This window comes from Malaya genurostris, chromosome 3 (assembly GCF_030247185.1).
Source record: "Malaya genurostris strain Urasoe2022 chromosome 3, Malgen_1.1, whole genome shotgun sequence".
Taxonomy (NCBI): Eukaryota; Metazoa; Arthropoda; class Insecta; order Diptera; family Culicidae; genus Malaya; species Malaya genurostris.
The window spans coordinates 126057168-126201346 of NC_080572.1; the positions used below are offsets into that span (position 1 = coordinate 126057168).

At 36.3% G+C, this 144179-nt stretch overlaps 5 protein-coding genes across 6 annotated transcripts; 3 read left to right on the forward strand and 2 right to left on the reverse strand.

Moving 5' to 3' along the window:
* The first annotated feature begins 49934 nt into the window (after positions 1-49934).
* Positions 49935-51531, forward strand: LOC131436905 (NADH dehydrogenase [ubiquinone] 1 alpha subcomplex subunit 10, mitochondrial). Its single transcript, XM_058605882.1, has 3 exons — positions 49935-50076; positions 50209-50464; positions 50530-51531. The coding sequence occupies exons 2-3, from the start codon at positions 50216-50218 to the stop codon at positions 51487-51489; spliced, it is 1209 nt and encodes a 402-aa protein (XP_058461865.1). The 5' UTR covers positions 49935-50076; positions 50209-50215; the 3' UTR covers positions 51490-51531.
* A 740-nt stretch (positions 51532-52271) lies between these two features.
* Positions 52272-53682, reverse strand: LOC131436906 (nuclear speckle splicing regulatory protein 1). Its single transcript, XM_058605883.1, has 2 exons — positions 53549-53682; positions 52272-53493 (listed from the first exon to the last, which is right to left on the reverse strand). Exons 1-2 carry the CDS (start codon positions 53557-53559, stop codon positions 52350-52352), a joined length of 1155 nt encoding a protein of 384 aa, XP_058461866.1. The 5' UTR covers positions 53560-53682; the 3' UTR covers positions 52272-52349.
* A 4902-nt stretch (positions 53683-58584) lies between these two features.
* LOC131436908 (ATP synthase subunit d, mitochondrial) lies at positions 58585-59496 on the forward strand. The gene is made up of 3 exons (XM_058605886.1): positions 58585-58823; positions 58967-59270; positions 59327-59496. The coding sequence occupies exons 1-3, from the start codon at positions 58702-58704 to the stop codon at positions 59414-59416; spliced, it is 516 nt and encodes a 171-aa protein (XP_058461869.1). The 5' UTR covers positions 58585-58701; the 3' UTR covers positions 59417-59496.
* Positions 59453-60378, reverse strand: LOC131436907 (DNA replication complex GINS protein PSF3). The gene is made up of 3 exons (XM_058605884.1): positions 60145-60378; positions 59984-60089; positions 59453-59929 (listed from the first exon to the last, which is right to left on the reverse strand). Exons 1-3 carry the CDS (start codon positions 60245-60247, stop codon positions 59494-59496), a joined length of 645 nt encoding a protein of 214 aa, XP_058461867.1. The 5' UTR covers positions 60248-60378; the 3' UTR covers positions 59453-59493.
* An 11118-nt stretch (positions 60379-71496) lies between these two features.
* LOC131436903 (inosine-5'-monophosphate dehydrogenase) lies at positions 71497-77378 on the forward strand. Of its 2 annotated transcripts, none has more exons than XM_058605878.1 (6): positions 71497-71693; positions 71778-71894; positions 71975-72125; positions 75504-76145; positions 76205-76761; positions 76825-77378. In XM_058605878.1, the coding sequence occupies exons 2-6, from the start codon at positions 71812-71814 to the stop codon at positions 76928-76930; spliced, it is 1539 nt and encodes a 512-aa protein (XP_058461861.1). In that variant the 5' UTR covers positions 71497-71693; positions 71778-71811; the 3' UTR covers positions 76931-77378. The 2 variants fall into 2 exon arrangements, with proteins under 2 accessions (XP_058461861.1, XP_058461860.1); XM_058605877.1 differs by having other exon boundaries at positions 71498-71693; positions 71792-71894; positions 76825-77377.
* Positions 77379-144179: the final 66801 nt, after the last annotated feature.

Genomic DNA, 144179 nt, shown 5'->3' on the forward strand with positions numbered 1-144179 from the left:
GCAACTCTTCATCATATCGAGCAGTACAGTATTTTATACTCATTTGAATGATAAAACTCTAGAAGTATTATGATTTACCCCAATCAAATAAGTTGCTTCAGCAAGACACATAGTAATACGTTTTCTAATTTAATCCATTTTCATCTCTATGAATTCTCCCCTTTTAATTCGCTGCGTGCATAGATCATCATCCAATACCCATGTCTTCCCACTCAGTTTAGTTGAAAATGACTATTAACATCGTTAGTGTTTACTACACATCGCAACTTCGGAATTGAAAAGAACTTATTCTCAAGCTTTATTTGCAGTGAAAGTGTTTATGGGTGGTATTATTAGCACTTCTTTAGTCGAACGTTCTAGATTCTACGTATTATCGTTCTTTTGAAAACCGAATTCAGCAGGCAGAAGGTATGAGCCCTTTTGATTAATTTGCATATCGTACAACGTGTTTACTGAGTGTTCTAATTTGTCATCCAATGTGTTTTATCAAGTATGACTAGACCTTCTCGTAACCTCAGGCTGGTTCTTAGATTTCCGTTTTTATTGTGGAAAAACAGTTACATTTCATCAAAAACAAAACAAACAAATACTCAAATCTACGGTTTTTGGAATTATTACGTCAAATTTTCCACGCTTTTTTTTCGCACGGTTTCCACAATTAACACGGTTTTATTTTACACGGATTTTTTTAACATGGTACGTAACCCCCGTGTAAAACGAGACCTTAGTGTATACTAAGATCATGTTGCAAATAAATTTATAAAACCTATAAAAAACAAAAAAATTAAATAATATTAAATTGTTAGGAAACTGGGACAATACAAGCATCCAAGAAATATGAAGAGTGAAACTGGATGTAATTTTCTTTCATATATTCCTCTGCATCTAAAAAAAACTCGTTAATGTCAAACCCCCTATTAAACGATTGAATAATCAATGCATCTTAAATCATTGTTTTTCGTATCGTTTATTTTGACCCGGCTTTAATCAGTATTTGAAAGATCATAAATAACTAATTCTCCTTCTGCGCAGACTATTAAAAAGACCCCAGCTGGTCAAATAAATCACACTAAATAAAACATCGATACAGATGTTTAGTAAAAAAAATATGTAGTCTCGATTGGTGTTACTCGGTGGTCACGGTCACCGTCACGCAGGCCGCCGAGAGGGGGAGTCCACCCGGGCGCGGACTTTTTCAGAGGGGTCGGAAAGGTCAATATTTAAAAGTGTTATTCTTGATTATCAGATATTTCCTTGGAACATGCAATTCCCCCGGCCAGTTTTCTCTCTCAGCGGCCCTACCGTCACGTGATCAGTTTTATCTGGTACACAAACCTGTATTATAAATAAATCTTTAAGAGTAAAGCATACTAAACTAACTCTAGTTTTTATTACTTCTGTTTATCGGTTTGCTTGAATAAGGATAGTACTACTAGCTTCAAATAAAAAATCCGACTGTTGTATACTCACTTACATTACTATGTAAGATGATTGATTGCATCTAAAAATTGCAAACCAATCATCAAAATCAATCAAAATCAATCTGTTACCACCTTAGGTACAAACGCTATTGCAATTTTCACATCTCAGACAGCCGTCAAATTTAAAGACAGGAAGATTTTTCATCTACACACTTCCTACGTGAAAAGCTTTCAATTACTCACGCGTGAGAATGTATGAATTCTTTTAGTAGTATAAAATGATGTGACACTTGATCGACCAGATACATTTTTTCGTAAATGGGGAATTTAAGGATCGAATCATCGGCACGCTTGGTTTTTTTTATAACGGAAGATAAGGCAGAGCCGTAGCAACCTAGGGGGCAAGGGGGGGCTTTGCCCCACCACGCGGTTTCCGCCTCACCACGTATTTTTCTGTGTCCACGTCTAAAAAATCCAGTCGCTTGTGCTCGAATGCCAGAAACGAAAAATTGTTTAATCTATCAGTGGACATGCTAATACGTTGAGGCCGCATGATCCGTGTCAATGCCGAAAATGATGATTCGCATACTGCCGTTCCGGACGGAAAAGTTTCAATGGTTGCAAAAAGGTTGTATACGTTTTCCATTCCTTGGCACACCTTATACAGCTCTGTCAGTATTACAGTCTTAATTTTTTTATCTATCGGCCTCTTCAAATTGTTCAATTTCTCATTTTTTGCACGAATTTTATCAATGTATTCTTTGGCAATTTTTAGCTCAATTTCATTTGGCAATTTGATGCCTAACTCGGTCAAAGGCTGCAGCTTTTCCAAATCCATCTCATTTGCTGTATCGATAGCTGTGAGAATGGCATCGTTTTTTATGAAACGATCTGTCATTTTCATGGCTGCTGAAACCTGCTCAGAAATGAATCCGAAACCACTCTCAGAGTGATCTTAGAGGGTTTACTTGAAAACGCTGTCAGTGAGTGACGTTCGTCGCGTACAATATGCAGGCATATGGTGCCTCAAATTGCTATCTAGATTGTTTGATACGCATGTAATGCAGCTTTTTTTTAATATACGTTAAATTTAATCTAAAAAATTTGCCCCCCCACGAAAAACTGAATTGCTACGGCTCTGAGATAAGGTACGAGTGTCTTCGAGTCTGGCAATCTGTTTCTATTTACTTTGAACTCAATCTCACTGCATGAGTCACTTTTCAGAACAGCGCTCGTGAGAAGCTAAAACCATTAGAATGAAAAAGTGGATCTTCTTTTACATCCTCATTCCACACTTCAGATGTCGCTTGCTCGTCGGTGAACGTGGCACGAGAACTCCATCGCGTTCGCTTCTTGCTGGCGGATGATTGATGGTTTGTAAAATTTTTAATATTAAAATTTCGTATGCAATATGCCTCGGATGAACTGTGTGTATAAATGAAATATATTCCTTCTAGCCTCAAACTATGCCAACGGAGCAGCGATTCAAATATTTACGAGTTTATGCACGGTGCCATGGCCTGAAGCAACGAGCTAATGTTAGAGCAGAGAAGACTTTCGTCACGTGGCAGAGTGCTGGTTAGCAGCGCGATCATACCGATGCAAAAGCATGAGCTTACCGTTCTATAGTGATATACAGCTGCTACCCGACTAAGAAACTCAAGTGAGGGTAGCAATTCTAAGTGGATCTGATGTACCGACGTACAAATTATGTCTAACGCGAGACGGAGATTTATTTTTCGCAACATCATGTACACCATTAAGATTTTAATCAGTTTTTATCCAGATGACAGCGGGATGCCAAGAAATTAACATTTGAAATTATTGATTAACCTGTACTTATTGCACATAGCCAATATCAATCAATATTCATAAAACTTTCTAGCTTTGTATTTCATATGTACTAGACTATTGTACAAAATTGTCTTATTTGTGTAGTGAGGCGCCATTTTTAAAATACGCACTGTGGGAGAGTTATCAGTTTTCGATCGTGCATATCTGATTTTTGTTCCATGGCACCGTAAATATGATCAATCATTTATGAGTATTATGAAATAACCACAAATAACTCAAAACTAATGTACTCTCAAATTTTTAGAATCGTTGAATATTTATAAGAAAAACTCATGTCACGTGCTTGGTATTCTTCTACAAGGGCGACGGTTTTTATATAGTAATTGTCGCATATCACTTCCTCTTCACCTACGGAGTAGGTATAAAAGGTGAAAATTTAATCGGTGCCATCTCAGGTCATCTTGTTGTCACATTCAAGATCTCCAAAACTTGTTCCATCAGACGAATGCCGAATACGATATTTAGGTCACACGTTGACAAAATCGTTCAAAAATGCAGCACACTCATTAGGTCTCTGTATCCACTGATTTGTAGAACATCTAAACAGTACCTGAATAATCATTAATAATAATAACAATAATAATAATAATAATAATAATAATAATAATAATAATAATAATAATAATAATAATAATAATAATAATAATAATAATAATAATAATAATAATAATAATAATAATAATAATAATAATAATAATAATAATAATAATAATAATAATAATAATAATAATAATAATAATAATAATAATAATAATAATAATAATAATAATAATAATAATAATAATAATAATAAAATAATAATAATAATAATAATCGTCTATAAACATATAATCTACCCCGCAATTGAATACGGAGTCCTTGTTTTGCGGGGTTGTGCACGAACGCACAAAGGCTTCAGCGCATTCAAAGTAAGATCCGGGCGGGTAGAGTCTAACACTTTTGAAAAATCATAAAATAAAAAAATATTATTTTCTTCATATTTTCTTATAGTAAAACATTTTAAGAATATTCTGTGAAATTTTCAAGCCTATTGGAACGAAACTCTGGAAGTTATGGACCTTTATCTACGGCTATCTCATTCTGCGAAGAATCGAGAGCTCGGCGCACAGGCCCAAGATTTCTACTTCGATTGACTTAAAAACTTGACAAAACATTCTTGAAATATTTCATTATAATAAATTATAAAAGAAAAAATATTATTTTTGAAACTGTTTGGTCCTACGGGCTCCCTGGAGTAATATATTGTTTCCATTGATTTACTAGACAAAAAACTTTAAACGCGTTTTTCTCGAAAGCAGGTTTTGAAAGTCTGTGTCGTCATTAAAAAACTACTGCACCAATTTTTCTCAAATTTTGCACACACTTTCTACATATAAAAAACCATACCCCAGGCTTTACAGGTACAAAATGGCGGATTTTTTGTGTGAAAAATTGTAGTTTTCACTTTGAACAACCACCAAAAATAAAAAAAATATTTAAAAAAATCAAACAGAAACGTTGGGGTCTAGGAAAACTTCTACTCTAACTATGCTGCGTTCATTTGTTCGCTTCTGATTAGTGTGCGGTGAAATACAGTGAACACCTCAAGTCATTTTGTTGTTCTGGAAAAAAATTCGCAAAAATGATGATTTCATCGTTTTGACCCCTTGGATAAGGACTAGTGAAGTACATGAGATGGCCTGTACGAAATTTGAATAGATTGAATCTCTGAAATACAAATAATTCAGAATTTGTACGTATTAGGTTATGGATAGTTACAGTATGTAGATATTTTATTATTAATTAAAATAAATATTATGATTGAACACTAGTATGTAAAACAAGCGTAACTAAAAACCCTCTTTATTAGTAACGAATCGTATGAACAACAAAGATAAAAGGCCAAAGGGTCAAAACACTTATACTGTAAAACGTTGATGTAATACACAAAAATAAGATTAATAAACAGATATTTATGCTCTCAATTATGCTCGATGTCATTCTGCATAGTAGACTGAGCAGGACGGTTTAGCTAGTGATGTGATGATGTGAAGTGAAGCCACCATCAGTTCAAGGACTTGTCAGTGGATACGGGTAGATTTACAGTATGATCGATATGACTCACCTTCTCACTATAGCTGTTACCGAGAAGCAAACAAAAAGGGTTGGGCGGATATGTAAACAGAGTCACTTACTCCTATTCCGCTGGAATAAAAGATGGTCTTCCAATCATAATATCCAGTGCATATCGCTATATTTTTTGCTTCGATTACAGAGGTTTTAACTTTAAGGTCATTTGCCTTTTCGGGCCAGAAAAACTTTCTGGTGCGGGGTTGGGAATCGAACAAATAATCTACCCTGCACTATCGACTCACCCATCACGCTATAACCTTACCCCATATATCGCTATACATGCTTGAACCTACCTGATAGTTTGTTTGAGAAGGGCGCGTCAGGCTCCATTTAACCCTTCAGAAGCAAACAAGTTTTCTTCAAGGGGCTTGGTTATCCAAATTCCTCGTCCAGTCATCAATTCGTCCGATGCCATGATGCTCCCTCCCATTACGTCCCCATTATAAATGTTTTATGTTAATATAATACAATGTAAAATAATATAATACAATATAATATATTATAATATAATATAATATAATATAATATAATATAATATAATATAATATAATATAATATAATATAATATAATATAATATAATATAATATAATATAATATAATATAATATAATATAATATAATATAATATAATATAATATAATATAATATAATATAATATAATATAATATAATATAATATAATATAATATAATATAATATAATATAATATAATATAATATAATATAATGTAATATAATATAATATAATATAATATAATATAATATAATATAATATAATATGATGCAACATAATATACGATAACATAATTAATTACAGTGCCATATGCATCATTCCATAAGTTCCTAGGATGCCCTGATGTCCTGGTGCTCTCGCTCCAATTGACGTAGTACTGTAAGTAAGTTTATTAAGTAAATGTGTGTGCTCGATTGGTGTCATTCGGTTAGAATTCGCCTAAAGATTTCTGAATAACAGGACTAGCGAGTGTGTCCATCTAACATGGAGCCAGAAAATTGAGCTCTGTCAAGTACACAGTTCACACCAAAACATGTCTCTTAAAAATTTCAGGTTGTGAGTCGTAAATAATCTCGAAATTATTTGTATTGTACCTCACACCTAAAACAAACTAATACAAATATTAAAAAAAACTTCTAGGTATATTTTTAATGTCTGTAGCTTTGACTATTCGTCAATTAATATTGGTTCAAAAAGAAGCCATTCAAATTATTATGTTTTAAAATGTGGTATGCTCCCTTAATTCCCAATAAATTGTGGAATTAAGAGTGAATAACAGGCTTCACCTATAAATCGGAAAATTACGATGTTGAAGCCAATCAATGTAAGCACCAAGTACCGAGTTTGTGACTTTTTGTGACGACACAAACAAAATTCCTTTATTAACATCAATGGCACATCGAAGTATAACATCTGTAAAATACGTCAATGGCAGCAGTTAAACGGATGTGTCTTGAAAAATAGATTTTTGTGATAAAAATCGGTTAGCTTGTTCAAAATTTCAAAAGAATCGATGAAGTAGTTATGAAAACATTAAAAACGTGTATTGTGGGGAAACTCTTTAAAATTTGATACAATATTTATTGCTACACTACATTTTATGGTATATACTGTAAAAATATAAAGTTCAGGTATAAAGTCGTTTGCAATTACGTTGAAATTTCTATAAAAAGAACTGGATAATTAGGCATTATACAGAGCGCGCTCGAGTTGAGTTGATATTTAAATCCGACACTCCAAACGATTTGAAATTTAGACACAATGTTCTTTAGATATTATGCATTTTTGAAAGATCTTTTGATATGATTTCGACCTGATCTTGATCTACGAAAAAATTAGGGCTGTTGCACAATTGAAAAAAAATAATACCGTATTTCACTCTTAAGTAATCAGCAGATTTAAATTACTGATGATTGTCTGATATTACGAATGATCGAAAAAATAAGAAACTAGTTGCGAATTTGTTGTACGAAATTGTCTGCTTTTTCAGTCTCAGTCTTGAGCATAACTTTATGGACAAGCTTCGAAGCACCATGTAAAAGTATACCACTGTTTACTGATAAAATGAAAATAACGAAACACGAAAATTTGCGAAAATGATTCACAAAGACTTCCCTTAGCTAGAAAATTTCTGGAATGCGCAGAAAACTTTCTGCCAATTGAATGACTCTGTATGTGATAACACAAAACTCAGAATAAAATTCGATTGAGCTCCGAGCTCCTCACATGTTCAGTATATGTTCACGGCCGATGTGATTCAAGTTTAAGTTTCACCCCCGTGATCTAATTCCGTACACAAACACTTATTAGCCCTTTCATCAAATCCGCCACATGATTAAATATTTCATTCAACTGCAAACAGACTTGATAGTTTGCCATATAATTTAAAAGTTGATGATCGCAGAAATTATAATATATCTAAAGAGGGTGTTCTACCAAAAACGCGTGGTAACCACTGATAATATGAAACAAACACAATAAACAATAATTGGTTAACCTACATTTTGCAGGATAAAGTAAACAATTGTGTTACAACGTTTGCTTTCTGCAATGAAATCAAAATTTTATTTATATTCGTTGTATGAATCGTATGCCGTGTTTTTCGTCCGGGTTGGCGGTTCAATGTATAGAACGCTGGTCTTACAAGCCAGTTGTCGTATGTTCGAGCCCCGACCTGGAAGGATTCTTAGTGTCAGTAGGATCCATAGTACTAACCATGCAATGATTCTGTACACTAAGAATCGACTGCGAAGTCTGTTGAAACAGAAAAGCAAAATTCCACAAAAGGAATGTATGTAATGCCAAGACTTGATGAATCGTGTGCATCGTATAATTCATAGAAGCCATTTAGAAACATATAGGCCCTTATTACCGTTCTCACTTCCACGTTCACATTCACTTCACTTACATGTCACTTCACTTGATTTTCCTTATTACCAGTATCACGCATAGTGAAGTGATCACTGTGGTGGAAAAAACTAATTTTTTTAAAAAAATTTTGGTGGCGTGATGTTCATAATGACATCAAGTTCATCCAAGTAATTACTTTTGTCTCTGAAGCGACTTCCGTGATAAGGACCTACATCCACTTCACTTGATATCCACCGTGAAGTAATACCCATAATAAGGGTCACAATCACTACACTGGGTTTTCACCGTGTAGTGATACCGGTAATAAGGGCCATAATCTTTATTAACCCTAGAATGTTCTCTCGGGGTAGGTTCATTAACCAGCGCTGCTTCAAATTTCCGTTATTTGGTTAAGGTTAATAGTATCATAAACATCCTTTGCGATAATTCAATCTAATGTTAAACCTTACGTTTACACTGGTGCATTATTTTATTTCACCTAACCAGCTAAGCAATGATCGTTTGAAGTTGACCTCGGGTACAAAGGATCCCCACAAGAGAGTTTACGTTAGTTTTTTGGGAGTCGAAAATACGAAAATTTCATTATAGCTTGTTTTGTCAACAAAATATCTAAACATAGTAAACGAAAAATATTTGCAGGACATTGTGAGCTACAACACTGCAGAACAACAGCTTTGTTTATCTTGTATGTAGAAGTAGCTATTTGATAAAAACTATAATGAAGTATATAACTATAACTTATGACCTAGTGTTACATATCAATCAATTTAATTTGACGAAATATTCAGATGTTTTTCTGACGACGACTCTCATAATTTTCTTGCAATTTGCCGAACCTATCTTCACGACGATGAACTTAAACAAAAAATAAAATACTGTTAACTCCCACTTCAAAATAAAATTGATACAATTACCTTATATAATACGAGTATGAAGATGACATTATTGCACCGATTGTTAAATGAAAATAATCTTTCATGTTGAATTTTTCACCAGTACCTCACTCATAAATCATCCAGTGATCGATTGATCGACTTTTAGTCAATAAAAGTTTTGAAACACAAGTGAAGCCTTACGTCCGAAAGATAAATCTCCATTCGATGATCGTAAAGTCTATCAACATTTCCGTAATCCGATGAAAGTCTCCCTCAGAGCTGAGTAAATACAAGTAAGGATTAATCAATTTCCTGAAGAATGAGAAAAGCTTCCCGCTTACTATGATGATTCGCTCGTTGTACTTCCTTCCGGCCTAATCGATTTCGTTTGCTGTATTGGCTCAAAGGCTACTTACCTACTCGCCTTTGAAACCTATGTCTTTCTGAGCCACCAGTCAAGTCCTTCAACGATGGGATGTGAATGGTGTGAGGTCTGAGCTAAGGATTTTTACTCCCATAGTGGGATGTATATTTTTTCTCTCCCTATTTGTTGATGTTGTCACTGAACTTGAATGCTGTTGACAAATGATAGAACTAAGATCCAAATCCAATTATGGGGTGATAACTGACGATATAAATACGTATCCATAGATCTGTCTGTGTATGCAAGAACTTAGCAATGAAGCAAAGGACGAAATTGAATCTTATTGGGAGATGCCTAGAAGTGTTGATTGCGTATCCTGAGCAGTGAGGGTAAGATGTGCAAAGAAATCTACCTTGTGTCAACCTGCGCTCGATTGAAAGCTGTATGTGTATTCGAGCTGTATCACCCAATGTGACGAACGTGAGATTTCTTCGTTTTCTCGCTCCCACATCATTAGCATCGTAAGGAAAACTTTTGACACGGGTAAATTTCTCGCTACCATTCAAAAGAGGCAAATAATGTTCACTATAAATGAACTCCGCTATTCGAAACGAAGTGAAGAGCAACTTTATTTCCAAGCGTGGAATTCCCCTCAGATGATATTATATAACCAGAGGCAATAGCTGATTTTCGCTCAACGACACGGAACGACGAGCTGAAATTCCCATACTTTCATCCACAATCGACTTCGGTTTACACCCTTTCCGTCCGCCCATAAACCGACCACTAATTTTCAAGCCCGAAAAACTGACAAGAAGTACCCTCATCAGTAGCACAGACTAGCAGCAGTTTTGAATTGAATTACGGCGATTTTGGAGTTCAAGTGTTAACTTGCAAAAACATTCTTGAATAAAATACTTCCGGAGAGAAGGTACATGCAAAAGGCGTTCACACCAATTTAAGGCGGTTGATTCTCGCCTTTCACCTAGATCATTTAACATTTGCTCGCCATTTGAAAGGGAATAGCTGGCAGACTACGGAGAGTTCCGTTTTAAATTCATTCTCGTTACACTTCACCGATCGCCAAATCGATTCTTATCGATGCTCGTGGTAGATACGGTGGGTGGAAGGATAATTGTCCTTGCCAAATGCAGATTTCCACAAGGATATATTATTTCTTATAATCGATGTACACTGTAGTGACAATCGCAACGAATATCTAGACAAAGTGAGATAAAATCTATTTTAATCGTCAGCATACATTTGCTTTTATCTGTCAAGAGCACCTTTAAGCTATGTTCAGTGCAAATAAATGAATAGGTATCTATGATCTCTCATATATTTTAGTTGACGGTAGAATACTAGAAAATATACTAGTAACTCATGCTTTTTTTTTGAATATGCATATCAAGATGGTACAAGAAAGATTATTTCTAAAATATGCCTTTTCAATAAATTCCCTATTTTTCATTACCTAGATCAAACGATTGTGTTATATATTGCTTACAAAAGTCTAAATGTAGTATGAACAAAATGAATTCATAATAAAATGGAAATTCGGTGTCCATAACCTCTGGTTATATATGTTTAAACATTTTTTGGCATTTAGACTTTTATATAAATCAAAAATTTAGCAAAGTTTTTTTTGGTTTTGAGTAATATTTTTACAATTTACCGCAGTGATTTGAACCTGCACGACTGTTAAAGAATTAAACGAGTTTGGAAAACTATCCATCTGGTTACTTTCAAGCACGTGATAAAAGGGAATTGTCATTGAGTAAACCCATGTAAACATTTCTAATCATATGCATGAAAATTTTAAAAAATATCTATTGTTACCTTATTATCTAATTCGTTTTCGTTTGAAACGGTTTGTACGTTTCCAACGGTCTGTCAAAAGATATAGGTCGTCGACTGATTTCAATATTTGCCCTAGTATTGCCATACAAAGAGCAAGAAAAATTGTTTTATTCCTGCAAACTGTATAACTCAACCTTATAACATGACAAAAAGCGTCATTATTTAAAAATTCATTTAGTTTTAGTTATTGTGCTTTCAATGGCGCTACTTCTGGTGAATTAGAAACAATGCAAAGAAAAGAGTTTCGAGTATAATCACAACACTGCTTTTTAATAAAAACAAAATACTGTGCAAGTGAAGAAAAAATAATGTGCTCTAAGGAAATCAACCATTAATACGTACATCCCCCGGCGAATGACCAATTATGATTAAAACCGGGATGAAAAAAAATAACATTAATAATAATAATAATAATAATAATAATAAAAATAATAATAATAATAATAATAATAATAATAATAATAACAATAATAATAATAATAATAATAATAATAATAATAATAATAATAATAATAATAATAATAATAATAATAATAATAATAATAATAATAATAATAATAATAATAGTAATAATAATAATAATAATAATAATAACAATAACCATTATTGACTGGTATACGGATTCTATTTACAAAATTAAGGTTGACGGAAAGCTACTATAAGTACATCGAAAAGTTTCGGCTCATGACGAACACTTCATGTTCAGGAGATATAATCTAATAAATGACATAGCCAACAGACCGCACTTCCTATTATCTGTTCAAGACAGGTCCGTGCGCAGAAATCATTCAAGGGTCGGGGTTCAAGGGAGGGTTAAAAAGAAGTTTTCAAAAGTTGGTGGGGGGTTCAAGAAGGTTGAGGATTCAAGGGTGGGAGAGGAGTTCAAAAGGTGGGGAAGGTGCGAACATTTAAAAGAAAAGTAAAGTTATTTGCACTTTTATATAATAAGTACTCTATTGTTCATAGAACTTCATATTGAAAAATCTTCCATATAGCCCCCCCCCCCCTGCGCACGGGCCTGGTTCGAAAGTCTCGGAGATACCGATTTCGAAATTTTTAGATTTGTTTAAAGCCTTTATATATTTTTTGCCTATCTTATACAGAAAGGCTATGCAATCACCGTGAAACCCGACTTTTCAACCAAGGCTCGGAAAGCCGAATATCATATACTCGACGAACTGAGCAAATCTATGTGTGTCTCTGTGTGTGCCTCTCTGTGGGTCTCTATGTGCCTCTATATGTGTATGTATGTAACAGAAATATGCGATCACTTTTTTCGGAGATGGTTGAACCGATTTTCACAAACTTATATTCAAACGAAAGGTCTAATGCTCTCATAGGCTGCTTTTGAATATAATCCCGATCAGACTTTCGGTTCCGGAAATACAGAAAAGTATGCACCAAAAAAAGGAAAAAAAATGCACTCACATTTCTCAAAGATGGCAAAATTGATTTTTACAAAGTTGGATTCAAATAGAAGGTATTACAGTCTGGTTTCCTGGTATTGAATTTGATTTGGACTTCCGGTTCCAAAGCTACTGGGTAATATGTGCAAATTAATGGAAACAGTGCACTCAGTATCCTCGAAGATGGTTTATCTGATTTGCACAATCTAAGATTCAAATGAAAGTTCATAAAGTTATTTAAAAATTTATTGAATATTTGGTTTTTGCAGAACTTGTTAGAAGGAAGATGCTGGCCTCCCGTTTTCTGTTCCGGAAGTAGAGAAGAAAAACTTCAAAATAGGAACTCAATTCGATTTTTCAACAAAGTTTGAACCGATTTTCACAAATCTTGATTGAAATTAAAACTCTCATTGTCTCTAAAGCTACCCGGCAGTTTCATTCGGATCCGAAATGCGGCTTCAGAATCACAGGACGATGAATGTCATATAAAATGACGATGCAAAATAGGTTTTCATCGGTAACATATGTGCAGAAAAAACACAACGTCGCCCACGAACGATAAACACAGCGCGCGATATTCGATTTAATACATACAGTAAAGAAAACGGAAACCCAAAGCGAAGATTGCGTTTGAAAACACAACCGAGTCCATCGGAACCAAGCACGAGTATCCAATCATGTTGAAGAAACTAGATCTACTATGGTGGTTGAACACGGTGCTGCGATTGAAAAAAGCGTAGCCACTTTACAGGAAGAATTGGTGAAAGAATAAAAAAAATACAGTGGATTGGAATTTATTACCAAAGATATACATAGGTGTTGCATGCTTCGTGATGTGAATGAACTTTTTTCGACAATGAAAACAACAAATAATATTATAAACGTTGTGATTAACCCGCATCCGTTACTCAAAAAATGTAACACAAAGGTTCTTATGCATCAATTTGATACATGCCTTCCTAACGTAACGATTGCATACAAAAAACCGTGATTAATCCACCTAGCAGTGAGATGATACCTTTTTTTATCAATCCGCATGTGTTTTTTTGCATGGATATTCTTAGGTGTTTTAGTTATCATGACATTATTTTAATTATCGTCGTTTCAAACGGCAAATTGAGATTTTAATCACTCATTACCCTGTAATTTCGAATCTGCAAATCGTATCGAATTTCAATCTTAACGTGTGACATTCGATTGAACATTCCATGAGATGTCGAAGTAAGTTCCACTGAGTTTTTCGTCATTATTTATGGTACTTCCAGAGCTGGTATTCAGGAACTAGCATAACCCAAAATGATTCGAATGGCCATAAATTAATACGCCAAACAATTTACATCTTCTATATCGGTATGAATTTTAAAAATTCATCATCTGTAATTCCAGAATCGGATAAAATTCACCAATTTTGTATGGGACCTTAAGTTTAATTTGAATTTTTGTTTTTGAAGTTCGATTTGGCCTTTTTGAAAAAATGATTAAACTTTGAGAAACGATTCGAAACTGGATCCGGAGTTCTAAGATCGGTGTAGCCGAAATCAGATAAATTCACCTGAGGAGTGTGTAGACATCTTTGAGAAATTGTAGTGCGAATTAAAATTTGGGGGTACATTCCGAATCCAAAAAAGAATACCGCTTAAACTGAAATAAATTTATTTGGTAATCGACTATCCAAATTTGCAAACCCGATAAACCTGATTAATTTATGTGAAATGGACATTTTTATACTAATCACCCTGTATCTCTTAAACCAGAAATCGGATCTGACTAATTTTTATAGGATTTTAAGACCTCTCATTTGAATCATAGATGATTCTTAGATTTCATTTGAATCTTAGATCGGTTCAGCCATCTACGAGAAAAATGAATTGCATTATTTTAATTTCGTTTCACATGTCATCCTGTGGTTCCGAAATCAGAAGTCGGATCCAAATTTGGAAGTATACTAGTTTTCATATGAATCTGAGTTTGTAGAAAACGGTTTAGCCATCTCCGAAAAAATTGAGTGAAATTATTTGTCACACACGCATTTGCTGATCTCGACGAACTGAGTCGTATGGTATATGGAAGTTATGTTCTTCCAGCTTTTATTGCTGTAAGTAGTTTAAATCAATATAATTATGGAATTACTTTCAACTCAAAAATGCTGATATCATCTGGTTTATAAATGCCATATTCGAACGATTATGTTGCCAAAAACGAACCGTGCTAAAATCGGTCCAAGGCAAATTGTCATGAAAAAGGATGCTGTACACAGTCTTTTGGGCACTTAGAAACAATTGTATGTCACAGTATAAAAATCGTGTTTTCCGTTCCTCCCAAGCATTTCTTTGTCATACAGTGCTCAAAACTTCTACTGCTGGAATAAGGGGAAAAGTCGTTTACACAAAAATATTGATATCTCCGTTAAAAATGTACGGATTTTAACAAACTATGGCTTGTTGGATAGCTATTACCGTGCGGAATCTAAGTCTAAAAACATATTCTGTTTTCAAGGTCAATTGTGACAGATACTGTCAAAAAACTGAAAATTTCGACATAAAACTCCGTATAACTAAAAAAGTAAACATCCTATCTCAAAACCATTCAATAGCGTTTTGGGTGACGGGGAGACCTTTCATTTGCGACTAGTTTGATCAAAATCGGTCCAGCCATCTCTGAGATCTCGACCTCTTAGTTGACAACACACATACAGACACACACATACCCACACACACAGACAGACATTTGCTCAGTTCGTCGAGCTGAATCGATTGGTATATGACATTCGGCCCTCCGGGCCTCGGAAAATTTTTCGAAAGTTTGAGCGAATTCTATATCTATTTTTTATATATATAAAAACGTGTTTAATCCACCTAGCAGTGAGATGATACCTTTTTTACCAATCTGCATGTGTTTTTTGCATGAATATTCTTCGGTGTTTAAGTTTTCATGACATTATTTTAATGACCGTCGTTTTAAGCGACAATTTGAGATTTTAATCACTCATTACTCTGTAATGTCGAAACTGCAAATCGGATCGAATTTAAATCTAGAAGTGTGATAATCGATTAAAGATGCCATGATAAGTAAGTTCCACTTTAGAGTTTACGGTAATTTAAGGTACTTCCAGAGCCGGTATTCAGGAACCAGCATAACCCAAACCGATTCGTATGGCCATATGACGAATAAATTACAACAGTTTTAAGTCCAACTTTGAAGCTCAATCCTATCTTCTATATCGGTTTGAATTTTAAAAATTCATCATCATGTAATTCGAGAACCGGAAGTCATAATTGGATAAAATTAATTAATTTTGTATATAAGTTTATTTTAATTTGAATTTTTGTTTCTGATATTTGATTAGGCTTTTTTTGAGAAAACGATTGAGCTTTGAGAAACGATTTTATACTGGAACCGGAATTCTAAAATCGGTATGGCCGAAGTCAGATAAATTCATCTGAGAAGCTGTATAGTTTACATTTGTTTCAAAATATTTGAAAATCAGTGAAGACATCTTTGAGAAATCATAGCACGAATTAAATTTTTAGGTGCCTTCTGAATCGACAAAAAGTTAATTTTTTTTATCGGCTATCCAAATCTGCTAACCCGATAAACCTGATTAATTTATGTGGAATAGACATTTTTATACCAATCACTCTGTATCCCCGAAACCTGATGTTGGATCTGGCTGAAGAGCAAGATGTTTTATAGAATCTTGAAACTTTTTATTTGTATCTTAGATGATTCGTAGAATTCATTTGAATCTTAGATCGGTTCAGCCATCTACGAGAAAAATGAGTTACACAATTTTGATTTCGTTTCATATATCATCCTGTAGTTCCGGAACCAGAAGTCGGAACCAAACATAATTCAGGAACTTTGTTTGGGAGCATACGACTTTTCGTATGAATCTGAATTTGTAGAAAAGAAATTTCCGAGAAAATTGAGTGAAATTATTTGTCACACACGCATTTGCTGATCTCGACGAACTGATTCGAATGGTATATGGTTGTTATATTCTTCCAGCTTTGTTGCTGTAAGTAGTTTAAAACAATATAATTAAAAAAAATTCTGCCATCATCTGGTTTATATATGTCATATTCGAACGATTATGTTGCCAAAAACGAGCCGTGCTAAAATCGGTCCGAGGCTAAATGTCATGGAAAAGGATGCTGTACACAGTCTTTTTGGTACTTAGAAACATTTGTATGTAACAGAATAAAAAATCGTGTTTTCCGTTGCTCCCAAGCATTGCTTTGTCATACAGCGCTCAAAACTCCTACTGCTGGAATAGGGGGAAAAGTCGTTTACACAAAAATTTCGATATCTCCGTTAAAAATGAACGGATTTTAACAATCTATGGCTTGTTGGATAGGTATTATCGTGCGGAATCTAAGTCTGAAAACATATTCTGTTTTCAAGGTCAATTGTGACAGATACTGTCAAAAAACTGAAAATTTTGACATAAAACTTCGTATAACTCAAAAAGTAAACATCCGATCTCAAAACCATTCAATAGCGTTTTGGGTGACGAGGAGACCTTTCATTTGCAACTAGTTTGATCAAAATCGGCCCAGCCATCTCTGAGATTTCGACCTCTTAGTTGACAACACACATACAGACACACACACATACACACACACACAGACATTTGCTCAGTTCGTCGAGCTGAATCGATTGGTATATGTCATTCGGCCCTCCGGGCCTCGGAAAAATTTTCGAAAGTTTGAGCGAATTCTATACCTATTTTTTATATATATAAAAAAAGGTAAAAAAGGTAAAAACAGAATAAGATTATTTTTGAATCTGTTACAATACTTGTTTTTCCTTCCTACTTATGTGGGATTTGATACAGGTGGATAAATTCTATTGGGAGTACAAATTGATTCGGTCTGTTTTTTAGGGTCAAAATGTATTTCAAATTAAAAAGAATTTAAAGATTAATCAAAGTATCGTATATTGCTAGTTACTACTTTTTCCCACCTTTCAGGCAATTTTCGAATTTCATCTAGAAAAAATGTCCCGTCTTTTGAGGTGATTCAAGCTTGAAACCAATTTTCGATATCTGCGAAAGAAGTAAACTTGTCGAAACTACCAGTATTTAGAAGGAACAATTTTAGGAGAATACGGCGGGTGCCGCAAAATGTCCCCCTTGAGCGTTTTCAAATATTTTTTCACGACTTTTGCGACATGAGTCCAAGCGTTGTCATGCAGGAGAATAACTTCATCATGTATTTGCTTGTATTGGTGTTGGTGGTTTTTTTATAACAATTTTTTATTCAGGCCAATTTGCGTACAAGCTTTACGTGGCCGATTGAGACATGTTTTTTTTTTGTTTGAAGATGTCCTTTTCGCAGTTTCAGTGCAAGGTTTGCCATAGTGTGCAGGTTGTTCACAAAACTGACATGTAACCAGTTGATTTTCATACGTAATCAGCGTTTTACACGGATGTATCCCGTCTTGATCACAAATGATGTAAGATGGAATTGCTTTACGTAGTTGCATACGTGCCACTCGCACGCCATTCCGGATATCCGAAAAAAAATTCCGTCATACTTCCCTTTCGATGGAAAGAACTTCACCGTACTGCGACATACTTTCTCGACCAAACTGATCGCTGGTCTGCGGGGGAAGTTCATACTGTATTGTCTTTGTTACTATCGTCTCGACCGGAGGATCTGCCCCATGGGGTTGTTCGAGCCATGGATGTGGAACAAGGCAACTAAAATTTCTAATGATGCACAATCAAACAGTTCAATCAATCGTCACACTTTTGAATCCACAATTTCACGAGAGTCTGCTTAGATTGATCTTGATTAGGAACCAACACCGAACATTGTTTGTTTTATAGCCGACGAAATTACACTAATATCCAAAATGTATGCAATTATATTTTTGTACATACTTGCGATACAACTTTGATATTTAAGCTTCTCTTCGCCAAGCTTGTGTTCAAGTGTTGCATGCAAGCTGTTTTTTATAGCGTCAAGTTTCTCTACCATTCTGCGATTTCGGTTGAAGCGATAAACTTTTTCTCATTATCAATCGAGTTCATCTTATTAATAATCTTAATTAATAATCTTAAGCACTCAAAATTTACCCTGGGGTGGTTGTCAATTTCTCTGACGAAACGACAAACACGACACTATTTTTGCATTTCTCATACAGAAAGGTTATGTAATCACTGTGAAAACCGACTTTTGAAGCGAGACCCGGAGGGCCGAGTATCGAGTGTGTGTGTATGTAACGTTTTTTTGCACAAACTTTTCTCGGAGATGGCTGAGTCGATTTTTACTAACTTAGATTCAAATGAAAGGTGGTCCTTGTGCTCCCATACGAAATTCCTGAATAATATTTGGATCCGACCTCCGGTTCCGGAGTTATGTGCAAAAATATGAAAATATGTGTTCTAATTTTTCTCATAGATGGCGCGACCGATTTCCACAAACGTAGGTTCAAATGAAAGGTCCTGTGGTCCCATGTGTAATTCCTGAATTTCATCCGGATCCGACATCAGGAAATATAGGGTAAAGTGTGTTAAAAATTTTATAGCGTCACTGAAAAGGGCGAAAAACAGTAAAAAGTTTTCTAAATCGACCTCAAATCTTCTCCAATTGATAGTTTTTGTCAGTAGACAGACAAACAAACCGATTTCGGTTATTTTCTCAAGAATCGAAGATTAAAGGATTAAAGAAGGTTTTTTTAAATTAAAAATGTTCCTGATGAACACTTTCGGTTCCAAAAATATGATCGAATATGTAACGTGGCCGACGAACCCACCTTTTTCTATCGGCACAGTTTTCTCGGTGATGACTCAACCGATTTGGACATAGTTCGTTTAAAAGCTGTAAAAGGGTTACTGATCAACTTTAAATATGTAATTATCGATACTGTTGGTTCCGGGAATTACGCGAAAACGTGACCTGGGGGTTAAGGCACACTTTTGTGTAATATTCGAATCAATGTGGAAATTGTCGGATCTACATAAATTAGTGTCTAAGATTAACTAAAAAAACTATGTTATAATCAGGCAATGTTAACAAAAAAAAACAATGGTTTTCATTGGTTTCAATTTTAGCCTTGTACTCCTTCGCATTTGAGGATATTTGTCGAATAAGGAACGCCTACTATTTCCGTTGAAAGTTCAATCCACAAGCATTCAAGCCTTCAGGTGGCCATCTACAATAGAGTACAACTAAAATGCTATGCATTTCATCCCCATTGACGCAGACAGTATGTTTAACAGGACAAGCATGACAGAAAACACCACTATAGTAAGCATGTTTTGGCAAAAGCTAAGTGGTGTTACAACTGTTTGGCACCACAAGTTTGCGAATATCGTTTATAACTTGCTAACTTGGTAGGTAAGTCATTAGATGGATACAACACCCACCGAATAGTTAATGGATAAAAACACTTATTGAGCCCAAAATAACCTAGGCGACAATTTCCAGAAACGAGGTTCAATGTACAGCTCACTTCAAGTCATAAGTTTTCTTATAATTAGGAGAGAAATGTCATAAGACGCTAAGGTCCCATTGAAGCTGTACGGAGATTGTACTAAATATGTGAACAGGAAATGTTACTATAGAAATACACACAACAGAAACAATGATAAAACTGAAGTGAATCGTTTCAAGCGGTACTCAGTATTAATGTTAGAGGAATTTAGCCATACGATGGACGTTCCCTGAAACTAAACCAAAGCTATAATTCCGGATATTAAACTGCATCTGTACTATAAAAACTGCAAGTCGTATCGAAAAAAAATTTTATTCTTTGAATCTAAACGTGTGAAAATCGATTAGGCATTCCATGAGATGTCGAAGTGAGTTACACTTTTGGGTTTCTGCCTTTTGGTATTTATTTATGGTACTTAAGGAAACCGGTATTCTAAATAAATTTAAATAGTTTTGAGCTCAACTTTAAAGATTTTTTAGTATCGTTATCTTCAATGGCGAATTTGAATTTAAAAAACTCGTCACGTCACGTCAGGTTTTAAAATTTATCACCCTGCAAATCCAGAATCAGAAGTCGGGATCGGATAAATCTTATTAATTTGGTATGGGACGTTCCGAAAATACCCATAATGTAAGGGGTTTCAAGGAATATCAATAAACCGGAAGTCGCCATCTTGATATCAATAAACCGGAAGTCGCCATCTTAGAATTTAGAACCTCCCTTAAACGGGAGCGGGTCATTGCGCCAAAAGCCATTTCGCCAAAAGTCGTTTCGCCGAATGCCATTTCGCCGAAAGTAGTTTCGCCGAATAGGTCATTTCGCCGAAAGTTGTTTCGCCGAAAGGGTCGGAAGCGGCGGCCTCTTGCATACAAACCTGTAACCGCCTCGTTTGCCCGGTCTACTCAAGGCTAGGTTTCTTCGCTTTAGTTAGGTCCGAACGAGCGGTAGCGAGGTCGGACAGCACACGAATCAAATCGATGTGGCGAAGCCACATTAGATATTTTTTTATTTAGTAAACGGAAATACCACATATATTTGCTACATTATACATTACCTATGGAATTTCTTTGATGATTAGTAGTCAACAAGTTTCTTTGGGAACTCCGTTCTGAGGTTCATGAATTATTCTTTATTCAAGAAGTACAATTGTAGGTCAACAAAACGGGCGTTAACGTTATCATCTTTAATTTGTTTTTATTTTAAATCGATTCCCATTACGATTTTAAGACATTTGCAGTAATAGGCGAAATGACCCTTTCGGCGAAATGACATTCGGCGAAGTGTCCCATTCGGCGAAATGACATTCGACGAAATGACTCTTTCGGCGAAATGACTTTCGGCGAAACGGCTTTCGGCGACATGACCCTGATCCCCCTTGAACATCGTTTTCCAACAGGTACTCATCAAACCCATTCCAAAAATACCAATATTCTGATGGTAACGAATACCGATTAACCGGAAGTCGCTATCTTGGAAATTGATACGACTTAGAACATCTTCTTCCTGAAAATACTAATAATTTTTGTTCCATAGTTATCCATTATGTTATACATATCATATAATACGCATACATAGGAAAAACTTTTTTCACGTTGAAAATTCCAAATAACGTTAAGTTTTTTTACGTCATAATTCGATTTACGAAGTCCCGATTATTACGTAAATACAGGTTTGGGTATAGTACGGGTTTTGAACGAAGCACGATGAAATGACGCTTGGAATCAAAATTAGACACAGTTTTCAAAACAATCGCTGCTGAAAGATTGAAAGTTAGAATACAGTACTCTTCAGCATAGTATTTTAGCTCAATATATTTTGGCAACATAATTGTTCGACTGTGACGTGTCAATCCTTATATTGGAAATTCTGCCTTCTCTTCGAATTCCCCAGGCCCGTGTCCAGTATTTCGTTTCGGGAGGGGCCCAAAGATAAAAAAATAATGTTACTGAAGATTGCTTATATACCTAATTTTCGGTGTGCCTTTTGCGGATGTTTTAAACAGACACTTTAAACTTTTCCACCTGAACTGTTATTGTATTACATTTCTTTACGATAATTGTCTTATCTCTGTAACACACGTCTGAGAGCTTCTATATAATTATATATATATATATATATATATATATATATATATATATATATATATATATATATATATATATATATATATATATATATATATATATATATATATATATATATATATATATATATATATATATATATATATATATATATATATACGTTTTTAATTTCGAGAGGCCCCCATCTCTGGGTACGTGACTGGATAACCCATACATTTTTATAGCTAAAAAGATTGTAACTGTCTTCAACTAAAATCACTGAAAAAACGAAATTTTCATATCACTCAAATATATTCATATCAGAGCTGTGAAACTTTCCCGTCTATACATATTTATTTTTCACACAATAAGTTTCACACAACTAGTCTGACTCATAAAATTCATTAGAAATAATGGCTTAACATAGTTCAGTTTCCCCTATATCTCTATGCCACGAAGCGTGTGTTTCGTACCAAAACACAATTTCAAAGCACTTCATGCTGTACTATAACGAAGGCAAGTGGCAAGGGCGAAAATAAGAAACACAATTTAATCAAAGCGTATCACTCACGTGGGATACGAGAGGTTATTTTGCAACGGGAGCCACTACTGAACAAATTGGACTAACTGAAAATGCACAGCTGCCGGCATATTCAGCCAAACCCGAAAAACATCCTCACACGACCACGTGCTGCTGGGACAAACGCTTCTAGTTCTAGAACAGCACAAAATTGCCATTGCAGCACATGGTGTCAATTGAATTATTTTGGAATGTAGTTTTCATACGGAATGGATGGAATTACAATTATTAAATTTTCTAGTGGTATTATTATTGCATCAAAACTGGAGCAGATTCTACCGAAAACGCATTTAAGGTTTGCAATATTTGATTTCCGCCACTAGAAACAACGTTTGCTGTATGTATTACATCATAAATACTTGTGAAAATATCAAAACTATTTCGTATATACTTGGTGATTGTGCTGGAGACAAACAGGTCACCAAACTCAACTCGTGTGTTGAGTAATCATATGGCTCTATCAGTACTGAAGGGTTGAAATTGCGATTTATCATTCGTATTATTAGGCATAATAATATTCTAACAAAATCGAATTTTGCTTTCATTCTCGATATAAACTGAAGTACTCAACTGACATGGTATGCTTAGTGGTAGCGATTTAGATCCAGAAGTTGCAATGTTTTATGAGATGTTTTTGAGTTAAATTTCACACCGTTGGACTTCTAAGGAATAAGTGAACAAATAATGCACTATACTCGATCTCTTGGTGATTGGAAATATACTTCACAAACTGTGAGAGCAATACTACGGTTTCAGGACTACTAAATGTTGACCGGTAAGTCAGTAATAATCAATCAACATTTGTAGAAAGCAGAAGCGCTCTGGTGTTTTTTCTTGAAGATTTCTTTTTTTGCCTTTTTAATAAATATAAAATAAGGTATACAGTTCGTTCCAGCTTTAGAAAATTTCCTAAGGCTCGGAGGGCCGAGTCTCATATATAAATCGATTCAACTCAACGAACTGCGCAGATATTCTGACTGGGCCGATTTTGATCAAACTAGCATATGAATGACCTTCCCATCAGCCTGAACGCTATTGAATATTTTTGAGATATGATATTTACTTTTCAAGTTATACGAAGTTTTATTGAAAAATAAATATAAAAACAATAGGTGTAGGATTGGCTCCAACATTGGAAAACTTTTCCGAAGCCGGAGAGATGATTATCATATTCCAATCTATTCAGCAACTGAGTAACTGTCTGTGTATGTATGTACAAAATAAAAAGGCGTGGTTCTTAGAAATGACTGGACCGATTTGATCAAGCTAGTTGCAAATGAAAAATCTTTCTGGAAGTATAAACGCTTTTGTTTTTGTTTTGTGATTACTTTCCGAGTTATACAAACTCTTAATTCAAAACTTGTCACAATTGACCTTTAAACCAAAAATTGTTCCAAATTTAGACACCTTATTAGCAGAGATATCGATATTTTTGTGCGAGCGATTTTTCCGTCATATTCCAATAGCAGGAGTTTTGAACGAAACACGATGAAATGCCACTTGGAATCAAAATTAGACACAATTTTCAATACAATCGTTTTTTAATGATTGGACAATTTAATACTTTTTGCAACATAATAATTGAAAATGCTGAAATTGTTCTGTTTATTTTAATAAATATTTTGTCCTACTTATTTTAATGATGCAATCGGTTATCATTCCTTCTAGTCACAATTGTTGAGAGACAAACAAATATTGATGCAGAAAAACATGTGAATCGATAAAATAACGTGTCATATCACTGTTAGGTGGGTAAAGAAAGTTTTTGAATATATCTGTCACAATTATTCTAGTAAACAAAATATGTTTCGATTTTACACGGTAATATCTATCCAACAAGCCATAGATTGTTAAAATCCGTCCATTTTCGACGAAGATATTTTTGTGTAAGCGACTATTCCTTCAATTCCAGTTGTAGGAGTTTAGAGCGTTGTATGATAAAGCGATGCTTGGAAGCAAAGTGAAACACGGTTTACAATACTGTTGTATGTAATTACTTCTATGCATCAAATAGACTGTGTACAGCATCGTTTTTATAGCATTTTGCCTCGTTTCGATTTCAGCACGGTTCATTTTTGGAAACATAATTGTTCAAATGTGACCTATTTATTAGAAAGAAGACAGTATTTTCGAATTCAAAACAATTTCAGATTTATATTGATTTAAACTCCTTACAGCAATAATTGCTGGAAGAACATAACTTCTTTCAGACTTATACCATTCGAATTAGTTCGTCGAGATCAGATAATGTGTGTATGTGCTGACAAATAATTTCACCTAATTTTTTCGGAGATGGCTTGACCGATCTTCTCCATCCAGATTTTAAGATCCCATAAAAATTTTCTGTTTTTAATCAGATCCTGCTTCCGGCTCCGAAAATACAGGGAAAATTCTTATATTAACCCTCCATTAACAAACATTTGTATTCCTCATTTATTATAAAACTGCATGGAATCTCAAACGATTCAACTCTTCTTAATCCACGTAGTGGAGTGGTAAAACCTTTCACTTGCCGTTTAAATAGTCTCATTAAAACATTTATAAGATTCTATCTTCGGCTCCTAGTAATGTGAGTTTATCAACTAGCCTAAAAGTGGCTTTCAAACGAGTCTAAGCCTTTTCAACCGATGAAGATGCGCGGCTAGTTAGTAAAGTCACCTATAATACTTATATCGTGCGATCCCAATTCATTCCCGTGAAAATTGTTCGTTTGATGAAACTACCCAGTTTCAGTTTTCTCAAGCGAAAACGACATCTAATTTCGGAGCGGATGAAATATACAACGATAGACGTCTTGCTATGTGGAAGGGCAAATGTCAATCGCTTTCTAATCCTATAACTTTCTAATCATTCTTTAATTCAGAGAGTATCCATCTACTGAATCTGTACAGCTGTTAATATTTACCAAGGATCGTAAACAGGTGCAACAAACATTCATTCGAAGAAAAGCTATGAACCAGATATTTTTCCAATGATCCTATTCATACGATCCAGTTTCCCCGAACTAATATATACAAACTGGTGCAGACATGTACCCAAACGCACTTGGCTTTTATCGTTTTTTGGTACCAACAAAGACTAGTGCGTCCGTCACACTAGCTAGACTAAGAGAAACCTGGCACCATCAACTAACTTTCAAATGCAGATCTACGGTTGTTGATTGCAAGTAGCAGTGCCAAAGGCTTGATATTAGAAAATGCAACGGTTACATTTCCACTTTAGCAAACATCAAACGTCGGCATTGGAGAACGTGTCTTGTAAGATTACTAGTGCCAGTGTTTCATTTAATTTGTCAGCTATGTGATACGTGGGTCGTTTGCGTGGCCTCCGTTCGACTTTTACTGTACAAGTAGCATCTGTTTAGCAATTTTCAAAGCGAATTGAATTCATGTAGAGAAATGGTTTTTATTACTGACTTTGAACATCGGCTGTTGCCGCACAATCACAACTTGCAGATAGTGACAGGATTCAAGTAATATAATCCAGAATCAAGGCATCATGCCTAATCACATGCCTGGGGTTAAAGAATTCATAAATAGACTACTGTCAATAAGCTACGGCAGTGCACATTATTATGCAATGATGAGCAGCATAACAGCAGGCTGCACGATCTGCTTTTGGTTTGTAATCATGGTTAGTAGATGATGTAGGTCCAATAAATTTATGAGCATCATGGGAAGGGAATAGAAAGTCACCTGTTGTCGTCGTTTGTCGAGCATAGTGAACAAATTGGACTAGGATTTCTTTTATATTCCAATATTATCTTGCTTCAATGTAATGACTATCTTTTTAATTTCATTATAAGGGTACAGAAGTGTTATCGAATTTTGAATCTTTTTCACACAACCTATTTTCTATAGATTTTAAATTCTCTTAATATGTGTCTGACAAACGCCCCGTCGAATCAACTATTTTTACCAGATATTGGATAATATTTCAGACAAATCATCACATTAATCACATTTTCTACGCCAAACTCAGTGAGCAATCTATTATTTCAAAGACAACGACGAATTCATGGTTTAAACGAATGATTGTAGATCATTTTTTAGTTCATCTAATGTATCGGCTCATCTTAAATCACCACACGAATCTTCGACGTTTCGGGTTGGCATGTTGTTTGGACATCCCAAACAATCAAGTGTTCCATAGTAAAGATTGTACTCGATAAAAATGCAACACTATCACTAACTTTGGGTAAAATAACTGAGAGTGTAATTTCTACTTGTGCAAAACTTGACTCAAAACAAAAAAAAACGAAATTCATCAATTTAATTTTACGAATTTTACGAGAATGACTTAAAACTAGAACTACATATTTCTGTACTTAAAACATATCAGGATGCATGAAACGGGTTTAAAAAAATGTTTTTAACTGTTTTTCGCATTCAAAAATACATAAACTGGTTTTCTAATCTAATCTACTATGTCTGTTTCGAGTTTTAGAGTGGCTAAAACAAGATCAGAGTGGCGAAATGGTAGCGCGTATGCACGGAATGCATAAGAACGCAGGTTCGAGTCCTGTCTCTGAGCGTATCTTTTTCCAAAAATTCATCTTTTCTGTTAGTTTTTCTTTTACTTGGCTTCTCCAATATATATTTCCGCTCAGTCATTGCAAAAACTAATCTAAGTTGCACTTATCCGATTTTTTGCATTCAGTCGTTCATGTTAAATATACATCGTTATCAAGACGGCTTCCAATTAAAAAGTGCTTCGACAAAAAAATATAAGCGCAATCCTGGGCCAGTCCCACAGGTGAGTCGCAGAACAGTTGGGAAATAACAATTTTACCTAAGTTTGTTGTCACAGTGCAAGCGTCACGCGAAGCGTCATTTGATCGAAACAAACCTGTCCACCAGAGCGAACGCGATACGCAAAGCGATTCTATGCGATGTACTGCTAGCGCATCGCATTTATTCAGACAGGTTTGTTTTGATCCAATATAACATTGCTCACTAAAGGCGGTATGGCATAGTTTAAAGAGAGAGTTTTGTGAAAAGTAACGTTTGGCATCATTTTTGTATACGCATTGTACACCCATAAAAAATCGAACAATTTGCAAATGGATCACGACTTTCACAGGATTACTTCACACACTTTTGATTGAATGGCGATCTATTAAATAAACTGCATAGAATTTCTTTAGCGTTTTTTATCTTGCAAACTCAGGCACAACAAGTGGTCATTACACCACCTAGTGGTGTAATGATGCCTTTCACATATTTAATACTGTGGTATTCTATTCAAAATGTTTCTCTTCAATTTTGAAAGGGATTGGTATCCAAAAATATGCAGTTATTTTTGGCACGACCAGAAAACCTCTCATTTGACCCTAAGATTGGGAATATTGGTTTTGAGTCCAGTTTAGAATTTTTTTACGGTTTTTGTTTCGCCTGTTTAAGTGATGGTGTTCAATATTTTACACACTTTACCCTATAACTCCGGAACCGGAAGTCGGATCCAAATGAAATTCAGGAATTCGGAATGGGACCGTTTCATTTGAATTTAAGTTTGTGGAAATCGGTCAAACCATCGCTGAGAAAAGTGCGTGAGATCTATTTTGGAATATATAACCACTATTTCCGGTAGTTCCGGACCTGGAGACCGGGAACCAGGATAGCCGAAATCGGTTTGTTTAGTTGCCTACTGATAATGGCTACCAATTTGTGTAGTTTTAAGTGGCGGTATCAAATTTTTAACACTTTTTACCCTATAACTGCGGAACCGGAAGTCAGATCCGGATGAAATTTGGGTGTTTTATTTGGGACTATGAGAACTTTCATTTGAATTCGAGATTGTAAAAATTGATCACGCCATCTCTGAGAAAAGTAAGGAAGTAGTTCGAAATAGGATTTTTTCACTAATCACCCTGTAATTCCTGAACCGGAAGTCGGATCAAAATACAATTCAGGAACTTTATATGGGACAATTATTGCTTTCATTTGACTCTAAGTTTGTGAGAATCGGTTCAGCAGTCTCTGAGAAAAGTTAGTGCACTAATTTTCATTTTTCAAATTCAGGAACTTTGTGTGAAATTACAAGACCTTTCATTTGAATCTAAGTTTATGAAAATCAGTTCAGCCATCTCCGAGAACAAATAGTGCAAAAAAATGTAACACAGACATACAGACACACACCCACACACGCACGCACGCACGGGCCTCAGTTCAAAAGTCGGTTTTCATAGTGATCGCATAACCTTTCTATATGAGAAAGGCAAAAAGTAAGTAAGTAAGGGAGCTGTCAGAAAAGCTGACTTTTGAACTTGTTCTTATACTGAAAGCTTCATGTTTTTTTCCTGGGCTACTATGAATATAAAGGTTTATTGTTTCACCATTACAATAGGTTAATATAAACTCTAACAGTTAAAACATAGCTTTTTGCCTTTCTCATATACCTTACGATCAAAAAAGAACCGGAATTTTCATTTTAAAATTCCCGCGCCTGTCCAATCGGTAAACTTTTATTCTCTCAACGTTGGCAACACTTTTATACACATTCTGTCAAATTTTGACGCATATTGTACGATTAGTTTTTTTTTGGCGTCTATACAAAGAAGTTAAAAAATTTTCAGGTGGCGATTTTTATAATGGATGGAAATTTAGAACAACGTCCGTGCATCAAATTTTGTGTTGCAAATGGATTTAAGTGTTCCGAAACGTTGAAAGTGTTAGAAAAGGCCTTTGGTGAATCGTGTCTAGGGAAAACACAGGTTATACGAGTGGTATAAACGCTTCAAAGGTGATCGTACAAGCATGGATCATGATGAGATCCCTGGCCGCCCTACAACATCTGTTACTGAAGAAAACATTGAATCGGCGAAGCAAATCGTGTTGCAAAATCGTTCTGTACCGATTAGAGAGATTGCTGTGTTGTTGGGCATCTCTTATGGATCAGCCGAACACATTTTAACTGATGTTTTGAGTTTGAAACGCGTCGCTTCTCGGCTGGTGCCAAAAAAGCTGAATTTCATTAAAAAACAGCATCGTGTTGATGTGGCCAAAGAAATGATTTCCAACGCAGATAGTGACCCCCCATTCATCGAATGCATCATAACTGGTGATGAGGTGTGGATCTATGAATATGACGTCGAAACCGCACAACAATCGACCGAATGGCGCTTCGAAGGCGAACCGTTGTTTTAAATTTTCATCCATTATAAAAATCGCCACACGAAAATTTTTCAACTTCTTTGTATAGACGCCAAACAAAAACTAATCGTACGATATGCGTCAAAATTTGACAGAATGTGTATAAAAGTGTTGCCAACGTTGAGAGAAAAAAAGTTTACCGATTGGACAAGCGCGGGAATTTTAAAATGAAAATTCCGGTTCTTTTTTACCTTTTTTTTTATATATATAAAAAATAGGTATAGAATTCGCTCAAACTTTAGAAACATTTTCCGAGGCCCGGAGGGCCGAATGACATATACCAATCGATTCAGCTCGACGAACTGAGCAAATGTTCGTGTGTGTGTGTGTGTCTATATGTATGTTGTCAACTAAGAGGTCGAGATCTCAGAGATGGCTGGACCGATTTTGATCAAACTAGTCGCAAGTGAAAGGTCTCCCCGTCACCCAAAACGCTATTGAATGGTTTTGAGATCGGATGTTTACTTTTTGAGTTATACGAAGTTATATGTAAAAATTTTCAGTTTTTTGACAGTATCTGTCACAATTGACCTTGAAAACAGAATATGTTTTCAGACTTAGATTCCGCACGGTAATACCTATCCAACAAGCCATAGATTGTTAAAATTCGTTCATTTTTAACGGAGATATCGAAATTTTTCTGTAAGCGACTTTTCCCCGTATTCCAGCAGTGGGAGTTTTGAGCGCTGTATGACAAAGAAATGCTTGGGAGCAACGGAAAACACGATTTTTTATACTGTTACATACAATTGTTTCTAAGTACCAAAAAGACTTTGTACAGTATCCTTTTTCATGACATTTAGCCTCGGACCGATTTTAGCACGGCTCGTTTTTGGCAACATAATCGTTCGAATATGACATATATAAACCAGATGATGGCAGAATTTTTTTTAATTATATTGTTTTAAACTACTTACAGCAACAAAGCTGGAAGAATATAACAACCATATACCATTCGAATCAGTTCGTCGAGATCAGCAAATGCGTGTGTGACAAATAATTTCACTCAATTTTCTCGGAAATTTCTTTTCTACAAATTCAGATTCATACGAAAAGTCGTATGCTCCCAATCAAAGTTCCTGCATTATGTTTGGTTCCGACCTCTGGTTCCGGAACTAAAGGATGATATGTGAAACGAAATCAAAATTGTGTAACTCATCCTTCTCGTAGATGGCTGAACCGATCTAAGATTCAAATGAAATCTAAGATTCAAATGAAAAGTTTCAAGATTCTATAAAACATCTTGCTTTTCAGTCAGATCCAACTTCCGATTTCGGGGATGCAGGGTGATTGGTATAAAAATGTCTATTCCACATAAATGATTCAGGTTTATCGGGTTAGCAGATTTGGATAGTCGATAAAAAAATAACTTTTTTCAGTTTTAGTGGTATTCAGTTGTCGATTCAGAAGGCACCTAAAAATTTAATTCATGCTATGATTTCTCAAAGATGTCTTCACTGATTTTCAAATATTTTGAAACAAATGTAAACTATACAGCTGCTCAGGTGAACTTATCTGACTTCGGCCATACCGATTTTAGAATTCCGGTTCCAGAATAAAATCGTTTCTCAAAGCTCAATCGTTTTCTCAAAAAAGCCTAATCATATTTCAGAAACAAAAATTCAAATTAAAACAAACTTATATACAAAATTAATTAATTTTATACATACATACAAAATTAATTAGTTTTATCCAATTATGGCTTCCGGTTCTCGAATTACATGATGATTAAAATTACATGAATTTTTAAAATTCAAACCGATATAGAAGATGACAATCCCGAAAAGCTTCAAAGTTGGACTCAAAACTGTTGTAATTTATTCGTCATATGGCCATACGAATCGGTTTGGGTTATGCTGGTTCCTGAATACCGGCTCTGGAAGTACCTTAAATTACCGTAAACTCTAAAGTGGAACTTACATATCATTGCATTTTTAATCGATTATCACACATCTAAATTCAAATTCGATCCGATTTGCAGTTTCGACATTTTAGAGTAATGAGTGATGAAAATCTCAAATTGTCGCTTAAAACGACGGTCATTAAAATTATGTCATTAAAACTTAAACACCGAAGAATATTTATGCAAAAAACACATGCGGATTGATAAAAAAAAGATATCATCTCACTGCTAGGTGGATTAAACACGTTTTTATCATAAAGTAGAAAGGCTATACAATCACTGCAAAAACTGACTTTTGAAACGAGACCTGGAAATCTTCAAAACTATTTTCTAAACTTTTTAAAATTGTAGTATTTCGGGGAATTTCTGCTGTAATATACAGGAGAAAATGAAAATGAGAAAGGCATTATTACACCAATAGGTGGGTTAAAACAGGTTTTTATTATCAACGATGCTGAACAGTAACGGCAATAGTAGTTAGCAATAGATAAACAAGATGCCATAATAATGTGCAGCTTTTTGTAAAAGTACTGGACGGAGTCGGAAATAGTCAAACTCAACTTAAAATAAGACTACCTTATTTCAACAGATTCACATTGTCATGCAGATACTTGCATGCGGGTCGAATTCCAACTAGCTGAATGCAGTTTGGCTCGGGTATACGGCCGTAGAAGTTTAATCTAAAATGTAAATGAAAATGACATTTCAATTTGCTTTACTCAAAGTATTTGTCTTTTTCGTTTATGTCTCCTACCATAGAACGAAGTTTGTCTCCTACCATAGAACGAATCAAACGCGACTATCAACCCAGTCAGCAGTTGATTTTAGACGTTTGGATATTAGTGTGTCTATGCCAATAATATTTCCTCTTTTCGTAGCTGGGTGAAGCCTCTTTTTCACTTTTGGAACTAACTTCTGTTCTAACTAAATTCGGCATGGTGAAGAGTTCACTCTTGAATCAGTGCACAGCGATTTTCGTAGCTTAGCAATTGAACACGATTTGGCCAAGGGAGTTGTCGTAGCGCAAGCCAAATGATACATTTTCTTGTTCGATCTGATCGATGTTAACGTTATTCCAGCGTATTTGAAAATTTGTTAGCTAAATTAGGTAAAGACTCTCTGTCTCCGTACAATATAAGTGTTGAAAGTAGAGATAACTCTACGTCTGATTAGCGGGTTATGTTGAGTGGCGTGGAAGTTCAACGTGAACTGCTATGCACTGATGAGTCGAAGACGAAACGTAAAAATAATTGAACCAGTCATGTGCGCTTAGTACAAACCGGTTCCCTGCAACCAATCCAATTTACATCCATTAGAACTTAGCTAAGCTGAAGCAGATCGCCTGTATTTACACTCTGTGAATGACCAAGTTACTGAAAATGCACAATGAACTGAAAAAACTATGCTTGAGAGAAGCAGGTCATTTTCACTGTATATACCCACTCAATCAAAACTTTCCATTTAGTGATCAATAACGACGCCGGCCACGACTAAAGAAAGAAAAATCAATGTTAGTCAGCTACTTGTTGTTTCTAGAGATCCCAGGCACCTCTGCATCTCCACGAAGCATCTGGAAAAAAATGTATCAGTAAGGATAGGAGAAGATTTGAATATGCCTTGGACGACTCAATGCACTGCACTGGTGCACTCAATGTTAATAAAATGTTTCTTTTACGTCTAACTAATCCAAATAAAATCAAACCTGGTAACAAAAGTTCAAGATATTCTCGAATTTTTAACAGGTTGCTCTATGTGTTCGTTCGGAGTAACAATGAGTAGATTTATTGGTTACGCGGAAACGGAATCCGGATACCGATATTACCGAATTTAGTTTGTTTGACCATTAACAATTTGAATTAACACTACATTTTGCCTAAAAATCAAAAGTACATCGACTTTCAGAAAACAATACATTTTGCAGTACGCAATAGTAAATAGTGAATAAAAACAAGACCGAATAATTACTATATTATAGTGTTTTTTTCCATAATCTCAATAGTTTTTCTTTTTATTTCCCTTTTTCGAGGATTTTTTTAGTACAATAAAAACTAAAATAAATGCACGAATTCATTCTCAAACATTTTTTTGTATAAAAACTCACTTATTTTTTCGAGGATCGGATATTTTTGACAAGGATTTTGATTCAGTGTACTTTTTCTTTTAGGTACACTCAGAAAAATATTACAGTAACAGCAACCTGTTCCTCATAGTCATTTCAACTATGCACTCAAATAATAGCAACGACCATGATATCAGATTATTTGCCATCTGTATTGTAACAAGCACTAGAACAAAAAATCTTCTTCTTGACTATACTATTTGTCTTTATGACTTTTCTGGTGTGGTAATTCTGACAATCATTAAAATAAGGACGAAAAAGTCCCAATGACAACTACAAGTAAGGTGAAATTGAACTTTCGGTCATTATAAAGTTGAGAAGTGATATAGTTATGACTACCATGTGAGTAAGTTCTTCTTCAGAATATAAAAATGTTACCATGAATAAACATTTAGTTGGATAGAGATTATCAAGTTTGAAAGCACTATACATATTGTTCATATCAACATAATTTATGTAGAAAGAACATCGTCGTATGGTGTTTTTCAACCGACTATGTATTTTCTTAGTGCGACTATACAAATTGTCAATCAACACGTCTGCTTTTTTTAGTGTCACATAAAATTTCATTACAGCGGCCGATTTCATATTCCAACGACGAAATTGCGATATCTTGTATAAGTGTTTTATTTTGTAATAGTACCCAGTTTTACTTCAGCATTGGTATTGCAGGTGAGTAAATTTCATAAGAAATAATGATTAAGGAAAGATTGTTACAGAATGCTACAAAACATGGAGAACTCGATTCGGAACATGTTAAACATTTGGCACATGTCGTATTCGCCAATATCGAATATCTCTAGCGGATATGAAAGCTTTTTTTGAAATATCCAAAAAAAATTTTAATGTGTTTTCCGTTAAGTTTCTGTGTATTTTACTCCTATTAGTAATTTTGATATAACAATTTCTCTACACTTTTATAGGAACAATATTATTCCCCAAGAAAATTCGCTGATAAAAAAAACCTTTCTGGTTTAAGAGAGCAACGAGTTGGTGATTTTGAATGTCTACGAGCGATCAAAAAATAAACTCTTGCGCTAACAAGTGAAGGTCAATTTATCATCATAAAATAGTTGAAAGTAACGAATATTCGAAATCAAAATCAATTACTAGAAGTCGCTTGTTTCATTGCGGAAAAAAATATCTCTAAATCAGGTTTTTCATCAGGCTGAAGAAGCACTATGAATATTTTTTTTAAATGATAATGATAATGTTTATACATAATGTTAAATTAATGTATGAATGTTGAAGAAAATATAGCAGGTTTTAATGTATTCTTGTTATTCTTGCATCGAAATTCTAATTAATATAACTTTTGAACGTTTTCGCATGCTCGAATGATCTTCACCATTGTCAAATTAACCATAATTCCGTGTTTCGGAAGAACCAGAAGTGAAATGTTAAAAATACCATGGCACTAGATGAAATAATAAGTACAATGTAAAAATAAGTGCTATCATGGTTATGCTAAACATTTCAATTGTAGTAGTTATTCATACGTTATACAGTACAACATTACTATTCTAGAGCCAAAGCCATTCATAGTAAAAGTGAGCTTGCATATTGTTAACATCATCTTATTTTATTGTGTGCTGAAAACCACTATACTCGTATGGTTAATCTAACCTCCCATATGGTAGCTGTTACCATCTTATTTTTCTGAGTGTAGTGACAATTTTCTTTTCATTTAAATCAACGAAATTTAGTGAAGTAATTGGTACGCGCTCTGAACTTGAATGAATAATGATAAAAGTGCCCGAGCAGGCAATGCATAACGGCGTTGGTCTTACAAGCCAGTTGTCGCATGTTCGGGTTCCGACATGGAAAGGTTCTTAGTGTCAATACTATCGTAGTACTAGCCATGCAATGATTCTGTGCGCTAAGAATCGGTTGCGAAGTCTTTTGAAACAGAAAGGCCAAATTCCACAAAATGGATGTAATGCCAGGACTCTGCTTTACGATAAAAAGAAGGGAAAGAGACAAATCAATTTATTGTTTGCATGTATTTATATTTGTTACGTGTTGTCACTGTTCTTTCTGACATATGGTATTGCGTCAAATCGAAATTTATTGCGTTAAGAAATTAAAATTCTGTATAAAGTTTTTGATATGAAAAATACAGTACATTTAATGGAAAAATACAGTACAAATCAAAATGCAGTACATTTTAGGGTAAAAATCAGTACGCAGAATTTGGGTCAAAAATACAGTACAATACTGTAAAATACAGTACGGGTACGAGCGTTACGCGCTTGAAGGTTTTCAAATTTTAACATTTATCGCACGGAAAACAAGTCCACAAAAAACCGCAAAACGAGTCTACATAAAAATCGGCAGTAGCCGAGAAGATTTTAAGATCTTTTATTTGCATGTATGTTTGAAACAATTGGCATATCCTCTGCTAAGAAATCGATGTATCTTAGGCACTCGAAACCAAAAAAACGAAGACCGGAGACCGCTATACCCAGAAAAATAGTCTGGCCAATCAACTATTAAGAACAGCAAAGAGCAAGAGATTTTAGTTTAGTTTTGGAGATTTTACGTATTTTATTATGTCGGTTAGAAATTATCACTTTATCACTCACCCGTCGCTTCGTATCTCAAACAGGTTTCAATGAAAGTCTATGCAACCTAAAATCTGTTCGAGCTTAATTTCGGATTCAATCAGTATAGTCATCTCTGTGCAATCGATGCGAATTCTAGGATGTTTTGATCATCACTTCTAGTTTTTCTGGATGTGAAAACTAAAATCCTGAAATCACTACTCGAATACGGACAAAATTGTAAAGCAATCTATGGACCCACAAGACCTTTCAATTGGCCATTGTTTAAAACGCTACAGTCATCACCGATAAAACTAACCTACTATGATCAATAACGTTGACTCCAGTAATCGGTTCCTCATTATTTAAGACAACATTTTGCGTTACACCCACGGAAGGCCGCTCCAGTCGATGATCAACATGGAGGCCACCCGTCGGGTCTTCGTAGCCTGTTTTTTTTTTCTCCCGGACCAGAACAGAAGGATGTCATCTGGATAATCTCCTTGCCACGTCATTTGGATAATCTCCTTGTAAAATCTAAATCTATCACCAACTGGAGGCTGTATCCCCTAGAGTGGCGGTGAACAGCATACCAAAGATAAACTCAAGATAACAATGTACCATACGAGTCATTAAAAAATTTTGGGTCAGTAATCGTGAACCAGTTGGTTCAGTAATAATGTAATGTTATTGACCCTCCGTTGATAAACGTCGACTAGTTCCGATAAAATGCCATGGAAACAATACAAGTTACAAAGGAAGCAAACATATGTTTACATTCAGCACATAATTATTTCTTGCCACAACTGATTTTAATGCTTCATGGGAAGAGCCAAAAACAAACTAAATAAGTTCTAGGCAATGGTTCTAAGTAGTTTTTACATTCTTATTGTTAGAATCACTGGATATATGACAAAATTGCTCAATATCGTTCTTACTGTAACTTAACTTTTTTCCAAACATAAAAAATCATTGCCATAGTTACGACGCATCTAGCGATCAGACGCTTGTTGTTTTGCTTCAAAAGACTGAAACTGACAGTGAACCGAGCTCATCGAGGGGTCCTATTCAAATGATACATAAGAAATCGCAGACTACTCCATCTTGAGTTTATCTTTGAGCATACGATAACCAAATACAACAATATAAGAATCCAAGAAATTATTCTAGTCTCAAGTGCTGATCAGAAATGCCCTCGGAATCTAAGACTTAAGGCAGAATGTTTTATTAAATATATTGCTGAATTTAAAAAAAATGCATTACAGTAATGTTTGATTATCCCTGTTCATTTGGCATGTCCGATTTTCACAGTATGCTTCCGTGTCCGCAAAACAGCCTAATTTTAAATACATTTCACCCAATTTTGGGGTTCCGTTCAATAACCTAATTTTAGATAAAGTGGCTCTAGGTAGTTTCCGTAAGGCACGTGCAAAAAATACTTAAAGATGAGTTATTTTTACTCTACAGTTGAGTCGTATTAACTCAATTACAGGTTGATACGGTTTACTTAAATTTAGATTATTGAACAAAACTCTCGCTGTTGGGTGGTTTTGTTTTTTTTTATTTTGACAACAATTGAAGGAGTGAACGAAAGTAAAGATTCAAAAAAATTCATAATAAGGTAAAAAAAAAGTCAAATAATAGGTAGTTTTCATTTTCCGTACATCAACCAAAACTAAAACCACAGATAACAGACCTTTTTTCCATGTCCAATCACACGAAAATTTGATCGGAATAAAACAAAAAACAAGCTTGTCATTTTAACCAACAGCTAAACAAAAATCTAGTGTGAAGTGAATGTTGTACCCAAAATTGTGTCTCATGGTGACATCTGCAAGTGTTCGCCATGCAGAATGAGCAAATTCTACACACAGTTCATATGTGAGCCTGCATATATGTTTCGTGTGCTAAGACTGATTCGGCTATTCAAACTCAAAGCAAATAATGAGATCTTAAATTAAAACCTCACGATTTTCAATATTAAGATCACCCTAGAAATTGTACGGACTTTAAAAAACTCTCAACAATATATGTGTAAGACACTTTTCTTCGTTTCGTCAAAAAGCAATCACGTCACGTGGCTCCCGGGTGCCTGAAAGTTGTTTGCTCGTACTTCCCCAAGCACAACGTGTAAAGCAGTGAATGATTCGAGGATATCACGTATGGGAGAAAATTCCTGTGGCATACAAAATGCTGCATCATTTTGAAATCGGAAAGAACACAGAAAGGATTGACAAAAAATAATTTACATATAGATGTGCATCGAACAATTTTGAAGGAAAAGTGAACTCCTGAATCCATGCGAAATTCATTGGAGCTTTTCACTAAAAAAATGACAACGTCACAATCTTTTGAACTTTTCGAAAACGTTCACTACTTTACATTGCAATTACAGTGGAATAATGTTCATTACTTCGTATTACCTATTCAATACTACCCAAGTACGGTGTAAATGTAAATGTAATAGATATTCAGTAATGTGATGCATTTAAATTTATTTGATTAGATGATTGATTGTAAACTCATCATGGCTAAATCACTTAGGTGCATGAGACACTGGTTGATATCGCAATTTAATTTTTCTTGGAGATGGCTGAACCGATTTCCACGAACATAGCTATAAATAATAGTTCTCAACCTCTTTTAGAAGAGTTCTGAATTCTACCGACTTACAGGTTGATCAGTATAAAAAATCCAAAATCATGTATATTTTGTTCAGAAAGGGCCATGCAAAGAGCAGCAATCTATTTTAAATTTCTCTAAATAATGAATCATGTTCGCAAATGACCATATAATCTAACTTAAGTTAAAGCAGTGTTCAGTATTCGGTTCCGGAAGTACCGGAAAGACGGTTTTAAAACTTCTAAATAGAACTCACATCGATTTCTTAGAGACAGCTTGATCAATTTCCGCAAACTTATATATTCAATAAATTTCAAGCCGTCGTTTAGAGCGACAATGCAAAACCGTTAGTCATGTTAGTCGATGGTCATACTATATCGATTCCCGGATTCCGTTTCCTGAAGTACCTTCCTGAAATTGTGAAACTCTTCGTTTTCTCATAGATGGCCTAACCGAACTGTTTTAATTTGTAGGTAACACTAGTTGTTGTCCAAACAAACTTTCTTGTTTTCTTCCTAGAATAAAAAAACAGTATTTTGAACGATTTATTAATTTTGGTTTGACGTAAAGCCGCCATGACTAAGCTCAGTTTTTGCAATGACTGAGCGGAAATATATATTGGAGAAGCCAAGTGAAAGAAAAACTAACAGAAAAGATGAATTTTTGGAAAAAGATACGCTCAGAGACAGGACTTGAACCTGCGTTCTTATGCATTCCGTGCATACGCGCCACCATTTCGCCACTCTGATTTTGAAGAAATCCACAGAGAATATTATGATAGTTATACGAGAAAGGCATCATTACACCACAAGGTGGATTAAAACAGGTTTTTTGATTCCATTCATTCGCAATTAGGTGTTTATTTAGGCTGTGAACCATTTCGCGGTTAATTTTAACTTTTGGTTGAAATCTGACATTCGAGCAGTTTTTTGGCGTTTCAAAAAAACCCTACTCGGAAGCATGATTATTTTTGACAGATCGATGGTTATATTGCAAAGGAAATTCTAATATCAATTCTTCAGTTAAAATGATTTCCAGTGCAAAATAAACCCAAATAACTTTCCATCCGTCAAACTTTGAAATAGGCCGCAGTTTTAATAGTTGCACTATTGATGTACCATTTAATTCCACTATTTCACTGTCACGTTATTACACTTTCACGAGGTCACTATACTTTAATGAAGCATAACAAACGTTACAATACAGATACGCGTATTTCGGAATGTTATTTACATCCTTCTTCAGTGTATCGGTTTTAGAAGTTTGTTTGAAAGAATGCTTTTTTTTGCATAAATATCTGTTTATTAATCTTATTTTTGTGTATTACATCAATATTTTACAGTACAAGTGTTTTGACCCTTTGGCCTTTCATCTTTGTTGTTCATACGATTCGTTATTAATATTAGGTGTTTTAGTTACTCTTGTTTTACATACTAATGTTTAATCATAATATTTATTTTAATTATTTATAAAATGTCTACCTACTTATAACTATCCCTAACCTAATACGTACAAATTTTGAATTATTTGTATTTCAGAGATTGAGCACCTCTCTTCAAATTTCGTGCAGTATTGTTCGAATTTTTGTTCTAGTATATCCAGTGAGGGCATCTCATGTACTTCACTAGTCCTTGTCCAAGGGGGTAGATTTAGAATCATCTTTAAGATCTTACTTTGAATGCGCTGAAGCCTAAGTTTGTGTGTTCGTGCACAGCCCCGCCAAACAGGGACTGCGTATTCAATTGCGGGGTAGATGATTTGTTTATAGACAGCCATCTGATTCTTCAGGCATAGTTTAGATGTTCTACAAATCAGCGGATACAGAGACCTAATGAGTATGCTGCATTTTTGAACGATTTTGTCAACATGTGACCTGAATATCAGATGTCTGTCAAAGGTGAGTCCTAGATAGATAACTTCATCGGACCATTGAATGACCTCATCACCGAATCGTATTCTGCATTCGTCTGATGGAACAAGTGTTGGAGATCTTGAATGTGGAAACAAGATGACCTGAGTTTTTGCTGCATTGATCACAATTTTCCAGCTTGTAAAATATTCCGTTAAAGCGTCCAGACTGTCTGTAGTTTATTTTTCAGAGCATTAATGACACGACCTTTGTAAAGAATGGCAGTATCATCAGCAAATTGTGACAGAACACCACTACCTGGAAGAGGTGGGATGTCTGATGTGAAAATGTTGTATAGAATGGGACCTAGGATACTTCCCTGGGGTACACCAGCAGGAATAGTAAATCTTTCTGAAAGTGCATTATTCAGAGAAACCTGGAATGCTCTATCTGCAAGATAATTTTTGATAATTTTAATAAGATACATGGGAAAATTATACCGATGCAGTTTGAACACCAGTCCATCGTGCCACACATTATCGAATGCCTTTTCAATATCCAATATTGTCGTTTTGGACACTGATTTGTTTTGCTGGATGACGTTGTTAACCCTTGTGAGCTGGTGGATGGTGGATCTTCCTTTCCGGAACCCAAACTGTTCTTCCAGAAATATATCCTGTTCATCTGCAAAAGCAAGAATTCGCCTTTGTATTGACTTTTCAAACAGCTTGGATAGGGCAGGGAGTAAGCTGATGGGCCGATAGCTCTTGGAAAAGGAAGGATCTTTCCCCGGTTTCAAAACTGGGATAACTTTAGCTAACTTCCACATTGAAGGGAAGTAACCAAGCTCCCAGCACCTGTTAAAAAGTTTAGCTAAGAAGACAAATGAGCGAATACTCAAATGTTTCAGCTCAATGTTGAATGTGTTGTCGAAACCGGGGGCCTTCATATTTTTGGAATTTTTCACAAAAGCCATCAGCTCATTCGCAGTGACTCTACTTTCCTCAGGAACTAAGCTGTCTGATTGGTCAACCTCAGCTACGCTATCAGCAACGGCTCTTTCATATGGACTAACAATGTTAAGTCCTAAATTGTGAGAACACACAAACTGCTGGCCTAGCGCATTTGCCTTCTCTACTGGTGTGATTAAAGGTATTCCTTCAGCTGCGTCCTGGGGTGGCATCAGAGGAGGAATAGGCTTCGGTTTTTTCTTAAGCACCTTCGTTAAGGACCAGAAGGGCTTTGAATGTGGGAGAATTTCTCGAAGCTTTTGCTGGAAGTTCCTGTTGCGAAGCTCAGATATCCTTTCCTGGATTATCCTAGTTAAGTTGTTATAAGTAGTCTTCCTATCTAGGATGCCAGTTCGTTGATACTGCCTCCGGTAGATATTCCGAAGTCGGATGAGTTTCTTGGTGACACTGTCGATTTGAAGAGAGGAACTCGGCATATGTTGTACTGGAACCGTCCTATCACGAGCGACTGTGATTGAATGCTGGAAGGAAGATAGGGCTGCATCGATTTCCATCGGGGAATCAATTGGCAAATCGATATTAATAAGTTGGTCGGCGATTTGTTGAAATTGGACCCAATCGGTGCGATAATAGTTCCTCCGTGGTTGAATAGGCACTGTTTCTGGTGAAGATCCCAACGTCAATATTACTGGAAAGTGGAGCTCGTAGAAGACAACCGGAGAGCTGTCTATGGCGATGTTGCTGATGAATATATCCAAAATGGAATGAACTCCCGATCTGGAAAGTCGCGTTGGTTGATCCGGAGCGAAGATGTTGTATTGTCCAGCTTCGTAGTCTTCGGCAAGTACGAATCCGTTTCGATTCTGTCTTCTGCTTCCCCACAGCTCATGCCGTGCGTTCAGGTCCCCAGCAATGATGAATTTGTTCTGTCGTCGAGTGAGCATAGCCAGATCTCGCTTCAATGATGCACACGTACCATCTCGAAGATTGGTTTGTTTGGGGCAGTACGCTGCAATGATGATGATGGGTCCCATCGTCGTTGTAATCTCAATTCCGATGGCTTCTATTAGTTGCAATTTAAAGGCTGACAGAAGCCTGTGCTGAATGGATCGTTTAATGGCAATGGCAACTCCCCCTCCTCTGGTAGTTGCCCTGTCGAGCCTGTGAATCCTGTAATTGGAAATAAAAATAGAAATTTCAGGTTTAAGATGAGTTTCAGTTAAAATAGCAATATCGGCATTCTTCTCTTGAAGAAAGTCGGACAATTCAGCAGTTTTGCTCCTGAGTGAGCAAGCATTCCAATTTACTATAACCAACTCATTATATTGCATATTCGATGATGAATTTGCCAAAGGCGTTGATTTGATCTAACCGCGTTCTGCAGTTTCGTAGTTTTGTTGTCATTGTTTCAAAAATGACGATCAGTTGTTCAGCAGAAAATAAATCACCAGAGTCATCCTTTGCTTGTGGTTGATTATTGCCCCATCCAGGAGGGATTTTTGAGGGAGATTCTTTTTGTGATCCAGTGGCTGAATCTTTTGGATTGCTGCGAGGAAGTGGCGGCAAATTCGGAATATCCCTCTTCGGTGGGAGCCGTGGGAAATTAACTTCATCCTTCTGTGGAACATTCTTGCGCGTTGATTGTTTGCGGGACGCCTGTTGTCGAATTTTTGTGAACTCAGCACGTTTGGGACACGATTTGCTAGTAGATGAATGGTCGCCATCACAGTTCACACATTTTACAGCGATTTCATCTAGTAGGCAATCGTTGGTATTGTGTGGTTCGGCACATTTCCCGCACCGACTTTTCATGTGGCAATTCCTCGCTCCATGGCCGTAGTTCAAACAGTTCGTGCACTGTGTGACATCCCGATGTACCGGTTTATACTTTTGCCATTCGATGATTATGTGAAATAACGATTTAATCGTTTTCAGTTGACTCATGGTGATGGAGCCCTTCTCCAGATGAATCAGGTACAGTTGATCTCTAAACTTTTTGTCCGTATTATGTCGCTTCATTTTAAATACCATCAAAGGCTTTAGTCCAGCCTCCGACAGTGCCTGCTTTAGTTCGGCTTCCATCATGTCGGGTAGTCCTCGAAGTACAACCTTCATAGGTTTGTTGGCGGCAATATCGTGTGTGAAGTATTCCGCTTTTGTCTGCTTCAGATAGCATTCCACTCCTTTGTAGTGGTTCAAAGCCGGAACAGTTATTTTGTAGCCTTCAGTACATAAACGGATTGTTGCCTGTAGTCCTTTACTGATCAGTGTGTTGAAATCCGAGCGTAGAGTTGGTGGGAAGCCCTTCAGATAGAAAGGCGGCATTTTTTCCTTCTTCTGCAGTTCCTATTCGACATCTACTGGCAGATCAGCATATTGGTTTTTACTCAGCAAACGGTCGTTTACCTGTACATCACTTGGCTTCAGACGCTTAGCATCCTTTGGATCCTTCTCGGATCTATGGCGGTTTTTACCCATAGCTTGGGTAGGTAGACTGCGAATAAAAAATAAAATGAAATCGAAATCAGTCGTAGTAGGTTATTCGTCTATCCACATCGAGTGTTAGATGACGAAATTGAAAGAATGCTGTAATGCTGCTCCTTTTATACGAAATGTCTTATTGTCATCGGGTAAAAACGGGAAGAAACAGGTAGTAACAAACGGGTAGGACGGTAGTTTGATTGTCAGCGGAGTGTAACAAACTGAAGAAGTGGGAGATTAAGAGATTAATATTTTCTAAATCTATTTGTATCTTATGTGTCGGCAATAACTTGAATAGTCAGGAGGGCTTATTTCCTTGGTCACGATTTAATAAAGAAATGTAGTTATTTTTGAAGATTTCTAAACTTTCGGCTGTGTTTAATTTCCATGGGTTGGAAATTTGTCTTATGATTTTTATGTCGATGGTAGTGAGTTCATGATCTTCAGAAAAGGCATGTTCAGCTACTTTTGACTTGAAATGACGTGGTAGTCCTTTCTCTAATTCTTTAGATGCTTTCGCTATTTCAGCGACGTGCTCTTTGAAACGGATGTCTAGAGTTCTCTTTATTTGTCCAATATATATTTTATCACAATGAGAACACGAGATTTTGTATACCCCAGATTTTTTCAAATTATCCATAGGATCTTTTGTAGAACCTAGTAAATTTTTCAATTGACAGTTCATGCTGCTGAATACTAAATCTAAACCAAATTTATTTAGTATTGATATCAAAGGATGTGCAATGTTTGGATTGAAGTCCACCGATATTCTTTTTAAATTTTCCGATGGGGGAGGCAGAGTCGTATGTGATTGTTTTTTCAACAATCTTAATTTTTTGTCGAGCATTGTTTGGATTGAACGCTCCGGATATCCATTGAGCTTTCCAATTTCGAAAATAAAGTTTTTCTCTTTTATTGCAGCATCTCTCTTAAGGGGTAAGGTCAGCATTCTGTGAATCATATGGTGGAAAGCTGCCATTTTGTGTTGGTGAGAATGGTTAGAAGTATTTGGTATGACCTGATCTGTGTTGGTTGGCTTCCTGTATATCTCGAGATTTAAGGTTTTTGCCTCTCTGACAATGAGGATATCTAAGAAAGGTAAACTGTTGTCTTTCTCCTCCTCATAGGTAAATTTAATGTTTTTATGTAAGTTATTAATCATTTGTAAGAAAGTTGATAAATCATTGCGTTTGATGATACAGAATATATCATCAACGTATCTTCACCAGCGATTAGGGAATAATCCCTGGTTTTTCAAAAATTCTTCAAGATTTGCCATAAACAATTCGCATAAAAACGGGGAGAGCCATTGGTGCCCCTTGTAACTGTTTATAAAATCCGCCTCTGAATTTGAAGTAATTTACATCCATACAAAGCTGAGTTAGGTTCAGATATGACCTTACTTTGCTTTTCCATAAACTGTCACTATGTTGTTGAAGTAACCAATCTTCTAATAGATTGATTGAGTCCTTTACCGGGACACTTGGGAATAAGGCGGTTACATCGAATGACACCATTATTTCGTCTTCTTCGATTTCACCGGAGTTTTTAAGTTGAGTCGTAAATTCTTGTGTGTTGGGGACTGATCTACTGAAATTTTTTTTTGGCATAGAATGGATTTTTTTACTAGCCATTTGACGATTTTTTGGGTAGGGGCTCCCACTGAAGAAATAATTTCCCTTATTTCGTTACCAGGTTTGTGAACCTTTGGTAGTCCTTTGATTTTGGGTAAAGAAGGGTTAGGAACTTTGAGATAATTGAGGTTGATATCAAAGTTTGGATTACATTCAAGAAGAGTTTTATCCACTTTTTTGATAATTTCAGGAAGGGGGTCGGTTCTTTGTTTCCTATAAAGATCATCATTAATTTTTTGGGTTATCGAGTTGTCATAATCTTGTTTGTCCATAATAACTACTTTATTTCCCTTGTCACCCTTTACATAAAAACAGGTTTTTCTCGCAATTGTTTCACTAGTTCTTTTTCATCTAGGGTTTGCTGGTTATTCAAAGAAGTACTTTTAATGACGTCAGCTACGATAGTTCTGGCATCATTAATTTGAGGAAAGGAAAGATCACAGTTATTTAAACCTGTTTCTATGTCTATAATAACTTGTTCAAGGTTTACTTTTGAAGAAATTGCATAATTTAAAAAAAAGCCGCAGTTTTAATTAATTTTAACTACTAGACACAAAATAACCACTCAAGTGTCCGATTTCAACCAAAAGTTAAAGTTAACCGCGAAATGGTTCACAGCCTTAGTGGTCGTTCCGATACACACTAATATGCCTATCTTTACTGATATTTTTCAAGGCCGTCCCGAATCCCGATGCGCACTATATTTTCTTACAACACGTTCGTGCCGAGAAATGTTATTAACGTTAGTCCCGATCAGCTCCACAACGAACTACACTGCTTCGTCCCAGTTCACATTCAATCTTACTTTCAGCGGTTCTCCGTATCCGCACTAAAGTCTCTCACGGCCGTTTCGGTCCGTGTGTAAATTTAATACAACGGTTGCTCGTCTACGCTCATTCCTTTACATATTATATTCTTTTTCGAAGCTGAATGTTTTGTCGTTTTGGGGAAAAATACTTCATCCCTCTTCGCTATTTGTCTGTGTGTCAAATAATATCACTCAATTTTCTTGAAGTTAGCTTTTCACAAACTTAAATTCAAGGGAAAGGTCTTACGTCCTTATAAAAATATCCTGAATTTCATTTTGGTCCGATTTCCGGTTACAGAATTACTTCTCAAACTAAGATTCAACTTGAAAGTATTAAATCCATATGAAGTTTTTTAATTTCATTCTTATTTGATTTCCCGTTCCGTATTTATAAGGCGATGTGTGTTTAAAGTATGAAAATGATGTCATTCACATTCACAGAGGTTACGAAAACCGATTTTCGCAAACGTGAATGGTTCATACAAAGCTCCAGAATTTTATCTTAATCCGACTTCCGGTTCCGTAAATACAGGGTTTAAATGCAGAAAATTCAATTCATGGAGTGTTTTTCCATAAGTGACACTGTGAATTGCAGCGAGTGCCTTAAAATTGATTAGTAAATTTCCCCAATTTGCAGTGATTCAATGAAATACTCTAAATTAAATGCATTCAACCGATTTTTACAAATCTCATGTAAGGTCTTACAATCCCATAGGTGACTGCTAAATTTTATTTGAAGTATGAGATGAGTATTTTAAATATCAACCTATAAAGTAATGTGACGATGCAACAAACGTTAAAAGTCTTCTGAATATGAATTCATACATATTCTAAATCATAGGTCATGTTAGTTTATGGCTACACGAATAAACTTGATTATCAGGTTACTTCGTCTCTTGTCGCTATTTTTTTCTAATAACGATTCGTCAGTAATGGTTATATGGTTGGAAGAGCATCTTTTATTCCCGCGAAATACAAGTAAGCGACTCTGGTTACATATTCGCCCAACCCTTATTGTTCGCTTTTCGGTAATAGCTTTAGTAAGAAGGGTAAATCTACTCGCATCCACTGACAAGTCCTTGAACTGATAGCTTCACTTCACATCACACACGAATTAACTTGACAACCGGATTCCGGTTCCGGAAAGACCGAAAATAATTGTTAAAAAAAACTCTAAAATTGAACTTTCTTCGATTTCACAGTAAATGCGATTTTTACTAGCTTAGATACAAACGGCATGTCTTCTAAAAATTCCAGAAAAATGATTGGACCCAACTTGCGGTTCCACAATGTCAAACCGTCGTTTAGAACAACAAAGTAGGAAAAACCTTTTTAGCTCAAAACTGTTTCAATTTGTGGTGTATATTAACGATTTGTTTTAGTTTTGTCAAAACGTAGATCCGCAGTGAACTAGTTCTAAGTTTGATCGGTTTCTAACGAGGAAAAAGGGTTAAAAAATTACATGCGAATACATTGCCCGTAATTGCATCACAGACTAACAGACAGGACACTCAAATTTGATTCTTCAATCATTTTAACGGTCATTTCGAATATTCCATTATTTGGGACAGTACTCACATGTGTCATGATGGCGCCACGTTACCCTATCAAAAACATCATGTCTGTCATCTAGACTGTCTTTATTTTTTTCATTTACCAACAGAGTTGCCATTCATACAGAATTACCTGTAATGTATTGATTTGTATACGTCCATGCGAATTTCATGCAGGATACAGATTTAATACATATTGCCAAAGATAAACTGAAGATTACAATGTTCCATACGTTTCATTGAAAAATGTTGGGTCAGTAATCGTGAACCAGTTGGTTCAGTAATAATGTAATTTTATTGACCCTCCGTTAACAAGCGTCGACTAGTTCCGACAAAATGCCATGGAAACAATACAAGTTAGAAAGGAAGCACACATATGTTTACATTCAGCATATAATGATTTCTTGCCACAACTGATGCTTCATGGGATGAGGCTATAACAAACTAAATAAATTCTAGACAATGGTTCTAAGTAGTTTTCACTTTCTTATTCTAAGAATCACTGATATAAAGCGAAATTTCTCAATATCGTTCATACTGTAACTTGATATTTTTCCAAACATAAACAATCATTGTCATAGTTACGACGCATCTAGTGATCAGACACTTGTTGTTTTGCTTCAAAATACTCAAATTGACAGTGAACCGAGCTCATCGAGGGGTCCTATTCAAATGATACCTAAGAAATCGCAGACTACTCTATCTTGAGTTTATCTTTGATATTGCCTAAACTATATACATAATTGCGCCTACTTCTCATCCTCCAACTCAATAAAAAATCGAACCCGTTTTGTTACAATATTTACTTTCTTCTGGTCTGCCGCCACTTAATTTCGGGTGAAAACTACCAACACAATAAAAAATAGTCTAGATGAACAAATTTGAGTCGAATAAATGGTTACCCTCCAACATCAAGAAAAAGTTAAATATATTATCAACGTAATCCAATAAAACATTGTGACGATTCATTTTCAAATATTTTGATGAAATCAGGCATCCCTGCAAGCAGCTGATCGGTGTTGACAAACGAGGGGAAACCAACTAGTAAAAAAACTTTTACATAACACAAGGGGTGTACAGATAGTAAATAGTTCGCGCAGTACAATATAGGTGGAACTAGTGCATCACGAAAAATAATTTTTATTAGAATTTACTCATACTGTCATGTCTGTTAGTCTGTGATTGCATATCAGTCCCATCGATCGAATCGTACAAGTCGAACGGAATAAAGAATGCAAAATTCGAACTCGAACGAAAGTGTAGATTCGTTCGTATCACAAATCCGTCGGATTGCAGAATCGGGGTGGTTGTAAGATAATGCTTCGTTATATTTTGGGTAAGTATGATTACTCATTTTCAACTTTGGGTAAGTATGATTATGGCAAAATTGGGTAACTTTGAACTCTATTTTGGGTAGCCATAAACAAGCGTGCGTGCAATTTTGACAATCTCAGTTTGTTTCGTCATCTTCGATCGACCGTTCATTCTCAAAACATATTCGAACTTTTTCGTTCGGGAATTAACTTCCCTGTGTGATAAAATCAGATTAATACCAATTTTAAACTAAGTTTGAACACATCAGGTGAGTTCTTCTTTCAATAAAAATGGTTTAACTATTTCTTTTATAAAACTAAAATAATACGCTACGATATGTTTAATTTTACCTTACGTAATTTTTGGTGCTTTGACAACTAAATCTATTGTTTTATTATAGAACAAACATGTCTGGTTTGTTTCGAGTTGGTGTCCGGTTTGTGAACCGCCCAGCAACAGTGAAGTTAATTCTTCAACCAGAAGCATGCTCCCCGATACTGATACCCTCCTGTAGCATCTCTGGTAAGACACTGCGCGGTTCCAATTTGAGCAGACCGAAGCCTTTCCCATACCTCGAAAAGAAATACACGGCATTCCAAGCCTGTAAAGATGTTCTGTTTAAAACGACTACTAACCGATTCGACGAGAATACAAAGGTAAAGTTCATCGATAATTTCGGTGCATCATTTGATTTGATATTTGCACATTTATTTTGCTGCAGGTTGTAGTTGTTGAAGGACCAATTGCAGCGGGAAAGTCTGCATTTGCCAAGGAGCTTGCCATTGAACTAGAGATGAAGTATTTTCCGGAGGCAACTATGGACGGCTGTTACAAAAATTCATATGGGTATGATATGCGTCAATTAGATCCTCGATTACCGCTCAATATGCGAAGTTTCGATGCTAACAACTTTCTGCAAGATCCCACTAATCGCAATGTAGCGAGTTTTCAGCTTCGCATGTTGGTTCAACGCTATTCACAGTATATCGATGCACTAGCCCATCTTTTTTCCACTGGTGAAGGAGTTGTGTTGGATCGATGCGTGTATTCTGATTTTGTCTTTGTCGAAGCCATGTTCAAAAATGGGTTTATTTCCAAAGGTGCTCGTTCTGTTTATTATGATTTGGTCAAAAACACTTTTTCGGAGCTCATGAAACCTCATTTGGTTATCTATCTGGATGTCCCTGTGCAGAATGTGAAAGATCGTATCAAAAAGCGATCTCATCCAGCTGAAGTCAACTCGAAAGCATTAACCGACAAATATCTAACAGACATGGAACAAATTTATAAACAGCAATATTTGAAGGATATCAGTACCCATGCTGAACTATTAGTTTATGATTGGTCGAACTACGGTGAAACAGAAGTCGTTGTTGAGGACATTGAACGAATCGATTTTGATCGTTTTGACAAAGATGATACTCACATGCGTGATTGGCGTTTCGAGAATGAAGAAGATTGGACCGAAGCACGTGCTCGTTATATGGACAAGTTTGACCTAATGAACTACTTTAACGTACCACGCTACGATGTACCCGAGTTGATTGTGTCACCAGAAGATTACAAAGAATGGTACGAAGTTTGGTATGATGCTCCTGGCATGAAGTTCAGCAAGGGATACAACGCTGAGTGCGGCGACCAAGGTATTCTCACTAAGACGAAAATAGAGAAACGTTTCTAGTGTTGTAATTAAATGAGAATATATTGAAATATCTTTCGTTCACATTCACTTCTCAAAACGTAGTACAGTATGTTTCCTTTCTCCACTTGATTTCCACCGTGTAGTGACACCGGTAATAAGGGCCTCTATAAATTACTAAACCGCTGAAACGTTTTCATCTGGATTCATTGAATAAGACAGTAATGGAAAATTGACGAAAATCACCAGTCGTTCCACAATAATCAAACGAGAAAGTAAACAAAAAGAAACTTTCATTTCATCACACACCCAATTGCATTTTTACACACGCTTTTCTGTACGACTTTAATGAGACTTTTTCGTATGGTTCTTCAAAAAATACCGCCCTTATTCTGAATAACGACGTATTGATTTTTCGATTGTATATGGTTCGATCGAATCCTAGCACCTTTGATTTTGCTAGCATTATTAAGAATACAAATGAAATACAATCGTAAAATTGATACGACATTATTCAGAAAAAGGGCGTACATGAATTGTACTTAAGCATACCAATCAAAAATAAAACTTAGAAAAATCGGAACTATAAATTTTTGCACGGCTTCTTGGAATAACAATTTGTTGCATCAATTTTCGTATTCCCCGTGTAAAAAAGATCCAATATTAATCAAAATTTTTGTGCCAGTCTTTGAATGATCACTGCCACTGAAAGATCGCTATATGTGACCGTCTAATACGACCGAAAAGACAGCGCTATTGCTAACAAAAATATTCAAGTGGAGTAAGAGTTACACCTGATTTTCGGTACATATTTGCAAACCCCAGATGTGTCAAACCCGTTTATTTACAAATGATTTTATAATGTAAGCAAACATTGACATTGTTTTAGATTAATTCAAATATTAACCCGACTCTCGAGATGCCTTTCGTTCGTAATACCGTTGCAAAGCTGAATCAAAAACAGCTCCAACTGTTCGTTTTTTCCAAATATCAATTTTGAGTTTCCTTTCCTTCAATTCTGTTTTCGTTTCGTTGCAAACTTCAGATTTAATACCGGCAGATTCATTCGGAATATTGGACTGATCTACCTCTACTCCATTTGAAGGTTGCTTGGTTTCATTGTGGTCTTTTTTCGTCGGTGTCATTTCAGCGCTTTCGGTCTCCTTTTCGTTGACTTTTTCATTATGATTATCGTCGTCGCTGTCCTCATTCTCGCTACTGTTGCTGTGAGAATCAATACTGAAATCTGAATCAGCGTCCAAATTAGACTGTAAATGAACTTTTTTTGATAAATCATTTTTTTCGTCGTCAAGATTTCCTTCCTCATCTGAATGCCGCTTGCGATATCGCCTTGAATGGCAAGTACCAACCTGTTTATCTTTAATAAAATTTTGTTCAGTATTCTCATCTGATATTTGAGGTTGATCCTTTGTTTCCTCAACATTACCAGTATCACATTGGTTCTTCTCATCATCGTTAACTTCTTTTTTTGAACCAGTTTCACCAATTTTCTGTGAATAAATATGTCGGTAAAATCCCCCCAAATCACTTTGTTTTGTAACGTCCGCAATGCTCTCTAGATACTCTTCGCGTTTCTCCTCTTCATCTGCTTTTTTCATCTCCTCCAGCTTTGTCCGATAGGCAGAAGTAACAAATGATTCCTTATCTTTGTACATTTCGCCTTCCGCCTCGCGCTCTTTCTGTACCTGGCGTTCGATACGTCTCTCAAGATCCTTTTTACGTTTCTCAGCAGTTTCGAGCAATTTGTTAATATATTTCGGCTTTCGATCCTCTTTTGATTTATCGGTTTTTGCTTCTTTTCGTTTATTATCCATTTCGTCGTACAACTCATCATACTGATATATCGTTGGATCTTCGGCAAGTGCTCTCTCTTGGACGACTCTGATTTGGCGTTTTTGACTTTCACCGAGTTCTGCATTTATCGTCCGTTTTTGGTCTTGAGAATCCGAATCAGATTCACTGTCGAACACAGCAAGCTTTTTCGCTATCTTCCCCTTGTTAATCTTTGGATCAATTAATCCATACCTGCGTAAAGTGTTGTATTATTGAAACTGCAAAAATATAAAACAATCATGCATACTGTTTCGACATCGCTCCTGTAGCAGAATTTGTAGAATTTGTTAACTTCAAATGAACTTTCAGAAAATTTTACCGCAGTTTTGATATAAACATAGGTACACGGAACTGCAAAACAATCCGACTTTGAGTACTTTCTACTTAACTGCGCGCGGGGTTCTGTTCAGTAACCCAATTTTAGGTAAAGTGGTTCTATGTACACTGAGAAAAGAACCATAGTAACCGCAAACTGTTTTTCATTGTCATTTCTACTATACGCTAAAATAGTAGCAAAGAGCATGATATATGACTATTCACCATCTGTATTGTATAAATTACTAGACAACAAAGACTACGACTTGACTAAACTATTTGTATTAATGACTTTTCTGGCATGGTCATACTGACAATGGTAGTCATCTCAAATATAAGAACAAATAGTTAAACTCACAATTTCTAGTAAGGTGAAATTGCTCTTGAGCCATGATATATGAGAAGCGAAATAGTTATTGCTACCATGTGAATATGTTCACAGTATAATAATGTTACCATAAATAGATACATGGTTTGATAGACGATTATGAAGTTTGAAAACACTATTCATGTAGTCCATATCAACAGAATATATGTAGTAATCACATTATCGTGTATTTTTTGTTTTTTAACCGACTATGTATTTCATTTGTGCTGACTATACAAATTGTCAATAAACGAATGTTCTATGTTATTGTCACATAAAGTTACAATATAACAGAAAATTTCGTACGTGGGTAACACATCAGTGATTGATATGAAAAAAATATTTTATATGATGACTTTGTGTAATTTGGTAGGTCTTGCAGGTGAGTAAAGTTTGTAGCCTTAATAGTTTCCGTCATTGAAATTCAATTTTTCAACCATTTTTCCGGCAACGGCTACGTTTTCCAGTGAAATCAACGTCTCGTATACGATTTATTATTCATTATCGGTCGCTGTAGAAATAACATCCAACATATCGCAGGTGGGTAACGAGGTTTACATCTGGACTTGGCTATTAATTTCTTTCATGCTGCTCATTCCTGCTTCAGGAAAAAAATCACCGGACATCAGAGCCTTTGATCAACTGCTGCTACCAAACAATGCTCCTCAGTGTCCACGTTGCTATTCAACATTTCACTAGGCATGTCATCATTTAATATGATGTGAAAATAAAATAAAATTCCATGAAACTATTTTGTTGTTCTTGTTCTAGAATTCAAATTCATAAAACTTTTTAACATTAGCTCATGTTCTGCTGATCTTCAGCATTGTTGAATCAACCACTGCCTTTAGTTTCGAAATAACTAGAAGTGAAATGTTAAAAATACCATGGCTCTGGTTATAGCGAAAACTACAATGTAAATAAAGATTCGATCATGGTTAGCCTAACCATCTCAATCGTATTAGTTATTCATACAATATACTGTTCAATATTACTATTCTAGAGCCGATACCATTTATAGTAAACATGAACTTGACTATTGTTGAAATCATCTGATTTAATAGTCGGCTGAAAACCACTATACTCGCATGGTCAGGTTGGCCCTCTATATAGTAACTGTTACCATAATATTTTTCTGAGTGTAGTTTCAAAAAGCGACTCTTGCCCGTGACAATATTATCGTCAATCCAAAGTATTGTCCATATCGTCAATCCAATTGGCTTGGTAACTTGAGTCCACTTTTTTCGAAAACAACCAATTATTTGGAGCTATAAATATTGCAACTCGATATTGAAACACTGGAATAAGATTCAAAATGGTCCAATAAGTAGGAAAAAAAACGAAAATAAGCATCTTTAACGGAATTGCGCTTCAGTGTAATTACGTAGCTTCGCTCATATAAACTTAAACCGGCGACACGACCAGCCACTTCTAACAAAAATTAGAACTAAAAACGACCATCAACGATTTACCACCATTTATCGTGAATTGCGCGACCCCTTACTAATGATAAAAAAAATATCTTCTAGAGTCACACTGTTCTTGTTGCTAAGAACTAGTTTCCAAAGAATCATCAATATAAATAAACATTTAATTGAGTAAATAGAAACTATTCTGCATTTGAAATGGTCACGAAAAAAATGTTTGTGCATCCTTAGATGAATATCTCTTTTTTCTTTCCTTTCGGATCTATAAAAATAAAATGGCCTCGAATGCAGAATTCATTATCCCGAATCATGTCAAACCAGAAATGAAATGGATCCCTTAAATTTCTTTTCATTGCGAATAACTCTGCTCCGCTTGGGAATCGATTTATCAGTGAATAATGTTTAGCGTTTTCGGCCAAGTATCGACTCACGGAATAAAATCTACTAATACCGTTTTTGTTGATTGATCAGAGCAGCCTGATAGCAGACCCAGAATCGCCCAAACAACTTTTGATGTGTTTGTTTTAGCAAACTGGGGTCGCTTTAGATCGGACTTCAATCGCGTAGTTTCGCTCTGTACATTTTCTCGGGTCGCAGCACGCATCCATACGAGTTTGTTTATTTTTCTTTTTTTCATTTTTTTCATGACCACCATTCCATTTGTTTGAACCTTTAATTTCGATTACGAAAATTGATGACATAATCTCATTTAGCATCAATATCTAAATATAGTTAAGTATTGAAGAAATCAAAGGTTTATTTTTATGCACCAGTTGGAAATGAAAAAAATCTTGTCAAGATACAATAAAATGTATTGTAACCCATAGATCTAATTATGAATCCATTGTTTATGCTGTAAAATCAATGGTTTATTTTTTGACGGGATGACACTCCAAATTTGTATGGAGAATTCATCATTACTACCCTTACACATTCATTAAAATTGACATTACTTTTCAGTAATGACACTTTTAATGTTTGTGTAAGGGCCGCTAAACAATAGGTAGTTTTCATTTTCCGCTCACACAGAACCAGAATCACAAACTTTCTATTACTTGCAATTTTGAGTGTATAGCAGAGATGCCAGATTTGTTTGCAGAATGTGCAATGCGTTGGAATAAGTACAAGCAAAACGAAATAACCGAGTCAATTTCAAAACACTTTTTATTACCTTTTGTAGAAATTTTCGGAATCTGTAGAATACAGCCCCCTGCTATGACGTCATGAAACTGTGGCCAGCATCATTCTGCAAAAACCAAAACAATGAAGAAGAATGGCTAACAAAAAATTGGATATTACAAACTACTTGTTTATTCAGTACTCTTTAACGCACTTCCCCGCAAATTATTGATCAGAATATCATCACTAAGATAAGAAAATTAAGATTTTACTCAATTTGAAATGCTCGAATGTTTGTTTACCATACTCTGAGCGCACTGATTGCCCACCAAATGCCCCAGATGTTGGCTACACTCAGGCAAATTGAGTAGTGAAAATCATAAGGCAAATCTTATGATGCATCAAAAATCACTAAAATCACCGTTTCAGAAGATTAATATGAAAAATATACCTCTGCAGTATACATCTCATCTATCACTGTTATAGTTTTCATACGAACAACTTATGAATTCCACAGTATATGAGAGAAGTTATGTTTGTCATTGAAATTTCGCACAATGATCCTAAAAATTTCGTATGAATTTCATAAGGCGTTTTATTGGAATTCCAATTTTCGTGACTTCATAAGGCAATCTTATGATTCGCATACAATATTCTTGTGGCTAAAAACCATACGACATCATTATGAAATTCCATATATTTTTTGCCTGAGTGTACGATAGCACTTACTGTAGCGCCCTATCCTTGCCACCGGGCTGGTAGAATATCTGTAACTCTACTCAGCATTCTGTAAAAATTTGTTGGCGAAAAAATATCTGCAGGAGATTGCAAAGATCTGCAAACTTGGCATCTCTGGTTTCTGACAGCTAATTTGCAATCAATAAATTCAGCTGTTTTTCAAAGAAGGGCGAATCTAACATTGACAGCAAATGGAGAAACACAACGGTTTAAAACACTATGGTTTTAAATCCTATTTGGAAATTATCGTATATTCTCAGATCAATTTTTGATTAGTCTCTAAAAGGCATGGAAATTTTAGGACTTTCCTTCTATATCTACTGAATTAATGAACATAAAAAGAGTTCCACCCTTCTTTGATTTGTTTACTTTTCTGCTTCTTGTGTAAATTATAAAGTTACGCCCTTGCGCATTTTTCGTGAAATTGGTTGATTTTCGCAACTAAGATAAAACTGTGGATAATTTTATCGTCTCATTCACTATTTCAGGTATTGAAAAGTTCGGAAACCATCTAAAATAAAGAAAATAAATAGTTTCACCCTTCCTTACTAACAATTGAAGTATCGCCCTATTTTTTGGCATGTTACACGGAGGGCGAAATTTACGTAAACAAATGGAATGACAGTTTCGTCCTTTATAGTTCTTTGTATTACTAAGATAGAGAGTTTTAAAGAATCCGAATTTTTAGGCAAAATTGTTACATTCTGAAGTATTTATTGGTAGGTGAGAGAAACTCGATTTGTTTACTTTTGTAAGATTCGCCCTACTTTAAAAAAATAGCTGAATTTTTCTTCTTTGGAATCGTAAACATTTCAAATGGGCCTAAAACCCACGGAAAATTCGCTTTGTTTACTTTCTCTACTGTTTATAAATCATCATTTTGCACGTTTATTTTTGAGCTATTTGTGTAGAATGACACCCAAAATAAATTTCATTTTGCACAAAGTACTAGATAGCTAACGGACATTTGTATAATAACGCAGAAATAATCAAAACTAACCCAGGCGAATCTGTCCATTTGAGATATCCACGTCGAATTGCAAAATTGCAGTTAGGCCCTTTTGTTGTGGGACTATCGAATTGTTCACAGGTAGAGTTGCCAGGTGGATCCATATGAAATCAGTGTAACCGAATTATAATATAATGAAACAGAGAATTTACGTTTTAATCATGCCCAGTTAAATAATCTGAAATTTGACTATGATTTCCAAATAGATTTCGTATCTAGTCCCTTGCGATTTTACTAGGAACTTTCAAAGTCGCAATATTTCAAAACAAAGCCATCTGGCATCTAGGCGCGTGAGTGACAAAAAATTACATAAGCAATCTGCTGAACACCGTACGTACGTCACAGCAATTGTAGAAAAGTATTGAATATTACAGTGCTTCTTCTCGCACGTACTTTTCATTACCAGTTCGAATATCGTTGTAACGATGGCGTCGCGCAGAATTGCTCAATCTAGCGTCAACTGGGCTTCCTTGGCTGAAAGAGTTCCGTCTGCCCAAAAAACTAACCTAACAGCTTTTAAGTCGACGAGCGACAAGTATCTGCGAAGGTATGAGAATATTTATTCCCAATAATTCGAAGATGGCAGACTGTTTGCGTAATCAGTGAAATGTAATAGTGTAGTATTAAATGATTATTATAAATATTTCCTATTTTCTTAGAATATATGCATAACATTTACATGTATTCTAGTGTGTTGGCCAATCCGGAAACCCCACCGAAGATTGATTGGGCATTCTACCAGAAAAATGTTCCAATTGCTGGAATGGTTGATAAGTTCCAGAAGGCATATGAAGCCTTACAGATCCCATATCCGTCTGACACCTTAACCTCACAGATAGAGGCCCAGGAAAAGCAAGTTCGCGACGAGATAGCAATATTCGTCAAAGAATCGGAGAGTCGCATCGCTGAACATCAGACGCAAATGGCACAAATCAAGTCTCTGCTTCCATTTAATCAAATGACCATGGAAGACTATCGTGATGCGTTCCCTGATGTCAGTATATTTTAATCTAACAACTACTTGAAATAACATTGGTTTTCAAATTTCAGCAAGCTTTGGATACTGTTAATCGCCCTACTTACTGGCCACATACACCTGAGGATCAAAAAGTAGATGTCCCAGACAAACCGCACCATTGAAGAAATTTTCGGATGCAAAACTAATAAGTTTGCTAATTAGAAAATCGAGTTGAAAATTTAATAAACTATGAAAGCTATCATTGAATTTGAATTGAATTACGCTGAGAAATTTGTAAATCAACTTCATCATCGTCCATGAGATCTCGCTTTCGTTTTCGATGATTAGTAACCAACTCGGTTGATTTGATGTTAACAGACTTTTCTTGTAACCAGTCAGCGAACATTTTATGACTTTTACTACCAGCTTCGTAGAGAATCCTTTCCATGTATTCAAGTTTCTTGTTGTCTGTTAAATTTTCATTGCTCACATTGTTGCACATATCCTTTATTCCTTTTACTCGTTCCTGAGCAGTATCAAACAGCATCCCAGCTAAATCATCTCCTGCTTCAAACTTACACAAATACATGCCTAGTTCATAGTAAAATTTGTTTAACTTTCCAAGCTCGACATAGTTTGCATCCGCCTTGTAGATTTCTTTGTAAGCCGTAGTAAAAATTTCAGGAACAACCAATCTGCAAATCAAGCAATACAAAATACACTGTACACTAGGAAACTATTATATCTACTGAAAGTTTGGATTTCGTTCATCTTGCTGCAATAAGTACCAAAGTGGCAATTCAAGTTGGTGGTTTGGTTCCAAGTTTTCACTTTTCTCGGATGTATCCAAAAAGCCTAAAACGGAACAGTATAGTAATTGACATCTCAAAGGTTATTTGTAGATTCTAACCTAAGCCATAGAGGTTCTGTAGAGCTCGACAGGGTATTCGTTCTTGCGTTATCATCAAATCATTAATGGAATAATAATTAGGAAAATAACTGGGTTCGTTCATTTTTGTTTAAGAGCAATATTATCAAAATATTTCACATAAGGTACACTAGAGTTCAGTTACAAATAATATTTACAATTTATTGCTGTTCCCGGCAGAGATGCCAGGTAAAAATTTCAATATTTTTCAGATATGGTTGCAAAGTCAGTGAATCCGAAAAAATGTTTGCAATCAGTAATTTCTCCATAAAGTATGATACGCTAAACTGACGTGGCGAACAAAACAAAAACGTTGCGGCCATTTCAAATCTTCAAATTTTGACGAAAGCCTGCGAAAAACTAGATTTTCAAAAGTCTGCAAGAATGTCTACAGCACAAATCTGCAAAGCTGGCTACTCTTGTTCCCGGGGATTACCAACCCTCTCGGCAGGCGGTTCTATTTTGTTAGTCGTTGAGCGCTTATTGAACGACATACTGCACGAAATATTCGTTCAGTTTGCTGGAACGGTATGTTATTGTTTTGCCTTTCTCATATAGAAAGGTTATGCAATCACTGTGAAAACCGACTTTTGAACCGAGGCCCGAAAGGCCGAGTGTCATATACCATTCGACTCAGTTCGTCGAGTACGCAAAATGTCTGTGTTTGTGTATGTGCGTATGTGAGTATGTAACGTTTTTTTGCACTAACTTTTCTCGGAGATGGCTGAACCGATTTTCACAAACTTAGATTCAAATGAAAGGTCTTGTGGTCCCATACAAAATTCCTAAATATCATTTGGATCCGACTTCCGGTTCCGGAATTATGGGGTAACATGTGAAAAAAAATTGTGAAAATAAGTGCACTAATTTTTCTCAGAGATGGTTGAACCGATTTTCACAAACTTAGATTCAAATGAAAGGTCTTGAGGTCCCATAAAAAATTCCTGAATATTATTTGGATTCGACTTCACTGAAAATGGGGAAAAAACTTGAAAATTTTTCTAAATCGACCTCAAATGTTTTCCAGTTGATAGTTTTTATCAGTAGACGGTCAAACAAACCGATTTCGGTTATTCTTTTAAGAATCGAAGAAAATTATTTTGAAGAGTATTATATATGATAGTATGATTGATATGAGAATGGCATCATTACACCACTAGGTGGATTAAAACAGGTTTTTTCTTTTGCAAAAATACCCTCTCTAGCAGGCCGTTCATTTTTGTTGGTCTTTGAGCGCTTGTTGAACGGCATATTGCACGAAATATTCGTTCAATTTGCTGGAACGGTTTGTTTTTGTTTTTTCTCTTGCAAAAATAGTGTGAAAATTAAGGGTTACCTACACATAGAAAGAAAATTTGTTGTTATTCTACGTGAAGTAGATGTATTGTGCAGGTATGTATTGTTAGTTTAAACAACCCTCTCAGCAGGCCGTTCAATTTTGTTGATTTTTGAGCGCTTGTTGAACGATATATTGCACGAAATATTCGTTCAATTTGCTGGAACGGTTTGTTGTTGTTTTTTCTCTTGCAAAAATAGCGTGAAAATTAAGTGTTACCTTTCCATAGAAAGAAAATTTGTTGTTATTCTACGTGAAGTAGAAGTATTGTGCAGGTATGTATTGTTAGTTTAAACAAATAAGTGGAAAAAACTTCAGAAATTCTGCAGTAAAACTAGTCCAACGGGGCTCCAACTCCTCATGTTAAAAATGGCTCAACAATGGACCTCTGTCTGCCGGGTTTGTTGAACGAAAAAAATGGCATTCGGTTCAACGGTCTGTTTCAAAATCGGCAAACGAAGGTCCCGTGTTGGCCTCCCGTTGAACGATTGATTGGACTTTCATTGGACCAATGATTCAACGTATTGGACCAATGAAGGACCACCGTTGAACGTTTTTTTCTAAGTGGGAAATAAGTGGGAAAAAGTTCAGAAACTCTGCAGTAAAACTAGTACAACGGGGCTCCAACTTCTCATATTAAAAATGGCTCAACAATGGACCTCTGTCTGCCGGGTTTGTTGAACGAATAAAATGGCATTCGGTTCAACGGTCTGTTTCAAAATCGGCAAACGAAGGTCCAGTGTTGGCCTCCCGTTGACCGATTGATTGGACTTTCATTGGACCAATGATCCAACGTATTGAACCAATGAAGGACCGCCGATAAACGTTTTTTTCTGAGAGGGAATATTTCAGATTTACGTACGATTCAGACGATCCGGCTCCTTCCGTCACAGACCAGCTCCGCCACCGTCACCGTCACCGTCAACATTAATTACATGCATTCTTATGGAACCATTCACACGTAACGTCATCGTCACGGAACGTCTTGACCCCGCTTACGCATGGCTGCCAGATGGCTGACTAAACGCTACCAGCTGGAAAAATATGGCTGGCAGACATTCTGGTGACCGACTGCCTCACCGCTGCCAGATATACAACTCAAACGATACAACCGTATCCACCAGGATTTTTCCACATTGAAATCTTTGACATTTTCAGCGAAGGTGAGAAGATGAAAACGCTCGGCTAACTTAGATACAAGCGACTTTGTTTTGTCAAATTGGATTTGACAACCGTCACTGAATCAATGTTGGTAGCCGTCTGGTGGCCATGGCTGCCCAGGTAGCCAAAACGCTATGCGGGACGGACGGAGCGTGTGAACGTTCCGGTAAAGAAAGTATTAAACTAATTTTGACGGAAGCTGACGTTCTGGTGTCGGTGACGGAAGAAGGCGGACCGTCTAAATCGTACATTATCTGGCAAATGAAGACACACACTAGAAAAGGTCCTTAGTTCAAATGACAGTTTCTTTTTGTTTACTCTCTCTCTTTCGATTATTATGGCCCTATCGGCAATCCCTCTCTCTAACACTTTACATAGAATAATGACTAAAACCATCAACTTTCGATTTGCACTTATGAATTTGTTGAAAAATACAGTAAAATAATAATTGAAAAAGAAAGTAAACAAAAAGAAACGGTCATTTGCATTTAGGACCTTTTATAATGTTTATCGAGAAATGCCAGATTTTTCTCGCTTCGACAGACACTCTAACTGGATAGATCTTTTTCCAGATTTTACAGATTTTACCAGGTTTTGTCCGATCTCATCAGATTTTAACGCTTTTGGCATTCAGACGATAAATGGTGAGACATTGTTTTGCTCACTAAAAATGAAGCCCAGTCAAACCCTCTTAGAAAAAAAGTTCAACGGTGGTCCTTCTTTGGTCCAATACCCAGTAAGATCACCCGTATTGCGAATCGTGCGGGCCAATTGCGATTGCGTTTCGACTAAGTTTGACATTTACACTGTACAGTTAGAGCAACGACACGACCAGGCACTCCGAAGAAAAATCGGAATAAAAAGTGTCTATGAGTGATTTTCCGTTAGTTACCACAAATATAGCGACCCCTTGATAATGATAAAATTAATCTTTTTAGGTAACACTGTTCTGGTTGCTATGCGCTATTTGTCAATGAGCCGCAATTATAGAAATAAACAAACACTGGTAAAGTATCCCGATCCATTGTCAGTAGCCCCGAAAATGCAAGAAAAAAAGGATTAAGTTCGGTATAAAGCGATCTATTCTCTTGTGTGCAGTCATGTATTTCCAAATCTGCTGCAATAGAATGGACACAAGACGAAACAGAATTTACAATCATGTGTATTTGCTAATATTCAAGTAAAATTACTTTTTCTAAAACTCGGAAAAAACGTGGAGCATGATGTTTATTTCGTCTATTATGCATTCAATTGAGACCAGAAACATTATTTCGTAACACTAGAAGAACCCTCACAGAAGTTTAAATCAATGGGAAAAGAACGATAATGAAATTGCTGCGTTCTGTGATGCCGATTTGACACACCATTATTAAGCTATTTTCAAAGTTCCTTTATACATTGAGTCAGCAACCAAAAAAATGCATTTGTTTATGTTATTTCTCTGCTAAATCATGCTAAAAAGTTGGATTGCTATCCATGAAGATTTTTATTGGAAATACGTTTCAAGTCTTCTCAAGAGAATTTTCCAAGAATTACCCAGATGTCATACTAAAACTACTCTAGGGTTAGCAAAAGTCATAAAACAAAAGTTTGTCTCAATGGCGTGAAAAAATAGTAATGCTGATGATACGATCTTAGAAGAAATTCTTAGTCGCATAATTTGAATATTTTATGAAAACTATGCAATATTTTCAATTCAATATTGAATTTTTCTAATGGTGTGAGATGCTAATGTAGGCGTAGGTTCAAAGAAAATAATATAATATATCCGTATCGTAAAAATATAACGCTTCACCATAAATAAAATAAACCTAGATTCCCCAGTGTAATAGCAATGTAGTTGAGCAACCCGTGACATCAAAAGCGCTGTGTGGTGTAGAATGGATGCGTAAATGCTCCTAAAATGCATGTATTATCTTTATTTGATTTATGGCTTCACTTAACTTTTAAGGGACGATTCTTGTTCTTAGGCACAGTGTTAAAATGCGCGACTGGTATATCGATTCAGAGTTAGTTTTATTTATCTACATAAACATGTCTTTGAATAACAGTTTCCAAGGTATCTGTTATTCGAAATTCGAAATAATTTATCAAATCGAGTTGCCAGTTTTAACAAATTTTCAAGTAATTTCGCTCTGACATTTCGAGTTACTGAGGTGTAGTCAGATTTGCGATACAGTTTAAATAGACGAGTGGCAGGTCGTGTCGTCGGTTAGAGTAAAAGAGTGAGAGATTTTCTTGCGTTAACTTTATTTAAAAGCTTCTATCTCGCTCGCGCATGTCAACATTTTTAAATTTATCAGTTTCAATTGCGAGTATAGTTTCTATGTGCTACTAATTTAAATAACTGAAAGAGCAATTTTGTTTTATGTAGATCCGGGCGAAAAATAAGTTGTTTTATGCAGATTCGAGTGTCAGAGCGATTTTTTAATTCTTCGGTAGGTGTTAGTTCTCATCTTGGAAGAATTCGAGGATATTTTTGTTCTTCATTTCATGTGCTATATGTGTAAAAACTACAATCTGTTAATGCAAAAGACGTGCATTGATTGTGCATAATTTATGTCAGTTACAAAATTTAAATCTGAATATTATAACAAGAAAAACTGGCAGCCTCAGCAGTGTTTTATTCGTGTTTCAAATGTTTGTAGGTAGCCACCATCCTAGCTGTAGTCTTGCTCTGCATGCGGTACCACTCGACAGTAACTTCAAAATTCGTTACCAATCTAAATTCAACATACCACTGTGTGATGGAGCCAAAAGGGGGCGGTCTCGTAAGCCGAGTGACCTACGTGAAAAACCGCAGGGACCAAGCAATCTCCTTCCAACGGTATGATCCAATAGATTGAGTAATGATTTTTTTACTTGTACAGCTTTCCACTATATGGTTTGTTGAAGAAGGGCGCGTCAAATATTTTACAACTGTTGGAGAGAAATGCATCAGCATCGAAAGACTAACACTTTTCCTCCTTGACTTCGATTGGCACTCCACTTCATTGTCCAGTTGTAACTTCAATGATACCCTGATGCGATTATAATGTATTGTATATAGTGCGGAATATAATGTAATATAGTATAACAAATATAATTTGATGAAATGCAATATAATATAATATAAAACTACAAGGATCAGGATCAGCCCCATGGGGTTGTTCGAGCAATTGATGTGGAACAAGGCAACCAAAATTTCTAATGATCTACAATCAAACAGTTCAATCAATCGTCACACTTTTGAATTCGCAAATGCACGAGAGTCTGCTTAGATTGAACTTTATTAGGAACCAAAACCGAACACGCGAACCCAGAATATAGACTTTATTTGTCGTGATTTGTATTTGTTTTGTAGCCGACAAAATTAAACCAATAGCCCAAATGTATGCAATTATATATTTGTACACGATACGGATATCGATATTTAAGCTTGCGATACGGATATCGATATTTAAGCTTCTCTTCGCCCAGCTTGTGTTCAAGTTTTGTATGCAAGCAGTTATTTTTATAGCGTTTCTCTACCATTACAACCATTCTGCGATTTCGGTTGAAGCGATAAACTTTTTCTTATTATCAATCGAGTTCATCTTATATAAATTGGAAATTAATCTTATGTACTCCAAATTTACCCTGGGGTAGTTGTCAATTTCTCAGGCGAAACGACATAACATGGAATTTCATCCGAATTGGCATGACACAAGATCAGAGCATATCAATTAATGCTTCAAACCGTTTCATGGCACTTTTTATCTTGCTGTCTAGCAACAACCTACCCCTAGCATGCTACTCGTTGGACTGAAACGTTAGCTATAATTTTGCTTATATTTATAGATTCGCGTGCTTCCAGCAGCTGCGCTTTAGCATCGATTGACCAATCAGAGCAATGCTTTCCCTTTGATATATCGCTTACTCCTTCAAAACCGTCGACTATGGCAGGGAAATCCAGTATGCCGGAGATTTTTTGCAGACAAAATAGGACACTGCTAGCTATTAATCAACATTTCAATGATACACAATTAAAAATACATGCCTATGAACATTCAAATCAATACGTAGAAATATTTCCAATCAAATGGTGACGTAATATTAATAATTTATATAAAATTGACTGAGCTGTAATTGTTCAAAACCTGACCACATTTCTACGTGTATTTTTCTTGAGTTTCTAATTTGCACGCCTATATACAAAACAAATATGTGTTCCACATTAAAATGATGTATAATACTCTAATAACTCATGATATAATACAACAACAACAATATATTTAATGTAATACTATATTCACACCTTTATTTCAAAACGCGTTTCAAGGCTATCTCGATGTCATTTTTATGGTTGATTATACTAAATTGCGTTTTAACTTCCTAGTGTGAACATAGTATTATATAATAATATATTATATTATTATATAAAAACACTACGATACAAAACATATTCGAATAATACTACATAATAAAGTATAATATATCATACAATATAACATAATACAACCTAATATAATATAATATAATATAATATAATATAATATAATATAATACAATATACCACAATATAATATAACAAGTTTTCATTTATTGCGTAGTGAAATGATTTGAAATGTCATGATGAATTTGCCGGCATCCTAAATATTGTAAAAAAACGGTAACGCCCATTCAATGGTTCAATCATACCCACATTATCGAAATGACGGAATGAGCAATGAATTCTTACTCGACTGCATGATTTTTCAGTGCTCGATCGGTTCAGTGCTAGAATTTTCGCCTGAGTTGGCTGCTCGATCAACCTGATTGACAGTGACATTATAAATGTCATTGAATATTCGCTCATTTTATGAATGTGTTAGTGTGATATTTAAGCGACTTAAGCCATTTCACTACACTCCAGCTAGAGGAATGGATGATGCTGACTAAGGTAAGCCGTTTTGTTAATTTCCAGCGAATTTCAATAGTTTATGTTGGGATTCTAAGAAGAACTGGTTATTTACTAGTTCTGTATATCCGAAAAACATGAAGATTTAAATTTGTATATTAAGTTATATAATGTTTTCGTTTAAAAATAAACTGAAAATCAGCACAAAAACGTGCAAAATCAGGAAAGAAGAAGAAGAAAATGAATTGACAATTCAGTCCGCATCTTCTCACTCAATTCCGAATGATTTCCGAATCAACCGGTTGTAGGCGAACCGGTTCATTCGGAATCGGTTGTTGCACTGGAGTTGGAATTGATTCGGAATCCATTATGATTTCCACATGAAATTCCGAATGAAAATTTCTCGGCGATTCGGAATTGATTCGGAATCCATTCGGATCTGATAATGTGGGTAATATTGACAATGAGTGGGAAATCAAAAATAATAATACGATGATTAAATAATTAATTAATTAATAATAAATATAATAATAATAATAATAATAATAATAATAATAATAAAGTTAATAATAATAAAAATAATAGTAGCAATATTATAAAAATATAACTCAATATAATAGTAATAGAATTCACTGTATTTCATTAAACAAGGATGTTTTACTCGTGTTTCAAATATACAAAAAATAGAACGGCATCGTAGACCAGTTTTAAATTTGACAGAACTGGTCGAATAAATAAAACTAGAACGGCTTGCTGGGGATACGTTGACCGTTAAAATGATTGAAGAATATAATTTGAGTGTCCTGTCTGTTAGTCTGTGGTTGGAGCCCCGTTAGACTAATTTTAATGAAGAATTTCTGAAGTTTTTTTGACTTTTTTTTAAACTAACACTACATACCTGCACAATTATTCTACTTCACACGTAGTATAACAACAAATTTTCTTTCTATATGAAGATAACCACCGGCGGTTGTCATTCTAGCAATGCGTGAACACACGTGAAAAGAGAAACGATTAATATGGTTGGGGAGCGTTGCTAAATTTAATAAACCGCCGATAACCGAACGAGTGGATATCTATTTCTCAACCAGTTCAGCAACTTCGCCCTTTTAGAAAAAAAGTTCAACGGTGGTATTTCGTTGGTCCAATACATTGTATCATTGGTACAATCAACGTCGAGTTAATCGTTCAACGGGAGGCTAACACGGGACCTTCGTTTGCCGATTTTGAAACAGACCGTTGAACCGGGCACCGTTTTTTTCGTTCAACAAACCCGGCAAACATAGGTCCATTGTTGAACCATATGAGAAGTTGGAGCCCCGTTGCCCTAGTTTTACTGGAGAATTTTTGGAAGTTTTTATCCACTTAGTTTTCAAAGAACACTACATACCAGTACACTCAAATAAAAAATCACGTTCGATTGACTTGAAAAATCACGTAAATTGGTTTCAAATGTCAAATTGAATATTTTACGTGACGAAAATGAATGTTATACGAACATCCCCTAAAATGAATAGAGTCATCACATAAGGTTTACGTGAATTCACCAAACGTCAAACAATCTACGTGAATTTTCAGTGTGAAAAACTCGATTTTGAAAATGCCGAACAGTGGCTCTCAAATACCAACAACCCTTGTACGCGACGGGCAGATTTTCCCCCAGAAGGCTGGTTATGTCTGCCAGCCATTTTTGCAGAAATTCTGTCAGAATTCCGGCAGCAATGCAACAACCGTTTCCGGCACAGAATTTCGCCTAGCGGTTATTAACGGTTCTTTTCTGTCAGATACTTGCCATACAAGATTGGCAGAACCGTTTTGAATCGGTTTTACATTTTAAGCGTCTTGGTTTCATTTTTTCAATAATGACAATAGTACATATGAATGGCAATAACCCAAGTAACCATATGCATTATATCACTGCACATTTACAACTCTATTTTTCATTGTTAATGTATAATTACACTAAAGGACTATTCACATATATCCGGTCCGGTTCAGTGCCGGCACGACACCGTGCACGGATACTGATATTATTTCATTCGTTTTCTATGCGCGCATTCACACCTATCCGGCACCGTACCGTTTCAGTGCAGCTCGCCGTCAGTGTAGCGTCCGTTCGGCTAACACAAATTCGTCGTCACCGATATTTTTTTATTTTCACTGAAGTCGGTATGTCACTGCATTTGCTGTGCCGGAACGGATACAGCACGGAAACAGAACGGAAGGATTCCCACAAAAAAAGAACACTGACGGCGCACTGAAGGCACTTTCACTGAACCGTCACGGAACTGAAATGTATGAATAGTCCTTAATCCTACATACTTTAAAACAATGTGCATTGAATTTGCATTCAAAACGTAACTGAGCATTTTTTTACAACAACCTTCCGCCGTTCTATATATCGACATTCTTGTCGACATTCAATGCTATATTTTGGAGTAACGAAACTTTAATAATAGCTATAAGAGTAATAATCCTGTAAGAGTCTAGTAATCGCCCTTTTCAGCTTTATAATAGAATTGTTAAAACATGTGTAACTCCGCTTCATTTTATCAAATTCCACGCGAATTTTTAAAGTTGAATTAATGTAAAGTTATAATGCGTCGTGGTTACTTGGGAAGTCATTGCCCTTCATATATACTAATCATGGAAAATATTATTGCCAATAACATTACTTTTTCACTACTGAACATACTCATATTTCAATCTCATTTACCTCGTCTCAAGATTCGTTTTTTGTCGAATAAAAAAAAGAAAAAGGATGACGATTGAAATAAACAAGACACGTACGGCGAGATAATGACACAATTTCGCCTGGACAATTTCGATATTTTTTTGTATATTTTTTTAGAGTGCCCAATCGATTACAACTATTTGAAAAAGGCATTTTTTGTGAAATGCAAAAATACATACGCCCTTTTTAAAAATCAATCGGAGCCGGAGAAGGTCGATTCTGAAATTGTCACTTTTTCGTCTACTCATTCCTGGAATTGCTCTTAGGATAAAAAAGGCTTTAAAGGTCATATTGCAAGGACGTGAAGGTCTCTTGCAATTGTAATCATAGCATCCAATGCTGTAAAAACTTATATATAATAATTAATAAATTAAAAATATAACGATGTAGTAGACTGAAAATATGAATCTAAGAGGATGAACCTACATTATTGATAACAGTGACTCATTTTTATCACTAGCTTCGATTCGCAAGAAATCATCAAAAGTTGAGATGAGAGATCTTCGGAAGCAACTTGAAAATAAGAAAGCTGAAATACGAGAGAAGTTAGAAGAATGTTTGAAAAATCAAGAGGATTTGCTAGCTCAGCATAACAATAAAAGTGTCGCAGTAAATGCAACTGATATTGTGTTTGACGAGGAAAATGTATCATGCAATATGGCTCAAAACGAGACACGGAGTGCAATAATTGCAACTGGACGCGATTTTTTGGATGATCCTGCAACATTAGATGTTTACAATTTACCTGTTTTTTCATCTTCCTGTTAAAAAAATGACAACCGCTCGCACACATATCAATATCTTGCGCCAGTGTAAATTCATACATAGAGAAGTCTCGCCACCATGCATTAATGCATCATGAGAACGCCAGAATTTTTTATAGTTTTTATTTTATAGTATGTCAAAGCGCCCTATAAAAATCTTTGAAAAGCAGAGATGCCAGATCTGCAGATTTGTCTGTAAATTTGCAGATTTCGTACATAGTGCTGCAGACATTTTTTGTTGTGCAGACTTTTGCAGACTATTGAAATCGATGTTCTCGCAGACTTTCGTCGAAATTTACAGACTTTTGAAATTGTCGCGACCTTTTTTTGTTCGCCAAAGTTAGTTTTGCATTTCATACTTTTTAGACAAATTGCTGCCAGCAACTGACTGCAGATTTTTTTCGGATATACAGACTTTTGCAACCCTGCCTGAAGATATTTGAAAATTTTACCTGGCATCTCTGTTGAAAAGGAATAGTTCAGTTTATGACATGAATTTTAGTGTTCGGTCGTAAATTATTTTGAGATTGCTATATATTTCATAGAATTTTTACATTTCTTCAAAAATTTATCACTGATACTGTGTTTCTTTATAAATTATAATAACCATAGTTAGGCATCAATCGGCCATTCATTAACATTTAACAATCAGCTTTGAATTACGAAGGTGTTTTAGTGGTAAGAAATTTGGATCATCTCCACGTGTTCTGACTGCTTACAGTCAAAATATATACCGAAAGCTATTCTTAATTATGTTGTAAGCTAACTTTTTTTAGTTTCGATACGCGGTAACACTATGGCAATGGCAAACGGAGTAAATCTGCAGGATGGTTTGTCTTGCGATGATCTCTTCCGCAATGGCGATGGGCTGACTTACAAGTGTGTACCTATATATGCAATTACAACTTGTGTTTACTGTTATGAAAGACTTACAAATGATGCATCTCTTTTACCAATAGCGATATCCTCATTCTTCCGGGCTACATAGATTTCTCAGCTGACGAAGTCGATTTATCTTCCCCACTAACGAAAAAAATATCATTGAAAGCTCCCTTAGTGTCCTCGCCAATGGACACGGTTACTGAAGCTGATATGGCAATTGCAATGGCGGTAAGGTACTTTTTATTTTTCTGTTATAACGTAGATAACATTTTAATCATATGTAGCAATAGATCTTTTTGATTTTTTGGGCTGCTCGACCACCAATGGAAAATAATCTTCAATGTCAACTTCCCTTCTCGAGTAGCCTAGATAGCCCTGTAGTGTCGTGTAGCTTTAAAAATTCGGTCGCCCCGGTGGACGAGCAAAAAGTTTAAAGCCGGGGTAAAATAAATAATATAAAAACAAATCGGATGCAGGAAATTTTCAGTAATCAATTAGGTATCTTAGACGACACTAGCAAAGTGTGATACCCCGAAATGTAAAAATTATCCGGACTCTGGTATTACTGGAAATGAATGGGCTGATGATTTAGCTAGAGCAGGTGCCACGAATTAATGACCAGCTTTATCACCGTCGACTAGTTGAAGTACAAGATTCGTTCTTGGACTGCATCTAAATATGCCAGCTATTGACGAATTTTCCATAAGATTTGAATCTGAAAATGTCAAAATACCTTCCGTATTTTTCCAAGCATCATAGCAGTACTCCGTATTTTTCCAAGCATCATAGCAGTCGGCCTGCAACGGTCATTCAATCGAGTGTCATCTGAGTTCGACTTTAATCTTTCACGGCATAAAACAATGGCCAAATGAAACGCCACTTTTTTTATTTAAAAGATATTTTATTCAGGCCTATTTGCGTACAAGCTTTACGTGGCCGATTTGGTTGAGGTTTTAGATATTTTTTTTGTATTGGATCTCGTTGTCACCCTTTTTCTAGGGGGAGAGAAGCTTCCATTTCCCTCCTGCGAAGATTGAGGGGCAGTTTGTTCGCGGTTCGTCTCGTAATTCATTGTCGCATCGGTGGTATTGTTGTTGATTTCGTAATTAGTTGCTGTAGATGCGTCTTGTTGTACATTGTTTGCAGTTGCTGGTTGGTTGGATGGTAAAATGTTAACTGCAGCTGGTGTACTTTGTTCTATAGGGGATACGTTGGATGGTTTCGTTGAAGGGGATACTTCACTATTGTTGGTGACTGTCACAGATGTACTGTGGTTGCTTGGGGTTGGTGTGAAGGGTTACATGTCATTTCGCCGACGTTCATTAGGCATACGGTCATAAAGCGTAAAGGTCATTTGGCATAAAGATATTTGGCATACACGCCGCTGTCGGAAGCGGCGGCTCCTCGCAAACAAACCTGTAATCCAGCCGTATGCCCGATCTACCCAAAACATAAAATAAAAATAAATATAAAGAAAAAGTCAATATTTAATTCTACATTGAAAAACAAAACAAAAATGAATATGAACGAAAAGTCGTAACAAAACAAAAAAAAAAAAATATGCCAAATGGTGTGTATGCCAAATATCTATATGCCAAATGACCTTTATGCCAGTTGACCGTATGCCTAATGACCGTCGGCGAAGTGTCCGTACACCGTGTGAAGGAAGCACCGTTGTCCTTTGGTGTAGTTGTCTCCTTGTCCAGTTTATCACATGGCTTACCGTAGTGAACAGCTTTTTGACAATATTGACATGTGGCCATCTGATTGTCATAGGTAACAAGTGATTAGCACGGGATTCTTGTATCCTGACCGAATGTCACATAAGAAGGTATAGGCCTCCTCAAGCGCATGCGTAACAAACGTACGCCATTTAGAATACAGGGGAAAGAATTCTTCCACTTTTCTTTTTCGATAGAGAGAATCTCTCCGTATTGGGACATAGTTTTGTGAATATAAGGATCGATGACGCTTGAGGGAAGATCATGCACACGCACTTCTATAGCACTATCTTCCATATATACTGGAATGTTGTACTTGATATTTTCATGCTCCACATAGTGCACATTGTTATTGTCTTTAGCGAATTGAATTGCATCCAACTCTTTATAAAACTGGATATAAACAACATTATTGGTCTTATTGCATTGAAGTAAATGCCCACGTTTAATGTCAAGATGCATTTGCTCCTTAAGCAAACCTTCAAGTTCTCGTATCGAAGGTCGAATTTTGCACTGTCTGAAGTCATCAATAATTGTATTCTTTCGTGTCGGCGGTAGCTTTTGTTAGTTTGGTTCAGTCATTTCGAGGTCGTTCTATTGTTCACTACACAATACTGTACTTGGTTTCTTCTGTCCCGAACGTGAGCGGTTTTGTTTTATCGACTGACTTGGATGAGATGAGAAAGCGAACTGAAACGCCACTTTAATCATATGTACCAGTACATATTTTTGATTTCGTTTTTTCCTTTATAACTTGTAAAGTCTGCAGCATCCTTAGCCTATTCGTATCAAAATATTGATCTTAAAAATCGTTTGACATTTGTTCAAACATAGTAAATGAAAATTTTGAAACTGTGTATTTATGCAAATCGGTATTCCATTACAATTGTGTCGACGACTATAGAAAACGAAGGACACATTTGTTTTTTTTTTGTGAAAGCTTGGGGCAGAGTAAATATTGAAGATGGAGATTCTGGAATCTTCAAAATAGGTTTTAGTTGTTCACCGAAGATAAGGTTCATATAACACAAATACGACAAAAGGAGAGTGTAAAACTTGGTCCACATTTAAATTTGGCCGCGCGAAGGAATCGCCCTTATTGAGCCTAGACGGACCTGCCTCACAGTTGAGTTAATGGAATAGTATCGAAGCCACAGTAAAAAATTAAACAGTTAAACCCGCTGCCTTCGAACAAACTCCACTTCGGAGTGAGTATGAAACAGAAACTTGGTAAAACTCGCAACTATAAGAGCGAAATGACCAACGAGGATGAAAAATTTCGGAACTCCGTGCGCAAATCAATTGATTATTACATCGAACTTAATAAACCTTCAAAACTGAAGAACTATCGTCAGATTGCCAAGAAAGGGATTTTTGGACTAGTGACTATGAGGACACTTTTCCAAAAAGTATTTATTATATATTGAAAAAAATCTACACCTCGCATAGGATGAAATGGTAATGAACGAAACGAATTATGATTGCATTGGTCGAACACCACAAAAAGTTAAAGCACAAAAGGCCAAAACATTTGGATAACAGGTTTCCTTGCTAGATACAATCGCTCTGATTAGTGATTGGACGACTCGGACTGCCAAGTACCAGTACCAAGTAGGGGACGAAATAATATATGAATTGGTGAAGAAGTCTGAGAAGCGACATACTGGAATTTAAACCACGTACCGGTCGCAAAAAGTTTGGTAGTAGATCAATCGGTAGAAGTAGCCCGAACATTTTCCAAGTCTCTTGGGTTATATTTTTCAAGTTTTGTTGTTCCATTCGTCAGTATTTTTTCAGTCTGTTCCGTGTTGGATGCCGATTAAAAATATATAAATCATTGCATTAATTTAGGACAAGTATTAAAGATGTATCATTATTGTTTTAGTTATGCGGAGGTATTGGAATCATCCATCACAACTGCAGTCCGGAGTTTCAGGCGAACGAAGTCCATAAGGTAAAAAAATACAAGCATGGGTTCATCCGTGATCCGGTGGTAATGAGCCCGGACAATACTGTTGCCGATGTACTGGAAGCAAAGAAAAACAATGGCTTTACCGGTTACCCAATAACGGAACACGGACGCCTTGGAGAACGTTTAATTGGAATCGTCACATCTCGAGATATCGACTTTCGCGAGGATCTTCCTCAGTTGAAACTTCGAGGTATCATGACCAAAATCGAAGAAATGGTAACTGCTCCGAGTGGAGTAACACTGCAGGAAGCTAATCATATACTTGAAAAAAGCAAGAAAGGAAAGTTGCCGATTGTGAATAGAAATGGTGAACTGGTAGCCTTGATAGCAAGAACCGATTTGAAAAAAGCGCGTAGTTACCCAAATGCCTCCAAAGATAGCAACAAACAATTGATTGTTGGTGCTGCCATATCGACGCGAGAAAATGACAAAGAACGTTTGGAACTGCTGGTACAAAATGGAGTCGATGTGGTAGTTTTAGATTCATCTCAAGGAAACTCAATTTATCAAATTAACATGATAAAATATATAAAACAAAAATATCCTGAGCTGCAGGTAAATAGTTTATTGTTCACATGTTCAATCAATTTCGTACATTAAAAATATAACGGTAGGTTATCGCTGGAAATGTTGTTACCCGCCAACAAGCAATGAATTTAATTGAAGCAGGATGTGACGCTTTGCGAGTTGGCATGGGCTCTGGATCAATCTGTATTACTCAGGAAGTGATGGCCTGTGGGTGCCCACAGGCGACGGCAGTCTACCAAGTGAGCAAATTGGCCCGAGAGTATGGTGTACCTGTGATTGCGGACGGTGGTATCCAGTCAATTGGGCACATTATGAAGGCACTGTCGTTAGGAGCATCCAGTGTTATGATGGGTTCATTACTTGCCGGTACGTCCGAAGCCCCCGGTGAATATTATTTCAGCGATGGTGTGCGATTGAAGAAATACCGTGGAATGGGCAGTTTGGAAGCGATGGAGCGTAAAGATGCTAAGAATGCTGCAGGTTCTCGGTACTACCACACAGATATTGACAAACTGCGTGTCGCCCAGGGCGTAAGTGGAAGTATCGTTGACAAAGGATCGGTTTTGCGTTTCTTGCCCTACCTCCAATGTGGATTACAACACAGTTGTCAGGATATTGGAACAAGATCCATACAAAATTTAAAGTAATATTTCTATATATTGTCCATAAGTTTTTGAAGATAATTTATATTCGTTTCGTTTCACAGGAAAATGATTTACAACGGTGAATTACGGTTCACCAGGCGCACTCATTCGGCGCAGGTCGAAGGTAACGTTCATGGTTTGTTTTCCTATGAGAAGAGACTGTTCTGAGAGCAAGGACAATTTACGTCGAACCCTAATTCGTAACTGTAATAATACTACCCAGCATCAGAAACTCACCGATAAGTTTATTCGACTTAATTTCGTAAGTACTTCTATATGATAAAGTGACAGTCTATACAAAACAATGTGTCCTATGTGTCAAATAATGGTTGCAAAAGATTCGTGTGAACAGAACGACAAATGTTGCAGAAGCATTAAAACAAAAGAGCTGATAGTGATATAAGCATAGCATCGTTTTTTTAAATTTACCGTGATATGTAATCAAGTTTGAGTAGATCAATCCATTGGAAATGGTTCAATTACAATAAAATTTATATTACTGTGAAGTTTTCAGTACATAATTAATGTACAAGGCTTCTTTTGGTTTCCAAATTTTGCCACAACAAATTTTTTAGTATTGCTGTTAGTAATATACTTTACTAGAAATATTTTTCAAACAAATTCAAATAAAAACAAAAACAAATAATGTATTCCTGTGCAAGCAAACAGTTGTTTTATTTCTGCGAAAATTCCCAGCAATTTCTAGTGTTACTCATTCTGTGTTTCGAACAATTTGAAGACTGCCCAGCTGAAAAGTTTAACATAAGGGATTTGAACATTTTCTTTCATGAGCCTCATATAATACTAGAGCGTAATATCCGCCGTCCTGTCATTGGATTACGTGGTTGGAGATCGAACCCAGGTAGGCAACGTGAAAGGTGATGGTCTTATCAATTATGCTGTGCCCGTTCCCTAAGCAGGTTGTTAGTTTTAACGTAGGACTACGTCTTTGTTTTTTACCTTTTTTTATAAATATAAAAAATAGGTATAGAATTCGCTCAAACTTTAGAAAAATTTTCCGAGGCCCAATCGATTCAGCTCGACGAACTGAGCAAATGTCCGTGTGTGTGTGTGTGTGTGTGTGTGTGTGTGTGTGTGTGTGTGTGTGTGTGTGTGTGTGTGTGTGTGTGTGTGTGTGTGTGTGTGTGTGTGTGTGTGTGTGTGTGTGTGTGTGTGTGTGTGTGTGTGTGTGTGTGTGTGTGTGTGTGTGTGTGTGTGTGTGTGTGTGTGTGTGTGTGTGTGTGTGTGTGTGTGTGTGTGTGTGTGTGTGTGTGTGTGTGTGTGTGTGTGTGTGTGTGTGTGTGTGTGTGTGTGTGTGTGTGTGTGTGTGTGTGTGTGTGTGTGTGTGTGTGTGAGTGTGTGTGTGTGTGTGTGTGTGTGTGTGTGTATGTTGTCAACTAAGAGGTCGAGAGATCTCAGAGATGGCTGGACCGATTTTGATCAAACTAGTCCCAAATGAAAAGTCTCCCCGTCACCCTGAACGCTATTGAATGGTTTTGAGATCGGATGTTTACTTTTTGAGTTGTACGAAGTTTTATGTCAAAATTTTCAGTTTTTTGACAGTTTCTGTCACAATTGAATTTAAAAACAGAATATATTTTCAGACTTAGATTCCGCACGGTAATACCTATCCAACAAGCCATAGATTGTTAAAATCCGTCCATTTTTAACGGAGATATTGACATTTTTGTGTAAGTGACTTTTCCCCTATTCCAGCAGTAGAAGTTTTGGGAGCTGTCTGGCAAAGAAATGCTTGGGAGCAACATAAAACACGACTTTTTATACTGTTACATACATTTGTTCCTAAGTACCCAAAAGACTGTGTACAGGATGATATTTTGCCTCGGACCGATTTTAGCACGGTTCGTGTTTGGCAACATAATCGTTCGAATATGCCATATGTAAACCAGATACTGGCAGAATGTTCGAGTTGAAAGCAATTCCATAATTATATTGATTTAAAATACTTACAGCAATAAATGCTGGAAAAACTTAACAGCCCTATACCATTCGAATCAGTTCGTCGAGATCAGCAAATGCGTGTGTGACAAATAATTTCACTCATTTTTTTCGCAGATGACTCAACCGTTATCTACAAACTCAGATTCATATGAAAAGTCGTATACTCCCAGTATCGAATCGTTTCTCAAAGCTCAATCGTTTTCTCAAAAAATGCCAAATCGAATTTAAAAAACAAAAATTTAAATTAAAATAAACTTATAGTCCCATACAAAATTAATAAATTTTATCCAATTCTGGAATTACAGAATGATCAATTTATAAAATTCTAACCGATATAGAAGATGACAATCCCGAAAGCTTAACAGTTGGACTTAAAACCATTGCAGTTTATTCGTCATATGGCCATACAAATCGATTTGGGTTATAATGGCTCCTGAATACCGGCTCTGGAAGTACCTTAAATTACACTAAACTCTAAAGTGAAAATTACTTCGACATATCATGGAATGTTTAATCGATTGTTACACTTTTAGATTCAAATTCGATCCGATTTGCAGTTTCGACATTACAGAATAATGAGTGATTAAAATCTCAAATTGCCACTTAAAACGACTGACATTAGAATAATATCATGAAAACTGAATCACCGAAAAATATTCATGCAAAAAACACATGCGGATTGATAAAAAAAGGTATCATCTCACTGCTAGGTGAATTAGGCACATTTTTTATATAGAGAGTGCAAATTCGAAAATCGGAAATTAAAATGATACAAATTCGTAAAAAAAAAAACTTACCGCCATCATTCAGTAAAAACCATTCAAGCGAAGAGGTTGTGCTTCGATTATACTGGCTCGTGAGATAACGGCTGCAGGTAGTTAAAACTGCTGGTGCTAATCGCCAAGGCAATCACCCCGATTCTGCAATCCGACGGATTTGTGATACGAATGAATCTACACTTTCGTTCGAGTTCGAATTTTGCATTCTTTATTCCGTTCGACTTGTATGATTCGATCGACTCTCGTTCGGGAGTACTTGAAATTTCGAACACTAATCATCAAAGCTGTCAACACTACTTACACGTATATATATATTATTCATTATATATATATATATATATATATATATATATATATATATATATATATATATATATATATATATATATATATATATATATATATATATATAATATATATATATATATATATATATATATATATATATATATATATATATATATATATATATATATATATATATATATATATATATATATATATATATATATATATATATATATATATATATATATATATATTATTCATTTCTTAGTAAACGAAACCGTCACACTTGTATAAACAAATTAGAACGATTCTAAACCGAACAGAAATAATACGTACGCAAGTCTATCGATTAATGTTCGAGAATTTAACAACTCGAACGAATGATATTCGAGTTCATACCCAACCCGAACGGAATGCAGAATGGAAATTGCACATTCGATCGGAATATTTCGAATCGATCGACGTACAGAATAGGGGTGAATATTCGAAGCGTCTCCCGACTGGAAAGCTATCAAAGAAGGCCATCCCGTTCATACGCACAATGGTGTAGAGTCACAGAGTTGCCATCGCATAAAGGTGCGAAGACGAAGGGGTGCAAAGGCACAAAGGTGCTGAGGCAATCCAGTGCTGATCTACCAGGTACCAGAATTTGTCTGACAGCCGATGATTTACTTAAAAATGGAGTTGGTCGTTTCAAAAACTCCATGCTTGAGGGAGTTAAGATACTCGAGTGCAAGCAATTGTACTCAGCATCTATTGTCGATGGAAGTCTTGTCGTCCCTCAGATTCGTTTCGAGTAACATTTGCCGGATCTGCGCTGGCTTGCCATGTCTATATCGATAAAATTCGTCTTCATGTTCGGCTTTTCGTACCGCATGTTATGACGAAGTATTAGTATGTTGCACGAACTAAAAACATTCGGACATACAGCTACTTATTGTAGTAATATGTGGGGAGAGTCCTCATGATCTCTCAGTATGGGCTGCAATTAAGTTGCGTAAATACAAAATGAAGCTTTCTTTAAAAGCACGGTCTAAGCGCACATATGCAAAAATGCTTAAAACAATTATTGATGTCCCTCACTCGAAACAGAAAGCGGTTTTTCAAATCTAGAGCCAGAGGAATCTGACTCTGACAAAAATAGTGAAGTCACTCCTCAAGGTTCTGTTAAAAGGAGTGACTTCACTATTTTCATCACCCCCAAATTACCAAAAAAGACACCAAAAATTACCCCTTCAAAAAAAGATCTCCGTGTTAAATCGAAAAAGCCAAATTTAAAAGCAAAAACTGTGCATCCTGGTTTGTCAAATTCACAAACCAATCACAAAGCACAAGAAAAGACAATAATCCAGTGGGCTCCGTTTCACATTCACCAACAGGATTACTGAATTGTAGAATGGATTTTCGCAGCATTCAATATTTCTGAAACTTCAAAGACCATCATAACGCCATTCCTTCCAATAGCTAGAACTTTTTTGAAACAGTTATCAGCTCAATGGCTAGTTCTCTCTGGTTTTGTGTCATTTGATGGAAAATTTATCATCCGCCGCAAATGATTCAATCACTGTCCTGCAGTGGAATTGTCGAAGCTTCATGCCAAAACTTGATTCATTTAAAGTTTTGTTGCATAGTCAAAAATGTGATGTATTTGCGTTATGCGAAACATAGCTTATATCAAACATAGCCTTAGATTTTAATGACTTTAACATTATACGTCTCAATAGAGACTCTCCGTATGGTGGAGTGAGAGAGAAACGTTATTCCTTTTATAGATTATCGACTTCTAATATAGAAGTTGTTGCTTGTCAAATAAACATTAAAGGAAAGGACATTTGCATTGCTTCGGTATATATTCCTCCAAGAGCTCAAGTAGGACAACGACAGTTTAATGAAATGGTCGAAGTCCTCCCTGCTCCACGATTGATTCTGGGAGATTTCAATTTGCACGGAATAATGTGGGGTTCCGTTTACAATGATAGCAGATCATCTTTAACATATAATATTTGCGACAATTTTAGCATGACGGAATTATATATGGGTAGCATGACACTGATCCCAAGACCTCCAGCACGTCCAAGTGCATTAGATTTATCTCTTTGCTCGACTTCAATTCGACTTGATTGCACCTGGAAAGTATTTCCTGATTTACACGGTAGCGATCATTTACCAATCATCATCTCAATTAGCAGTAACAAAGGCATTGCTAATTCAGTTAATATTCCATATGGTTTGACAAAAACTGTTGACTGGATTAAATGCCAAAGAAGTACCTCAAGTACCTTGATCTCAATGGAAGAGCTCCCCCCACTTGAAGAATATGAATTCCTCGTTTGTTCGATTCTGGAGGCCGCAGAACAAGCCCACAACCAAACGGTTTTTTTGGTCCATCGTCTAACAGAAGGCCTCCAAACCCTTGGTGGCACAAAGAGTGCGCAGATGCTAAACACGCAAAAATAAATGCTTTCAAGACGTTTTTAAAACGAGGAGGAGGAACTCTTCATAATTTTTTAAAAATTCTTGACTTTAGAAACCAAGTACAAGAGCATACTTCGGGTCAAGAAATGCAGCTATTGGAGACATTTTGTCGAAGGTTTGTCAAGAGAAACCTCAATGAGCACTCTTTGGAATACGGCCAGACGAATGAGGAATCGTAACGTAGGAAATGAGAGTGAGGAATACTCGAATCAGTGGATATTTGATTTTGCGAGGAAAGTTTGTCCAGATTCTGTTCCTACGCATAGCATTATTAGGGAGTCTTCTCCAAATAATGGTTCCATTGATAGCCCCTTTTCAATGATGGAATTTTCCGTAGCACTCATGTCATGTAACAATAACGCTCCTGGGTTGGACAGAATTAAACTCAACTTGGTGAAAAATCTGCCCGACCTTGCAAAAAGACGTTTGTTGGAATTGTTCAACAAAATTGTTTCGTTTGTTGGAATTGTTTCTTGAACAAAATATTGTTCCACCTGACTGGAGGCAAGTAAAAGTTATCGCCATTCAAAAGCCGGGGAAACCAGCTTCCAGCCACAACTCATATAGACCTATTGCAATGTTGTACTGCAAAAGAAAATTGTTCGAAAAAATTATTCTTCGACGTCTCGACACTTGGGTCGGCTTTTCTTTAGGCTACATGCATTCGACACATACAATGAGTCTTGAAGTTCTGGCCGGAGTTCTTCCATTGAAAGATCGTTTTTGGGAGCTTTCATCGCGACTGCTAATAAGATGTGAGGTACTGAATCCCTTGGTTATTAATAACTTCGAAAGGCTAGTTGAGCTTCAATCTCAAACAAGATTTATGACAGTATACTTTAACCATATGTCACAGGAAATCGACCCTTCAAGATATATTCCTATCCGTGACAGCCTCCTAACAGTAGCGCGAAGTGCGTGGAATCCTGGAACACCTACGCTCGATGGAAATCCCAAAAATATTTACAAGTAAGTTCAGGCAGATTGACTCTGAGAAAATATTTTACACGGACGGATCACGAATTGAAGAGGCTACTGAGTTTGGAATATTCAACAATAATGTTTCGGCTTCATTTAGACTTCAAGAACCTGCATCTGTTTATATAGCAGAGTTAACCGCAGTTCATTATAGTTTGAGTGTAATCGTCATATTATCTCCAAACCATTATTTTCTCTTCATTGAGCCAAAGGAAGCCATTTGCTTAAACGCTTCTGGCAAAAATGAACCGTTGTGCTTAGGTAAAATAAAACAGTGCCTGAACGACATATTGAATAATAATTATCAAATCACAATAGTTTGGATACCGGCTCATTGCTCCATTCCAGGCAATGGAAGAGCCGATATTTTAGTCAAACATGGTGCTATTGAGAGTGAAATTTATGAGAGACCGATTGTTTTCAACGAATTCTATAGCGCGTCTTGCCAAAGAACACTTGCCAGCTGGCAAGCTTCTTGGGATAAAAATGATCTGGGTCGGTGGATACACTCAATTATTCCTAAAATATCGACGAAGGCATGGTTCAAGGGACTGGATGTGAGTAGGGACTTCATTCGTGTGATGTCCAGACTCATGTCCAATCACTACACGTTAGATGCACATCTTCTTCGAATTGGACTTTCCGAGACTAATCATTGTGCTTGCGGCGAAGGTTATCGCGATATTGACCATGTTGTTTGGACATGCGTGGAGTTTCGTGATGTCAGATCTCAACTAATAAATTCCTTGCGTACCCAAGGTAGACTATCCAATGTCCCAGTTCGCGACATTCCTGGTTGTCGTGACCTTACACACATAAAACTTCATTATCATTTCATTAAGTCCATTGGAGTTCCAATTTAAATTTTATTTTATGTTAGACTTCTTTCTTTTCCACGAGTTCAACCAATAGCCTGCTATCTTATATTGAATAAAAATGATGAACTGATACAAACAAACCTGAAATAGTTATAAGATCATGTACAAAATAAATATATTTTATTCAATGTAATTTATAATAGCAAATCGCTTGATAAAAACAGTGTTTAGATTTACTAATGAATACCAACATACTAATATGATATTCAAAATGTATTAGGTTTAAAGTACCATGTATTGTGGATGCCACGGCGAAGAAAAACTCATGTATATTGCCTATGAAATAAAAAACTCAAAAACAAAGTTTTCTAAAACTCTTGGAAACAAAGAGCAAAACTCATCACGCTTGTTTGCCTTTTTCTCTTCTGGACGACGGTTTAGAGGTAGACAGGCACATATCAGCCCAGATGTTCTACTGGACGAGTATAAAAGGTAAATTTTGTAAATCGTAAAAATCGTTCGTTTGTTCTAGTGTGTTAGACGGAACTGGGTGTCGTGGTGAGATTCTTCCACAAACATCAGTAATAATAAATCTGGTATAAAGTGTCGAGCGCTCAGGTCGTGCTCTCATTTGGACTTCGGACGTCGGGAGCAGCAATCGCCAGCTATGAAAGCAGACCTTTCGCGTGGTACAAAAGCTCAGGTGGTCTTATTTGGGCGCAAGCCGCATTCAGCTGCTGAATACTAGATTTGGATTCGGCAGCTGAATTTTGGATAGATTTCTGTAAACAAATTCTAAAAATAAATTCTGAATCTAATATGGTCCACCTGGATTCTTAACTTAATTCGAATCCAGAACTCTGGTTCAGAAACTTAATTTCAGAATTCTGCAGCAAAATTCTTAATATGATTTTTAAATCTGGATTATGAAACTAAAGTTTAGATTCGAATTCCAAATCTGAATTTTGTATCTGAGTTCTGAACTATAATTGAATGCCTGATTTCTGTTTTAGAATTTACTTTCTGAACTCAGATTCAGAATTTGGAACCTGCATGTTGGAATTAGAATTCTGAACTAGAATCGTGGAACAAGATCTTGGAAATAAACTCAGTTCCTTAACTCAGGTTCGGAATTTAAGTTCTAGAATTAAATGAAATTGAATTCCGAGGGGCCGGGGTCCACTAAGAGATTGATAGTACCTATTAGCTCTCTCCGGACAGTACCAGCCTAGATGCCGTGTGCAATCCGGCGGAAAAAAATGAACCAAGAATAGATCCACTGGGTTCCTGCTTCCATGTCGTAAAAGGCGACAATTGCAGGAATTTCTTTTTCCTTTCAGTTATTATATATTTTCAATGTTTCACTTCTGATTACTCTATTTTACTAAATTATCTCTTCATTCAAACTATCAATTTCCCTCTAGCTTCGGAGAAAAGTTTTATTCGGAATGTTTTCTTCTTCAATGTTATTGATTGTCTTTTAGAATTTTAAATTGAATGATAAAAATCAACTAATGCGCAAATCCGTTTATATTACAAAGTTAATAACAGAGATAACATATATCGGTATATTGAATACATAATAAAAATACACTTGATATTAATATTTCTAACAATAAATTAATATTTTTCTCGGTAGCCGGCTGCCCAGATCAACCAATATAATCAATTATTAATTTTTATAAATACTTAAAACAATAAAGTGGAAATAATAAAGGATCAGGACGCGCGTGAGGAATGTTGACCTTTGTTTTGTGATTTAAAATGATTTTATAACAACTGCTTAGAATATTTCAATGCAATGAATCAACTGTTTTGTCCAAATCCTATTCACTCGTTTATTTTGTAATTTTATTTACAAAAAATAGGGAAGTTTTTATACTTTACGCGATAGTATTGCCAATTTTTATCAGTTTCCTCGAATAAGAGCTGCGAATCAAGACTTTCCGGGACTTCAATATAGGATATTGTTGAAACGTTCACTCGGGAAGTCAGTGAGTTTAGTGGTGCATCCGAGCATCTTGAAACCGGAACATACTGAGTCGCGCGCGAATACTACCAATACTGAAATTTTTACTCCTTCTCCCGTGACACTTGTGGAGTGCGCAGTAGTATATACGGCCTCTAGTAACAACAAGTGTTGGACTAACACCCCTTCCCATTCCTAAGATGATCTACGTTCGGGCCTGGCCTTCGCCGGTACTGATCAATGAATGCTGGGATTACCAGAAGATGTACATTGAACGATGATTTACCAGTCCCAGGTCGAATCATCTAAAAACTCCCTGTACAATTTCAGCTAACCCCGATCAGTAATGGAGTAGCAACCAGGGGTGGTCGCTCAAGCTCCGAATATATCGTTGAATTGCGTTGCAGTTCCCTAATCCTGGTCCTGAGTTTAGGTTCTAGTGCAGATAAATAAATGATAACAAAATGTACTCAACAGTTGTAAATCGGTTCGTTTAAAATCCATCAGTGTATCGATTTTCGGAAATATGAAAGAATCATGTAAATCTTATTGGTATTCACGTCCTCCAGTTATGTCTGTGACATTACCTACCCGTTTTTTAAATGAAGGGATGACAACTTGACTAAACTATTTATATTTAGGACTTTTCTGACATGGCGACATTTGATTGGCTTATGAAATAAAGAGCAGTTCGGGTCGGCACTTGAATCAAGTGTAAGGTTTGGAATGCTAGAAAGGACTAAGCAAAAATATGACGATTGCATACTTTTTGGTGATTTTCAGATGTAAGTAAAGCTTGATCTTAAGGGCTGAGGCCAGTAGGATGCGTATAACCACGTGCCTCGCTCTGCGTATTACATTTCTCTCCATGCTCTCTCGCATATGTACAAAATAACTCTCGATTTGCCGGTTGACCAGAAAAGTTTCGGGGACGGGTATAGCGTGATGGGTAAGTCGATGCCTTTCACGCCGCCCGCCTGGGTTCGATTCCCAACCCCGCACATAGGGTCAGGAAGTTTTTCTGGCCCGAAGAGGCGAATGACATTAATGTTAAAGCCTCTATAATTGAAACAAAAAAAAAAAAGAAAAGTTTCGATATTTTCGGTTAGAAGTTTGCATAAAATGTGTCTTCATCCAATATAGCTACCGCTTGTCTGGCAGCCTTGCTGAGTCGATTTTATTTCTCCCTCATGTTTCGTTACGTTACCAGGAAACTGGAGCAGAAACAATTGCGCGTGTTTAGAAATCGACTTACCTGTACAAAAATAACATTCACTTCATTTTTATCGCGACAGCATATATGTTTTTATGCACTAATCGCATCTAAATTAAATTATCTAGACATTGTCAGGATAGATTTTTGATCCATACATTTGAAAACGAGATATTCAATGAACAAGTTGCAATTCTTCCTTCAGAAAAAAGACTTTCCCGACCGCTAAAGTCAATGAATCATTCTGAAATTTCCACAGAATAATCTATACTAATTTTATAAGAGATTGTCAGTTGGGTTTTTGATATTCGTCGACGTTTCTGAGAAAATCTGATTTGAAGCGTGAAAATAGCCCTCTAAAACACCAAAACACACTGGCCTCAGCCCTTAAATGCGTAAATTTTTGGTTTGTTTATAAAATATTCTTCAAATATTTTATAAAATTCATGAAATATTTCGTTTGTTTATAAAATATTCTTCGAGAATCTCGGCTATCCAAAATTTGTTAATTGTCAATTATTGCCGAACTTTTCAGCAGACATTTTGCTGTCTGTTCGTCAAAAGTTATCAGGATGGAATCATGAATTGCCGAGTCATCAGTATTCGAAAAAATGAAAGATTTTTCTCTATAATTGTATTAAATCAATATCACAAAAGCTAATGTTGGTGAAAGGGGTGTTCTATTGATGTTCATTTCAATTCAGCAAACAAAAAAAGCGCAAACACCAGAAGATAACTTCACGGCTTCTAGTGCTCCTTATCGCCTCTACCTGGAAATAAGCGGATATTTATAAAAATATATAGATATATATATATATATATATATATATATATATATATATATATATATATATATATATATATATATATATATATATATATATATATGCAAAGTAGATAGTTTTTGAATTCATTCACCTTTTCATGAAATATACAAATCTTCTTCCTTCATCCAATTTACATGTTTTCCAGTTCCACGAGCAATGGTGACGTGATGCATTGCAAAATCGAAAAGAGACATTAGATGATAAGTGTCTCACCGAGTTTCAGTAAAAGCGAACTCACTGTTCGATATCTCGGCAAATGGTTTGGCTGATCTCGGTATATTTGTTGTTTACTGACAAGTTCATTATAATATTATGCCGAATTTCGGTAAACCGCTTTACCGAGATATCAACATATTACTTTAACGACTTTCGGAAAAGTGCATATGGATTACTGAATGACCAGTAAAAGGTTTTGTTGCCGATATAATCCGGCATTTCATTATACCGAGCTTGAGAAACGGTTTTAAATTTGTAGGTACTTTCATTTTTAATCCACATGATAATTCATCTCTCTACGAATGTGAAAAATAGAAATTTGGGACATCTGTGTTTTTTGCTTTTATTTTGTATTCTTGATTCTCAGATGATTTACTGAACTCGAAAATACCATATTTATTCAACTAATTTATAAAAAGATAGTCAACGGAAGTATATCGACAACATTTAGTTGAAGCATCCTAAGCAAAATTGAAAAAAAAATTAAATATTGCAATTGTTGTGCCCTAGTTACAACTGATGTTGAATTATTTTGAAATCATTGTGTTAAATAAATAAGAAAGATGGCTATGGATGCTGCATACATCAAACTTTCACATGCGATACATTTAAGATGATTTTTAAATCTAATAACTTTTGAAGTAGCTACAATTATTGTTAGAATGAAATAAAGCCTCTGTTAGACCACCCAAGCTACCTGTCGTTATTCTAAAATACTCGGTATGATTAAATCCTGGCACCGTTATTTTCTTAAAATTTACTGCAACAATCTCAGCTTCAATACGAACGCTAAATACATAACATCAAGTTAAAGTATTTCCGACATCATCATCATCAGCTTCATACGGCACCACGAACCTCCTAAACAGGACATGTAAAAGATGTGATCCCACACTGCTACCAAATGACATCAACAACGGAATCTAGGATCAGGGACAAAGCTGTGGGCCAGGTTGGACGGAGATATCGAAAGCAATGCAAACATGACCGACAAAGGTACTACTATACCATCGTGGTTAGTGGCAAAGTCCTCGCAGGTATCTTTACACAGCTGAACAGCCAGTTGATCCACCAGAAGGACCCTCTTGCTCTCGCTCTTCGGCAACACGGTGACGAAAAATTGCCCCATCCTCATCTACATGCGGTGAAATTCCCGAGAATTATCCTTGTTGAAAACCACCCCAAATCGTATTAGAATGAGTGAAATAGAAATATTCAAGCAACGGTAATAACCAATCTATATGCATAGATTTTTCTGCCACCCGTCCTAGCATGAATCGGGTTTTCCCGCATGGTCGGGAAAAGCATGGAAAATATACACTTCATTGATGTTACTTCATCTCCGCAGCCACCTGGTGGAGATCGACCGAACTGGGCGTACGGCGCAAAAGTGTATTCACAATGAGCCCTAGTCGGTCGTATTCTGATGGAGAGACATGCTGATTTACAGATAATGGCAGGTAGTATGGTTTAGTCATTTATTTATTTGTTGATTTTTTTTGCGAATCTTGTTTTATATCATTGAATATATGTATTTGATTTTACACAATTATCATATATTATAAAATGAAAAAAAAAAAATTAAAATCGAAGTTTTTCGGAATTCTGAATAGAATTAATTAATCCCTTAGTATTTGTTTGCGATAATGTAATCACCGCTAATGATCACAAAAAAAATCTGTTTGAGGAATGGGTGCCTCAATCTGCATTATTTCACAAATTACTATGCAAATTTTGTCAAGAACTTTACAAAGCATGTACTATTCGAAGCTTTTTGATTAATTGAAATGAAGTCATTTTCGCATCTCCCTGAATAATAAAAAAATATGTTATTTTCCTCAGAAACAGAGCCAAAAGTTATTCCAATTTGAGAATGTTTTTGGTTGATTGTCAAACAAATCGAATTTGGACATACAAGTTCGTAATTTCCGTTTCCTAAAGTACCGGAAACAGTGCTATCGCAGTACACACATACAAATGAGCTCAGTATATGAAAACCAGTGATGCCACATTTGCAGATATATCTCAGATTTTACAGATTTATGATAAACGCTGCAAATATTTATAGACCCAAAGATTTTTAACGATTTCACTTATTATCAAATGTCAAATGGAAATTTTTGAAATTTAGATAAAGGTCGTCTTTATTTTTGTTCGTTCAAAAGCGATATTTTTTCCCCTGTCACTGAAACAGTTTGATGCACAAACTATTTAAAACCGGTTTGAACATTTAAACCGGAATTCCTTATGTGAACGGCATGTGGTATTTGTACTAATATTAGTGTGTGAGAATAAAGTTCCTGTCAAAATTTTCAGCACTAGAGTGTACAAATTCATAGCACTCGCAATAAATTTGAAATCACAGCGCAAAACTTATGTTACAAAAATAAAACTTTTTGATTCCTTCTTAACTATATCATTTTGACATATAATCCCAACAAACTACCAGATTAATCCGGTCAAATGCAAAATGTAGAAAAAAATTTGATGTTTCAACAGAATCATTGAACATTTAGACATTTTACAACGTCAACGTTCTCCCGAATCTCAAGAACTATATCTGAAAGAGAAAACGTGACACTTTATATTCATTAGTTATGAATTCTATTATCTCTGTTTAACGCATTGGCTCAAAAGATATGTAGATCAGCACACAATTCTTGATAAAATGGTTATTTGATCTTTTGAATGTCCCAGAATTTCTCATTGATTTTCGAAAATTGATCCTGTGATTGTAATGCTATGAACATTGACCAAACACGACTACGTTGAAACAACAGACTAGCAGCGAAGAGGTTTATGAAAGATCGCTCTCAAAAGGAAGTAAAACAGAGGGATTTTCCACTCTATAATACTCCAGCATTTGTCAAAGACAAGATGAGTGTAATTGCTTCATATTGCGTAACAGAAGTAGTGCATATTTTTACATTGTTTGTTGGTGATACGTCGTTTCACAACTTTGTCGTCCGAAAATACTAATTCAAAAAGTTTGATGACGAAACCACGTTTGACGGGTCAACTAATAATTGAATAGAAAAGCCCCGCTAATGCATTCCGAATTCGCAGTCAATTCTTATTGCACAGGATAACGCAACCTGCTGATTCAAAGAATCATTACAGGATTCGAACATAAGACATCAATGAATTTTACAAGTAAATGATGTTTTAGATCAAACAATAATATAATCGCATTGTGAATCGACTGTGTAGTGAACGCATTGAACGTGGGATGCTAGAACCAAAACAGCACGAATCATGTAAATACCCATGGTATATAAAATATATATTCCTTGGATGGCACACAAAATACGTAGTGGATGAAGTCTGTTTGTAAGTGTACATACGATATCGCATCCCTGTTATACATAAAGTTATGCTTTTTATCGCGTTTTTACATAAATAACGTGTACCTAACCTACACCCGATATAAACATCAACGCGTGAATCCTCTTTCGATTTGGTTTTCATATTGCACCCTCCGGTGCGGTGTTTTCTTTTTGCGTCAACCGTTACCGGGTGGTGGGAGTGATATTGCACGTGAAATACTTTTCTGAATGTAGTGCAATGCCTTTACTTTGATGCTGTTTAGGATATTTGGGCAAATGCTCGAACGAATCCTTGTGTGTCTAACGATTCGTGCGATTATCTCAGCGAGCTTAGTAACAAGAGAGAAAAAGAAAATAAGATGTTGGAAGGAAGAGATAGAAGATGCTTAGATGCGCAGATGAGGTGTAAATAAAAAAATGCACTAAAACCTCGAGGCGTATAAAAGTCAAATTAACTTGCAACTATTGTATTACAACTAGTTTGACAAATATCTCGGAGATAGCTAAACCGATTTTAACAAGCTTAAGTTTGTTTGAAAGCTACTATTGTGAATCAGACTCAAAGATCAAGTGGCTGTCACTTCCAAGTCTGGAGATTTAGTGGTAAAAGTATCGTAACCAACAAATAGCATTTTTCTCTTTCCGCTCAATTTTCTTCGAGATGGCTCAACTGATTTTCTACAAGCTTAGTTTCGCTTGAAATATGCTCTTGGGTTTTGAATCTATTTTTAGGATCAAGTAGCTGTCATTTCCGGTTCCGAAGATATTAGGTGTACAACTTTGCTTCCGCCGTTTTTTTTCAAATTTTAAAGCTTTATTGCGAAAAAGTGCTTACCGATGTATTATTCAAAGTATTGTCCGTCACTAGCGACAACTTTCTCCCATCTTTCCGGAAATTTTCGGATCCCGGCTCGAATAAAGGAGTCCTTTTTTGACGCTATCCATGAAGCAATCCATTTTTCCAACTCTTCGAAGGATTGAAAATGTTGATCTGCCAGGCCGTGTGCCATCGAACGGAATAGGTGGAAGTCAGAAGGGGCGACATCTGGGGAGTACGGCGGGTGGGGCAAGACTTGCCATTTCAGCGTTTCCAGGTACTTTTTGACCACTTTTGCGACGTGAGGCCGAGCATTGTCGTGTTGGAGGATGACTTTGTCATGACTTTGCGCGCGACTAAGGCGCATCAGTTGCGTTTGGTAGCGATCTCCTGTAGTAAATTGTTATTCATCTTTGAAGGTTTTTTCTCTTCCACCATCATGTTTGTCTTCGACATCGAAATCACCATTTTTAAAACGTTGAAACCACTCCCGACACGTTTTTTTACTCAGAGCAGCATCATCGTAAGTTTCTGAAAGCATTCGATGCGCTTCAGTTGCATTTTTTTCGAATTGTAACAGAAAAGTAAAACTTCCCTCAAATGGCGAGAATTGGGCACATAAACAGACATTTTCGAGCGTGAATAATACGAAAACAAGAACAACTGTCACTGAAACGGCGATGACAACTCGTTAGGCACTGGACATATTCACTTTAAAGGCATTATCATCTATGTATTGTAACCAGCCTCAGCCGGTACAGCCACCTATCGGAAAACGGCGGAAGCAAAGTTGTACACCTGATATATTGGGACGTAACCGAAAAATTCGTCTTGTGGAAGAATAGGTAGAATTTAAACGTCAATATATTGAGTTGTACTAAACGCAAAACCATTACCAGATTTTGAGTTGACCCCAGTACAACTACAATTCCATGTTCCATGTGTCACCGGATATGGTACTTAGCGCTGCCAGAAAGTCCAGATAGAATTTACTGTTTACTGATGTTATTTACTGACATTGTACCACCGCTTATTTAGCAATATTGTGAAATTACGAACCTTACCGGCAGAAAGTAAATTATTTGAAATTATCGTCAATCGATTTATTCTATGTTGAATCACTAGCCTCATTTCAACTGACCAGCATGGCAGCATTTACTGCAATTTACGTCAACATGTTTCAACCATGTTGAGTATACATCACAGGTGGATGTTATATACACTGACTTGAAAGCAGCTTTCGATCGTATCGACCATGAAGTTCTTTTTCGTAAAGTCAGTTTGCTCGGAGCCACACACAAGCTAACTACTTGACTACGGTCTTATCTTACCCACCGAGTTATTCGTGTAAAACTAGGTTCTTGCGAATCATTCGCATTCACCAATGGATCAGAAGTGCCACAGGGTAGTAATCTTGGTCCCCTGCTTTTTATACTTTTTTTAGCCTGGCAGGAAATAATTGTCAAATTTATTCCCAAAGGCGGTCGCGACACTTATGAGGAAGCGAAGAGTTTCAGGCCTATCAGTCTTAGCTCATTTCTTCTTAGAACAGTGGAACGCATAGTCGATCACTATATCAGGAATGTTAGTTTGGGCGTGCATCCGCTACATGAAATGCAACATGCTTATCAGCGTGGAAAGTTTACTACAACCCTGTTACATGATATTGTGTACAACATTGAAAAAGCTTTCTCACAAAAGCAATCTTGCTTGGGAGTTTTCCCAGATATTGAAGGTGCCTTTGATAACGTGTCTTTCAATTCAATTCTGGAAGCAGCCCGTGGTCATGGCATACCTTCAAGTATCACAAATTGGATACACGCAATGCTTAGCAATCGACTTCTTTGTTCATCGCTTCGGCAAGCAGAGATTAGAAAGCTGAGTGTCTGTGGGTGTCCTCAAGGTGGTGTACTATCCCCACTTTTATGGAACCTAGTCGCTGATGGTTTGTTTAGGAAACTTAATAACCTTGGATTTCCGACTTATGGTTTTGCCGACGATTATCATATATTGATGACCGGTATAAGCATTAACACTCTCTTTGATTTAATGCAGCAAGCCCTGCGATCTGTTGAACAGGTTGGATTATCTGTAAATCCGGGCAAAACATCAATGATGCTTTTCACTCATCGTAGGATAATCACAGGGGCTCGTCCGTTACAGTTCTTCGGTTCAGAGGTCACTGTGGTCGATCAAGTTAAATACGTCGGGGTTATTCTTGATTCAAAACTGAATTGGTCTGCTCACATTGACTTCAGGATTAAAAGAGCTTGCATGGCTTTCGGTCAATGCAGACGAGCTTTTGGAAAATCGTGGGGACTCAAACCCAGATATATTCATTGGATCTACACAACTATTGTTAGACCAATTTTAGCATATGGATGTCTTGTATGGTGGCAGAAAGGAGAAGTCGCGACAGTTCAGTCAAAGCTAAATCATCAGGATGGTTCTAATGGCGATGACAGGAGCATTCACGACAACTCCTACTGCTGCTCTAGAGGCGCTACTGTGTATTTAACCACAACATGTGTTCATAAAACAAGAAGCATTATCTTGTGCATACCGTCTTAGGGTTACAGGGCTTTGGAACAGTAACCCATTAGATTATGCTACCAGCCACACTCGCTTGTGGTGTCAAATGGTTACGTGGGATGAGTATTTACTCGCTCCTAGTGATCTAACTCGCACATGCACTTCTCCTTTCAAAACATTCAATGTGAGCTATCCTCTTCGTGAGGAATGGTTGTCTGGTTGTTTGGAACGACAACTTGATGAACACATAGTTTGTTATACGGACGGTTCTCTGTTGAATGGTCGTGCTGGTGCTGGTATCTACTGTCTTGAAATGAGACTAGAGCAGTCTCATTCACTTGGTAGATACTGTACTGTGTCCCAAGCAGAAATCTACGCGATTCTGTGTATAATACAATCGGCACTGCAGCAGAGAATCTGTGGTAAACGAATTTATTTTTATTCCGACAGTCAGGCAGCCTTAAAAGCACTCAGTTCGAATGATTCACGGTCGAATCTAGTGATCGCATGTCGAACTCAAATTGAAGACCTCAGCATTTCAAATGCTGTTTACTTCTTATGGGTACCCGGCCATTCTGGTATTACTGGAAATGATTGGGCTGATGAGTTGGCTAGAGCTGGTACAACGAATGATTTCGTTGGTCCTGAACCAGCTTTACCACTTTCAACTAGTTGGATAAAGCACAAGATTCGATCTTGGGCTACATCCATACATGCCAGCTACTGGCGCAGGTTGCAAACTTGCGCTCAGACAAAAGCATTTTTACCAGATTTAATCTGAAAATATCAAAGTGTCTACTGCATTTTTCCAATCATCATTTCAGTATTCTGGTCAGAGCTCTGAGTGGACATTGCAAACACAATTATCACATGGCTACTATTCAACGTGCTTAGTATTATTCGTGTGATTTGTGTGAATGCGATTACGGTACTTCATATCATCTGATATGTAACTGTCCCGCATTGACGCAACTACATATCCGGGTTTTTGGTTCTCCATACATGATCGAGTCTGTGTATGCGGAGCTAATATTAAAGGATATTCTCTCGTTTCTCACCCAATGTAGAAAGGAGCTATAGTCAGAAGGGTTCGTCGTTCTTCCTGGAGTGAATGAATCCTTTCTGTATTCACCTTAAATAGGGTTTAGAAGATTGTTTGGAATCCTTTATGGGGTACCGAATTTACTTCTGCTCGCACACACTGTGAATCGTTCTGCATTCTTCCGGGAGTGCAGAATGGTGTCGCTTTTGTGAAATCTCTAAATCCTCTCGGGGGTTGGAGGTTTTATTAACTGTGCATCGTCCAGTCGGTGTTGAACAGTCGTTCGCACCGCACGCGTATAGCTCTTGGCTCCTGGAATTTTTTTCTGGCTACCTAGAGTTTCATTGATTCAAGGCTTCAGTCTTTTTCAAGACTACCTGAATCACTAACTAAGTGACTAAGTGATACAAAGAGAGATATTAGAGTGACTAAGTGATACAAAGAGTGATATTAGAGTGACTAAGAAATTAATCAGCCTTTTTTAAGGCTAGCTAGGAGTCTAATCGAAGACTAATTTAGCCTAGTTAATTTAATTTAAAATTTCATTTATTCAAAAATGCCTGCGTCCAACCGGAAAGGCAACAAGCCTAAGGCTAAAAATAATTCAATACGGAATAAATCACAATCCGTTATTCAACATTTTTCTAATAACATTCACGATATTATAGAATCTGAAATAAAAATAAAAGACAACGGACGGATTTCCCTTCCACTGATCCTATGCCGTCTAACAATATTTACGAGATTCTTCCTGAATCCGATTGTAGCGACATAGAAGAAAATTCTTCAAAAATTCCCAAAATGGACGCTTGTCGTTCTGGGAAGAAACATCAATCTATGCCACCAGTGACGGTGATGATTTCCGACTTCAAAGCCTTCCGTACTGAGCTTTCTACTTTTCTCCCGGAAGTAAAAGTCTCATTTCAAATCGGACGAAGAGGAGAATGTCGAGTCTTGGTGGATGGATTGGAAGATTACGAACGTCTTATTCGATATTTGTCCGAGAAACTTCATAAATTTTATTCATATGATATAAAATCAGACAGACCCTTCAAGGCTGTCTTGAAAGGATTATCAAATGATCAAAGTATTGATGAAATTAAAAATGAACTAGAAGAATTGCTTGGTTTTGCCCCTTCCCAAGTAATACTTATGAAAAAAGAGCGAATGGTACTTCTAAACCACGCTCTGGAATTTCCCATGAACTTTACCTAATACACTTCAATCGAAGTGATGTAAACAATTTGAAAACTTTAGAAAAAGTACGTTTCATTTCCCACATTAAAATTCATTGGGAACATTATAAACGGCATAATCGTATTGCAAACTTAACGCAATGTCGTCGTTGCCAAGGCTTCGGTCATGGAACCAAAAATTGTCATATGGATATACGGTGTTTGAATTGTGGTAAATCACATTCGAAGGACGTTTGTCCAATGAATGAAACCACTGATAAATTTTCATGTTCAAATTGCAATGGAAATCATAAATCCAATTATTTGAAATGTCCTGTCAGGGAAAAAAATTTAAACGCTCGTTCGCTTAGACAACAAGTCAAATCAACGACCTTAAATTTACAGAACATACCTGAAAATCAAAAAACCGTTACAAATGCCACGCCTAATTCTTCTAAGGCACTGATTTCTTCGAATTTAAACCAAAAAACAGGTACGCCTGCCAATTCGTCTTCTAACAAAAACAATTTATTGACAGGTAGATCGACCTCGTCATCATCTTCTTCTAATGTCAGTTATGCTGGTATATTAGGTAGAAAACTACCACCTATTTCTTCTAATGTAAATAATTCTAACGAAAACAATTTATTAATAGGTAGACCGGCCAAATCACCTTCTTCTAATGGCAGTCTACCTACCAATATTCCTTCAATGCCATTCGCTTCTTTAAATGAATTCGATTTAGGCGATATAACTGAAAATAAAATGATCTACCTACAAGATCAACTTTTTCAAATGATCATCCAAATGAATTCGACTTCATCTCTTTTTGAAGCATTTCAAATCGGATGGCAATTTGCAGATAATATTATAATGAATTTAAAATTTAACAGTGATGTTAAATAAATATTTGAATATTTTAAATTGGAATGCTCGATCTTTGAAATCGAGTGAAGATGAATTTTATAATTTTCTCAAAGTTCACAAAATCCATATTGCCATTGTCATTCAGTAATAGCCGTTCAACCGAGAAGGTTGTGTATAGAAGCGTACAGTTTAATAACGCTGGTTAGTTTACACGCGTTAAATACGACAACGGTTGAACTACAGGTAGAGACCTGTTGGCAGCAGCCGTTAAAACGTAAAATCGTGCTGCATAAGAGAGCCCTAGTGCTGGGCCAAGCTGGTGAAGGAAACAACAAAGGGCGTTTCCCAAGCTCTACCCAGGCCACAATATACAGCCACAAGTGCTGAGCAGAAGAGTGCAAAGGCACACAGAAGCAGGAGAGTGCAAAGGCACACCGGTGCGAAGGCACTTCGGTGCAGAAGCATATCGGTGCGGAGCACAAGGAAGAAGGAGACAAGACAACTCGGTCTTTCCACTGCCATACAACACGCAGGTATACACCGGTGACCTGCGCTGGTTGCAGCTGGCGAAGACAAAAGTAAATCGGAAATCGAGTGGTGCTGGATGTCAGGTAGCAGAAGCATCACATCCAACAATCAGCATCCAACAAGAACATCTAGAGCAACGAGGATCTACACGGCAGTGCAACGGAGATAGACAACAATTTCAAGGTAGAAGTTTTTTCTTTTCCTTTTGATTGAGTACTGTGTAGTGTTGGTTTCATTTTTTACTTTAAAGTTTGATTAAAAATTTTAATGTGATGGATGAATCCATGGACGTAAATCCTAGCATGAATCCTATACCCCCACGAACGAAAAAATATCAGGAGAGCTCTTCTGGGCCTTGGATAGTCTTTTTTAGACGTATATTAAAGCCATTAAACATTTACCAAATTTCTAAAGGTTTGACATCACGATTCTCTTCAATCAAAGAGATCATAAAAGTAAATAACGATAAAATTCGTGTTGTGGTAAATAATTTGAAACACGCGAATGATATTGTCTCTTCGGAACATTTCAATAAAGAGTATAAAGTTTACATACCCTCCAAAGATGTCGAAATTGACGGTGTTGTTACCGAAGCGAGTCTTTCGGTAGATGATTTACTCAAGCATGGTGTTGGTCGTTTCAAGAACTGTATGCTTGAGGGTGTGAAAATACTGGAGTGCAAACAACTGTACTCAGTAGTTTATGAAGAGGGAAAAAAAGTTTATCGCCCATCAGACTCGTTTCGAGTGACATTTGCCGTTGCCGTCCCATGTCTATGTCGATAAAATTCGCCTCCCTGTTCGGCTTTTTGTTCCAAATGTAATGAATTGTACGAACTGCAAAAAATTCGGACACACAGCTACTTACTGTAGCAATAAACCAAAATGTATTAAGTGTGAAGGACCTCATAAAGATAATGATTGCAACAAGGAAATTGAAAAATGTATTTATTGTGGGGAAAGTCCTCATGAGGATATTTCAGTATGCACTGCATTTAAAGTGCACAAAGACAAAATTAAGCTTTCTTTAGAAGCACGGTCTAAGCGCACATATGCAGAAATGCTTAAAACGGTCATTGATGTCCCCCCTTTGGAAACCGAAAACGGGTTTTCAAATCTAGAGGAAACAGAGGACTCTGACTCTGACGAAAATAGTGAAGGTAATTCGTTTATCACTACCCAAGGGTCAGTTAAGAGAAAGAAGTCTTCTTCCAAATTACCAAAAAAGACACCTAAAGTTTCATCTTCAAAAAAAGATCCCCGTGTTAAACAAAAAAAGTCAAAACCAAAGACTGTGCCTCCTGGTTTGTCAAATTCACAAACCAATCCAGGATCTAGCACAGAAAAAGGTAATAATCCTGTGGGCTCCATTTCACAGCCACCAACAGGATTACTGAAGTTTTCGGAAATTGTTGAATGGATTTTCTCAGCATTCAATATATCTGAACCCTTAAAGACCCTCATAATGGCATTCCTTCCAATAGCTAGAAATTTTTTGAAGCAGTTATCAGCTCAATGGCCAATTGTCACAGGTTTTGTATCTTTTGATGGATAATTTATCACCCGCCGCAAATGATACAATCACTGTCCTGCAGTGGAATTGTCGAAGCATCATGCCAAAACTTGATTCATTTAAAATTTTATTGCATAGTCAAAAATGTGATGTATTTGCTTTATGCGAAACATGGCTTACTTCAAACATAGCTTTAAATTTTAATGATTTTAACATTATACGTCTCGATAGAGACTCTCCGTATGGTGGAGTGCTTTTGGGAATTAAGAAATGCTGTTCCTTTTATAGATTAAACATCCCTTCAACTTCTAGTATAGAAGTTGTTGCTTGCCAAATAAACATTAAAGGCAAAGATATTTGCATAGCTTCGGTTTATATTCCTCCAAAAGCACAAGTTGGACAGCGACAGCTTAATGAAATGGTTGAAGCCCTTCCTGCTCCACGATTGATTCTGGGGGATTTAAATTCGCACGGCATGATGTGGGGTTCAGTTTACAATGATAGCAGATCATCTTTAATACAAAACATTTGTGACATTTTTAGCATGACGGTATTAAATATGGGTAGCATGACACGGATCCCAAGACCTCCTGCACGCCCAAGTGCATTAGATATATCTCTTTGCTCAACATCAATTCGACTAGATTGCACCTGGAAAATATTGCCTGATTTACACGGTAGCGATCATTTACCAATCATCATCTCAATTAGCTGTAACAAATGTATTGCTAATTCAGCTAGTATTCCATATGATTTGACAAAAAATATCGACTGGATTAAATACCAAAGTAGAATCTCTAGTATTTTGAATTCAATGGAAGAGCTCCCTCCACTTGAAGAATATGACTTCCTCGTTTGTTCGATTCTGGAGGCCGCAGAACAATCCCAAACTAAACGCTTTTCTGGGCCAACGACTAACAGAAGGCCTCCCAACCCCTGGTGGGACAAAGAGTGCTCAGAGGCTAAACTCGCAAAACAAAATGCTTGCAAGACGTTTCTAAAACGGGGAGGAGGAACTCCTCAGAATTTTGAAAAACTTATGGTTTTAGAAACCAAGTACAAGAGCATACTTCGAGCCAAAAAATGTAGCTATTGGAGACATTTTGTCGAAGGTTTGTCAAGAGAAACCTCAATGAGCACTCTTTGGAATACGGCCAGACGAATGAGGAATCGTAACGTGGGCAATGAGAGTGATGAATACTCGAACCGATGGATATTTGACTTTGCTAGGAAAGTTTGCCCAGATTCTGTTCCTACGCAGAGCATTATACGGGAATCTCCTCCAAATAATGGTTTTATTAATAACCCATTTTCAATGATGGAATTTTCTATAGCACTCTTGTCTTGTAACAATAACGCCCCTGGGTTGGACAGAATTAAATTCAACTTGGTGAAGAATCTGCCCGACCTCGCAAAAAGACGTTTGTTGGAATTGTTCAACAAGTTTCTTGAGCAAAATATTGTTCCACCTGACTGGAGACAAGTGAAAGTTATCGCCATTCAAAAGCCGGGGAAACCAGCTTCCAATCACAACTCATATAGACCCATTGCGATGTTGTCCTGCATCAGAAAATTGTTCGAAAAAATTATTCTACGACGTCTCGACACTTGGGTCGAGACGAACGGTTTGTTGTCAGATACTCAGTTTGGCTTCCGTAGAAATAAAGGGACGAATGATTGCCTTGCATTACTTTCGTCTGACATCCAAATTGCCTTCGCTCAAAAGCAACAAATGGCATCTGTATTTTTAGACATTAAAGGAGCATTTGATTCAGTTTCCATTGATGTTCTTTCAGACAAGCTCCACCAACATGGACTTCCAGCGGTTATAAATAATTATTTGCACAACCTTTTGTCAGAGAAGTGCATGTATTTTTCACATGGCGATTTGGCAACATTCAGAATTAGCTACATGGCTCATGCCTCAGTCCGCTCCTCTATAATTTTTACGTGAATGACATTGACAGCTGTCTAGTAACCCCATGTACACTAAGACAATTGGCAGATGATGGCGTGGTTTCAGTTACTGGGCCCAAAGCTATTGATCTGCATAAATCATTGCAAGATACCTTAGATAACTTGTCCGTTTGGGCTGTTCATCTTGGTATCGAATTCTCTGCGGAGAAAACAGAGTTAGTCGTCTTTTCAAGAAAGCATGATCCCGCGCTGCTTCAGCTCCATATGATGGGAAGAATGATCCAACAGGTTTTAACTTTTAAATACCTCGGGGTGTGGTTTGATTCCAAATGCACGTGGGGAGGACACATTAGGTATCTGATAACGAAATGCCAACAAAGAGTAAATTTTCTTCGAACAATAACAGGATCTTGGTGGGGTGCTCATCCGCAAGATCTAATAAAATTGTATCAAACAACGATACTTTCAGTGATGGAATATGGATGCGTTTGTTTTCGTTCCGCTGCAAACTCTCATATTATCAAACTTGAGCGAATTCAGTACCGTTGTTTGCGAATTGCCTTAGGCTGCATGCATTCGACACATACAATGAGTCTTGAAGTTCTGGCGGGAGTTCTTCCATTAAAAGATCGATTTTGGGAGCTTTCATCACGCCTGCTAATAAGATGTGAGGTGCTGAATCCCATGGTAATTAATAATTTCGAACGACTAGTCGAGCTTCGATCTCAAACAAAATTTATGACAGTATATTTTAACCATATGTCACAGGAAATCAACCCTTCAAGATATATTCCTATCCGTGTCAGCATCCTAAGTGCCCCTGACTCAACTTTATTTTTCGAAACATCCATGCAGCGTGAAGTGCGTGGAATCCCGGATCATCTACGCTCGACGGAAATCCCAAAAATATTTTCAAGTAAGTTCAGGCATATTGACTCTGAGAAAATGTTTTACACGGACGGATCGCGAATTGAAGAAGCGACAGAGTTTGGTATGTTCAACAATAATGTTTCGGCCTCATTTAGGCTTCAAGAACCTGCATCTGTTTATATAGCAGAGCTAGCAGCAGTTCATTATAGTTTGAGTGTAATCGTCACATTAATTCCAAACCATTATTTCCTCTTCACAGATAGTCTGAGTGCAATTGAAGCCATTCGCTCAAACGCTGCTGGCAAAAATGAACCGTTTTTCCTGGGCAAAATAAAACAGTGCCTGAACGACATATTGAACAATAATTATCTAATCACTATAGTCTGGGTCCCGGCTCATTGCTCCATTCCTGGCAATGAAAGAGCCAATATTTTAGCCAAACGTGGTGCTATTGAGGGTGAAATTTATGAGCGACCGATTGCTTTCAACGAATTCTATAGCTCGTCTCGCCAAAGAACACTTGCCAGCTGGCAAGCATCTTGGGATAGAGATGATCTGGGTCGGTGGATGCACTCAATTATTCCGAAAATATCGACAAAGGCATGGTTCAGGGGACTGGATGTGAGTAGGGATTTCATTCGTGTGTTGTCCAGACTCATGTCCAATCACTACACGTTAAATGCACATCTCCTTCGAATTGGGCTCTCCGAGACTAATCATTGTGCTTGCGGAGAAGGTTATCGGGATATTGATCATGTCGTTTGGACATGCGTGGAGTATCGTGATGTCAGATCTCAACTAATAAATTCTTTGCGTACCCAAGGTAGACTATCCAATATCCCAGTTCGAGACATTCTTGCTTGTCGTGACCTTTCATACATGAAACTTATTTATCATTTCATAAAGAAAATTGGAGTTTTAATTTAATAAAGGCCCCTTTTAAGACTTAGTTCTGATCCCAGCTGCGTCCATGAGTTCAACCAATAGCTAAATTAGAATAAAAATTATGTAATGATACAAACAAACTCGAAACAGTTTATGAAATTATCAACAAAATGTCTGAAAATAACAGCTTATTTTATAATTTATAGAAGTTAATCGTTTGGTTCAAATAATATTTCCGAGTAGATTTCATAATTAATGACGAGTTACCTAAGATGATATTTAAGCTATAAGAGAATATGTTGTAATAAATTTAAAACGTTGTGACTATGTTAGAATTAAATTAGGATAAGAATATTATGTAAAAGTGATGCTACGGCGAAGAAAAACTTATGTAAACTGCCTTAAGAAATAAACGTATTTATGAAAAAAAATATTGCCATTGTGACAGAAACTTTTCTTAAACCAAATGTCAAATTGAAAAGTAATCCACATTATGTGGTTCATCGATTTGACAGGTTTACTGGAATGGATGGTGGAGTTGCCATTTTTGTCCAACGGCAAATTAAACATCGAATTTTACCTTCTTTCAATACTAAAGTTATTGAAAGCTTGGGAATCGAAGTTGAAACCATTCATGGAATTTATTTCATCGCTGGAGCATATTTGCCATTCCAATGCACCGGCGAACAATTAAATTTCTTTAAAGGCGATTTGCAAAAACTTACAAGATATCGATCGAAATTTTTCGTAATAGGGGACTTAAATGCTAAGCATGTCCAGTGGAATTGCAGGCAAAATAACAGTAATGGTAAAATACTTCATAATCAACTCTCAGCTGGTTACTTCACAGTTCTTCATCCCAGTAATCCGACTTGTTTCTCTTCCGTGAAAAACCCGTCTACAATTGATCTGGTTCTAACGGATCAAAGCCACATTTGTAGTGAACCGATTACACATCATTTAGGGGTTAGCCAAATTTTGTGCTAGGGCACATAACCGTTTTCATTATTTTTACGTTTCGTCTTTGACTCATCAGTGCAGAGCAGTTCAAATTGAACAGCTTAGTGCTAAACTCGGCAGTTCAATTTGAACCGCTAAGCAGACGTAAAGTTTCTGCTATTTACAGAACACTTTTTGTTTTGCAACGAAGTGCAATGTCTTTTCTGACGTGCCGAACGAAAACGTGTTTTCGACTATTTCTGGCCGATGCAGGTATGGTCATTTAGGGGTTAGCCAAATTTTGTGCTAGGGCACATAACCGTTTTCATTATTTTTACGTTTCGTCTTTGACTCATCAGTGCAGAGCAGTTCAAATTGAACTGCTTAGTGCTAAACTCGGCAGTTCAATTTGAACCGCTAAGCAGACGTAAAGTTTCTGCTATTTACAGAACACTTTTTGTTTTGCAACGAAGTGCAATGTCTTTTCTGACGTGCCGAACGAAAACGTGTTTTCGACTATTTCTGGCCGATGCAGGTATGGTCATTTAGGGGTTAGCCAAATTTTGTGCTAGGGCACATAACCGTTTTCATTATTTTTACGTTTCGTCTTTGACTCATCAGTGCAGAGCAGTTCAAATTGAACTGCTTAGTGCTAAACTCGGCAGTTCAATTTGAACCGCTAAGCAGACGTAAAGTTTCTGCTATTTACAGAACACTTTTTGTTTTGCAACGAAGTGCAATGTCTTTTCTGACGTGCCGAACGAAAACGTGTTTTCGACTATTTCTGGCCGATGCAGGTATGGTCATTTAGGGGTTAGCCAAATTTTGTGCTAGGGCACATAACCGTTTTCATTATTTTTACGTTTCGTCTTTGACTCATCAGTGCAGAGCAGTTCAAATTGAACTGCTTAGTGCTAAACTCGGCAGTTCAATTTGAACCGCTAAGCAGACGTAAAGTTTCTGCTATTTACAGAACACTTGTTGTTTTGCAACGAAGTGCAATGTCTTTTCTGACGTGCCGAACGAAAACGTGTTTTCGACTATTTCTGGCCGATGCAGGTATGGTCATTTAGGGTTTAGCACTAAGCAGTTCAATTTGAACTGCTCTGCACTGATGAGTCAAAGACGAAACGTAAAAATAATGAAAACGGTTATGTGCCCTAGCACAAAATTTGGCTAACCCCTAAATGACCATACCTGCATCGGCCAGAAATAGTCGAAAACACGTTTTCGTTCGGCACGTCAGAAAAGACATTGCACTTCGTTGCAAAACAAAAAGTGTTCTGTAAATAGCAGAAACTTTACGTCTGCTTAGCGGTTCAAATTGAACTGCCGAGTTTAGCACTAAGCAGTTCAATTTGAACTGCTCTGCACTGATGAGTCAAAGACGAAACGTAAAAATAATGAAAACGGTTATGTGCCCTAGCACAAAATTTGGCTAACCCCTAAATGACCATACCTGCATCGGCCAGAAATAGTCGAAAACACGTTTTCGTTCGGCACGTCAGAAAAGACATTGCACTTCGTTGCAAAACAAAAAGTGTTCTGTAAATAGCAGAAACTTTACGTCTGCTTAGCGGTTCAAATTGAACTGCCGAGTTTAGCACTAAGCAGTTCAATTTGAACTGCTCTGCACTGATGAGTCAAAGACGAAACGTAAAAATAATGAAAACGGTTATGTGCCCTAGCACAAAATTTGGCTAACCCCTAAATGACCATACCTGCATCGGCCAGAAATAGTCGAAAACACGTTTTCGTTCGGCACGTCAGAAAAGACATTGCACTTCGTTGCAAAACAAAAAGTGTTCTGTAAATAGCAGAAACTTTACGTCTGCTTAGCGGTTCAAATTGAACTGCCGAGTTTAGCACTAAGCAGTTCAATTTGAACTGCTCTGCACTGATGAGTCAAAGACGAAACGTAAAAATAATGAAAACGGTTATGTGCCCTAGCACAAAATTTGGCTAACCCCTAAATGACCATACCTGCATCGGCCAGAAATAGTCGAAAACACGTTTTCGTTCGGCACGTCAGAAAAGACATTGCACTTCGTTGCAAAACAAAAAGTGTTCTGTAAATAGCAGAAACTTTACGTCTGCTTAGCGGTTCAAATTGAACTGCCGAGTTTAGCACTAAGCAGTTCAATTTGAACTGCTCTGCACTGATGAGTCAAAGACGAAACGTAAAAATAATGAAAACGGTTATGTGCCCTAGCACAAAATTTGGCTAACCCCTAAATGACCATACCTGCATCGGCCAGAAATAGTCGAAAACACGTTTTCGTTCGGCACGTCAGAAAAGACATTGCACTTCGTTGCAAAACAAAAAGTGTTCTGTAAATAGCAGAAACTTTACGTCTGCTTAGCGGTTCAAATTGAACTGCCGAGTTTAGCACTAAGCAGTTCAATTTGAACTGCTCTGCACTGATGAGTCAAAGACGAAACGTAAAAATAATGAAAACGGTTATGTGCCCTAGCACAAAATTTGGCTAACCCCTAAATGACCATACCTGCATCGGCCAGAAATAGTCGAAAAAACGTTTTCGTTCGGCACGTCAGAAAAGACATTGCACTTCGTTGCAAAACAAAAAGTGTTCTGTAAATAGCAGAAACTTTACGTCTGCTTAGCGGTTCAAATTGAACTGCCGAGTTTAGCACTAAGCAGTTCAATTTGAACTGCTCTGCACTGATGAGTCAAAGACGAAACGTAAAAATAATGAAAACGGTTATGTGCCCTAGCACAAAATTTGGCTAACCCCTAAATGACCATACCTGCATCGGCCAGAAATAGTCGAAAACACGTTTTCGTTCGGCACGTCAGAAAAGACATTGCACTTCGTTGCAAAACAAAAAGTGTTCTGTAAATAGCAGAAACTTTACGTCTGCTTAGCGGTTCAAATTGAACTGCCGAGTTTAGCACTAAGCAGTTCAATTTGAACTGCTCTGCACTGATGAGTCAAAGACGAAACGTAAAAATAACGATTACACATGCTGACTTTGACTCAGATCATCTTCCAGTAACATTCAGACTTTCCAACGAAGCTATAATTAATCCAATTAGCTCTATTTTCAACTATCATAGAGCTAATTGGTTGGATTACAGATCTCACATTGAAAATCATGTGGATCATGAAACTATTTTAGAAAATTCTGCGGACATCGACACAGCAATTGATAATTTGAATCATTATATTATCGAAGCTAGAAATCTTTCAGTTCCCAAAGCTCAAACTAAATTAAATTCTCCTATCATCGATGACAATCTTCAACTGCTCATTCGGTTGAAGAATGTTCTCGTGATCCTGCTATGAAAAACATAGTTAAGGATTTACAAAAAGAAATTAAACATAGATTTACTCTTTTGCAGAATGAAAATTTCGCTAAAGAAGTTGAACAAATTAAACCATATTCTAAACCTTTCTGGAAACTTTCTAAGGTTCTTAAGAAACCTCAGAAACCAATTCCTGCTCTCAAGGAAGGAAATCAAATACTTCTTACAAATGGCGAAAAAGCTCAAAAACTTGCTCAGCAGTTCGAGAGTGTCCACAATTTTAATTTGAACGTTGTGAGTCCTATTGAAAATGAAGTCCCATTGAAATATGATCATATTTCATCCCAAGTGTTATCACACGATGACATTATTGAGACGAATTTTGATGAAATTAAATCAATTATTAGGAAACTCAAAAACATGAAGGCTCCTGGTAATGATGGAATTTTTAATATTCTTATTAAAAATCTTCCCGATGTTGCCTTGAGACTCCTGGTTAAAATTTTCAACAAGTGTTTTTCATTAGCTTACTTCCCAAAAAGATGGAAAAACGCTAAAGTAATTCCTATCCTGAAACCTGATAAAAAACCCAGCAGAAACATCAAGTTATCGACCAATTAGCTTACTTTCTTCTATCAGTAAACTTTTTGAAAAAATTATCTTGTTGAGAATGATGACTCATATAAATGTGAATTCAATTTTTTTACCAGAGCAGTTTGGATTTCGTCATGAACATTCAACTACTCATAAACTTGTCAGAGTAACGAACATGATAAAAGTAAATACATAGATCTTCTGGGTTATCCACTGGAGTTGCTCTTCTAGACATAGAAAAAGCATTCGACAGTGTTTGGCACAAAGGTTTAATAGCAAAAATGTCTGATTTCCAGTTTCCTATTTATTTGATCAAAATGATTCAAAATTATTTAACTGATCGTACTCTTCAGGTTAGCTATCAGAATTGTAAATCTGAATTGCTACCCGTACGAGCCGGTGTTCCGCAGGGTTCGAGTGTAGCTCCAATCTTGTATAATATTTTCACTTCTGATCTTCCAAATCTACCCGTTGGTTGTCAGAAATCGCTATTCTGTGACGACACAAGTCTGTTAGCCACAGGTAGAAATCTAAGAGTGATCTGCAGTCGCCTACAAAGAAGTTTAAATATTTTCAGTGATTATCTGTCAAAATGGAAAATTAAACCAAATGCAGCAAAAACGCAATTAATTATCTTTCCTCATAAGCCAAGAGCTTCTTTTCTTAAACCAAACAATAATCACATTCTAAAATTGAATGGCTTGGACTTGACATGGTCTGATCAAGCTAAATACTTAGGTTTAACGTATGACAAAAAACTCACTTTCAAGGATCACATTGAAGGAATACAGGCAAAGTGTAATAAATATATTAAATGTTTATATCCTCTTATAAACAGAAATTATAAGCTCTGTCTAAAAAACAAATTGTTAGTTTATAAACAAATTTTCAGACCAGCCATGCTTTATGCGGTACCAATTTGGTCAAGCTGTTGTTCCACCAGGAAGAAAACGCTTCAAAGGATTCCGAATAAAATTCTGAAAATGATTTTGAAGCGTCCTCCCTGGTTTAGTACACGGAACGACCGAAATTAGCTCTGCGCCTAATTCGTATTACTGTTTTTGAATTAGTTGATTTTAACAACAAAATTTCCAAAATAACTATGAAATTAGTTTAAATTGAGAATTTACTTTGCTGAAAAAAACTCTTATTTTCAGAGAATGTGTCTAGTTGGCGAATAACCTGTACACAAACCAGCAATATTTCAATCCAGTACGAAATTCTCATTGACAACAAATTTTGTTATTAAAATAAGAAAATTTGATTCTATTAATCTATCACCATCATTACTGAAGGACAGGACAAAGAAAACAAAATTGAAATTGGTTTTATTATCAAGTTTATAAGCTAAAAACTCATGAGAAGTGTCAAAGCAAAACAATCCATTAAAAGCTAAAAAGGATAGTCTTGTTGAAACTGCTTGCAAATTGTTTAGATGTTTTTCGCATGTGTTACGATATATCCATATATAAATTTCTAAACCGTTATGTAAAAATGACGTAAACTGTTAGTGGAAAGTGAATTTATTCAGAATTTGTGCGCATTTGAAGCGATTGTGCGTAATAATGTTTTCACGCGGAACAGGGAAGTGAGTTTCGAATGTTGCTCTCTAATTGTACATGTCAAATTATGTTTTTTGTATCTTCCAACCTTCCGGGATACGCTGTCCGGTGTACTACTTGTATTCGGTTTTTGTTTTCCGAGTGCTAAAAGTTTTCAGTGAGAGAGTCAATTTCGCGAAGTCGAATGAAGAAAACAGCAATTGAGAAGAAGAATTTTCAAAAAGAAGTTTATGTTTCGCTTATGTCTTTTTCTCCAATACAACATCGTATTTATACCTGCCAATATAGAAAAGATAATCGCGACTGAAATTTTTTCGGCAGTAGTGTGCCATCTTGTGGCTAGTAGTCATTACGGTGTTACCGTTTCGGTGACAGGGCGCCATATAGCTGCAGATTGCAGAAGCCAATTCAACCATTCATATTGGTTGAAAACAACATTTTATTTCTTTAATTCAACTAAAAAATTAGTTGAATGGAAATGAAATGTGCCTTAGCTAAGAAATGACAGCACGTTTAATTTGTGAATTCAACTAAAAAAAATAGTCATTTCAACAAATATTTTATTATTATTAAGGGAATGAGAATAAAAAATCTAAACCAGCAAAAGTAAGATTTTTTTAGTTGTCTCAAAAAATAACTAACTAAAATCAGCATATCAACTAAATTTTTCGCGAAAATGCTGATTTCGGTCGTTCCGTGTACAAATGAGTTACACAGACTCACAAATATAGAACCATTAGATGTAATGTCACATAATATTATAAGCAAATTCCGACAAAAATCGATGCAACCTTCAATTGAATCGATTCGCTCTCTGTATTAGTTAGTAAGTTAGTATATAAGTTCCTTTTCCCCATTACACAATACAAGTAGGTTTAGAATTTTCCCTACACACAAATCTCAGAATTGCGGAAGCAAATAATGTCCTCATGGTAATAACCAAATCATATATATAATAGGGCTGAAAAGACACCACTTGTGGCTGAACACCCAATTTAAATCTTAATAGTTTAATTTTAACTCATATTCCAATAAATAGTTATTTAAAAAAAAACTGTGCATCGTTCATCAAAAGGAATGCACATAGTAACAAACCCAAATAGGTTTTACAGCAGACTGTTTGGGACCTCGTAGAGGTTCAGAATTTACTTCTGCTTCCACTAAATGTGATCCCCAGCAGATTGTTCAGCATCCCTTAGGGGTGCAGAATTTACTTCTGCTTTTTTGTGTTTTTGTGTCGTCAATATTTTCCCCATCCTCCTAGTCCAAACCTTACCATTTCCCTTTAATCCTTCCCTCTTATATACCTGGAAAATGATGCTAAAAACAAATTGATGACAAGGCACAAATCTCCAAATATCAAGGGGAACGTGCCATTTGAGACATTTTGTTCTGATTCCTGATTCCTGATTGAAGAACATCACAGTATCAAATATGGAATATCCCAGTATCCTATCAGCCTTGTCATGTAGTATTCTTTGATGTATCTAGCAAACGTCTCCATGTAGCTCGATCCATGATCGCTCTTCACTAGCCACTCAAGTCCCGGATATTTCGTAAATCTCCCTCCACTTGATCGGTCAACCTTGCTCGTAGGTGCTCCTCCTACCGGATCAGATTCAATAACCTTTTTCAATGGGTTGCCGTCCGGCATCCTGATGACATGCCGAGCCCATCATAGCCATCCAATTTTAGCTGTTCATACGACAGGTGGTTCTCCAAGCAACTGTTGAAATTCGTGGTTCAATTACAATTTACAATTCACACGACTTTTTAGTTGAAGTTGAATGAAAAAGTCGTGTTGTTCGACTTTTTCATTCAACCTAAACTAAAAAGTATCGAACAAACAGTCTAATGAGCATTTCGTATGGGAATATGATTGATATGAAAAAGAAAGCGTTTTATGAATATAATCACTTATACTATTATATCTACAGAACCAGTGTCAGCCATTTGATCTTCGAACTTGAACTTGATGAAATCGGTTTAGCCATCTTCGATCTAATTGAGCGGATAGAAAAAACAAACACTGACATGATCCGATCCCGTCGAGTCGTTGAGTCGAATAGTATAGAATACTAGAGGTTTTCGGAGCTCCGATCAAAAGTCAGTTTTCCAGCGATTATATACCCTTTCTACAGAGATTGGCGAAAATATTGAACAGCACCAGTAGGGAAAGTCCTTATTTAGGTGGGGCCCTCTATGCTGCTGTACCCTTTTTGCTCTCAAATCTGTTAAAATGTAAAACCATATATCACATTCATAATAAATGCATGTTAATGTCAACCGAGAAATGTGTATGTCGTTGATGATATTCACCAACTTTGCTAATGTGATAAAAGGCGAGCAAGTCCTCTGGGAACAAGTGTTGCGTGATAGTGAATAATTTTATTCATGCGTCCATCTATATTTTCATAACATATTGCGTCTTCAAGTCTTTCAATGTAGGGTAGCGGAGGTATTTTGGCCACTCCAAGATATTTTGTCCGGCGTACTTATTTATTGTAATCAAAATGAATTACATCGTGACTTAGTATTTTAAATATTATTCCATTCTTTAACAATATGTTATGACATGAAAATGTACTTCATGTTGATTACAACCAAAAATGTAAGCTCCGTGCCAACATATATTAGAGTGGCCAAAATGCCTCTGTTACTCTATATCACTTTTAACGACATCTCGTTCGATTGTAGTCATTTAAAAAAACCATCAATTCTGTTACTTGTTGTTCCACGCATGAATGGAGCGAATTTAAATTTTTTATGTCTTATGTTATGATGTGTGAACTTGAATTTACATTTTCAATATGTAGATATGAATGATTCAATTACATCTAAAATATAAACAAAGTCTTAGGATTACATTCCTTGGCAGCCGATTCTTAGCGTACAGTCACATAAATGTGCTCTCAAAATTCTCGAAAATGGCTGAATTGATCATAAATTTATACTCAAATGAAAGATCTTGTCCTATTGAATTTTTTGATCTGGATAATAGGTCTGAAGTCAACTCAAATGTGGAAAAGCCCATTTGAGTTGAATATTGTTTGTCATTCTTAAACCACCAGCTTCCAAAACAGAATTAATTATAATAATAATATAAAAAGATTAAGAGTTGCTCAGGAAAGTAGTTTCCACACGAAAAATAAACTAAAATTCACTTCTACTTAGCATGGAATCATAATCACAAAGACTTCATTTATTGCATTTTATATAAAATGAGAAAAAGTTAGTTTTCGAAAACAAAAACCTTTTTCAATCCACTTAGTGGTGTAATGATGCCTTTCTCATATTACTTATTCACTATTCCAAAAATATCATTAGAAAATTCTGTTAGGAAATCAATCTTGGATAAAATAATAAACTTTCTTTGGGTAAAAAATAACATAACCATTTCAAAATGTAAACAGTTATGTCAAGTTTCTTTATTTTGCATCGTCGCACTAAATGATTCAACACACATTAAACAGCAACCTATGAGACTGCAGGAACTTTTATTTGGGCCTAAGTTTGTGGAAATCGATCAAATCATCTCTGAGAAAATTAAGTGAGTCTCGTTTTAGATTTTTTTGACCACAACCGTTACTTCTGGAACCGGGAACTTGGTCGGTTCGTTTAGTAAGTAGCTAATATAGCCTACAAATTAAATCAGTTTTGAGCCAAATTTCACCCTTTTTTGCATCGTCACTCTAAATGACGGCGTGCAATTTTGAAAGCTATTTTGAAGCTACCCTATGGAAGCATGATGAAATTCACTTCGGTTTTCCTTTTTTTTTTTTGAAGATTTTCTTCACTATTATCGGTGCTCCTGGAAACGAGAACCGGAGACTAGTAGTCCCAAAGTACTTTCATATATTCACTAACCAACAACTAGATGAATTTAGCAGTAAATTTTATAAAAATGTGCCCCTGGATCAACTTCTCGAGGACTTTTTAAATAATTTCAAGACCTTTTGTTGGCTTCTTAGTATGTAAAAATCGATTAAGAAATTTCCGAGAAAATTGAGTGAGCATTTACTCATAAATTTGAACATATTTCTCTGTAATTCTGTAACCGGAAGTCGGATCGAGATAAAATTCAATAGCGATCTATGGGACCATAAGACCTAAGACCTCTTGTTTGAATAAAAGTAAAAATCGGTCACTTCATCTTTGAGAAAAGTGATTGACAATATTTTTATTTTTTTCGTGCATATAACTCTGTAATTCCGGAACCGGAAGTCGGATCGGGATAAAATTCAATAGCAATCTATGGACCTTTCATTTGAATCTGGGTTAGTGAAAATCGGTTCAGCCGTCTCTGAGAAAATCGAGTGACATTTTTGTCACATACATACATACACACATATACATACATACACACACACACACACACACACACACACACACATCTTGTGATCTCGACGAGCTGAGTCGAAAGGTATATAACAATCGGTTCTACACGCCTTTGTTGACAAATCGGGTTTTACAATGATTGCATAGCTTTTCTATATGAGAAAAACAGGAAAAAGAGCAAAATAAATTCTTATAACTTCGCAGTGCGAAAATCTTTTCAAAAACTGTTGTGGAACCATGCATATATTAACAGCAATATGCTTTCTAGACATACAAAAGTAAAACCAACTTCAACAAAAACCAGCGTAGCAATGCTACAGGTTACTGTAAAAATCATTCTAAGTGCCCTGATTTCAAATATTGTGAATGAACAACGGAGAAAGAAAACGACGCTGTTTCGGTAAATGCTACATTGCTTGATTACTTCGAGTTCAGAAAAAAGCACGCTATTGTGTTCCTGGCCAAAACATTGAAGCTCATAAATTATTGAAATGTTCTGATAAAGAAAGGAACAGGAATACAGTGAGCTCAAAAAGCATTCCATTGCATAAAGCAGTAGCGCTGTAAAGAAGGCAATGAAGAAGTCACCTTGATCGTGTAATACCACGCCCCTCTCTGCTAGCGGTACAGAGTGAAGAGAGAAAACGAACAACATATTGTGCGCGCCTGTCTTTGGCTGCGCAAGCCACTATCAAGATTCACTCATTTACTGGCTCTGACCATTTGACCAATGCTGGTTGCTATGTGGCAAGACAAAAGCGAGGCGTGCAAAATGAACGGACATCGCATGATTACCCAAGTTCAAGCTGCTGCAGTTGTGTAAATCTGCACGAGACGATATCTGTGTGGAAGCATTGGAAGCTGCCCTTGATTGTACTAGCAAAGTAAATTTACAACACAAGGAAGAACACTGCGACGACAGCCATTATGATGAACTGGCATCGCTGTGTGCTGAACACACGATGTTCCATTCACCGTTATCATAACAAAAAACCTGTTTTAATCCACCTAGTGGTGTAATAATGTCATTCTTGTATTACTTATATTTTCATAAATATTACTAAGGGAATTTTGAGTTATATTCTGATGATTTTTCCGTTGTTTTCAGCTTCGCTCTAAATCAGGGGTTCCCAAAGTGGTCGATATAGACCCCTTGGGGTCGATATCCTTTTTGCGGGGGTCGAAGTAAACGAAAACTGACTATGGGGGTCGACGAGGTCTAGAAATCGACCCCCTATTGTTTGATATAAGTTGTTATTTAGACCATAGCTTTATTACCAAATTTTTCGACTTCAATCGATGTCTCGGACTGGTTTAACACTTGCCCTTCTCGCACAGTATAATATTGTGGTCCCGGTAAGGATTTGTAATCGAGTTTCACGTAGGTGTCGTCGTCCATGATTATGCAATTCAAATTTCCAGCAAGAATCGTATTGTACAGCTTTCGAACCCTCTGCATGATCCATGCTTTCTGTTTCGGACTACGTTTTGGTTGTTTCTGCTTCTTGTAGGTTCGAAGAGTCAAACGTTCTTTAGCACGAAGAACATTTGACTTCGAAGTGCCTACTTTTTTGGCCACATCCCGAACTGAAACCTCTTTCTTTTGCTCGAACGCTCGAAGTATGGGTTTATCCAACTGAAGGTTAGCAGGACTTTTTTTCGACCCGTTTTCGGTTTATCCTCAAAGGGTTATCCTCACCGAACTTCCTGATTGCATTTCGCACGAGTTTTTCACTTACTCTTTCCATTTTTATATCTTTCTCAGTGACAGTCCGCGTTCTGTGCACCATTTGTACACAATTTTTCGACGTTGTTCTGCTGAAAGTCCACGAATTTCGAAACAAACTGGTGAAAACGAATAAACAACGGCACAAGTGGTTAGAGAAGAGTGTAAACAACAGGACGCAGCCATAAAAATTGACAGATTCTGAACCATTGCGAAATGGCAGCGGTTTTGGTTGCGTCCATACTTTCTGGGACAGTCTTTAGCAGACTGATAGCATTCCTCATGAACTACACTGTGAATCGTTAAATATTCTTTCGGGGATGGTAGGGGAGACTCGGCAGTAGCCTTCGACCACTTGTGTTTTATCCAAAAGTATTGAAGGAATTTATTTGATATTTTTATTGTAAGTAAAGTGAGTAATTTAGGCGACTCCATCCTAATTTCATCAAACATGTAAGTTTTTTTTCACTACAAGTTTTCGGTAGGTAGCTCTAGAGGTTGCTACTCGTGTGTTTTTGTGATAAAGTGAAGTACAGAAATTAAAAAAGTGGCATTTTTACAGATGTAAGTACGTTTCTTGCTTTGTGCATGCTTATGCCAACTTTTCCGGCTCTGTGTCGATACGGTATGCAGTAAATGCTTAAATTCGGAAGTAGCATTAACTACATGTTCGAACTTGTTTTTTAGTCATACCAAACCGCGTTATACTCTGTGGACTTTGTTTTTGAGAAGATACTACAAACAACAGACTTTACTACATTTTATTCATACGGCCCAATATATCTTCATTTGCGGTATTACTTCTAGTAAAACTATTTTTTTTATATCATTTATTTATACCCGACTTTAACCTAGGTGCGGTCGTTCGCTGGATTAGTAAAACTATGAATTTGTGAACAAATACCTTCTTATCCAGTTTTTTCTTTACAAGGAGCAGTAATATTCAAAGTATTATCAATTGAAATTGAAATTATAATTTCAATTATAACAGTTTATGTTCAATTTTCATGAATCTGTTTACAAAAAAGTCACATTGAAGGTAAAGTGTTATACTAAAATGTCAAAAGGCAGCATTTTTAAATAACTTTCATTTACAGTTAAAATAAAATATTAAGTGAAAGGCCGGCGAACGACCGTAACTAGGTTAAAGCCGGGCAGAAATAAACGAAAGAAATTAAAATTATTAATTGAAAAATAGCCCAAGGCTGCCGACGCTCCCCTATGACATTTGTAAATTCTTTGAATCTTTTCAGAAGTTGGAAAGATAAACGGTTCGAGATTGATTGTGGTGTACAATGGCTGTGATCAGAGATGTCTATCTCCTCTGTGTGACGAAGAGCAAGCAAAATTTCTCCCCTCGCACTGACAACTTCAACGAGAGCTCTTCTCTTTCACATTTATACACCACTGTTGTGTAAAGTGTACACGCATCATGAGTGCGTTTGTTTATTTCCTTTTACCTCTTCCACTGTATCGCACCAAAGTGCTAGAGCATTAGCTAATAAATTCTCTGAGGTGGATGCAGATACTTTCACAGAGGTGTACACGCCGGTGAGCACTCTGCTGTATGGTTTTCGTAGATGAAGCGTGGACACGCAAAATCAGCAAAATAAAACCCTTCATCGTAAGATTTTCGGTTTTCCTTGCAAATTGTTCATAGCAAGGCCAGATCTACTCTCTATTAATTGAAGTTCACAGAAGTGTTCGCTCACCATAACGCGCCAGTGGTCACTTGGGTGTATTTAGACGAGAGCGCGTGTGAGCGATTCATGCGAAGAGAATGTGTTTCACTCGCGCCAGCTGCTTTAACCACAAGCACACACTCAAATGCTGTCTATTCGACACTGAGAAGAAGTGCGCTTTCCTCCTTGTGCGGTGCTTCGTTTTTTGCATCCTCGGTGTGGCAAAAATCTGACTCTAGCGTGTATTTCTCTGGTGAAATGCCATCTCTGGCTGTGATTAATCACTATCCTTATTGTAATATCATATCAATTTTTTACAAAAATTCGGTAAAATGAATTTTTAAGAGTTGCTGTGTAGGGTGATTGTATCTCCATTCATTTAAGCTCCAGTACTTTCTTGTAAATTGGCATTTGCAATCTATTTATTTTAAAATTTAGTATAGTATAGTATAGTATAGTATAGTATAATAAATAAGGATTTGCGGAAATTTTTTACCAAATAAGACGATGAACTTCTTTTTCTGACAATCAAATATCCGTCTGACAGATATTTTTATACCTTCGGTCTGAGGGATGGGTTTGGCCAGACCCCTATTCATTTGCGTGTATTTTTACGCATTGCGGTGTAAATTAGAACTTTATTCAGGTTCATTTCTATACAAACCAGGTATATTTCGTTTCTTAAGTTTCTTACTTGTCATGGCATATAATTTTCTGAAATCTTGTACAAGTAAATACACGGAAAAATGGGAATAATAAAACCAGTAATATTTTTGTGCGTTTTTCTTTAATTTTATTTTATAGAAACGTATACTGAATTTACAAAAAGAGATTTTTCATGAAATGAACATTTTTATGAGTTTTGTAGTATTTATGCATGCAAAACATTTGTATTGAACCTTTGAATGCTTTTGGCAAACTGAAGATGAACAATTTGAAGCAATAAAAACGAGGTTTTCGGTGAATTTTTTCTGCTTCATTTAAACATATCTTGCAGTCTCTCTTGCATATAAATCTTTCGGCACCAACGATTAGCCACAACATTCAATGGACTGTTGATTGGTTTACCGAAAAAAGATTCAATAGACGAACGGACGACAAAATGTTTGATTATTTGATCATTATTCATTTGGGTTTCAATGTTCGGCAAAACTAGAGTTCTAGACAAAGAATGGAGAAAAGTGCATCTTGCATTATTTTTGTTGTATCATCGAGTTCTTAGCAAATACAATAGGCTGCCAATGCCATCACAACCAGCATGTTGTTAAAAATTACAGTGTTCTGTACGAGACTCGACCGATCATGATGACATAAAAAATGCAATTTCAACAACTCCTATCAACAGATTTGAATTCGAAATATAGGTACATAATTGCGAAACACTATCTAGGATTCTAAAGTTAATTTTAAGAATTAATTTATCAGCGTTTAAGCGTTTAGTAGAATAATTTCACGAGAATATTTTTTTTTTTGAATTGAATGGTGTAAGAAATTTTATTCTAGTAATTTTTGTAAGTGAGAACCTTCAGCTACTAATTTATCAAATGCGTTCAAAAATTATGTATAATAATATTTATAGCAAAAGCTTTTTTTGCAAACTTCCGCATCCGTGTGATTGCTGTTCATGACAAGCGCCACCGGTGATTTGTTTGCTATGTTTGAAGTCTGTTATTTTTTTTTATTCAACAATATAATATAATTTTTCAGGCACACTGCTTAAGCTCTAAGATGCCGGCTTTTTCTAATTTTAGTTAACGACTAACATAAAACTGTAATATTGGTGTTGAAATTGTCTATTCTCGAGAATCCAGCCTACAGCTGGCAATCCGCAGTGGTTGATGAACTGAATATAGCGTGTGTCTTCCAGATGACGTTGGTAAATATTTATGCTGGCCGCATCCTTTGGTCCGTATGGGTCCGCGGGAAACACCCCCAGGCTACGAAGACCAGGCGGATGGCCCGCATGCTGGTCATCGATTGGAGCGGTCTTCCATTGGGGTTGATTGTTATGTTACGGAAGAGAATAAAAGAGACATAGACTAGTAAATATTGTAGAAAAACGGGGTAAAAAGGGGATATGGGAACGAAATGCCTAGAAAACGACAGAGATCTAATTAGTTGACAACGAGATGGTGAAGAGACGGGGAAAAGGAGAACAGAAAAGTTAGTGACAACAAAAAGATCTAATTAGTTCCAATGAAGATGGTGGACAGGACGAGGGGTCGATAGAATCGGGCGGATGTTAGTGTCGAACCTGCAGTTGGAGATTATTCTTAGCCATAGTTAAAATATCGTCGAGGAATGGGAGGAACTTTCTCTGCAAGATATAATAGATTACACTTGTATATGAATGTGTTTAAGGAATTGGTATATGAGAAGCATGTATGAACTATCCCGACTCGCCAACACATCCCGAACCGGAACCTCAGGCGGTCTACCTCGGGCCCTAAGGGATTCCAGTAGCTTCGACCTGGCGTCACGATACTCTACGCACGACCACACGACATGCTCGATGTCCTGGTAACCGTCGCCACAGGTGCAGAGATTGCTCTCCACGAGCCCAATACGCCGGATATGTGCGTTGAATGTATAATGATTTGACATGAGCCGCGACATAACACGAATGAAATCGCGACTCACGTTCATCCCCTTGAACCAAGGTTTCGTCGATACCTTAGGGATAATGGCGTGTAGCCATCGTCCCAGTTCGTCATTCGTCCATGAAGTTTGCCAACTTTCGAGAGTTTTCTGACGAGAAATGCTGAAAAATTCATTGAAGCAGATTGGTCTTTCATAAATATCACCTTCTAATGCGCCCACTTTAGCCAATGAGTCTGCCTTTTCATTGCCCGGAATGGAACAATGCGAAGGGACCCAGGATAGCGATATTGAATAAGACCGTCCAGATAAAGTTCTCAAGTGTTCCCGTATTTTCCCCAGGAAATATGGGGGATACTTTCCTGGCTTCATTGCCGGAGAGCTTCTATTGAGCTTAGACTGTCCGTGACAATGAAGTAATGATCTTTGGGCAAGGTTTCAATGATCTCGAGGGTATACTGAATGGCAGCTAATTCTGCGACGTAAACTGAAGCCGGATCATTGAGTTTGTACGAAGCGGTGATGTTCTGATTGAAGATACCGAAGCCTGTGGACTCGTTGATGTTGGATCCGTCAGTGTAAAACACTTTTTCACAGTTGACTGTTCTTAGTTTATTATAAAAAATATTAGGGGCCACTTCAGTCGGTGTTGAACAGTCGTTCGCACCGCACGCGTATAGCTCTTGGCTCCTGGAATTTTTTTTCTGGCTACCTAGAGTTTCATTGATTCAAGGCTTCAGTCTTTTTCAAGGCTACCTGAATCACTAACTAAGTGACTAAGTGATACAAAGAGTGATATTAGAGTGACTAAGTGATACAAAGAGTGATATTAGAGTGACTAAGAAATTAATCAGCCTTTTTTAAGGCTAGCTAGGAGACTAATCGAAGACTAATTTAGCCTAGTTAATTTAATTTAAAATTTCATTAATTTCAAAAATGCCTGCGTCCAACCGGAAAGGCAACAAGCCTAAGGCTAAAAATAATTCAATACGGAATAAATCACAATCCGTTATTCAACATTTTTCTAATAACATTCATGATCTTATAGAATCTGAATGTAAAAATAAAAGACAACGGACGGATTTCCCTTCCGTTGATCCTATGCCGTCTAACAATATTTACGAGATTCTTCCTGAATCCGATTGTAGCGACATGGAAGAAAATTCTTCAAAAATTCCCAAAATGGACGCTTGTCGTTCTGGGAAGAAACATCAATCTATGCCACCAGTGACGGTGATGATTTCCGACTTCAAAGCATTCCGTACTGAGCTTTCTACTTTTCTCCCGGAAGTAAAAGTCTCATTTCAAATCGGACGAAGAGGAGAATGTCGAGTCTTGGTGGATGGATTGGAAGATTACGAAAGTCTTATTCGATATTTGTCCGAAAAACTTCATAAATTTTATTCATATGATATAAAATCAGACAGACCTTTCAAGGCTGTCTTGAAAGGATTATCAAATGATCAAAGTATTGATGAAATTAAAAATGAACTAAAAGAATTGCTTGGTTTTGCCCCTTCCCAAGTAATACTTATGAAAAAAAGAGCGAATGGTACTTCTAAACCACGCTCTGGAATTTCCCATGAACTTTACCTAATACACTTCAATCGAAGTGATGTAAACAATTTGAAAACTTTAGAAAAAGTACGTTTCATTTCCCACATTAAAATTCATTGGGAACATTATAAACGGCATAATCGTATTGCAAACTTAACGCAATGTCGTCGTTGCCAAGGCTTCGGTCATGGAACCAAAAATTGTCATATGGATATACGGTGTTTGAATTGTGGTAAATCGCATTCGAAAGACGCTTGTCCAATGAATGAAACCACTGATAAATTTTCATGTTCAAATTGCAATGGAAATCATAAATCCAATTATTTGAAATGTCCTGTCAGGGAAAAAATTTTAAACGTTCGTTCGCTTAGACAACAAGTCAAATCAACGACCTTAAATTTACAGAACATACCTGAAAATTCTTCTAAGGCACCTGCCAATTCGTCTTCTAACGAAAACAATTTATTGACAGGTAGATCGACCTCGTCATCATCTTCTTCTAATGTCAGTTATGCTGGTATATTAGGTAGAAATCTATCTCCTATTTCTTCTAATGTAAATAATCAAAACACAGGACCGCCTTGCAGTTCTTCTTCTAACGAAAACAATTTATTAATAGGTAGACCGACCAAATCATCTTCTTCTAATGGCAGTCTACCTACAAATATTCCTTCAATGCCATTCGCTTCTTTAAATGAAGTCGATTTAGGCGATATAACTGAAAATAAAATGATCTACCTACAAGATCAACTTTTTCAAATGATCATCCAAATGAATTCGACTTCATCACTTTTTGAAGCATTTCAAATCGGATGGAAATTTGCAAATAATATTATAATGAATTTAAAATTTAACAGTGATGTTAAATAATTATTTGAATATTTTAAATTGGAATGCTCGATCTTTGAAATCGAGTGAAGATGAATTTTATAATTTTCTCAAAGTTCACAAAATTCATATTGCCATTGTGACAGAAACTTTTCTTAAACCAAATGTAAAATTGAAAAGTAATCCACATTATGTGGTTCATCGATTTGACAGGTTTACTGGAATTGGTGGTGGAGTTGCCATTTTTGTCCAACGGCAAATTAAACATCGAATTTTACCTTCTTTCAATACTAAAGTTATTGAAAGCTTGGGAATCGAAGTTGAAACCATTCATGGAATTTATTTCATCGCTGGAGCATATTTGCCATTCCAATGCACCGGCGAACAATTAAATTTCTTTAAAGGCGATTTGCAAAAACTTACAAGATATCGATCGAAATTTTTCGTAATAGGGGACTTAAATGCTAAGCATGTCCAGTGGAATTGTAGGCAAAATAACAGTAATGGTAAAATACTTCATAATCAACTCTCAGCTGGTTACTTTACAGTTCTTCATCCCAGTAATCCTACTTGTTTCTCTTCCGTGAAAAACCCGTCTACAATTGATCTGGTTCTAACAGATCAAAGTCACATTTGTAGTGAACCGATTACTCATGCTGATTTTGACTCAGATCATCTTCCTGTAACATTCAGACTTTCCAACGAAGCTATAATTAATCCAATTAGTTCTATTTTCAACTATCATAGAGCAAATTGGTTGGATTACAGATCTCACATTGAAAATCATGTGGATCATGAAACTATTTTAGAAAATTCTGCGGATATCGACACAGCAATTGATAATTTGAATCATTATATTATCGAAGCTAGAAATCTTTCAGTTCCCAAAGCTCAAACTAAATTAAATTCTCCTATCATCGATGACAATCTTCAACTGCTCATTCGGTTGAAGAATGTTCGTCGACGACAATATCAACGTTCTCGTGATCCTGCTATGAAAAACATAGTTAAGGATTTACAAAAAGAAATTAAACATAGATTTACTCTTTTGCGAAATGAAAATTTCGCTAAAGAAGTTGAACAAATTAAACCATATTCTAAACCTTTCTGGAAACTTTCTAAGGTTCTTAAGAAACCTCAGAAACCTATTCCTGCTCTCAAGGAAGGAAATCAAATACTTCTTACAAATGGCGAAAAAGCTCAAAAACTTGCTCAGCAGTTCGAGAGTGTCCACAATTTTAATTTGAACGTTGTGAGTCCTATTGAAAATGAAGTCTCACTGAAATATGATCATATTTCAACCCAAGTGTTATCACACGATGACATTATTGAGACGAATTTTGATGAAATTAAATCAATTATTAGAAAACTTAAAAACATGAAGGCTCCTGGTAATGATGGAATTTTTAATATTCTTATTAAAAATCTTCCCGATGTTGCCTTGAGACTCCTGGTTAAAATTTTCAACAAGTGTTTTTCATTAGCTTACTTCCCAAAAAGATGGAAAAACGCTAAAGTAATTCCTATCCTAAAACCTGATAAAAACCCAGCAGAAACATCAAGTTATCGCCCAATTAGCTTACTTTCTTCTATCAGTAAACTTTTTGAAAAAATTATCTTGTTAAGAATGATGACTCATATAAATGAGAATTCAATTTTTTTACCAGAGCAGTTTGGATTTCGTCATGAACATTCAACTACTCATCAACTTGTCAGAGTAACGAACATGATAAAATCAAATAAATCTTCTGGGTTATCCACTGGAGTTGCTCTTCTAGACATAGAAAAAGCATTCGACAGTGTTTGGCACAAAGGTTTAATAGCAAAAATGTCTGATTTCCAGTTTCCTATTTATTTGATCAAAATGATTCAAAATTATTTAACTGATCGTACTCTTCAGGTTAGCTATCAGAATTGTAAATCTGAATTGCTACCCGTACGAGCCGGTGTTCCGCAGGGTTCGAGTGTAGCTCCAATCTTGTATAATATTTTCACTTCTGATCTTCCAAATCTACCCGTTGGTTGTCAGAAATCGCTATTCTGTGACGACACAAGTCTGTTAGCCACAGGTAGAAATCTAAGAGTGATCTGCAGTCGCCTACAAAGAAGTTTAAATATTTTCAGTGATTATCTGTCAAAATGGAAAATTAAACCAAATGCAGCAAAAACGCAATTAATTATCTTTCCTCACAAGCCAAGAGCTTCTTTTCTTAAACCAAACAATAATCACATTCTCAAATTGAATGGCTTGGAATTGACATGGTCTGATCAAGCTAAATACTTAGGTTTAACGTATGACAAAAAACTCACTTTCAAGGATCACATTGAAGGAATCCAGGCAAAGTGTAATAAATATATTAAATGTTTATATCCTCTTATAAACAGAAATTCTAAGCTCTGTCTAAAAAACAAATTGTTAATTTATAAACAAATTTTCAGACCAGCCATGCTTTATGCGGTACCAATTTGGTCAAGCTGTTGTTCCACCAGGAAGAAAACGCTTCAAAGGATTCAGAATAAAATTCTGAAAATGATTCTGAAGCGTCCTCCCTGGTTTAGTACAAATGAGTTACACAGACTCACAAATATAGAACCATTAGATGTAATGTCACATAATATTATAAGCAAATTCCGACAAAAATCGATGCAATCTTCAATTGAATCGATTCGCTCTCTGTATTAGTTAGTAAGTTAGTATATAAGTTCCTTTTTCCCCATTACACAATACAAGTAGGTTTAGAATTTTCCCTACACAAAAATCTCAGAATTGCGGAAGCAAATGATGTCTTCATGGTAATAACCAAATCATATATATATATATATATATATATATATATATATATATATATATATATATATATATATATATATATATATATATATATATATATATATATATATATATATATATATATATATATATATATATATATATATATATATATATATATATATATATATATATATATATATATATATATATATATATATAACAGGGCTGAAAAGTCACCACTTGTGGCTGAACACCCAATTTAAATCTTAATAATTTAATTTTAACTCATATTCCAATAAATAGTTATTTAAAAAAAAAAAAAAAAAAAATTAGGGGCCACTTGAGGGCGTATGTGATCCGGAATTCCACGAATCTCTTCTCTCATGGATGTGTCGAAAAACACAGTAGAATCAGAAGTATCCAGGAAATGAGCACGGTTGGAAACAAACGAAGAAGGATTAATATTCTGAGCCATGTAATCAAAATACAAGGACATAAAACGGGTTTGAGAATTAAGCTCAACTAACCTTTCGAAGTTTTCAATCACCATCGGATTCAAGATATCGCATCGGATAAGCAATCGATATGAGAGATCCCAGAATCGATTTTTCAACGGTAAGACGCCCGCGAGCACTTCGAGACTCATCGTATGAGTCGATTGCATGCAACCTAGGGCAATACGCAAACAACGATACTGAATTCTTTCCAGTTTAATGAAATAGGTGTTCGCGGCGGATCGGAAGCAGAAGCATCCATATTCCATTACGGACAATATCGTTGTTTGGTAAAGCCTGATCAAGTCTCCTGGGTGGGCACCCCACCAAGTTCCGGTTATTGTGCGAAGAAAATTGATTCTCTGCTGGCATTTTTTGTTTCAGATACCTAATGTGACATCCCCAGGTGCCTTTGGAGTCGAACCAGACCCCGAGATATTTGAATGTGAAGACCTGAGCTATGTTTTCACCCCCTAGTTGAAGCTGTAGTTGTGCTGGTTCTCGCTTCCTTGAAAATACAACCAACTCAGTTTTCTCCGTAGAGAACTCGATACCCATTTGAAGAGCCCATATGGATAAGTTGGCAAGAGTATCTTGTAACGGCCCTTGCAGATCGCCAGCTTTGGGTCCTATAATGGACACAACGCTGTCGTCGGCAAGTTGTCTCAGCGTGCAAGATGTGTTGATACATTTATCGATGTCGTTTACGTAAAAAATGTATAAAAGGGGGCTTAAGCATGAGCCCTGAGGAAGACCCATGTAACTGAATCGTATTGTCGACAAATCACCATGTGCGAAATACATGTATTTCTCGGACAATAGATTGTACAAAAAGTTATTCAAAATTGGTGAAAGACCATGCTGATGCAACTTCTCAGATAGGATATTTATGGAAACTGAGTCAAAAGCCCCCTTGATGTCTAGGAAAACTGACGCCATTTGTTCCTTACGAGCAAATGCCATTTGAATTTCTGTTGAGAGCAACGCAAGACAATCGTTCGTTCCTTTGCCCCTGCGGAAACCAAATTGTGTATCTGAAAGTAAGCCATTAGTCTCGACCCAATTGTCTAGACGAAACAGAATCATTTTTTCGAACAATTTCCGGATACAGGAAAGCATAGCAATCGGCCGATACGAATTGTGATCGGAGGCTGGTTTCCCTGGTTTTTGAATGGCAATAACTCTTACTTGTCTCCAGTCATGTGGGACAATATTATCCTCAAGAAGCCTATTGAATAAATTCAATAAGCGCCTTTTGGCAGAGTCAGGTAAATTTTTCAACAAGTTGAATTTGATTTTGTCTAACCCCGGAGATTTATTGTTACACGATAAAAGCGTAAGTGAGAACTCTACCATCGAAAACGGTATTTCGTTTGCATTTGACGTCGCGGCGCGGGAGATCCTCTGGTCCGGAGCAGAGTCTGGGCATACTTTTTTAGCGAAATCGAATATCCAGCGGTTAGAATATTCCTCGCTTTCGTTTGTGGTGTTTTTGTTGCGCATTCGTCGGGCTGTGTTCCAAAGAGTGCTCATCGATGTTTCTTTTGTTAATCCGTCAACAAACCGGCGCCAGTAACCGCGTTTTTTTGCTTTAATTAAGTTTTTCATTTGCGTGTCTAACGTTTCGTAATTACGATAATTATCGGGTGTTCCATTGGCTCTAAACTGTTTGAACGCGGAGGCTCTATCAGCGTTCAGTGATGAGCACTCTTTGTCCCACCACGGATTGGGAGGACGGATGTTAGTTTTCGCGCCAGGTACACGTTTCGTCTGAGCTTGAATCGCAGTATCGAGAATCAAGCCAGCCATAAACGTGTACTCTTCCTCCGGAGGAAGTTCTTGTGTTGTTTTGAGTTTCTCAGATATCGAATTTGCGTAGTCTTTCCAATCAATATTTCGTGTGAGGTCATACGAAACATTGATTGTCTCCGATGGTCTTAATCCGCAGGTGATTGAGATTACGATAGGTAGATGATCGCTACCGTGGGGATCAGGGATCACCTTCCACTTGCAATCTAACCGTAGCGATGTCGAGCAGAGGGATAAATCCAGCGCACTTGGTCTTGCTGGTGGTGCAGGAATTCGTGTCATTTCTCCCGTATTCAAGAGTGTCATATTGAAGTTGTCGCAAATATCATGGATCATAGTTGATCTGTTATCATCGTGAAGACAGCCCCATCCCGTACCGTGTGAGTTAAAGTCTCCTAAAACCAACGTCGGTGCAGGAAGGAGCTCTACGATATCACTGAGCCGCCGATGCCCAACCGAGGCTCTTGGGGGAATGTAGATGGAAGCAATGCAAAGGTCCTTGCCTTTTACTGTTATTTGACATGCGACAACTTCAATGCCTGGTATCGATGGGAGGTTAATTCGATAGAAAGAATAGCACTTTTTGATCCCCAAAAGTACTCCTCCATAGGGATCATCTCGACCTAGACGAATAATGTTAAAATCGTGGAAGTTTAGGGGTACATCATAAGTTAGCCAAGTTTCGCACAATGCAAATGCGTCACATTTCAGATTATTCACTAGAATTTTGAAAGGATCTATTTTCGGGGTGATACTTCTTCAATTCCACTGTAAAACAGTGATTGAATCCTTAACCTCGAAGGGTGACTTAGCCATCGAAGGATACGATCGCTGAAAGAAGGGGCCAATTTGCAGTCATCTGCTTCAAATATGTTTTCACTGTAGGCATGAATGCAATTAAAATGCTTTTAAGAGGGTCAGATATACTAGGAAGCTTGTGGGAGGATATATTTCTTCTCTTTCTATAGCTTTGAGGGACAGCCGAAGATGTACCTTCCAAAGGGTCGTCATAATCACTCTCGTCATTTGACAAGCAGGCATATGGGTTCGTTATTTGTTTGGGGGGAGTGGCACTCTTCAGCATATCGGCGAAAGAGCGTTTAGAATGTTCTTTCAGAGAACGCTTCATTCTGTCACCGCGAAGTCTATACGCGGGACATGCCGAGAGGTCATGCGGACCCTCCTTACAATAGAGGCACTTTTCAGTATCCTTACCGCAAGAGCCATGCGCATGTCCTCCCCCACAGTTGGCACACCGGGGCTTATTGCAGTTGGTACAGTTCATTACTCGCGGTACAAAGAGACGAACGGGCAGACGAACCCGGTCCAAGAGGACGTAGTTGAGTAAAGCCGAGCCAGCAAAGGTAGCTCGATAAGAATCTGATTGGGGATAAGATTTAGTTCCATCCCCGGCGATCGATACTGAATGCAAGCGTTTGCAATCCAGTATCTTGACATTCTTAAGTAAGGGGTCTTTAAAACAACCTGCTCCGTACTTAAGAATGTCCTCACAAGTCAGAGTCGAATCGGTTACCACGCCGTCTATTTCGACTTCACGAGCTGGTACGTACACGCGGTAGTCCCGCGTAAAGTGCTCATTTCGAACAATCTCGTTTGTCTGTTGAGAGCTGGTTAGTAAGACCCTGAGCTTGTCTGGTCGTACTTTATCTATTCTTTTTATAGTAGAATATCGCGAGGACAGGTCACGAGATATTTTCAAAATATTCAATTTTTTGTCGTTTGATTTGGTCCGGAAATATACCGCATAAGGTCCGACCGGGAGTGCAAGCCCATCCGGATAGCTCTTAATGCGAATCTTACTGCTGTCAGCAGAAGTCTCCATCTGATCATCGGGAGGGGGAGGATCAGGTTCAGAGTTGCTCATGTCCTCACGGATAGTTGTGAGGATAAAATGATGATGAACCGATAATAGAAAGGCGGGAGAATAAACAATGAGAAGACAGTACTTATCTTAAAATCCAGCTGATCGTCCACCAAGTTCTCGCTTTTGCAGATCGGTGTATCTCCGCAGATGGTGTGCAAAAATCCTCCACGAGGAAAAAAAAAACAATTGTCTATAATTCAACGTATAACGGCACTTTTCACCAGAACACAATATACAGTGATATCACAATAGCACCCGGCGCTGGCCAACTGTGCCTATTGATACTAACACTGGCTAGCACACAGAGAGAGCAAAATGACCTTGAGAATGGATTAAAACGCTCGACTGGACAAATGTTAAGAGAAACGTAAATACGCATCCGATCACATCGACTGTTGATTTGGGATGTCTGTTATTGAATAACGTTGAATAATGGCTCGTGATCGTGTATTGTATAAAAACTGGACTTAATCACTCATTAATTTATACGAAAAAGTATCAATGTGAACAATCAAATAAATAGGAGCATAAATAATATGTTTACTGGCACTCGTGTCCTATGCGTTCTACTTTCATTCGTAAACTAAGCCGCAGATATGATGAATCTAGCAGCCAATCCTAACAGAGCACTCGCATGGTAAATACTCAGACGTATATGTGTTTCCGTACCATTTCCTCAGGTCAAATGTTCGTTTACACACTATGTTCAGCAGTGAATGGGCAAAGAATGCGAATAATAGAATAGAAAGAACGCAAAATCAAGAATAAAGACAAACGTACGTATGTATGTTTATGAATGAACACTTGTATATGTACGATGTGAACTTAAATGGAGGTTAGAATGGAGAAATACAACAAACGCATTTAAAAAAATCATAAACATATATTATATCATATGTCTTTCTATACAAAATGTATGGGCCAGCCAGATACCATTAGTCAGACCGAGGGTAATGTTTCAAACCAGCCGTTTTTCGTCCTTTTTGAGGTCACTGTCTATACTGCTTATTGCATAGATCGATAGCCAATAAAATTTTAGGAAGCTACCTGAAACCTCAAGTCGATAGATAAATTATAAATATGTAAAATTGATGGTGAAAAAACGAAAATGGTCTGGCTGGTATAATTTTAGGGGTGGTATTCGGAAGGCAAGGTATCGATACCTAGGGTATCGGGGTACCGAAATTTTGGGTATCGATACAAGGTATCAAAAGGCAATAAAGTATCGATACCTGTAAGTATCAATTGATACTTGCGCAGCAATCATTTCAAAGTAAAAAAGAATTGTCGACTGTTCCGTTATTTTATTATGTACAGAAAGATGTTTCCACACAGCAAAAAAAATTGTAACAATTTCAATGTGATTATCAATTGATGTGAAAAAAATTAGACTTACTAAACATCGAATGCAATAATTTTCTGTTTTCAAGAAATATTGCAGATAAATCACATCGAAACAACGTTATGAGTAGATTACATCAGCTTGACTGAATACATAACCTTGACGATTTTGATAGGAAATTATGCAGCTTTTCGTGTAATAATCCTCTGTTGATTTCTCTCATTGTATTCTCTTTTAGCGCACCTGTGGGACTAAGCAAGGTCGGGAACGAATTTCGAAGAGGTATTGTCTGTTATTGAATAACGTTGAATAATGGCTCGTGATCGTGTATTGTATAAAAACTGGACTTAATCACTCATTAATTTATACGAAAAAGTATCAATGTGAACAATCAAATAAATAGGAGCATAAATAATATGTTTACTGGCACTCGTGTCCTATGCGTTCTACTTTCATTCGTAAACTAAGCCGCAGATATGATGAATCTAGCAGCCAATCCTAACAGAGCACTCGCAAGGTAAATACTCAGACGTATATGTGTTTCCGTACCATTTCCTCAGGTCAAATGTTCGTTTACACACTATGTTCAGCAGTGAATGGGCAAAGAATGCGAATAATAGAATAGAAAGAACGCAAAATCAAGAATAAAGGCAAACGTACGTATGTATGTTTATGAATGAACACTTGTATATGTACGATGTGAACTTAAATGGAGGTTAGAATGGAGAAATACAACAAACGCATTTAAAAAAATCATAAACATATATTATATCATATGTCTTTCTATACAAAATGTATGGGCCAGCCAGATACCATTAGTCACACCGAGGGTAATGTTTCAAACCAGCCGTTTTTCGTCCTTTTTGAGGTCACTGTCTATACTGCTTATTGCATAGATCGATAGCCAATAAAATTTTAGGAAGCTACCTGAAACCTCAAGTCGATAGATAAATTATAAATATGTAAAATTGATGGTGAAAAAACGAAAATGGTCTGGCTGGTATAATTTTAGGGGTGGTATTCGGAAGGCAAGGTATCGATGCCTAGGGTATCGGGGTACCGAAATTTTGGGTATCGATACAAGGTATCAAAAGGCAATAAAGTATCGATACCTGTAAGTATCAATTGATACTTGCGCAGCAATCATTTCAAAGTAAAAAAGAATTGTCGACTGTTCCGTTATTTTATTATGTACAGAAAGATGTTTCCACACAGCAAAAAAAATTGTAGCAATTTCAATGTGATTATCAATTGATGTGAAAAAAATTAGACTTACTAAACATCGAATGCAATAATTTTCTGTTTTCAAGAAATATTGCAGATAAATCACATCGAAACAACGTTATGAGTAGATTACATCAGCTTGACTGAATACATAACCTTGACGATTTTGATAGGAAATTATGCAGCTTTTCGTGTAATAATCCTCTGTTGATTTCTCTCATTGTATTCTCTTTTAGCGCACCTGTGGGACTAAGCAAGGTCGGGAACGAATTTCGAAGAGGGCTAGTCCACGTCATACCAATACATGCACGAGCTTGGCGCTTCGTCAAAGCCGAATAAATAAAAATGTTCCATTGGGGACGGGTATAGCGTGATACCTTTTACGCAGCTCACCTGGGTTCGATTCCCAACCCCGCACATAGGATTAGAAAAAAAAATCTGTACCGAAGAGGGAATGATCTTAAGGTTAAATTCTCTACAATTGAAACAAAAAAATATTTCCGTCGTTTTGGGAATTGACTTCAATCTGTTGCGATACTGTAAGAGTCGTGACCAAAAGTATCGATACTAACAGTATCGCTCTGATGCGATATCGATACCAAAAATACCCGATTTTTGGAAGAAAGTATCGATACCTCAAAGTATCGAGTCGGTATCAGACATCCCTAGTTAATTTATATAAATTCATATCACATGTCGGTTTACATGTCGCTTAAAGTGGCATTACTTCACGGTGACGTAACATCGTAACAGTATCGCTGATCACTGATGTTTTCAGCATTATTATCATCTGCCTTGAGTTTTATGGTGTATTGTTATAATTTTATAGCCTTCTACCGTCTGCACAGCCCACTAAAAATTTGTACAATTTTGATTCCATTTCCTCTGAACATAAGTTTATTCTCACTTAACTGCTTCGTTTTGGATGAAAACATAATGGTTCAGATGTGTAGCTCGAAGACCGGTTACTGTAATGTGTACGATATAATTTTGTAAAAGGTTCTGTTGTCTTGCAGTCTGTGACTTTACTGTTTTGCCGAACACCATCCGTTCAATCCAGCAGGGCCATTATCCGTAGTGAACCTGTTCGTAAAAAAAGCTGGACTAAAACGTGATGCTGAAACATAAAGCTTTTGTTTCTCTGCTTTGCAACATCAAACCATAATTGTGAACGATTATCCAAAGAAAAGTGCATCGATCTACTGAATAATTTTCTGTTCATTCATTGTTTGAGCCCATAACTAGGGGATCCTGGAAATCTAACCATACGATTTTGTGTGAACTAAGAGGGATTCCAAAAATAAGCTTAAAACATTGAATGTCGATATTGCTGCGAACTTCTTGCAACAGCAACTTACCCAGTACTCCCCTATAGACATTAAACATTTTCCCGAGAAAGGCCATTGGTCGGTTGCAGAAGCATTAGACTGCCATAACCGTGCAGGGACTATCAGTCCCACAGATGCGAATCAGATTTGAAGTCGCTGCCGTGAGAGATCGCAAAGCGCAATCTCCGTGTTGGTTTGGTGCGCAAAGCGAAGACAACTATTACAATAATTATTTTACCGTGTGGTTTTCCACTTCACGATTTTATGTTTTTGATAGAAACCAAGGCGAGCGGATATGGTCACTAAGAGGTGGAATAAAAGCACCCTCTATGATCTCACTTGCTCGCCCGCTGCCGGAGCGATTTTTTCGATAATTCACAAAATTATTTGTAATTATGGTCATTATAAGTATAATATCCGTTTTTCTACCTTTAAACTGTAATCCGCTGTGTGTGCGCCCAACGACGTTGTACATGATACGAGCTGATCATAAAAATTATAGGCTTTGTTTTGCTTCGACGAGGGAAGCTGAACTTATCAATATCTTCGTTTTTCGGTAGGATGCATAGAGAGAGGATGAGAACGTGTGCGTAAACGTATAATTATATAATGACGTTGTTTTGCTTAATAATGTTTCAAACAACATTGAAAAAACGAATCAACTCAGACTGATCGGCAGCGCAAAGTAGACAGAATTGAGTTCACATGTGGTGCCCAATTAATGTCTAGATGCCAGTTTTACATTCATCAATGTTTATTGACACTCTGTAGCACCATGAACAGTACTATTATGTGCTCTTCAACGATGTATGACAAAATCGCAATTATTTTCAATTTCGCAATTTCTTCTTATTTTTATTAAGTTATTAGGATTAAGTTAATTATTTTTAATGACTAATAATTCTACAAAAATTTCACCTTTGCACTATTCGCATTCTAAATCAGCTATATTCGCCATAATATACGTAAATAATTTATTATAATTTTATTTTTATTAACTGTTGCATTTGAATCTATTTGGACATTTAATAGAATTCTCAAGCATGAATATAAGTATTAATTTCAATTCTATATCGCGCATGCACCATCAAACAGGTTCAACGCAAGCTTTAATAAAGTGTCTCGATTCTTAATTATAAGGAATATAGGGAATTTGAAAAGATATTATAGATCGCCTTATAGACCATATGCTACACGAATAAAGATTGTTTCCAAGGAATAAATGTCTGTTCGAACACCAATAAATCAAGATCTCAAATCCTGTCGAGCCCTTTGCAAGAGGATGCCTTCTACAACCATGTAAAGCAAAATCGAGGTTAATTGTCAATACTTAGAAAAGTAGAAAAGAGTTTAGGTTAAACGTCGAGATTCTGGAAAACATCAATCAATAGAAAATAAAAAATGTTATGATTTTAGAAAAATCTAATATTTTTTTCGAAATTTTCGACCAGGTGATCTTTTTGATTTTAGCTGTTTCATCTGTCAATGTTGACTACTAATCGTAAATAAAAAGGCCAGATGAATATGGTGGCTTAGTTGGATGATCATTATATCAAAATTGTAAACGGTAGCTCAGTAAACTAGCCGTGGTCGTCAGATTACAAGCCCGGAGACAGCTGTTCTAGTTCAGTATGGAATATAGGAGTTATTATCCTTACGATCTCGCAATTTTTGATTTTTGCAGTTGTTGTTTTAAATAATAATTAGTTGATTCAACAATTTTACTATTTGCTTTGCACATATTGAAGTAGTTGAAAAATATGTTGTTTTTAATGCTGTCTAATGTCAAAAACAGCACAAAGCAAAACAAAAATCGCAATAAAAAATCAACCATTCCTTTAGTTGAAATTCAAACGCGTTTCTTAAACATTTTCATGCAACCGAAATTCGCTTATTATACGTTTGTAAAACTCGTGAAGAGTAACTTTTGAATGATAGTAAATTAATGTTTATCATAACACTAGTTGTCAGAATATTAATGTGATGATAAATTATCTACATCTTTACTGCTCTGCACGGAACGACCGAAATTAGCTCTGCGCCTAATTCTTATTACTGTTTTTGAATTAGTTGATTTTAACAACAAAATTTCCAAAATAACTATAAAATGAGTTAAAATTGAGAATTTACTTTCCTGAAAAAACTCTTATTTTTAGAGAATGTGTTTAGTTGGCGAATATCCTGGACACAAACCAGCAATATTTCAATCCAACACGAAATTCTCATTGACAACTAATTTTGTTATTAAAATCAGAAAATTTGTTTCTATTTATCTATCACCATCATTACTGAAGGACAGCACAAAGAAAACAAAAATGAAATTGGTTTTAATAACAAGATTATTAGCCAAAAACTCATGAGACGTGTTAAAGCAAAACAATTCATTGAAAAGCTAAAAAGAACAGTCTTGTTAAAACTGCTGGCAAATTGTTTAGATGTTTTTCGCATGTGTTACGATATATCCATATATAAATTTCTAAGCCGATATGTAAAAATAACGTAAGCTCTTAGTGGAAAGTGTATTTATTCAGAATTTGTGCGCATTTGAAGCGATTGTGCGTAATAATGTTTTTACGCGGAACAGTGAAGTGAGTTCCGAATGTTGTACTCTAATTGTATATGTCAAATGATGTTTTTTGTATCTACCAACCTTCCGGGCTACGCCGTCCGGTGTACTACTTGTATTCGGTTTTTGTTTTTCGAGTACTCGAAGTTTTCAGTGAATGAGTCGATTTCGCGAAGTCGAATGAAGAAAACAACGATTTAGAAGAAAAATTTTCAAAAAGAAGTTTATGTTACATTTATGTCTTTTTCTCCAATACAACATCGTATTCATACCTGCCAATATAGAAAAGACAACCGCGACTGAAATTATTTTCGGTAGTTGTGTGCCATCTAGTGGCTAGTAGTCATTACGGTGTTAGCGTTTTTTCAGTGACAGAGCGCCATATAGCTTCAAATCGCAGAAAAAATCTCAATTAAAAACTTAGTTGAATGGAAATGAAGTGTGCCTTAGCTAAGAAATGATAGCACGTTTAATTGGTGAATTCAACTAAAAAAAATAGCCATTTCAACAAATATTTTATCATTATTTATGGAATTAGAAATAAAAATTCTAAATTAGCAAAAGTAAGATTTTTTTAGTTGTCTCAAAAACTAACTAACTAAAATTAGAAAATCAACTAATTTTTTCGCCAAAAAGCTGAATTCGGTCTTTCCGTGTGGTGTTATAGGAAGAAACGATTGATATAAAGTAGTGCTATGCACAGAACTCATAGCCGTTAGAGGTATTGCAATTAACAAAACGTTTTTAACCAAAACTAGAACCCAGTGAATTGTATGCGTTTAAATTTTGGACTTAAAATCAACTTGATTCTCCATCGTGAAATGCATGTTAATGAATGAGCATCATGCTATCTTCAAGTCATGTACAAAAATTGTATGAACAAAGTGATTAAATTGAAAATGTTTGATATTTATTCATATAATCTGTTGAAACTGTAAATTGCAATGTCTCAAAAAATAAAAGTCAGTGCATTCGGTTCGACTTTTTGTTCGTAAGTAATATAGTGGTCACAATCAGTTTTGCCATTTTAAAATCTGTGTTTCAACTTGAAAAATCTGTGTACCATCTGCGTGGTATATTTCTGTGAAAAAAGTCTGTGAAAGACATTTAAAAAATCTGCCATTTTTATGAAATATTCTTAAAAATCTGTGAATTTTGATAAAATCTGTGTTCTGTGACACAGAATCTGTGTGGAAAGGTAGGACAAAAATCTGTAGTTTTACAGAAAAATCTGTGAATATGGTAACTCTGCTCACAATTAGAAAGTTTCGTTGGCTCCAGCACTACTAAAAGATAGTATATTATTTATATTAAATATTACATATTTTTTATATATCTAAACATACCAAACTTTCATTTAAAAAATCAGAACGTATATCAATAAGGAATATCTTATTGTCATTCAAAATCAATAATTTTGTTTAAGTTGAAATAAATAATCGTAATATCTAAAACAACTAAAACCGATTTGTTTTTCAACTAACATAACTGTTAAATCAAAAGCAAGGTCGGTTGTTGTAACTAAAATCTTTATTGCAATTCAAAGGTGTGTGTCTTGACTAACTGACAGCCACTTTTTTCAACCAAAAATTTTGTTATTTCAACCATCGTTTCTGTTGATAGCAAAACTAAAATGACAGTTTAGAAAAAACAACAATCGATTAGTTGTACCAAATTTCAACCAATCAAATTCAGAAAAAGAACTCGCGAGGGGTTCCGTGCAATGATCTAGATCAGGAATCGAACCAAATGACTAAAACATGAACTCTGATGTTGCATTCACAGAGGTTTTCATTCAGGGCTTACTCATTCGTAGCTCAGTTGTACCTAGGATGAAAACTGTAAGATGTGAGGCATATTAAAGGGACTTTGGGGTTCCCTTCGTGCAAAAGTTTTATGTGACTCGAGGCAATATCCTAACATATATAAATTCGTTTGCGTCGATATTTTATTGGATCATATGAACGGTCCATGTCCGGTTTTTGCTCTCAATGTTTTTATCCGATTTTTGCATTCAAAAATATTTAAACGGGTTTTCCAAACAAAGTTGCACTTATCCGACTTTTGCATTCAATCGTTCATATCTGATTGGGTAAGTGATTTGCGGTTGTGCTCAAATAATGAAATTTTTCGTTTTCTTCTTCTTATACAAAAGAGTCGATTTTTTTTAAGAAAAAGTGTTCAAAAATGCATTTTACATTCATCGAAGTACACAAAGACATGTAAGTCCAATAATCAAAATTCTTCACTCGTACCCGTCCCGAATTCGAGAATATTTTTTTCCAAACCTGAAATCGACGTACCCTATTTTTTATCTGCCCGACACGAACCCGACAAATTTTGTTTTCTGTTTCCTAGCCTGATCAGAACCTGTCGGGCTCGTTTTCGGGTCGGGATCGGATCCGAAACCCGACTAAATTATTAAACCCGAACCCTACAGTGAGGACGGTACACTTCGGTGTATTTGAAAAAAAAAAGCTTGCAATTCAAGTAGAGTTTGAGCTTCACGTTTACTTTACAGTTTATGTTAAACTGCTTAATGGTATGACAGTTGAACATAAACTGTTATGCACTGTCTAACACGAAACGTAACGAAAATAAAAATTTGACATTTATAGGTACCGCTAAACCACACGGAACCACCCGCGATTCCATTTTAACCAGAATATTAGTTGTTTTCCTGAATTCGATTGGTTAAAATTTGGTACAACTAATCGATTGTTGTTTTAACTAAACTGTCATTTTTGTTTTTCGATTAGCAGAAATGATGGTTGAAACAACTAATTTAACTGTTTGGAAAAAAATGCTGTCAATTAGTGAGGACACATACCTTTCAATTTCAACAAATATTTTAGTTGAAATAACTGGTGTTGTTATTGAAACAAATTTCTGTTAGTTGAAAAATAAATTGGTTTTATTTGTTTTAGACATTGCAAATAGTTGAATCAACTCGAACAATTTAATTGATTTGCGAAAATAATCAAAATATACTTACTGATATACGTCATGATCTATTTGAAATAAGTTCGGTATGTAGAGATTCATGAAATAAATATCGTTGTTAAAATATAAACAGTATTTTATATTGAGATGAAATATCATTAGGGCTGGGAAAACCACGGATCACTGCTGATTTGAAGTGATCTTAACCAAGGAATAAATTATCATTACGAAATCAGAACTGATCTGATATCTAAGTGATTTTGATTTTTGTATGATCATGATCATGTCATGTCGAGATCAGTAAAGATCTAAATTCTAAAAAAATACTTCTGATTCGATCGGAAATGATTGATGTAGAAAAACGTTTTTAATCAGCAAAAGTGCCCAAAGGGGCGAGTAAATTAGCGAAATTATTAAATTTACCTAAAATGAGTATTGAAAGATGATGTCTTCAAACGGTTGATCTAAAGTTATGCACTGATAATTTTAGTCAATTTATATGAGCTTGGGTGCATCAAACGCAGGGAATTGGAATTTTGCGACGGCAATTCAAACGCGCCATTCAATCGCAGCGCGTTCTGTGTGTTTGAAACCCTTCGCTCCTGTTAGTTTTATAAATTAACCTCGTGTCAAAAAGCGTTTTATTACTAATGCATGAACATCATCATCGGTATCAAACAGCTGGAGTAAAACAGTCTGCTGGAAGTAAATCAATGATCGAATATGAAGCATAAAATTTTTGCGCATATCTGAAAGATTACGAGATGATCATTCATTAACATGTTCTAATTTGTCACCAAATCTTTTTCATCTTAAACAAGGTTAACTTTATCATAACACCGCTGTTAGATAAACACTTGTTATGGAATCATAAATTTCTCTAATCGAATGAACACAATTTCACCAAACGCTTTAACCATCGATGTTGTTTTCTTTGACATTTTGAAGCGACAGATTTCAACTAAAAAAGTTGTAGATTTTGCATTGCAATTATTGTTTTGCTTTGAACTGTCTCTGGCATTTGACTGCATTCAAAACAACATATTTTTCAACTACTTGAATATATGCAAATCAAAAACCATATTGGTTGAAGCAAAAAGAAATTAGTTAAATCAACTATCCTAAAAATCAAAAACTGCGATATCGCAATTTTATGGTCGAAGGGTTCTCCGTGCACGCATGACACAATTCATAAAAATGTTAATCATCCAATGATTGCTGAAAGCTTACCTGCAACCACGTATTATGTTTTAACACTACAGAATATTTCAGAATGCATAAATCATGTAATAAATCAACTGTGACCGTATGTCATTTTTTACATTCGATTTCTAGAAGTTCACAGTTTATTTAACATATGTTTCAGACATTCTGATATATTTTTAAGTGCTGAAACATTTGATGTGCCAGGGGAACAAGTTTGGTATGTTTAGTCATTTAACGAACTACGTTTTTTTTTATTGTTATATGTAGGGATGCGTTTCCTGTAAATTTAATGATTTTTTACTGCATTTGCCTCGTTGTTTAACCATTTTAGTTATTTTTTCATAGATTTTCATTTATCTTAAATGTGATTTTGAAAGGTATCATTACCAGTGCGGTAAAATTTCATTTTCAATCGAATAATATAAGATGAAAATGAAATTTATGGCTGCTGACCGTCAGCATATCCCTACTAATTCATTTGACTTTTGCTGCCATTTTCAAGTGAAGCTCCCGGAATTCATCGTCAGTTGATTAATCGTACCTAGTCATTTGGAGTTTTGCTTGCTCAATTTCGAGTGCCAAGTAGTGTAGCTCCTTCATTGCCTTCGCTCTTGGTAGTAAGCAAGTTCGAACGAATAGAATTATAAATGGAGGTATTAAAAATGAAAGCTGAAGAAGGAAACAATAAATTTATGTGTATTCTGTGTTTGATATTTCAGCTATCTGGTTTGTCTTTCATCTATTATCTTGAACCAATTCGAATGTTTACATGAACCTCATTTGAAGGTCGCTCTCACACTATTGAAAGAGATATTTTTTTACTTCAAAAGATCAACAGAGAGTGTCAACTGAGCCTCGATTGAAGAGAAACGAGTGATGAACTGAATGCTGCCTGTTCGGGCCGTCAGCAAACATTGTGTGTGTCAGAGAGTGAAGTTTAATGCATTAGAGAGATCGTCAATGTGTTCCACATTCAGTTTTAATTGAATTGAATGAAGTTTTACAGCACTGATCATTACACTAATAGGTAGTTAAAAATGAAGTCGTCTCCGTTAAATGAAGTTCCGTCCGAAGATGATAACGATATTGTTGCACTACCAGCAAAATAATCATGAATAATTTTCTGTTTTGCATTTCTGCATTAGGATTTATATTAACCTCAATCGAATTAAATCAATCGAGCAACCCAATACACAACACTTATCATGAAAATTAAATGATTAGCTCGTAAAAAGCATATCTCCTGTTGCCCCTAATTTCACTTGGTAAATGAAAAGGCTACAGCCGACTGAACAACTGTCGTTTAAGAGCTGACATTGCAAACTTTCGCCCACGTTTCAGTTATTTTTTGTTGGCTTATTGCTTCGATCAAGAATAGTACCGACACATCTATTTGTAGGCAAAACAGGATGCAGAAGGGTAACGATTTTTGCCAAGGATACGATAACATTGTGTAACACGCAGTCACGTGCCGAACGGTGGCCACGTGGCGTCACGTGCAAGCATTATCAAACAAACGCTCACAGATTACAGGATGAATTGGGTGCATAAATATAGATATTATTGATGCTGTGTCTGACTGGTCCTGGGTTCTGGTTCGGTTAGTCCAGGCATGGTAAGTAGAGTTTGTGTCAAAAGCAGCACTTCCGAATGATAAGCACCCTTTGTCGAAAAATGGAGAAAAAGTTCAATGAGCTCAAAAGGTTTGAAAGCACCTTCACGATCGAAGGCAAGTATGTACTACCATGTCCACCATTGATCTACGTATTACAACGGGAATCGGGAACGTTCATGATACATTTTGCGTAACTTATGCTTATGAATATATCAGGCCGAGGGATTGTTATTGCTTTTCTGGTTTTAACAAATTGCTTAATCACATAACGGCGTGCTGCAAAGATTGGTAAATCCACATTGAAAGTTTGTCTAAAATGTTTGATTTTTCGTCTTAGAAACATGAAAGCGTTAGTACAAAAATAAAAATAGACACAATTTAGTCACGGACAAGAAAACATCATTTTAATGAGAATCCTCATACCAAGCAAAAAAAAAATCCTAATAGATTTATAAAGAGATTCACTTGAATACATTCCATGTTCATTTATTTCTATTTATTTTTTTTCTATATTATATTTTTTTATTAATTTTTCTAACACCCGAACAATCTATAACATAGACTTTGTTCGCCTAAATTTGTATTAGACCAGGCGCGTATGCAGGGGGTTAAGGAGTCCAAACCCAAAAAATTATTAGGGGAAACCGAAGCTAGATCGGACACTGGGTTAAGCCGGCCACCTTAAATTTCTTATAAACCTGCAATTATTTCGATACATGAATTGACTTTGTGGACGAGCTTCTATATGATAAACAGACGTCAGATAGCTGGAGATTGAGACGTCAGTCTCACGACAGGTTTAAATTAAGGTATCTTGAGATTGAGTTATCAATTTATAGTTGAGATCTTAATTTATATGTGGTAAAATCACAAATTGGCAACTGCAAAATCACGCGGTAAAATCACAAATTGGGAACTGTAGCTGAAGGTTGATTCTACACAACGGTAGAGATAATTTGGGTAAAAACCTAGTTGTAATGGATGTTTTTTTTTCAAGTTCCAAAAAGTATCCGGTTCAGCCACATTCTCTCCTATATTATGAGAACTTTTTTCTTAAGATATTATTTTTTAAGTAAATTATAATAACTATTATAGGATAGTTTCTTAATAACCAAACGTTTTTCAAGTAATTTTATACATATTTCCATACGTATGGAAATTGATAAACGTGTTCTGACACCCCCCATCCCGAAAATTTTTTTTTCTGGCGCCTGTATCCGACGAAAGCAATAGCCCAATGTAATTGTCTTTATAACATCTGCAAAAGTGTTTGGTGTTTCAATATTTAATTACTCCTCACCAAATTGTTCAAATTTTGCTTGTATGCTATTATTAACAAAGCGTTAAGTTTCGCTTGCGAATGTGAAACGTAACGATATGTGGTTGAGTTATACTTTAAACATTCAAAAACTATTTTGACATCGTTCCAATTCCTCAGCTAATCTGAAGTTCCATTTCATCTAAACAAGCACCATGGTAAGAGAGCCATATAAGTATGATATTTGTGATCATGATCATGGCGAAGGACATTTTCATACTTTTTTGGCTCTATAGGAGAGAAACTTGATTTTGCGTATTGGATGTCATGTAACATGACAGACGAGTACAGTTTTCTATTTTGAACAATAAAGGCACTTCACATTGTTTGTGAACTTTGCATACTTTCCATGTTTCATTTGCAGAATTGTAACGGTGCAAATATAAATTTCCACCCGAGAGCAAAAAGTTACGGAGAAAATATACGACAACATTAAAAATGCAATGTTCAAATTCATTCACACATTTATTTAAATTTAAACAATCCACAATAAATTGTTCGTGGTCATTTAAGATTTCTAAAGATTAGTTAGGAATTAATATGAAATTAATTCCAAAAATTTACCTCTCAAACTCGTATCTACAATTCAAATTATACAGCAATTTAAGAAAATATCCACAAACAGAAAGCCGCCATTTGTGATTTTACGAATTCTTCAACTGTCTTCAGCCCACTGCACTCAATCACTTAAATTATTCCGTATTTCTATGTATCGATTTTGCACAATACGCTTCGTACGATGATTCGTTCAATTCACGCGAATGAAATTTTGCGCGTCTTATTTTGATACTGAATTTCACCGTAAAACTCGTTCATACCAAAACAT

What these genes read in the sequence shown, in the direction of transcription:
- LOC131436908 (XM_058605886.1), top strand. Translation starts at nt 58,702, where the DNA reads ATGGCGTCGCGCAGAATTGCTCAATCTAGCGTCAACTGGGCTTCCTTG. An exon ending in AGCGACAAGTATCTGCGAAG is followed by an intron (nt 58,824 to 58,966) that starts GTATGAGAATAT and finishes CATGTATTCTAG; the next exon opens with TGTGTTGGCCAATCCGGAAA. An exon ending in ATCGTGATGCGTTCCCTGAT is followed by an intron (nt 59,271 to 59,326) that starts GTCAGTATATTT and finishes TTCAAATTTCAG; the next exon opens with CAAGCTTTGGATACTGTTAA.
- LOC131436905 (XM_058605882.1), top strand. Translation starts at nt 50,216, where the DNA reads ATGTCTGGTTTGTTTCGAGTTGGTGTCCGGTTTGTGAACCGCCCAGCA. An exon ending in GATTCGACGAGAATACAAAG is followed by an intron (nt 50,465 to 50,529) that starts GTAAAGTTCATC and finishes ATTTTGCTGCAG; the next exon opens with GTTGTAGTTGTTGAAGGACC.
- LOC131436907 (XM_058605884.1), bottom strand. Translation starts at nt 60,247, where the DNA reads ATGAACGAACCCAGTTATTTTCCTAATTATTATTCCATTAATGATTTG. An exon ending in ACAGAACCTCTATGGCTTAG is followed by an intron (nt 60,090 to 60,144) that starts GTTAGAATCTAC and finishes GTTCCGTTTTAG; the next exon opens with GCTTTTTGGATACATCCGAG. An exon ending in GAACGAAATCCAAACTTTCA is followed by an intron (nt 59,930 to 59,983) that starts GTAGATATAATA and finishes CTTGATTTGCAG; the next exon opens with ATTGGTTGTTCCTGAAATTT.
- LOC131436903 (XM_058605878.1), top strand. Translation starts at nt 71,812, where the DNA reads ATGGCAATGGCAAACGGAGTAAATCTGCAGGATGGTTTGTCTTGCGAT. An exon ending in ATATGGCAATTGCAATGGCG is followed by an intron (nt 72,126 to 75,503) that starts GTAAGGTACTTT and finishes TTATTGTTTTAG; the next exon opens with TTATGCGGAGGTATTGGAAT. An exon ending in AAAAATATCCTGAGCTGCAG is followed by an intron (nt 76,146 to 76,204) that starts GTAAATAGTTTA and finishes ATATAACGGTAG; the next exon opens with GTTATCGCTGGAAATGTTGT.